The following is a 126,760-nucleotide window of genomic DNA, read 5'->3' on the forward strand; positions in this document are numbered from 1 at the left end:
TTTACCTAGCACTGCATGCAAATCTAGAGTAATGACCATGCTGCCAAGAACAGGAAGAGGTTTGGACCAAAATGTTAAAAGAAGTAATAGAAGACTCAAAGGTCTACTGCAAGGGGAAATGGAATGGGATGGAGGGGAGAGAAAAGAGTTTCTCTCATGCCCCTCTAAAGGTGCAAGGATGTGCATTCTACAGGTTTTTATGTTTGACCTAGAAAGATTCAATGGGTTTGATATAATGGGATGGGTGAAAAAGAGTAGCTGGGAACTCCTTCTGATTAGGGACCTAGTGTTGGTCACATAGATTTACAACCCCTTTAGCTGAGATTAACCTATAGGTGACAATACAATTTAATAATAAAGGAATTAGAAGGATTAAGTGTGGATTAATGGAAACAAACAAAGGGAAGCATCAACCAAAATCATCTACGGGGAAATATCAAGGACAGGGAGGAATGTAGTGTATTGTAATAGAATCGGGAAGGTTAAATGGGGTATAAACTTGGGGTGCAAAGTGGAAACTGATTTGGAACCTGGAGATCCCTATGAAAGCCAAACTCTTTTTGTGGAAAGTATGCATGTGGGATGTAAGCTGGTACAAAGGAACTTCACATTAGAGGCTTGCCCTAGGTGTGGTACAACACTTGAGGAGGGAAGGCATGCATTCTGGAGTTGCCCTGCCATCACAAGACTTTGGAAAAAAAATCAATAAATGAATAGTAACCTCTTTGGGCCTTAGGATAAAATGGGGTACGTGGATTTTAGGGAAACATATGGATGGGGTACCTGGATTTTAGGGGAACATATGGAGGATGGGGAAGAATTGACTATCATAATTAATCTAATTAGATATGTATACTTATGGGAGCTATGGCTGGCTAGAAGTGCTTTTGTTTTTCAGAAAGGGACTGTCTATGGCATTGCCTTTGAGGAAATTAGACATAAATGTATATATAACTGTTGGTCTGTTTATTACATCAATAAACTCAACAATAATATATATGTTGAACAATTACAATCATTTATAAGGGTGTCTTATACATATTGGGTGTAGATGCTAGTACGTACTAGGGCAACCTAACATGCATAAAATATGATGCTAGTACGTACTAGGGCAACCTAACATGCATAAAATATGATGCAAGTGTACAGAGGAAAAGACATCAAGGGTCACAAAGGGCAAGCAAGAAAAGAAGGCAAAGACTTCAAGAATTTGGACCCAAAACAAGGAGGTGGTATCTCAAAGGGAAGGTTGCAAAGCATTCCGCGTGGTGGAGAACATGGGCATGGTGCTTGCAGAGAGGGCTAAGGGGGAGCTTTCGAGGTGCACATGCTAGAAGGCCATCCCTCGCAAGATTTGGGCTATTTGTAAGTCATTTCTGGAGGAACAACAGAGCAAACCCAAGGTAGAGGGCTTGCAAGGGCTTTTGCTTCAATGGTGGAAAGATCCACATAGCTGTATATTCAAATTGTACATAGACTCTAAAAACCAAGCCTTGGTGAATTGGGTAGTAGGGGAGATGGAGGCACTCGGCATGATTTCTTGCTGAGAAGCATGTGCGACAGCTTTGCTTGTGTTGCCCAAGAGATGAGCTCTCCAGATGCCATGACCTTTGCTTGCATCAAGAAACTATGGTAGCATAAGTGCAGCTGGCAACAACGATAAACAAATTCATGATAAAATTGCTAGACAAGGGTTATTTGGAAATGATATGGTGCTTGGCAGGACTGTGCTTGATATGTATGCCAAGTGTGGTGCTCTCACCCAAAGCACCACACTTGGCAATGTACATATCTTGCAATCAGTGCACTCAAAGACACATCCCGAGAAAGAAGCTCCTCACGCATGCCCTCTTTAGGCTTAGCTATTTGATCAAGCTACCTTGATAGCCACTTGTAGGAGAAGCTTTACTTGCATCTTAATTTTGTTCCTGACTTGAATATTTTTTTTAACAGATTGCAGCTTTGGTTATGAGGTCGAAGATAACTCGTGCGCATCAACATTGGTTATAGCTCTACATCAATGATCGTGAAACAATATCACATGAGACTTGATGCAAGTATAGTGCCCCTACTTCTAGATTACATTTGTCAACTGCTAACATGCAACCAGCTATATATCCAACTTCTTAGCATCATAGATGTGTCAATGAGTGTCACTTCCATAGAGAATGCGATCGAAAGAGGCATTTTGGAGAGAAGATCTATACTAGACAACCCCCTAATCTGTTGGTCGACTGATTTTGATGGGACTCACATATCACAAGACCTAGCCTTTAGACCAGTTGCAAGCATACTTGCATACAATATAGTGAACAATCCAATTATAAAGAAGTACAAGACACTCATAGAATGTCCTCACACAAGGCTGGGCATGTGTGAACTTTCGCTAGATGCTGTAACCAACATCATCAAGAACCACGTACAAGATGACCGATTTTAGCTAATGACAGAAGGGGAGACACATAGTGAACTATCACTACTACAAAATTTAGTAGAGCCTTGAAAATGAAGAGCGTTCTATACATCCGACAACATGAGTTCACTTCAATGCAATTGCATGATGATACAACACTAGCAGAGCATACTGCAACATTTATATAATGGCTTGCCTTACAACTAATCTGAATTTGCTGATATCACTATTGAAAGTGCTGTTTTTCCTTTTCTTTTCCCCTCAAACATGGGAACTACCAAGGAGATGTTTGTTTCGGTGACAATATTAGAATGAGGAATGGAACACTGTTCTCGGTCTGCTGTACCTGCTACTAATGTACCAACTGAAGAAAGTAATATTGATTGTAAACAATTCAAACAGCACGTTGTTACAATGCGACATCGATACATACAAGAGATTGAATAAGATAGCAAGTGATATCAACAACAAATGGAACGTCCGTTTACATCTTTTGTTTTACATAATATCTTGACATATCAGAATTTGAGAAAAGATTTATTGATTTTGAACAATGCTTTATCTTTGAATGTTTTGTGTTAGTATGAATTCAACTTCATGTTTGTTTGAGTACACTTGTGCACTTTACAGGTGGATAAGGCTACCCAAGCACCCTAATTTAAAAGTAGCCACCATTAGAGCCAAAACACTATGACATTTCGAAAAAAATAGTCTCAGTGAAGGCGATTGAGATATTAGACTTGTTAAAGGAAAAATGCCGATTCATTGAAAGTACATGAAAGTCATCATGGTCTCCACTTCTATGTGTATACATGGCTCTATTTGATGCCCCATATGCCCAAGGATCAGAGGTGTTCACATGAGCCCATGTGCTCCCATTCACACCATAGAACCAGTTGGCCCTAACGCTATCTAACCTATCCGTGCATGGATGCACATCCCATAACAAGATCCCAAATTCACCTCTGTTTTTGGTGGGCATCCATATTTCTTGTCTTTAGTAATATTGTGTTGCCAAATACCTCATGCAAAATGTGCCATGTTGTGTGGAAGCCAACATGTCTCTACATGAGAAGAGTACTAGCAACACCACGTTGCATGGAAGCCAACATGTCTCTGCTAGAAGAGTACCAGCAATACCACATTAACAACAAATTTTAAATTGTGATGCTGGCCTCTAGGAGGAGCTATTGCCTTCATGGCTCAATACTTTAGCCCTGACTTGAGCTTTGGTCTTAGCCTTAGTCTCTCTTCTTCTTCTTCTTCTTCAAGCTCTCCCCTTTTTACTTCCATCTTTGTTGGCACCGACCTTGGTAGCTTTCTTACCCTCGGCTTCTCATGCTACTTTAATTCCTTTTCCCTCTCTAGCACTGCATTTTTCTTCAATCATAGCTTCCAAATAATTGACAAAGGCATCAATCACGAGTCAATATTTTCCCCTTTGAGAATCTTTGTAAGGTTCTGTCTTCCGTGACATTGGCTTCTGCATTGTCTCTCTTGGCAAGGGCAAAAATGTAGTGTATTCTTTTATTACCCTCACATTCTAAGCAATGATATTTCCTCCATCCCATCTTCTAAATGGTCCAACCCATCAGCTCCTTTCTCTTCACTATCCATACAATACAAGCCTGGAAACTTGTCATAAAACTCGATCCCTTGAGCTACTCACAAACTCACATATTTCTGCAACCTTGAAGTTGAGGTCATGAAGTGTCAATGGCTGTGTAGCTCGAGACTGCTCATTGTGTAGAAGAGAAAATGGAGTGTGTAGCTTTGAAGGGATAGAAAGGAAGGGACTTATAGATAAAGGGGATTGTGAAATGCAAGGGCAAGGGTACCATCAACCTTTGGGGGGATCACACACAAGGGAAAGGGACTTGCAACAACAAGTAAAGGGAAACATGAGAATTAAGAACCTAGAGGGGGAGGGTAGCCCTTGATAATACTTGATACATCGATTGCATAAGAGTCGATGGTGTGACGGAAGATATAGAAAGTTTGACATTAAACTCATTTACTTCCAAGAGCATTGCTATCTCTTCATGTACATTATCAAATACTGAGGCCATATCCATGTTCAATATGATGTGCAAATAAAACGGTTAAAGTGGGATTGAATAAAAAAGAATCATATGATGTGCAAAATATACAACCGTTAAAGTGGGATTGAATAAAAAGGTTGATGTCAAACTCATTTACTTCCATGTGTATTATCAAATATTGAGGCGATATCCATGTTCAATATGATGTGAAAATAAAACCGTTAAAGTGGGATTGAATAAAAAAGAATTATAGGTAGAAATCATACACTCTATATCATAATTCTTCTTATATTGAAGGAGAGCCCAAATTACTATTAGGCAATGGCAAATTTAAAATATAACTTTGTGTGTGTGTGTGGGGGGGGGGGGAGGGGAGAGGGGGTGTTAGGCTATTATAAATTAACTACCTACTACATCTTCATCCTATATAGGCTCATAGGTACAAGAGGGATGGAGACCATGTTGGTATATTATTCATGAGAAAGTAGAACATGTCAATCATCCATGTTGATGCATGTTGATGATGGCCATTGTTTCATACCGAGATATTCATGTATGGATTATTCATGCATGGGACTTCGAAGTTTATAATACCACATTCTATGACAAGAGATGGGGCATCCTATTAGCAAATTGTAGCTCAAGTAGAGGGGATAGCAAGAGGGGATAGCAAATGTTTAATGTTTTATGTATGGTAGCAATTTGCAGAGTTATGCATGGACAGATATGAGTAAAGACATGCACACAGTGAGAAACACCCAAGTATTTGAAACACAAGAAACTATTTATATTTCAAATAAGTACATAAAGGAGATTTATTTCCACACACACACACATGTGGTTATGTGGACAACAGTAGGTATGATGCAATAATTAGAGCCTCCAAGTGAACAAGAATGAATACATGTTTGGTATTATTAATAACAACAACAAAAAGAGTCAATAAATAACAACAACAAAAAGAATGAATGCATGTTTGGTATTATTAATCACAACAATAAAAAGAGTCAATAAAAACAATGTACCAATATTTAAGTGAAGTTGTTCAACAACTTAACTTATAATAGAAGCTCAAAACACACAAATCTTTAACAATGTACCAATATTTAAGTGAAGTTGTTCAACAACTTAACTTATAATAGAAGCTCAAAACACACAAATCTTTAACAATGTACCAATATTTAAGTGAAGTTGTTCAACAACTTAACTTATAATAGAAGCTCAAAACACACAAATCTTTAACAATGTACCAATATTTAAGTGAAGTTGTTCAACTTAACTTGTAATAGAAGCTCAAAACACACAAATCTTTAAGTGAAGTTGTTCAACAACTTAACTTATAATAGCAACTCAAAACACACGAATCTTCTTGAATCTTATACCATAGTTGTTATCTTGCCCTCTATTTTGCCTCAAAGCTTGATGGACTGAGGCATGAAACAAACTTCAAGAAAGATAAAGAGAGCACCAAACTTCAAGAAATCACCAAGGGAAGAGTGAGTTTCATTACTATAGAAAAAACCTAATACTTTGGGTTCTTATTATAATGCGAGTGTGGAATTTTGGTGAGGAAACATATGTATTGAAATTGTGACAAAATGAGGGCATGAGAATAAAATGGTCTTATGGCCTTCACATAGGGAAAATAAGGTTGTAATAAGGTCTAGGGCTCGACAATCCTTTCCAGAATTTTGGAAATCTTTAATGAAAGCCTCAGAACTTGTCTCATAGTACAATGGGTCATATAGATCCATTGAGGTGTGCTTACCTATTAGAAAATTCTACCTTTTTGTATTTGTTTGTTTGTTTGTTTGTTTTTTTTTTTGCTATACACCACTAATATATAAAAATATGGGAATGAAGCTACATATGCTTGATAGGGAACATTTATGAACATCATGAAAATAAATAATGGTAGTTCAATCGTTTATTGTTGTTGGCCCATGTCCTAGCCTTGCTACGACAAGTCAAAGGTGCTCATTATAAATAAATCTCACTTTCTAGTGAATAATATGGCACCAAATTTTTTTAATATATAAAGTGAATAATAATTATTGGCACCAAATTTTTGTTTGCATTAATTAATTACTTGAAGAGATTGAATTACCTTTAATAATACACACACACACTGAAAATCAGATGCATGAAAGTGCGCGCATTGTTTAATAAGTTGGCGGGACAATGATCGAACGCAGCCCATCGTTATAGCAGGTCATTAGCCATGGAAGGTCGCAACCTCTTCACCGCCCTTCTCGTTTTCTTTCTGTCCGCGCTTCTTGCAGTGACTCCAGGTAAAAGCATGACTATGCTGTTCGCCATGGACGTGGCTTGATGATGTATACATTAACACTGTGTTGCAGCTGTTAATTACTGTGATTCAATCGTCGTCAGAACGTCCTGCTAATTACGGACGTTGTGGGTGATGCTGCTAACAGGGTCTGCACAACAGCTCCCGTGCGATGACGACAACGTGCAAGTAGTAATTACGCAGACGGTGGTGTCGTCGACGCACAGCTCGCTGCACACATACCACGTTGAGGTGGCCAACACCTGCGGCGGCTGCAGCGCCGCCATCAGCATCGTCTTCCTCTGCCACGGCCTCCAGCAGGACATGGTGGCGGATCCCACAGTTCTGCATGTGCTGGAGGACGGCCGCTGCCTCCTCACCCAGAGGCCCATCTTGCAAGGCCGCCCCGTTGGCTTCGACTACACCGCCCCCGCCCTCATCCGCCTCGACGTGGAGTCCGCCGATTTCCTATGCTAACCGCCTTTTTCCCCATTTTGGATCCCTTTTTTTCCTTTCCCAAAACTGAAACATATGAGTAATTGTTGAAGTTCATTTTATTATTAAAAAAAATGGCTCTCCACTTTATTGGAAATGTGTTTCCTATATCTCAGAAGCGTTGAGGTTGATTTCATTTAAAAAATGGCTCTGCACTTTATTGGAAATGTGTTTCCTATGTATCAGAAGCGTTGCCTTAGTTGAACAAATAATACCTCGGACAAGGTTTTCTACATGCTCCACTAGGGTAGACACTCACATCTTGTGACTAAGGTGTGAAATGACGTTGGTCAAACGCCCATAATTAAGCCAGAGTTGCCCCCTTTTGCTACAATTCTATAACAATTTATTGGATAGATGTACTAAATTTCTTTAACAATATATTGGGTAGATGTATTTTCATAGAACCTATAACCTCGAAGCTTTAGTGATAAATGGTAAGCTTTTGTGATAAAGGGCAAGGTAAAGCAGTGCTATACTCAAACACCAAAAATGGTGTGCCCTCCCTCTCAGCTTCACATTTAACTTACTCTTCACGCTTGCTTTTAGGTGAGATAGAGAACATCAGGAGAGCAAAACAGCAGAGCCAAAATTAATGGAAGGGCACCACAAAGAGTGGAGTGTGTGGCTTCATTTGACTCAATACAGGGAAACTTAACACGTCCAGACAGAGTAAGGATTAACATATTGAGAGCTCTTTCTTGATTCTATGGGTGGTGGTGCTTGGCCATTTTTAGTTGGTGGAGTGAATTGTCTGGTTAATTCCATTAACAAACGAGACCTTAGCCTACTAACTACACAATTACATTTCCAAAGAAAAAATAGTCTTGGTGAAGGCAATTGAGATGTTAAACTTGGTGAAGGCGAAATGCCTATTCATTGAAAGTACCTCAAAGTCACAGTCTCCACTTTGACCCAGCTAGTAGCTCTGACTCATAGAGTGCTACTATGCCCCAAATTATCTCCAAACATATATCTAGATTCTATCATGCATCTTACGATGAATCATTTGATGATGAAGCATTTGAGGATGCATGCCCATGGTGTCATGTCAAAAGCTAGTCTATGAAAAGCAACAATAAACCTATCATTATTTTGATCTAGCCTCTTCAATGACAGCCCTCAGTGTGAAAATGTAATCCAATGTGGAAAATGTCTTTGTGAAACCTATGTGGCATGTGTGGTGATGTATCCATGTGTAAGGGAGCTAAGTTATGACTCTAGCATAGATCCATAAACTTTGGCCAATGTATGACCAATTATGATAATCTTGTTGTAGCTGGGATCTAGTGAATCCGCAAACAAAAGGATTGGAAGTGATGGTTGTACAAGACCATGAGGGTGGGAAACTATGGCATGAAGATCTAGATTGAACATATGGGCTAGCAAAAGGAAAACGTATCACATGCATGTGTGTGTGCTTTTTAGTAGAGGTAATCCCTTATGGAATTGGGTTTATGTATGGTTGTAGTAATAATTATGTTAGATATTGTAAAAAAGACCACTTCTAGAGTCTGTGTATCACTACAATAGAACGAGGGTATAGTAGCGAAAATAGCAGCGCTTTTATAACTAGAAGAATAGGGAGATATCAGGCCCATTTCGTTGCTAAAAAAGCTACTATTTCTACTGCAATGGGATCGTTGCTCACTAGGGAAATTTCACTGCTGAGCAATGATATTTTGTTGCTATTTTTGATGTTAAGCAACGATAGAATTGTGTGGGAAAAAAAGCTAGGGAAGACTGGGGGTCTACATAGGATTCCCCAGTCTGCCCCAGCTCTTTTTTTAAATTAAAACAGAGTCAGTTTTTTGATACAAACATAAACTTGAAAAATACATAAACTGAGAAGAATGCAAGTGAGCCAAATATGTATTATATTTCTCGAATTGTTGGGCCTTTGGCCATATATACAAAAAATCAATCAAAGAAGAGGAGGCTACTTGGAATCCTCATCGAATTCCGAGTCCTCATCATCGTCTTCGCCCTCCTCTTCAGTTCCTTCTCCCACTTCATGCTCATAGTCTAGATCTTCCTCTTGGTCTTCCCCTTCATCCTACATACATGCATTACAAGAGTAAGGTAAGTGTAAAATAATAAAAGACAATTAGATATAGATAAGAGAAGGGATGTTTCATTACTTACGTCGTGTGCTTGAGTATCCAAAACGGACTCATCCAAGAGTACGCCTCGCATACACATTTACACCCACAATTGTGGACAGGGGGCTCTGTATCCATTGTGCATCTATTCACGAGGGCACCATCGACATCCATGATGTATGGTAGGGTGTGTGGATCAAATGGTGGGATGGGTCTCCTCGGGGGTGGCTCAAAATTAGCGGATGAAGTGCCCCCCTTGTTGTGGGGAGATGACTCAGGAGACCTAGTGCTGCTTTTTTTTACTATTATAGTGAAGTTTTTTTGTTTTTACATGCTCATTTCACATTACTTTTTCTTAGGTAAAAAATTTTCTACACATGCAAAGAATCATGATTGAGAAGCTCAATTGTAAAGACTGGGCTGAAGTATAGACATACCATCTTATACAAGTCAATTAAGCTCACTTGAACGTTTCAACTACCTCTTCAAGTCACACGTAAGATTTTTTTCTACTTTACTCATTTTCTTTAAATTGTTGTAGTGTTTGTAACTTAGCCACTTCTTCGGTCTTTTTTCTCAAGTCTTTCTTTTTCTTGAGTAGGCATGTACTGGATTTTGTTGAACAACCTTGTTCTTTTGTTTTGTTAAAGTCACTAAGTCAACTTTACTTTAGGTCCTTGGATTTTAGAATCAAAATATTATTTTCTTTTACACTTTGTTCTTGGTTTTTTTAATAGAATAAAAGCCCATGTGCTCCTCTCAAAACACTCCTTAAGGATTTGAATAACACTTGCACGAGCTTGAAATGAAAGTAGAAGGTTGGAAGAGTCTCAAAGTTTGGAGAGCGTTCCAAACTTATTGACCTAACTTTCAGAGAATGTGGATGATCCACCTACTAGCTATTGTGTTCACAAGGATAGAGTTAAGAACATGGAGAGCTTTGTCACACTTCGTCCTTATGTTCTAGCCATTGTTGATGCACCATATGGTTTTAAAGCACAACACTCTGTGAATGACGATGTTAAATATGGTGTTTCTACTTATAAAAAAGTAATTGAAGCTTTCAGAAAGGTTACTTTATGTGTCTTAGGAAATGGCCGTCTTTCATGCCCATGACCAAATCTTTGCTCAGTAGAGAAAGCTTTCATTGATAACCAAATGGTTCACCAACTCTACATCTGGTAAGCAACTTCTCTTTTAGAGAACTTTCCATTTTACTTCCTTGACTTTGTTTGTATCTTAGTTACTTACCTTTGTCTCTTTTTTTTTTGTAGGAGTAAGCCCAACATTCAAGATTACAAACTTGATAGGATTTCCTTTGTTGTGTTGAGTTTGCTACAATCGGTTTTCACTCTCCTTTTGGACTCAGTGGTAGAGGGAGGTTTAATTTTTCTATAAAGCCTAATTGCACAAGTATATTTGAAAGGCCAGGGGCATTTAGAAAGCTTAAAGAATTCAATGGCACCACCAACAAGTCATGAACCCATATCAAAAGCCTTAACTTGTCATGATGGACTTCATTGACCTCCTTTCTTTGAAAGGAAAGTGGATCTTGGATTTGTTTACTGGCACATGTATAACTATAGTCAGTGCATTGAAGAGAGGTCATAATGTTGTTGTAGTGGAGCTTGATCATGTGCAAGTAAAATTCATCGACAACAAGTAAAGGGTTGTTGCTCTCAAAGAGCTTCTAGATGAGTTTCAAGAGCTTGGGATGAAGAACATGGTGCAAGCCTCAAGTTGTTGATGCTTTTGGAAAGCCTCAACCTCACTTTGGCCAAAAGGAGAGAATGTAGTTTGTTGATCTTGAGCCATATAAAGACATTGATGGAGTAGAGGTAGATTGTGGAGATGGCCACCAATGTCCTCGTACTACATCTCACAAAGAGGAGCATCAAAGTGAGACACATGTGGAAGAGGAGCATCGCTAGTTTGACTCTTTTGCTTAGTGAGATATCATGTTTTGAGAACTTTAGTTTTTGGAATTTGAAATTGTATTTTTGCTCAAATCTTGTATGCCATTTTTGGAAAGTACTCTTGGTTGTGAACACATGCAAATTTCAAGGTTTTTTTCTAGTGGTCTTTACGTTTGTCATTGAAATTACTTAAAAAATATCATTTTTAATTATTTTAATGTAGACGTGAAGTTAGAATCAAAAATATTATATTTGTATATGTAAATTTTTTGGAGTCTTTTATATGCTTTGAAAGAATTCGATATTTAAGTAAGTAAGTTTTTAAGTTGTAACTCTATTTTGTTTTGCAAAAAAATAAAATATTTGATGAAAAGAGGGGTTTTCAAAGGTTATTCATGCAAGTGTGTTTAAGGTGGCCCATTTTTATAAGATTTAGATCACTTGAGGATTTTTGGTGTTTAACATTTTGTAAAGGTCTAGAACTTATAGATTTTAGCATTTTTGGTAGTTTTCATATTTTAAAAAAAACTGTATCTCTCATCCCCTTGTATTTTTAGATGACTCCATGTTTATGAAGACTAGACATGAAGATATGACTAAATGAAATAAGCATAGAAGTGGGTGCATCTATCGGAGAGAACACTTCCTTATCTTCCATTATTCTAGATTTAGATTTTTAAAATGGGAATGAAATTTGAAATATAAGATATTTTTAGAAAACTATATATTAATGCAAAGAAAAAAGATGACAAAGGTACATGTCCTATGTCTTTTCTCCACCAATTATCAAATTTTATCACCTTTAACATCTTGGATATAATGGTCATTGTTTTTTTAATAGTCCCCATCAACAAGCTTTGAAAATTCATAGAGAACAATAAAGCACATAGTGCCAAAAACTAGAAAAGCATAGAAATAAACGCTTGGAATAAAAAGATAAGTACTTGGGGGTGGTCATCGAGATGGAATAGATTATAAGAAAATTATGTTGCCTTACTTCATGCTTTCTCTGAAGAATCTAAAGGAAGAGAATTTTCTACACAGCTGCATGTTATTGGTTGTTAACCCCTGCGATTAACACCTAGGCTGACATGGAGCCTCATTGACCACTCTAGCTATACATGCACATTGCACACATTGTATGATTTATCTGGTGCTACCAATGCACACATTGTATTATTTAAAGAGAATGTGGGGGAGAGAGAGAGCTTGAGTTCCTTGCAAGCAAACACACACACACACACACACACACACACACGTCCAAGTGTGGCTTTCTAGGGGTCTGCATAAACTAACTCACAAGTCCAACATCGTAGCTCAATTCTAGCCTAGTAATGGTCATGTAGATCAAGCTACCCACTATGTGCTTGTATGTAGTGGGGTCCTCTAAAAGCTCACCTGTATCTGCGGAAAGCTTTGTGTTCTACTCCAATGGCACTGAAATAGACTTATAGCCTATCATACCATACTTGGACAACATGTCCAAGCCATATTTCCTCTGTAAATAACAAAATGCCACGAGGTGATCTCACCACCTCTATGCCCGAAAAATATCGCAGTTCACCCAAATCCTTCTTCTCAAAATTTTGCTTCAAAAGCCTCTTGACATCGTGTATGTCAGCATCACTATTACCAATGATAATTGAGTCATCCACATAGATGCTAATAGCATGATCCCTCTATCTGTCTTTTTCACATAAAGTGAAAAATCTATATTGTATATCTGAAATCCAATGGTAACAAGATACTCCCCGATCTTGTTTGACCATGCTCTGGGAGCCTGCTTCAAGACATACAAGGCTTTACGTAACCTGCACACAAAATTCGGGTGTGCATCACTTTCATAACCTGGTGGCTATATCATGTAAACTTCTTCTTGTAAATCACCATGCAAGAAGGCATTCTTTACATCCATTTGATGTAAAGACCTGAGTGACTTGCTTTTGTAGCCATAGCAATGAAAGCTCTCACAGTTTCCATTCTTATAACCAGGTTGAATGTCTCTTCATAGTCAATGCCATAAGTCTGTGCCATAGTCTTTGGCCACCAATCTTGCCGTATACCTGCTCTGAACCATCAGCGTTATGTTTGACTTTATACACCCACTTACATCCAATTGCCTTCTTTTCCTTAGGCAAAGGCACTAACTCCCATGTTGCATTAAAATCCAATGCATCCATCTCCTCATTCATGGCATCTTCCCATTTCTTATTTTAAGTGCTTGCTCAAAACAAGTGGGCTTCACAAAAAAAGATAAACTTACTTATCAAACTCATTTCCCATGTCATCCAAAGAGAGACTCCTAGCTTTAAAAAAATTAAAAATTTCTTTCAACTATGAATAATATATTGTTTAATTTACATGTGTTATTTATTTTTTAATCAAAATTTATTTTTTATTTTAAAAACATAAAAATTTATTTGAAGAAACAAAGTCATACCTTTAAATTATATATCATAAAACAACAATAGCTAATTTTGTTAAATGATATTTAAAAAATAAAGAAATCCATATAGGTGTAATAATATATTATTTAATTCATATATATTTTATTTTAAAAATTTGATATCATAAGAGTATTTTATATACATATGCATGGATTATATATAAGTTAAATATATATGTTTTATATGCATGTGAAGAAACTATGAATGGATGCACCCATGCATGGGGTGATGGTGGTGACATGGTAACTCAAGTTAATACATGACGTAGCGACACCAACTCCAAGATGATGTAGTATCTCAAGTTAATACATGACGTAGCATACACATCTCTGACATGTGACACCAACTCCAAGATGATGTAGTATGTCCACATGGTGGATGTTTTGATAACACAGACTAAAGATGTGGTAGTTAGAGTAAGGTGGCAGCTCTCCCTCTCCTTGATAATGTGCTAATGAAAGTGCCATGGCATCAAATAAGATGGCATACCATGTCATGAACAATGATGAAGTGGCATGCTATGTCATCACAATGATTAGGAAGAGGTGCTATGCTATGTCGTCAACAATGAAGTGGCACATTGAGATGGAATGCTTACCATGTCTATGTGACATGTCAGAATCGTAGGCACATGTATGGCCACCTTAAGGGTCTCTATCTAGGCTTGGTACATTACCTAACATGGGTTTCCAAGCCTAGTTAGGCTTAGGTTTAGGCTTGGAAGGCAAGAAACTACTCAAGTAGAGCCATTTTTACATAAAATGGATGAATATATACCTTTTCTTAAAGGTTAAAAAAAATTCCCATAGATTCACCATGATTATCACTACTTTCTCACATTAAATCATAGTATAATCACGTAAAAACCAATAGGTATAATTAATTTACTAATTATGTTCAATTCCTCTAAGACTTTGAAGTAAATTTCCAATACAGATCTTGAAAAATAAAACTATTAAAATACAATTTGACCATATGGCCACATTATCCTCATAATTACCTATCCTTTTTCATTTAATCAGGTAAAAGTAGATATTGTTTATGATAAATGTATGCTATATAAAAAAATACTCTTTTTATATATCTTTAAAATAATAAAATAATTAGTTCAAAATAGAAATTACGTGTAAAAATTACGCAATACATCAAGTTAAGATCTACATTACATGTTTTTCTGGCCGTGCAAAGTGGGGATGGTGCTGGAGCTAAAACAAGAAACTTATTAACATTTTAAATCATATTATCTACATGTTTAAATATGGGACATGCTATATATACTATATTTATGACGTAGAAAGTTTAGTATTTAAAATGTTTGATTTTTAATCAGATCATATGTTTAAGTATATGATTAAGTGTGTGATGCTATATGCATGCATAAAAAGAGGATACATAGCACTATGTATGCATAAAAAGTATATGACAAAGTGTATGATGCTATATGCATGCATAAAAAGAGAATACATAGCTCTATGTATGCATAAAAAGTACGTACATAGAGCTATGTATGCATAAAAAGTGCATACATAAAGTTATGCATGCTCTATGAATGCTCTCATAGACCTATGCATGCATAGAGCATACATAGCTCTATACATGCATAAAAAGAGAATACATAGCTTCAAGTATACATACATAGAACATACATAAATTTATGCACGTAGAAAAAGAGCATACATACTTCAAGTATGCATAGATAGAGCATACATAGCGTCATGTATACACCATGTATGCATACATAGAACTATATATGATCTATATATGCATGCTTAGCTCTATGTATGCATACATAGAGCTATGAAATACATAGAACTATGTATGATCTATATGTCCATGCATAGCTCTATGCATGCACACATAGTGCTATGTATGCTCTAGCATAGAGCATACCTAGCTCTATATAGATCATACATAGAACTATGTAGGATCTATATATGCATGCATAGATCTATGTATGCATACATAGAGCTATGTATGCCCTATCTATGCATGTATATAGCTATGCATGCTATACGTATGTTATGCATGCATAGCTCTATGTTTAGCATACATAGCTCTGTGTAGGCTCTATGTATACTCTAATAAGCAAATATAGAGTTGCGCATGCTCCATTTATGCATACATAGAGCATACATATCTCTATGAATATATACATATATTATAAATAGTTCTATGTATGCACCCATAGAGCTATGTAGGCTCTAATTATGCCCTGAGCATGCATAGCTCTATGTATGCTTATGCTTATCCATACATAGAGCCATACACACTCTATGTATGTTTATGCTTATGCATACATAGAGCTATGCATAGTTTCATAGCATAGAAAATTTCAAATAAATGCTTGAAGCATCCAATTCACCGTAAGCTTATTCATTTTGATTATCTTTCCAATCTTAGATGTGATTTAGATATTTGTGATAATTTGTATATTTGATTGTGTCCTTTCCAATGCCTTATAGTTGGCCTTGTAGTTGTCTTTCTTTTAATTTTTTTTGCAGGATGTCAAGAGCTTTTCAAGACTTTTGAGGCCTTCCATGTCAATGTGGGAGAGTTATTTCTTGTTGACAAACTTCATTTTAATATAAAATTGAAGGCAAGGAGTATCTACTAATTGAAACTAATGAATAATTGAAGACCTTTGCATGTGTCCAAGACCCTCAAAATCCTATGAAAATAAAGACATAAGAACAAGCATGTGAACATCCCTTTCAAAAAAAATTGAGCAATATTTATGCACATATGCAATACACCCAAACACTTTCAAGTGAGACACATTTGGTCTTATGCCTGTAAATTTCAGTTCGAGCATCATACCATGAATAGCTCTACTGTGGGTGTCATGTTCATATTGCACCATGAACAGCTCTATCTTTGCAATATTGCAATCAATCTCATTTCATCTTTGGCCTCTAGTGCAATGATATGTACGTGAACTCTGATGTGACGACCCTTGTTGTTAACAAAAACCTTGCCAATTCTTTGCATCCATGAAGCATTCCTATGGTTACCCTCCCAAAAAAGCATCATTTTGTTGAAAAGGAATCCCCACTTTGGATCACCTTGTATCTCACTCTCAAGCTCATCATTCACAAGAATCCAATGCTGGACTTGTTCTCATCGTCTACCTCTTTGGTGGTCACATCAGGTATACTCACAGAGAGGATAAAGAGGCCAACATACCCCTCTATCTCAATTGCTCTCTTTAGAACTGAGAGATTATAAAGCTCTCTTTAGAACTGAGAGATCATTCTTAAGCTAACAAACATTGGGATTGACCAAGCAACAACACAAAGGTATCCTTGGTGACACAATCCCTTTGCTCATAGTGATGGAGTCTAAAATGTCCCCACCATGTGGTGTGTCAATGGAGTCTAGAACCAAATCTTCAACTTTAACCTCCATCTTCCCCTTGTTGGCTTGATCCTTGCTTGAAGAACCTAGCTCCTCAAGATTTATGTCTACCACATCTTAAGTCTCTATGATCTCCTTTGATGGGCTTAGTGGAACATCTTGCTGAGGCTCATTATTGGCTTTCTTCTTCTTACCCCCTTTCTTGCTCTCCCAGAAGCTGCTTGTCTTTTCTTTGTTGGAGACATGCCTAAGACAAAGTCTAGAGTTCGAACTTAAACATTGAAACCCATCTCACAAAATCCGGAAGTCTTCAATTATTTAAGCCCCTCTCTCTTTCTCACAAAAATCTCTCTATACCTTGCATGCTCAAAAAAACAAAGGAAAATTGAAGGGAAGGAGTATCTACTAATTGAAACTAATGAATAATTGAAGACCTTTGCATGTGTCCAAGACCCTCAAAATCCTATGAAAATAAAGAAATAAGAACAAGCATGTGAACATGCCTTTCAACAAAATTTGGACAATATTTAGAATCTTTGGCAAGTGGTTTTCCTTAAGAGTTTTATTTAGGAGTAAGTGCTTTTATTAAGATGAGAAATATTGGCATGTACTCTCACTGAGTAATTGAGTTCTGTAGCCATTGGAATAAACATGTAAATAGGTATCAGGCTTTGCTATAGCTCAGTCTAGGGCCTTCAACATGTTGCGTGCAGTCTCCACCCAAACAAGCAAAGAAAGACCCCGGCTGGTTGTCCCAAACGCGAAGCGAATGTCTATTTTCCAACTGAGAATATCAATAGGTTCATGACCTTCCAGTAGGATATTATAATGCGAGAGCTACATATCATCAAGTATGACTAATTAATCATGAAGAATATGCAAGTAGACTCCCACAGATCAAGCTTGATGAAATTGTAACAGCCCAACTTTTGATGATACAAGGAAACATTAGTACTTAACTGTTTGATTTTGGACAAGGCATGTGGTGGATCACTTACAACGGGCTACTAAATCAATGGTTCCATTCAAAGCGGTGTACTTGCTTTTCTTATGGAATATAGTTGACTATAGTTGATCCATTGGTTTTAGTCACAATATTTAAGATCTCACTTTGCACTTCCGTCTATTGGGAGTGGATCAGATATCAATTTTAGTCTTCCAAGTGCATACTCAATTTAGCCCATTTTATATCAGGTTCCCTCTCATACAGAGTTTTTTTTTTTTGAAAGCCTCCTTTTGATGGGATGTAACCAAGCTAAAAGCTACACCACTCACACATAACCCTACGGTGTCAAGGCTCGAACGCACCCTTGGTTAGGGTGGGTGGTGATGAGCTGAGCCACTCGGGCACTCACACACACAACCCTACGGTATCAGGGCTTGAACCCATGACCTCTTAGTTAAGGTGGGTCGTGGACGAGCTGAGCCACTCGGGCAAGTGCCTACTACTGACCACACAGTTCTACATTGACCTCCAAGCAGAAGGGGTGAACCATACTCACCTCTATAATGCTTTATGTACCATGCACGTTTACCTACATTTGAGAATAGCGTCATGTATCAACACAATCTATCTTGCAATCTTTCCCTTGTAAACTAAGGATTTATATAGATCTCTTACACATCACATTCACCAATAAGTTGTACAGCAACAAATCTGAAGCTAATTGAGAAATTGTGGCATGCTATCATTAGTGACAATATTCACATTTAAGACATAGTTTCATTCATCCTCCAAAGAAGAGGCTTTTCCTTGAGAATGTAGACAATGTGTATAATTATTGGCAAATACTCTTAAGGAGTGTTGCAAAGTTTATCTCTCTCCACAATGCACAAGCATTGCTTAATGTTCGGCAATCATTCCTCAGTTTATCTTACATACTTTCAAAGGCCTTTGACATCGTCTTTGTTTACCATATATAATGGAAGAGATGCCACAATGGTTAGCATGTCCTTGCACCAATGCAAATTAGATTTAACATAGAAGTATGCCATGGTTTCCCTAAGCCCTCATACTTTGTCACCTAATATAATTATTTATATCCATAAGGTTGGGAACCCCATGGATCCATAAGGTAATTAATAATTAAGTAAGCCACATTTTCATGCCTTGATACTTGAAATTTTTCTTACACCTTTGTACAGAGAAATAACGTGCAAGTTGGACGGTAGAGGCATGTTTTAGGTGCAACTATTCAAATTCAAATCATATCTCGACTTTGAGGGTTGTGTCAGAAAGTATATAACTATGTTGTGGACTTTAAGAAATACTTTGGCATGGTTTCATGTAGAAAGCTCTTTGATGACTTCAAGCAGTAGACTTTTGATACAATCTCTTTTAGGCAATAATGGGACAATCTACTAAGGGCTAGAGAGGCTTCTTGACAACTCATTAGGCCACCTTTGTGATTCTACCAAGCTATACAAAATTGCAAGAGGAGCCGAAAACCCTCTACTTTGAGAAGATAACGCTCCTAGGGCATCCCATGACAAGGTGTGCTTAGGGATGTTTTCCACATTGGCTCCACTGTCCTAAACCATAGGAAGGGAGGATTTTTCCATCAGCGTGATAGACACTAGACTTCCAAGAGCCTGCACCAAACGACTACAAACTTGCAATGGCCCACATTGAATATCATCATAAAGACATGTAATCAAAATCATAAGAGGTTTTTAGATGCACTATGGACCAATCGAAAAAACAAACCAAAGGTCCTTATTGCAAAATTGAACGGACAAATGCTACATCAATACTTATAGGTCTTTTTGTCACAAAGGCCACGTGCTTTATCATGCCACCCTATTACCTTGCATTTATGGTCGGCTACTTTCAACATCTATTTGTATAGTTGTTAACATTTTTCTAACGTGCTTTTATACCAGTGTGCAAGATAAATGTTAACTTGTCCTCATAGACCAATGTGCAAAATAAATATTAACTTGTCCTCATAGACCCTCGTGGACTTCAATACAAGTTTCTATTTTTCTACTTCTTTCTGCCTATGAATCTCATGGAAGTAGAGAGCCACACACCTCTAGGGAAAGCTGAATGAAGCTAAAATATTCTTGTGTGTTGTGTTTTGGAACACGAGTGCCTTCAAGCTGGGGAAACTTAACATTGTTTATGCAATGTATGTTGCAGGTTCTTCCCTGAATGGCTTTTCTTGGTTCATCTTCCGAGTGTCCCAAAAGAGGCATCAAGATATTATGGGGGCTTTATTTGCATGCATTCGGGATCTCTTATGGGCAGCTCCATTTTTCATCTCACGCATTTCATTTAGAAAGTGGATATGGATGGTATGTAACACACATGAGATGAGAACGATGAAATAGTGGTTTGGTCCTCTGTGCATAGTTGTCGAGTAGCATAAGTTTAAGGTACTAGATTCCACTATTAAAATCCTCTGATACTGTGGAAAGGAACAAAGCATTTATGCTTCCAAACAATAAGCATACATAAAGCTTTTTGACATCATTAAATTTTCCAGGCGTTTAGTTAAGGAACAAAGGATTTATGCTTCCAAACAATAAGCATACATTAAGCTTTTTGACATCATTAAATTTTCCAAGCATTTAGTCCCTCTTAGTAAGATTAACAGGTCTAGAAACCTCTATTCACATGTACAACAATCATGCAAATTGCACTGATCTATACCATCCTCAGGTCATTTCGAATGCACATATCCACCATATATCTATTTCTGATTGTACACCAAATCCCAAGTCACTGAAGATATGCCTATATATGTAGCTTTGAGCTATCAACTACATAGTGCATAGTTTCGAGTACATGGTATTGTGTCTAGACACATCGACTAGTTTTTGAGTACGTGTGTCTAGACACGTGGTCTAGTTTTGATGGGTGTAAGGGTGTATTCATGTATTTGGACATGAAAACGTATGGCATGCTGACTTTCAAATACACCTTGAACTCGGTCCTATCTTGGCCCTTGAAAAGGTATTGATCATTTTGAACCTTCTACCATTTGTACGATCAATGTCTTCACATCCCTACACAAGCAAGAAACCGTAAAACAAGTCATGCCAAAAACATTGATCTCTTCTTTAACAACTTGATCTACTGTAACTACAAATAAGACTTTCTGGAGAAATGTGCACAGAAATTCTAGGATTATTTTTCACTTACTTTCTATCTTCAGCTGGTCTTGGAAATGGAACTCGGAGCTTAATAGGCTTACCCTGAAATCCAATCTGCCAATAGAAACACATCATTCTGAAATCCAGTACTTTTGATTCTCTCTCTCACTCTCTCTCATATAGACCCTTTGGTCTTTTGTAGACATTAATGAAAATCTCTTCCTTCTGGAGCTCCACAGACACAGGGAGTCCTTATTGCAGCCCAGACCAGCTGCACCTGCCGGAGGACCAGCACATAGAGCTCTCACTGACTTCTTCCAGATTGGAGCCCCAAGAGCACATCCACCGACTACACTCAACCTCCAGGTTGATGCAGGAGCCCGGCCAAGAGGAGTGACACTAGACAAAGCCATAGAGCTATGTAGAGCCCGACACCACCCCGCGGCTTGCATCACCATAGGAGGATCAGAGCCATCATTTCCCACCACCATAGGACTTTCTCCTGACGGCTCAGCTTTACTATATTGGGTACCATGATGCAGCGCCCTAAGCAAGATATTTGGTGTGAGACTTGACACTCTTTGTATTGAGATTAGCTTACTATATTGGGTCCTCGAGTAATAGAGCACATCCACCCACTACACTCGACCTCCAAGTTGATGTAGGAGCCCGGCAAAGAGGAGTGACACTAGACAAAGCCATTGAGCTATAAAGAGCCCGACGCACAACACAACCCCCCCCACACCCCCCCCCCCCCCCCCCCGGGGGGCCCGCGGCTCACATCACCATAGGAGGATCAAAGCCATCATTTCCCACCACCATAGGACTTTCTCTTGCCGGCTCAGCTTTACTATATTGGGTACCATGATGCAGTGCCCTAAGCAAGATATTTTAGGGTGGTGTGAGACTTGACGCTCTTTGTATTGGGATTAGCTTTGGCATTTCAGCTCTTGTTCCTTTCTTTTATTTTTGGTACCCATGATGTATTCCCTGGACATGATGTAATCTTTTGGTCTCATAGGTCATCTTGGCCTTTTGTAGAAGCTAATATAACTCTCTCTCTCTCTCTCTCTCTCAGAGGGTTATTACAGATTTCTTCCGTCCTCATGCATCCACATCAGAGCCCACCACCCACACTAGCAGTCCGGCCCGCAGCTCTACAGGGGTCCTCAAGCAATAGAGCTCGACCTATTTTGCCGGGTAGACGTCTCTGAACCCCAAAGAGACCCTCCACTAGATCCAGGAGGTTCTTCAACACCATGTCGTGCTCCCATCCACTAGAGGGATGCAGATCCAGGAGGTTCTTCAACACCATGACGTGCTTCCAACACAGAGGCCAAATATTCTCTCGGCCATCCGATCTTGATTGGCTGAGGAGGGCACCATTATTATTGATCATGACTAGTTTTTCCCCAGAAGGTTCACATACTAATATCTGTACAAACTAGTGATGGTTGTTTTTCCTTTTCTCTCACGAGGAGTGTTAAGAACATCTTGCTTCAAAACCCTCTCTCTCTCTCTCTCTCTCTCTCATAGTGAGAGGAACAGAGTATTGAGACAGGACCTATGGCAGCTCTATACACGAGACATGGATATCGCCTACACAGCCTCTTCCACCGAAGATGCTATACTACAGAGATCACTTCATGAGTATCACTGATGATGGATTTATAAAGAGGCCTAGATACATGGAGGGCTTTTTACCACACGGCTCCCGAGTGGCTATTGGTCAGCTTAGAGTTTCATCACATCAATTGGAGATCGAGACTGGCAGAGCAGCACGGATCCCCCGAGAGGAGAGGGTATGCAGATTGTGCAGAGAGGAGGTTGAGAGTGAGGAGCATTATGTATACAGATGCAGAACATATACAGCCATCAGAGAGAGATATCCCATTTTATTCAGAGAGCCGCATTCCCTACGCCAGATCTTTGAGGCAGCAGACCAGCGCATACTGGTCCATGCATATAGCTTTGCATTCTCCTAGTAGTAGAGCTCCATCCCCTCCCCCACTCATTGTACTTATTGCACACCCAGATTCAGCTTTTTAGTTCAGTACTTTTTCATTTTGTTGGGATGACAGAGGATACCCCATATAGGTACACCGATTTGTCTCATAGGCCGAGTTCGGTCTTTTGGAAGACGTTAATAAAATCTCTCTCTCTCTCTCTCTCTCTCTCTCTCTCTCTCTCTCTCTCTCTCTCTCTCCACCGATCCATGATGATTCATGGTTGTATCCAGACACATGCACACTTTTTCTTTTCTTTCTTTTCTTCCGATGACCGGAAGAACACCGTTGTATTATTTTGGCCGACTTTGGCCTCTCGTAGACGTTAATATATCTTTCTTTCTTTCTTTCTTTCTCTCTCTCTCTCTCTCTCTCTCTCTCTCTCTCTCCTATGCACGCTCCCTCTATCATATCCCCCATCAGCCACCCCTACCCCCACCACCAGATCCCCATCCCACCACCTCCACCTTCTTCACAAAGGGCATGGTCCTCAAGGCCATTCGTAGAGTACGCAATGGGCGAGCCCAGGATCATGAGGGACTCACTGCCGAGTACATCTCACATGCCGATGATACCCTGGCGCCCCTACTAGCCTACATGTTCAATAGAGCCCTTTGTGAAGGATTTCCACCCTCTTGGTCCACCAACACCATCACCCCCATCCTCAAAGCCGGAGATCCACTTGATCCTAACTACAGGACAATCATGATTGGCCACACATTGGCCAAACTCTATGGATCAGTGCTAGAGACGGAGCTCAGTTCATTTGCAGAGAGCCAGGGATACATACCCTCAAGACAGGCTGGCTTTCGGAGGAGCTACTCTACCCTTGACCACATCTTCACCCTCCGTGCCATCATCGAGGGTAGAGCACGACATCAGAGGATTTATTGCTACTTTGTGGATTTCCGCAAAGCTTTTGATATTGTACCCCGAGCCCGCCTCCTACACCGTCTACAGGAGATCGGAGTCCCATCTGACATGGTTTGGAGCATCATCGCCCTCTATGAGTCCGTCACCGGACGAGTGAGAGCCCCAGGAGATACATCACAGGAGATTTCCAGCACAATTGCGGTGAAACAGGGCTGCCCTCTATCACCCACTCTTTTCGGCCTCTACATTGATGAGATCTCGAGCTTCATTGATGGATTAGGCGGGGCTGGTCCCACACTGCCAGGCATATTGATCCCCATACTACTTTATGCAGATGACATCCTCCTCCTCTCAGACTCAGCCGAGGGGCTTCAGAGACAGTTGGATGCCTTACATGACTTTTGCACTAAGCAGGGCCTCTCTGTTAACCTTGGTAAAACCAAGGTAATGGTCTTCAATACCTCTCGCCCCTTCACATCCAGATTGAGCTTCACATATAGAGGGGATCTTGTGGAGATTCCTATGTCTACCTTGGTGTCCCTTTCAGTGGCCCACGCTTTACCATGCTTCCCGCAGCACATGCCAGAGTGACGCGGGGATATGCAGCCTTGAGCTTACTTGAGCGGCAGTGCTTCCAAGCACATTTCCATTAGCCCAAGACGAAGGGCTGGCTTTTTGACACCCTCGTCACACCAGCCTTGATGTATGGAGCAGCCTTTTAGGGGCCATTTATCCGATGAGGATTAGCAGCGAGTTGAGAGGCCCCAAGTCATGATGTTCTCCTGTATGATCCACAGCAAACCATCAGTCCCACACCAGATTATCCAGGCAGAGTTTGTTGCAGCCCCAATGGTAGTGGATGCACTCTTCCAGACAATCACATACCTCCATCGCATCAGTCACATGGATCCCCACATGTACCCGAGGCTTGCCCTGGAGTCCTCCAGACAGCTAGCACTTGAGGGGCACTCTAGAGTATGGTATGCACTAGTTTCCACTTGGTTCTCAGTATATGGGCTCTGCATGGACCGCCTCCCCCCCCTTCAAGATAGTTTGGACTCCCCTTTTCTCCGGCTGTCTCACGAGGATACCAACCGGGTTATCCAGTTAGATCTTCTCAGCCTCTACACACATTGCACATGGATCACACCTCCGGAGCTCCCCACGAAGATGCACTTCTACACAGATCACTTCCTCACTCTCACTGAGGATGGATTCATCCAACAGCCGGGCTACTTGAGTGTTCACATGTCCCATGCCATGCGGATTGCGATTGGCCAGATACGGGTTTCATCCCATCGCCTCAGAGTGGAGACACGTAGAGCTGAGCGCATCTTCAGAGCCAAGAAGCTCATACGGAGACCCAAAGAGGAGAGGATCTGCCGACTATGCCACACAGAGGTTGAGACGGAGGAGCATTACATATGCCGTTGCCTAGTATACTATGAGATCCGCGGCAGGTTTCACTGTCTATTTCGTGAGGGATTCGGTCCACTCTCCAGGATCATTGACTTCCAGGACCAGCGTTGCCTAAGCCTCTTCCTGCTTGAGCTCCGCAGACACAAGGACACCTTCTTGAGAGAGCCTCGGCCCCTGCCACCCCGCCCCCTCCCTTGCTAGCCAACCATCACCAATTTCTTCCGGACCCAAGAGGTGGAGGACACCGATATAGTGGATCTTGTTGTGGACCCTCCACGAGCTGCTCTGCACCTACCCCGCCCGAGAGGAGTTACCTCTCAGACCGAGCCTCTGCACTCCAACGTGCCCGATGCCCTCGACCCCCCCATCGGCCACGATCACCTCATCAACTCCAAATCCAGGACATGCTCCACTGCTATCGAGCTACCTTTCCACGTGACATAGCTGAGGGAGACCTCTCGGCCATACTCATTAGCCCCATGCTTGATATTTTGGAGAGTGGTATACCATCTACTCGGAGCTGATGTTGCTCTCATGTTTCTATGTTCTTAGTATTCCATGATGAGTTTCCATGGACAGTTTTGTATCACCCCAATGAGATAGCTATGTTTATGTTTTCTTTCTGTTTTATTTTCCATTCCATGATGAGATATGCCATGGACATTATTGTATCACTTTGGTCTCATAGGCCCATAGGGTCTTTAGTAGACGCTCTCTCTCTCTCTCTCTCTCGTAGATTAGTATGATGTTTTTAATGTAGGTTGTAATGAGAGGAGAGAGATTTGGGTGCGAGTTTATCCCATATGCAAATGGGTGTAAAAGTGCCCTACAGTTGTATAAAACCCCCTTTTTGCAATGGAAAAGTGATGTTTTTGCTTGGTGCAAACCTGAGTGTTGTGTATGTAAGTGTCTCTCTTGTTATTCAATTCATTTTCCATTAGGCCTACTCTACTCGCATTCTGTTTTTTTTTTTTTTCCGAGAAAAGATCCTTTCATTAGCTATAACAAAGCCCATTGGGCTACAAAACCCCACTCCTGCTCATAAGAAGGCAGAGCAGAGATCCAATCAAGGCAGCTAGGGAGACTCTCCCTAGATGCAGAAAAGTACAAATAAAAGTACAAATAACTGAGAGGCTATATCATACAATAGGAGGGGGGAAAATCCAAACAGGTGGCCTGTAGTGCCAGCGGGGGGTACCCGCGTGTAGAGTATAGAAAGGGCCGCTGCGCCAAGTGGTGTGGAAGGCCTGGCGCCGCAAGATCGCTCGATCCGAGTCGCCCCGGATGCAGTCGTACTGTCCTCGCAGGGTGTGAATCAACTCTTGCCAGATAGCCCGAACAGTCTCTGCTGGTGGCTCCAGTCTCCCCTCAAAGGCCCTGAAACAACGGGCTCTCCGGGTGAACCATATGGTGAGGCTGCTGAGGAGCTCCCATCGTAAATCCCTCTCCTGTGTCCAGCCGACTGTCGAAAAATCCGGTGAAGGAACAAGGCGAGGCTGGCCCCCAATGAATCTGATGGCCTGGCTGTCCAGCTCTGTCTCGTATCCTAGAGCTGGCCCTGACGAAGTCGACCAAGTAGCGGCTCCCCACGTATACATGCCCTCTGGAGAGAGGGGGGCCAAAATGCGCAGCATCCTCATAGAATGAATCTCCCTAGTATGCGCTAGTCTGCTGCCTCAAAGATCTAGCATAGGGAATGTGGCTCTCTGAATAAAATGGGATCTCTCTCTCTCTGATGGCTGTGTATGCTTTGCATCTGCATACATAATGCCCCTCACTCACCACCTGCTCTCTGCACAATCTGCATACCCTCTCCTCTCAGGGGATCCGTGCTGCTTTGTCAGTCTCGATCTCCAATCGATGTGATGAAACTCTAAGCTGACCAATAGCCACTCGGGAGCCGTGTGGTAAAAAGCCCTCCATGTATCTAGGCCTCTCTATAAATCCATCATCACTGATACTCATGAAGTGATCTCTGTAGTATAGCATCTTCGGTGGAAGAGGCTGTGTAGGCGATATCCATGTCTCTCGTGTATAGAGCTGCCATAGGTCCTGTCTCATTACTCTGTTCCTCTCACTATGAGAGAGACGGATATGTGGTGCATCCCTGTCATACTGGAATGGTGGTAGATGATCCATGTCTAGGCCATGCTGTGAGAACCAATGTGTGACCTGTGCATACCATGATCCTCTGTCTCCTGCCTCGGCCAGCTGTCTAGATGCCTCAAAAGCTCTGTATGACAATCTGTCCTGTGGCACCTCTCTGAATCTGTCTAGCAAGCATATAGTCTGGAATATGGCCTCTACCATCATAGGAGGTGTAGCAAACTCTGCTTGGATAATGTCATGAGGTACTGACGGTTTGCTGCGTATCATGCGTGCCATCATGAGGGCCTGTGGTCTCTCTATCAGTGTCCACCAATGGGTAGCAATGCTTGGCGCCCACACCACTGCTCCATACATCAGTGCCGGTGTGACTAATGTGTCAAATAGCCACCCCTTCGTCTAGGGCTCCTAAAAATGCGCCTGGTGGCACTGTCTCTCTAGCATAGCCAATGCTGCATATCCCCGTGTCAATCTAGCTCTGGCTACTGAACCCATGGTCAAGCGCGTGGTTGCTGCAGAGAAGGTTTTCCCAAGGTTCACAGTAAGACCCCTCTGTGTGCAGAAATCATGGAGTGCATGTAGATGCTGCTGTAGACCTCCTGGAGACTCAGACACTAATACAATATCATCAGCATAAAGCATAATATGTATTGAGGTACCGGCTAAATCAACTCCATCTCCGCCTCCCCGTGTAATGAAGTCAGCCACCTCATCAATGTATAACCCAATTAGCGTGGGGAAAAGTGGGCATCCTTGCTTCACACCAATGGTGCTAGCAATAGTCTCGGACATACCTCCTGGGCATCTGACTCGCCCAAAAACCTGCTCATATAATGCATAGATGTCCCATGTCATATCTGCAGGTATGCCAAGAGACTGACTATAGGCGCGCTGAAAGAGCCTTTCTCGTGGTACTGTGTCAAATGCCTTGCGGAAATCCATAAAGCAGCAATAGAGCCTTCTCTTCCTCACTCTGGCCTGATCAATCATACATCTCAAAGTGAATACATGGTCAGTGGTAGAGAAAGCTCTCTTGAAGCCTGCGTGCCCTGATGAGCGTAAACCTACTCGCTCAGCATATAAGCTAAGCTCTTGCTCCAACACTACAGCATAGAGTTTTGGCAACACGTGGCCAACCATAACCGTCTTGTAGTTGCTCGGATCGAGCATATCCCGTGTTTTGTGGATCGGCACAATGATGTGCATCGTCCACTCCGCAGGCAAACCCTGTGCCCTATTAAACAGGTGTGCAAGAAAAGGAGCCAAAGAATCTACTACATATATGAGATGCTCACCCTGTAGGCCCATATGGTTGGCGGCCCGTCCATGCTGAAGGCGGCGGATAGTTTCCTTTACCATCGAGTGGGTAAAGAAGCTAGCTGTGGTAGGTCGAGGCTCCTGTGGCTGAGGTATAGGTGGCTGTTGTGGGGCGTGGTATAGGCCCTTTGCATATGTGTGCCATGTCTATGGGTCTGCAATAGGTGTTGGTGTCTGGGGCTCTCTGAAGTGCCGCCATGAGATAGGGCTATCTCTACTCATGAAGAAATGGAAGATCTCTTGCTCCTGTATCTCTGCGAAGGCCCGCCTTTTGCAGCGAGTAAGTCTCCTCATCTCTCTCCTCGACTCCTGCTCTGTGATGGCTCCCAAGGCTCTCTGTATGCGGAGCCGTGAGTATAGGGCTCTGCACTCGTCATCATACCATCTGTTCTGGGGCATAGTCCCAGATCTCGTAGGCTCTCCTGAGTGGACACGATGTGGGAAGCTCTGTAATGCAGTCGTGTGTAGGAGTGATGCCTGTTGGGCTGTAATGGTATCCATAGGTGCCAGGGGATCCATGAGTAGGAGCCCATCCTCTACTCTACCAGTGTATATGTCTGCCATGTCATGTGTGAAGTAGATGATAGTGTGTGGCGTCCGTATGTGGGGGGCTGGTGATACTGGTGATCCGGCTAGTGAAAATGCCAAGTATGTATGATCTGCCCCAATAGGACGAGGTGGAATGGAGAATGAGGTGACAAGCTGTGATGCCTCCAAAGACTCCATAATGTAGTCTACCACTGTCCCTCTGGTCCGTATATGACCCCCATGTGGGAAGCATGTCAGCCCTCCTGATCCCGGCCACTATAGCATCCCGTTATAAATAACGAGACGATGCTTGGCTCCCAACTCTAGTAAGTGGTCCCCATAATGTCCTCTGTCCAGTCCAGTCTCCTCTGATGCGCCCGACTAGCCCCTATCTCCTCTGGATCCACAGGGTGGAGGATCTCCATGTCATCATAGTCATACACCTCACACTATCTGCTTTGTGTGTGGGCATTGAAGTCACCCGTAAGAAATACTTTCCCTAGTGTAGAATAATGCATAATCTCCTCTAACAGACAAGTGTATGGCGAGGCTCCTGTCTCCTCTTCCTGTGGCATGCCCTCTGTAATGACACAAAAGGATCCTGATGGAGGAAAGTAACATAGGGCTATGTATATAACCTTGTCCGTTGAGAGCTGTAAGCTGATCCACATGTATCTGGCCTCTGGATCCTGTGCTACCACTCTCAGTCTCCCCTGTAGCTCCCGTCTGAATAGAACTGCTACTCCCCCCGACCCTCTCGAGGTGCCCTGGTGTGTGGTCCTCCTGTATGCTGACTCCCACTGGAATCCCTCTACTCGAGGTAGCCCTCTTTCTGGGCTCTGATGTGTCTCTATCAAAAGTATGATGTCTCTCCCCACCATAACATGCTCCAGTTGTCCAGGCTGCACCCATAGTGAACCATTACAGTTCTATACTGCCATGTGTATCTTTGTCAGTGGCCTGGTCTGTGTCCCATAGGCCCCAAACCGCTAATTCATGGGCCGGCCATCAATAATGACTCGACCATCTCGATAGAAGGCCTTCTTGCCTTCTCTCCTCGCGTGTAAGACTCGTGGCATGCAAGTCTCCTATGCTCTAGCTGCATCCTCGTGAGATCATCATCCAAGAAAATAGGAGCTCCCTCTAAGCCTCGTAGTATGACCCTCTTCCTCATGAAGGTGACCCTCTCCGTCTCTCCTGCAAACTGTAGGATGAGGGCTCGTTTGCGTGTTGAGTCTTTCCCGACTCTCCATGCTTGGTGAAGGGGAGAGGGTCCTCTTCCCTCTAGCCTAGCTTCATGCATAGAAGCTGTCCATCTTTCTCGGGAGTGGAGTTGGGTGTCTCGGCTATACCTGTGACTCGAATGTTGAGGCGGCGGGCATGCCTCATCTTCTCCTCCTCAATGGTGGTGTGAATGATTTGGTGTTCTTCCCTTTGAGTCTCCTCCCTCACTTCTTTACCGATGTTCTTCTTCACCACCTCAACCCATCTTGACTGCTTGGCTTCGAGTTTTCCCTCCATGTCCTTTGTGATCTCCTTGGAGATCTCTTCTTTGATGGCCGTGAGAGTGTTGTCATTGATCTTCCCTTCTTCCTTCTCGGTGTTCTTCGACGGCTACCAGGTCCACTTTCAATGCACTCACTTCCTCCTTGAGTGCTGTGTTCTCCTGTTCAAGGTCCGTGACCCATGCTTCGAGGGCCATGATGTGCCGGTGTAGTTTGTTCTTCACCTCATTGGGGTTGGAATCGGATGTCTTCTTGTTCTCCTTGATTAGTGCCTTCATTGCCGTCTCGAGGGCCTCGAGTTTCTCTTGGAGACTCGGGGCCATTCCTCGAGATTACTCTGCAACCCTTCCCACAGGCAGGGAGGAGAGAGAGAGAGAGAGAGTTATGTTGCTGCCTTGGGGGTCTGACCAAGGAAGGGTGGGTGGGTGGGGAAGAGACCACAGGGCTTAGCGGACAGGCAGGCCAGCATAGCGCCAGTGGGGCAACGAGGCGGAAGGGCTAGTGGGCGGTAGTAGCGGAGAGAGAGAGAGAGAGCGAGAGAGTGAGAGAGAGATAGAGAGAGAGAGAGATTCACTCGCTTGTGCGTAGAGAGAGATAGAGAGAGAGAGATTCACTCGCTTGTGCGTAGAGAGAGATAGAGAGAGAGAGATTCACTCGCTTGTGCGTAGAAGACAATGGCCACACGACACACGACAACTCTTTTTGAACCTTACCAAATCGATTTTTTTTTGAAGCCTACTAAGGCACACGTTTTTTAGCATATAGACGTTTTTTATTAAAGAAACGTGACGTACAATACTAGAAAACGTGTACTTTATTTTCTGTGGTAAACAGGCCGAGCCATACTGGGGGAGTCCGGGTCTAGGATAGGAGTCAGCCAGTCCTGTGGAATAGCTGAGTCGATATCAATGCTGAGCATGTCTCTGCCCCGGATCCCTGTCAGGTCTTTCTCCTGCACCTCCTGGGGTAACTGTCTGTGTGCGATCCAGTCTCCAAGGGACCTGGCAGGTCCTGTGCTCAACGCTCTGTTGCCTCTATCATGTTAAAATTTCCACCCATGCACCAAAAGTCTACCTGGGGAAGGGCTTGCCGGATTGTGCTTCAAAAGAGGGCTCTACTTGCAGCGACGTTTGGGGCATAGATATTGAGGAAGCCAACGCAATCCTCACCAATAAAAATGGTAACCCGTTGTGCTTGCCCCGGAACTATGACTCCTGAGCCTGTCACTGCCGGCAAAAGTTGTTCCCTGACAGAAATACTACTCGTCCCTACGTCCCTGACGGGCCAAAGGATGGAGACCAAAAAGTGTGACTCTTGCCTGGTAAAATCTTTGCACAGCGGCGGGTGAACCCCTCGGAAAGGTGATGCTCTTGGAGGAAAAGAATTTCTATATGCTGCCCAACTATAGCTCTTTGAAGCTCTCCTTTTAGGACGCCCGGTCTCTGAAAGCATTGAGGCCCCCCTAAACCTTGAATGTTCCATGAGACTATCCACATATCAATCTTTGTGGGAGGCGGAGCTAGCGGAATTGCCCTCCACTCGAAGAGAGTCTTGGGCGAGGGTTTAGATGGGGAATAGTCACAATCCGTCCTGGGACGAAGGCGCACCAAGTGGGTGCGGATCCTGTCCTCCATGTGATGCCACTCTTTTTGAGCTCGAGAGTATGCGTACTCAGAACACCATCTATCACAATGGGGGTACCTGTAAGGAGGGGGGAGAGGTACTCCGACTAAAATATGTATGAACACAAAAACCAGCACCTCTAGATTGGAGGTCACCATCTCCCCGTCTTGGTTTTTGTGGCGTGATCCTCCAAGCTCCTTCCTAGCTAGTGGCCATAGGTGGGTGAGTACGTCAGTGATGTGAAGGTCATGAAGATGGTGAGCGCTCAACTGCCTGTCCTTGGATGGCGATAGTCATTGACTCCGAGTCCCACTCCATCCCCGGGGCTGCACTCAGGGGAAAAGAGAAGATCATTGCGCCATTTTCTAGCGTAGAGGGTCTAGAGTGGTGAAAAACCCAACACATCCGGATAGGGGCTACTATGTCCTCAAACATATCTGTCTCTTCCGCTGGAAGACATCGGAAGAAACTATAATCCACAGGCTGCTCCAAGATCTTGGGGGGCCCACCTGGGGACTCTAGCGAGAGAGCCCTCACTGGGGAAGTGGCAATGGTCATCTCGATCGGCTCAGAAAAACGGTGAACCAAGTGGCAAACGGAACTTGCCAGGAGTCTCAGCTCCAGGTTGGGGGTTGTTGGGCGTCGACGGGAATGCTTTGGAGAGGCGGAGGGAGGGGGGAGGGCGGGCTCTGATGAAGACGGGGCAGAAGGAGGTGCTGCGAGAAGAGTCGGAAGTGAGGATGGAGGGGAGGGGGAGAGGCGATAGGGGGCGGGGCGGGGGGGGGAGGGGGGGGGGGGGGGGGGGGGGGAGTGATCCACCGGAGGAGGAGGTGGCTGCTTGGAGAGGCTCACCGAGGGCTCAGTGGGGTCTACCGGCCTCTTTGGGTATTGTGAGCCGACTCCCCAGGGAGGAATCATGGCGAGAAATCAGCCTTCAAACCGGGGGGCCCGGAGGGGCCTGCTCTGGAGGGGGCCTGTTGCCGATGGGTGGGTGCTCTGGTAAATGCTCGAAACGGTTCTCTGACAGAACCGAATCCTCCTATAATCTGTCAGCCTGGTGAGCATGGTGGCGGCGCTCGGCTCTGGTGGTCGGTTGTCAGCTTGAGCGTGGGCCAATCGTCCACCACTCTCTAGCCGTTGGGTCGTCCGCCATCGGGACTTGGTGCCCCGCTGCCTGAGCACCTACCTCTCTCTACCCCTTGGTGTGGATCTGATCGGGAAGCGCGCCGGCGGGCAGTCACAAGGAATGGCCATTTTTAGACTCGGGAATGTTGGGGATGGTAGCATCTTCCCGTTCCCATTCCCGTCCCATGTCACTCTATAGTCACAGGGAATGGCCATTCTCAATCTTTTCCATCCCTGTTCCCCGTCCCCATTTTGCGTCCCATGTGACTATGGCGCTGGGGCCCCCGGGGGGGCTGTGGTCTCCTGGACTGACGTCGAGGGCAAGCTTGGGCTAGATGTCCCATCTGCCTACAAATGAAGCATTGGCCTGGAAGGCTAGAGTACTCCACTCGCTGTAGGATAGGTTCGCTTCGCAGGCATGGAATAGACATAACATGAAGCACAGAATCTGGCGAGGCAACACAGATGCGAAGAGATGGAATCCTGATTGCCTCTGCAAGAGTCGAGGCGATAGGGGGGAGGGGGGGGATTCCATCACTCTCCCGATGGCACCACCGATCTCACTGGCAGAAGAGGAAGGTATTTCTTCTGAAGGCTTGGGAAGCAGACTGTCATTGGGAAGCCCGACATGCCATCAAGTGGATCAGACGCAAGGTCGAAGTTGTGTTGTCACCGTGCAAAGAAGTCTTGGGCCGTAAGTAGTGCAACGGGGTGTAGTTGCATGACTCGGTCTAACGTTGTTGGTGAGTCAAACTCAACCTGATAGTAGCCACGTCCTAGAGGATGAATGTCTGTAATCTTTGTAGGCCCACCTATGAGGCTGGTCTGCAAAAGATCCCTGAACTCTCCGTGTGCTGGGCGGCTACCGACAATCTGGCATGCCAAAGTGGATGCCTCCTATGATGCAACAGTTGTAGCGAGAAGTTGGAGATCGGCTTCTGAAAGAGATAAGCAACAACGGCCTCAGTCGGGGATGATGGAGCGGCCTCCCTCAAGGTTGCGCTACGATGATTGAGAGTCGTTGATAGGCTTCAAAAGGCAAGCTTCTAAGAAAAGCATAAAGCTTTTTTAACCTTTGTTGTCCATTATTCTTGCGCTGTGAGCATTGAGGACTCTGGACATACTGTCCAAAGAAGAACCACCACTTAAGTGTGCCAGCAACCAATCCCGCTACACACATCCACCTTCTTCACCTCCGATATGGTGACCAAAGCTCTCCGCAAGCTCAAAAATGGCAAATCTCAGGATTACAAGGGACTTGTGGCTGAATACATCTCTCATGCGGGAGACACTGTAGCACTCCTCCTAGCTTATATGTTTAACTGAGCTCTCTCAGAAGGCTTTCCACCCACCTAGTCATTCCACATTATCATCACCATCCATAAAGCCAGAGACCCCATTGATCCCAAAAATTATGGGACTATCATGATTGGTCACACATTGGCCAAAGTCTATGGGTCATTACTTGAGTCTGAGCTCAACACCATAATGGAGAGGGGCACAAAGCACACCTGGACAGGTAGGACCTTCTCCACCTTGGACCACATCTTTACCCTCTGGGCCATCATTGAGGAGGCCAGTGCCCATAGCTGCTGGATTTACTACGGGGCCTTGTGCCCATCTTCTGCAATGCATCCAGGATCTAGGGGTCCCATCTAACATGCTTTGGGGTATCATTGCCTTAGATGAGTTAGTCATTGGACGAGTGAGATGTCCAAGGTTGTGGTGGTGCACACATATGTCTATCTCGGAGCTACCTTCGCTAGTCCACGCTTCTCTATGAGAGGCAGCGGAGGATAGAATCACTAGAGGATATGCAGCTCTAGCCGTATTGGAGAGGACGCACTTTGCTTACCAAGAGTGGACATGCTTGGGTCAAGCATAATGCCTCAAAGGACGCCTCCAACTTTCAGACGAGGTTAGCTCCATAGTGGACATGATGCCTTATGGCAGGAGACGGACGTCTGCGCCAATGGTCATGTGAACTGGCACCTCATGGAAGGGACTTATGGCTACACCGAGGGCCAGTAGATTGGATATGTGAAGTGAGGGATTTTGGTCTACGTCCATATTTAGAGTATGGTATTCCAGTTGGCCTGGGGATGTAATGTGTACGCCTTGAATGACCGCTTGTTACAAGCTAAATGAAAGGGAGATTGTCTAGCAGATTCTTTTTTTTTTTCTTGGAAAAGAGATCCTTCTATTGGTTACCAAAACGAACAGCCACGTAGGCTAAGTACAACCTTGGTTTTGTGGATGGAGCGCGGGGGGGGGGGGGGGGGGGGGGGCGCGGGCTCGCCACCACTATAACCAAGCGGGCGACTGGGAACGATAGACCAACACTTCAAATACCAGACAGAGCATGAAAACACAACGGAAGTACCATAAACAATATAATAACACTGCATTGAGCCGGAACGGCCGGCCCCTGTAGGAACTTTGTCGAGAGAGAAACTTTTACAATAAACCAAGGTGCGGGTGCATACAGCACCAGATTTTCCACAAAACGTCAGCAAATCTCTTGCCCAGATATCCAGCCAGTGCCAAGATAAAAACACAGCATCAAAAGCGATTCGAAAAGTGTCTCAAAACAGTCCCATGAATCAGCTCATAAATAGTCCATAAAACAGCCCAGTACGGAGCCAAAACAGCTGTGAACTCCGTTCCAAAACAGCCCCCAAAACAGAGCCTCAAATCAGACCCAATAGAGCTCTTAAAACTGTCTCATATTCCTCTGAAACAGCCCTAGAAATGTGGCCAACACCGGGAGAAGAGAGAGAAAGTGCTGCCCTGCTGTACAGCCAGCGCATCAAGAGAGAGAGGATGCTGTCCTGCTGGATGGCCAGCACAACAGAAGAAACAAGAAACAGGCTGCTGCTGGACTGTACGGCCAGCACTGTAGGAGAGGGAACATGCCAGGCGGCTGCTGCTGAAGTGTACAGCCAATGCTCAGGAGAGCAAGAGAGAGAACGTTTTTCCACTGCTGCCCGCCACCTCCCCCCCTCGTGCGCATCCTTCCTCCAGCTTTTAAAGAAGTCGACCAAGCCATAAATAGATTCAAGATCCGATAATGAGAAACTTGCAGTGCTAGTCTTCCACCATCCTCCTCATATGCCATGGTTGCCTCAGCCTCAACCTTGGTGGCATTGTGCCCCAAGTAACTGCGGAGGGGAGCTTGGTCCATACAGTGAAGATGCAGAGAATCCTCTGCCAAACCTGCTGAGCCTTCGGGCAATCCCAAAAGCAATGATGTTGGGACTCTTGTAGATGGTCACACCTCGAATAAACAGCTAATTTACCTTCGATGGCCAACCAAGTACCAACGGCTAGGCTCCGCTGGACTACTAGTAAAGGGCCAATTTGAGTTGGATCCAAGCTTGAAGGAGTCTGGTTGTAAATTTGTCCTCAAATTTCGAGCTAGAGTCATGGGCCTGCATCTTTGTGAAGATCCATCTTGGACTGTGGGGCCCGAGCCACCTAGAACAGTGGTGTTGGTTGAGATCCGGGCTAAGAGAAAGTCCTTCCAAGGTTCACCACCCCGAAGAAGTCCACGATACCCAATAGGGCTCGATTTTGAATAGAGGGATCGATGATGTCAAGGTCCCCCCAATGGCGAGGTTGAATGATCACTTTCGCGGCCACCTTGGCCCGTGTAGGCCTCCCATTACTATCGACCTAGAGGATGTTGCGGATCAACCATTGAACCTGACCAATGCATGCCCGGGAGAAGGCCCAACAAGAAGTGATGTACCACATGGTGGTGAGAAGAACACCACGACTCGGCAAGCTAAGGAAAGCAACTCTAGTAGAACAACTTCCTCTGAATGCTCTGTAATAAACTCAAAGAGGCACAATGATTGCATGACTCAAAGATACTTTGGTTGATATTAGAAGCTTCAAAAGAGTACAATGCTTTTTAGGCTTTTAGAGCCTTATCTTTTGACACAACACACACTGGGGCAATAACACATGGCAAGTGCCCATGACATCACTGCTTATCACATACACACATAAATGGCTACAAGAGGTTCACACGCTCTTACTCATTAACTCACATAAGTGAGTATATACACACACATACAAGGGCTGTTCACACACGGACACAAGCGAGTACAAAAACAGGGGCACACATATACAATGGATACACACACAGACTCCGAATACCCAACACCTAGGAGGGTGATGTATCTCCATTGTGGAATCTCCAATCTGTCTTCACTCCTTTTTTTTTCCCGAGAAAAAGATCCTTCAATTAGTTAAAGAAAAAACCAGCCGCAAAGGGCTAAGTACAAACCACTACGGGCTAGATACAAACTCGCCTCATATAAGGGCGGGAAACAAATTATCAAAGGGGAAGAGAAGCTTCTCCTCGGCTGGTCGCTCTGTGAGGAGAAGGCTATCTCATACACGGTGGGGGGGGGGACAACCATACAGGTGGTGTGTTATGCCAATTGAGGTCACCGCCTCTATCTGTGAGGAAAGGGCCAGGCACAAATCATTAGAAAGTGAGCGGGCAAAATTTGGGTTATTTATCGCATTCCCGCCTTGAAAGGGTGTCCCTCTTCGTCATCCACAATAGCTTTTAGTCCTTGTCTTCATGAGGATTGTCTCATGGAACATACAGGGGCTTGGTTGTGTTTTTCCGCGTAGTCTTGGAAACAACTTATCAAGAACCAGTTCACTCTGTAGGCACGCGAGGTTCTATGGGCATTTTTCTCTAGCATAAACTTGATGCTAGCCAATGTGGTAGATCTGGCAAGTTAGTATCCAGTCACACCTTTTGGTCGGGAACTGCAGGGACCAAAAGTGGTGCGTGTATTTTAGTGTCAACCCCTATCTTGCCTTGCATCATTGGCCTTGGTGTTAGTCTGCCTGCTAGAGCACAATGGATTATCATTATATAGGATGATAGACACATTGGTATTCTGAACATGTATGCACCTAATCAAGAGGGAAGAGGATTTTCCTTTCATTGATTTGCTTTCTCACGCTGATTAGGGTGATTTTAATATGGTTGAGCAACCCACAGACAAAAGAGGAGGACAAGTGGGTATGGTGCATCCACTTGAGAGTCTCTTGGGAGAGGTTTATTCTTTCTATACATGGTAGAGATTGCTGGCTTGAGGATGATATTCAAAGGAGGCCATCCTCTCTTCTATTTTCTTGGTCTAATAGCAGGTTGCATCTATGCACACGCTTAGATCGCTTCTATGTTGATGATTGGGTTCTGGATAGGGGGGGACATACACTCATAGCACTTGGCACCTCCAAATCTGATCATTGCCTAGTGGTTTTATGTTTTAGAGATTCGGGATATAATGGTTCTACTCGTCATGTGTGTATTCCTAAGCATTTCTAATCAGATGCAGAGCTTTCATGACAGGTGATAGATGTATGGAGATCTCATGACTTTTTTGATGGCGGAGAGAGTGTGGCTTCCTCATTGCAGCATGTCAGTGATTTTTTACCACAGGGTGGCCTTACTTGAGAGACAAAAGGTCATCGATCATGAGAGGGCTATGAGACATAGGTTATCAGCATTACAAAGGGAACATGAAAGCACCCGGATGGGCAATGGATTGCAGATACCTTATGTATTGTTAGGGCTGAGCTTGAACACTCCCTGGAGTAGAGAGCGGGAGTCATGGTCCATCTCATAGTAGAGAAAGTGTCCATACAATTGCAGGATACCCAAGGCACACTTCACTCGGATCCTGCCATGGTGAGGTGGATTGCCTTTGAATTCTATTGTTGCCTTCTTACTGCAGAGCCCTATACCCGCCCCACGCCCCCAAGAGGGATAGAGCATGACAGAAGGTTTGGGCTACTTTGCATTAGACGATCACGGCGGAGGACATGTGTACTTCACTTGATGCCCCCTTCTCCTTTGAGGAGTTCAGGCAGGCACTCCATGCATTACATCAAGGAAAGTGTGGAGGAGATGATGGCCTCTCACCCACCTTTTTCATGACATTTGAGATGACTTTGGAGTGGATATCACTATGGCCCTTTAGGAAATGTGGAACATAGGGGATTATGCCTTCTTCTCTTAGTGTGGGTCTTCTTCACCTTATCCCAAAAGGTGGTGATGATAAGACGAATATTGGTCAATGGAGGCCGATCACATTGCTTGGGACTGCCTATAAAATACTTGCAAGGCAATAAGATTAGGTTGCATCCGGTTTTGCAGGATGTGATTCATGATACACATAATGGGTTCCTTCAAGGAAGAAGCATCTTTGATAATATCTTCTCTTTTTGGGAGCCGGTTGAATGGGCTAAGGAAATCAACCAGCCCCTAGCCATCTTACTACCAGATTTTGAAAAGTCATAGGATACACTTGTTTGGGATTTCCTTGAAGGAACTCTTAGATGTATGGGATTTTCTTAGAACTAGATGAGAGGTGTCTCATGCTTGTATCGGGATACTCACAATAGTGTGCTTGCATATGGTGGTAGAGATGATCACTTCCATCTCTCTCGCTCTATACGATAGGGATGCCCCTTAGCCCCTTGTTATATCTCATTGTTGCTGAGGCTATGAGCATTTTTCTTTGTTCCACTGTCAGAGTTTCTGGTTTGAGTTTTCCCTTGTGCAATGAGGATGAGCTTTTGGACTCTGAGCTTGCTGATGATACTGCATGTTCCTGAAGGCCTCACACATGTTTATGTTCCTTTCGGATTGCTTTGGAGGAGTTTTGCTTGGCTGCAAGGGCTCTCATTAATTGGAATAAGTTAGTTGGCTTTTGGATTAGCAACCCCCAAAGAGTCAATTGGGGTGCAGAGATCGGGTCTCCTTGGATTGACAAAGGCTGTACTGCTAGATATTTGGGGTGTCAAGTGGGCTTGATATATCACCTGCACAAGAGTTTGCACCAGTACTTATGAACATTAGGAAGATACTTCTTCATTGGAGTTCTAGGAGATTGGATCTAGCCTCAAGAGCCTTGGTGGTTAACCAAGTATTGCTTGCCTTAGCCTGGTTCATTGCCTCTTGTTGGTGCTTCTCTCGTGGATGCATTGGCCAGCTGTGGAGATTAGTTCGTAACTTTCTTTGATCAGGGTTGGATGATTCACTAGACACTCAAGCCAGCGTGGCTTGGGAGATTATTATATGCCCCAAACACGAAGGGGGGCTGAATATTGTAGATCTAGATACACAGTGCAGGGCATTGCTTTGCAAGCTTTTTTAATGTTTCACATTTCCGGTTGTACACCTTGTGGTGGTGGAGATTAGATGCTTAGTTCATGTTTCATCTTCACTGAGGCAGAGTATAGGCCACCTTCTTCTCCACTTATAGCTGCCATTATGAGAGCTTGGAGAGCATGAGACCTTTTTTGAGATAAAGGCTTCGTAGAACAGAGGATGAGGCTGATAAAGTGGGAGTGGATTGATACAGCCAATTTTATGAAGAATAAGCCTTTTTCTAGCTACAATGCACCCCATTGATTCAAAAGAGATTTTGGTACAGACTTTCTCTCATAGAGGATTAGCCAGGTCTCCCTTCTTTTTCTTATACTTACATGGGGGCCTTCCCACTTATCAGTGGAGGGCTATTTTTGGATTAGACCCCGCCCGCCCTAGATGCCAAGTAGCTTCTGAGACAATGCAACATTATATATGGGGGTGTAGAGCTAGCTGGTCAGAGGTTTTGGGGCTCTATAGTTCAGCTTATGTGCAGATTGAGGAGAGAGACCATTTATGTTACTTGGGGCGCTATTGCTTGGCCTATTAGTCTGGTCCACAAATATTTTTTGAGGGCAGGGATCTGGACACCGCCATAATGATATGCAGAGGTGTGGCCCAACACTGCATGCTACATGATATTCCTCACACCCAGTATAGACAGAGGATTGATACTACTTGGGAGCTCATTTTGTAGTATCATAGCTTGGCAGATTTGGAGGGCCAGACGCCTAGAGGCTATTAAGGACACTCGGATATAGGACACTGAGTGCATTTGTACTATATGGGGGGATATTATTTACACTCTTATGGCCACATGAGCTCGTATACAGGGACCTTCTAGATTTGCGCATGCAAAACATACTGTTTTCATGAGGGAGTGGTATCAAGGGATCTTTTTCTCAATGACCCCATAGGACTCTCTTGCATAGTTGTCAGGTACGAAACGAAGGTACGAAAAAACGGTACCGGTACGGGACTTTTAAATTTTGAAAAATAAGTTCGATTGAGGTACGATCCACTTTAAAAAACACTTGAAAAAAAGATATTTGTACACATTTAGAGATGCAAGGTCTAGAGAAGTTGTAATTTGTCATATGACATAAACTAGTACAAAAACTCAAGAGTCATGAACAATGAACACTGAACATGCCGTAAATAAGAGTCGTGGCCCACGGCCTACAATAGGAAATACAAAAAAGTGTGTTTGACCACTGACTAGTCACAACACTAAGTACAAAAATGTCTAAAGTCTAGACTCTAGAGACTAGAGTCTAGACTCTAGTCCTCCTCCTCAGAGAAATCACTAGTGGAAGGAATGCCCTCGCTAGAGGTGCTTCCATCATCAGAGGCCAACCCAAAACTGCCCTCGCTAAGGACATTGCCCTTGTCATCGTACTCGGGCTCTCTGATGCCTGCAATAGGAGCATCCTCTTCTTCAGCAACAGGTGCTAAAGTGCTCCTCGAAGTCGAGCCGGAGCCGCGCCTCACATATGTAGCACCGGAGTCGAAGTAGGGCGCCGAACAGTGCATCCGCGACCTCCTACCTGTGTGCCACCTCTAGCTACGCGACCTCTACGAGTACGAGAAACTCGACAGTCAATCTCCTCTAGCTCCCTATAGAGATCGGCATATATGGCCTCCACATCTGGATCTCGCTCCTTGTGGACACTCTTAAGCGTGTCCAGTGTCAACTTGTACTCATTGACATTCACCTGAAAGCAAAGTTCAAACATTTATAAATTATTAGACTGTAGTCATGCATTTATAAATCATTATTAATGAGTTGAACTTTGAACTGTGGAGATCTCTACCTGTTTGGAGATCTCCATGTCATGCATCTTCTCCACCATGCGCATGTTAGCACAGCAATATACAAGCCGCTCTAACTGCGCATGTTAGCACAGCAATATACAAGCCGCTCTAACTGCATGGTGCTGAGACGGTTTCGTATCTTTGTGTGTACGAGTGAGTAGGAACTCCAGTTCCTCTCACATGCCCCCGAAGAGCAATCCTATGAAAAATAAGAGTTAGAAATTAGAATGTAAGAACTAGTTAGTAGTTACGACTCTAGAGACGAGAGTATACACCATATATTCAATAGTCACCTGTGACAAGACTCTCAAAGCCACTTTTTGTACGTGAGCCATTTGATAACCTAATGACTCCCACCAAAAAAGTGGCCGGACCATTGACTCCCTACTCAAGCAAAGTGGGTTCGTGAAAGCGGCTCCCCTCTGATCATTATACCGAATGAGCTCTTGGAGGAAGTCTCTTTGCTCGTGGACGGGAAGTATCCTTGGCAAGTAGGCATCCCGATCGGAAAGTAGCTCCTAATCGGCGAAGAGCCTTGGTACTTCATAAGTGGGATGCAACAAGGCCGCAAGACCATGGATAGGTCTATGCATCCATCGCCACCTCCTTTCCACAAGCACCACGATCGTGTTGCGGAGTGAGTGGAGGCTCGGTGGGATCCCTAGAATGCAAAAATTTCACTTTAAGGTTAAGTCTTTAAGGAACGAGAAAGAGATGTGAAACGAGATTTGAAAACATGGGACATGGGTTTAACCGTTTACCTAATCCCCTCCATAGGAGTGTCGGGGTCCTCCTCATCAAGCATGGTGGTCACACGAATCTGTGCTAGAGCCTCTCGCATGAAGTGGGTGAGTAGCCCCAATGTGGAGCCCTCCATGTCGGCCATGCACAAAACCCTATACAAGGGAGTCACCGCAATGACAATGGCACGCACCTCGCGCCAAAAGGACTCTCTCATGCATAGCCGTTGGCTCGGGCCTCGTCCGCACTAGTCACCAACTCCTCCCTTAGCCATGCGACGAAATCCGGGGAGACCACGGTCATCTGGAGCTTCGGTTGCACGTCGTATAGCCGCTCCAAGAGAAGCCACATGTAGGCAAACCGCATGGAAGAGGGCTTCTTAAGCTCCAAGTCGCTTTGCTCGTGAAAACATAGCAAGCACCTTTACCTTCTTTGTGAAGAAATTCACAATGGATAGGCCTTGTGCAACCACCCTCTTCACCCACTCTAGCTTTCCCACATCCTCCATGAGTAGGTCTAGACAATGGGAGGCACAAGGAGTCCATACAATGGATGGGAACTCCGCCTCTACCAAGCGCCCCATTTTACGGCAATTGGATGCATTGTCCGTGATGACTTGAATGACATTTTCATGTCCGACCTACAATAACACAATGGCAATTTGACAAATGCAATGACATTCTTAGAAGTTAGAAGCTTGAACATAGTACATAGTACATACCTCTATGATGGCTTGCCGGATGTGACGACAGATAGAGTCCCCCGATGTTTTTTGCCGTGCCTTTCTGGTATCCACGGCGCGTAAGAAGTATGTGTCGAGAGCGCATGAAACAAGGATGTTCATGATACCTCTCTTCTTTCGATCACTCCATCCATCGGAGAGGATAGAGCAACCGTACTTCGCCCATCCTTCCCACACGGGTGTGAGTTTGTCGTTGATCCTTTGTCTCTCATCATCAAGCGTGGTGGTGCACATCTCATGGTAGGTGATACCATGCCATTCACCATGGGATGGCTCCACCTCCGCAATGGCCTTCACCATTTTGTGCCATTGTGGAACCTTTAACACATTGAAGGAGAGATTGCAATCTATCACCGTACGTGCAATCTCCTCATTCGCGGCTTTCATCTTCGCCTTCACATAGGTGAGGTTGTTAATGTTTGCACCAATGGCGGTTTGCCTCAAAACCGGAGAGCTCTCCTCCCTTGGCCTCTTTGATTGCCTTGAGAGAGAGAGAGAGCTTGAGAGTTTGGGAGATAGATAGAGCCTTGAGAGAGAGAGAGAGCTTGGGAGATAGATAGAGCCTTGAGAGAGAGAGAGAGAGCTTGAGAGCTCTTATACAAGGGCCAAGCCTCAAGGCTCTAGAGACTTGCATGGAGGTGAAAGCCTAGGCCCTAAAGGGATCCAAGGGCCAAGGCCATGTGGCCCATCATGATGAAAAACCGGCTACAACAAACGGGAGATGCGCGCGGAAAAACGGGCGAGAAAAACAAGCAGAAACGGGCAAAAAAAAAGGGTAAAAAATGGGCAGGTTTTTTCAGGACCGTTTCGCTGCTGTACGGTACGAAACGGTACGGCAGTACGGCTGTTTCGCTGGACCGAAACGTCCACCGGCGTCAAAACCGTTTCGGAACAGTTTCGCACTGCTTCTTTCGCATCGTCCCGTACTTTTCGTGCCTGTGCTGCGGTACGTCCCACAGACAACTATGCTCTCTTGGCACCTTTGTGCTCCATATTGGTTGAGATCACCCTACATCTTGGGATGAGGTTTTGTTTTGTTCCAGCTTCCAGTTGTGATTTTGTAAGTTTTATTCATACTTAATAAAAGTCTCCTTTTTGCATTTTTTTTTCAGAATTTGCAGATTTTCCAGAATTTCATGCTTTTCATCGTCATCATTCATACTACATAGTTCAAAATTCAAGCTGTATAATTTATTAATTTCATAAATTTAGATTGGTAATGCCCTAAGACATCCAAGCTAGGGTTGGTCAGGGGGTATGTTTGGGGCAACGAATGATATTCCACCTGAGGCTGAGGCATACGTTTTCATGCCCATCATTCTTCCAAACGTTTGCTTCATTCAAGCGTTTGATTGCTGCAATTTACAACATCGCCTTGCTAATTGCATCCACGTGAAATGGGCCTCCTCATCTGCTTTACCCTGTGCATGTGAGGCGGAAAGAAGCATGCCACTCCTCTTGACCCTAGCACCCTCCCAGTTGTGTGTAACTGCCCTCTATGCCAACTTCCATAGCCCCCTTTCGGGATTCTGTATAAAAAACGCTCTCTCTGCTTGTAAGTCTTGGTGAAGCCACTTGGGTCGGACCATGAAGTCCCATTGCAGTCCCATGTGGCTAGGCGAAGCATATCCTTGGTCACATCGACCCTGCCTTATCATGTATCACAATAGACAACCCACTTCCCTGCTTTGCGTGCCTCATGAACCTTGTCACCTTCCTTTCAAGGCAATTTGTTTGGCCATAAAAGCTTTGATATGCAAGAGCATCCTTGAATTTGAGCAAAAGAGGCCTCCCTATGTTCATGTCTTCCGCTGCTCGCCACACATCAATGAATCGCATGTCATCCAACCCCATCTATTTACATGGTTGTTCCAGCCAGGACGGGGATTGTTGAAATGTGACATGCAAGAGATTATTCCTGGCACTGCCCTTCATCCAGTGAGAGTAGCTAGTCGCTCAAGAAAGCACTGGCATGTTGATCCTCTACCTGATATTGTGACCCATGGGTCTTGGTGCTTATGGTTCTATGGTGTATGTCAATCATAGTCTTTCTCATCTCTATATATTATATAAAGGAAAAGTTTCACAAAGCTGCCATGTGGCAAGAATTTGGAGGTTCGGGAAGGGGAAGAGGAGGCTTGGGTGGAATTTGAATTTAGAGGTCTCAAGAGACGTGCGAAGCACGGGTTTGCCACTAGTCAATAGAAAGGTACTGCTATGGTGGCTGCCATTTCTTGTTTACTTTCTTCTTGTTCTTTTGTTGGGTTATCTTCTGCTACAAGATGGGCATGATGCTTTTCTTGTTCTTGTTCCATTTTCTAGAAGCATTGAGCTTCTTTATGCCCAAGTCTCTTGCAGTAGTGACACCGGATCTTGCTTCCCTTTCTGTCCTTCCACTTACTAATTAGGGTTTTGTCATGTTTAAGACTGATACCACTGCTGTGATCTTCTTCCTTCAGTTTTCTATCTTCTTTGATAAGCATAGCCACTATATCTTCATAAGATGTATCACGGGCTAGTCAAAGAGTCGTCGACAGTGAGCTGCAGCAACGTCAGAAGATGCTGACGGCGAGGAAGCTACAGCAGGCGCAAGTAGCAGCCGACCGGAGACAGGAGAGGAGGTGACAACTGGAGGGCGACTGGAGCCAAGAATGCCCACATTGGTGGTCCAAAAACGGGTCTGCCCGGGAAGTCCAGCATGGGTGTAGCTTCGCCTAGGGGAGCCGTGTCCACCCAGCAAGTGGAGCAGCCTGTTCAGCCCAACCCAGCCCAGTCGGTGGCCCTATCAAAAGCTCCGCTAGCCTGGCGGGAAAATGGTGGCGCTGCGGGAGGAGCTGAAGGCAGTGCTGGTTAAAAAAGACAGAGACGGCGACGTCGCGTAGGCGGGTAAGAAGGCAAAGATGGCAACAGTGGCTGTAATACCAAATGTCGTGTGTTAGACTAAGGTGGATGGAAGTTCTCCATGGTGCGAGTGAGTGCATGCATAGTAAGAGAGATGATGAAGCTCAGAGTGTTGTATGACTCGATGATGATTAGATTAATGATGTGTAAATCCTTCACCAAGTACAACGTTTTTATAGGCTCAGAGCCTTATCTTTTGACGAAGTCACACACACAGAGGCGATGACACATGGCATGGGCTATGATATCATTATTGCTTTACATACACACAGAATCTAGCCTTAAGAGGTTTTTCACACACATAAGCGCACTTACAAACTAGAGGTGGTTCACACACACATACAAAGGGCTGTTTCATACACGTGAAGCTTTGATTCCCATCAATGGCCACATGGGTTCATATACAGAGACCTTCCAGATCTGCACAAGCAAAGCGCATTGTTTTCATGAGGGAGTGGGATCAAGGGATCTTTTTCTGATCTCCCCCAGAGGACTCTCTTGACACCTTTGTGTCCCATATTGGTTGAGATCACCCTTCATTTTGGGATGAGGTTTTTTTGTTCCGGCTTCCAGCCATGATTTTGTGTAGTCTAGTCATACTTACTAGAAGTCTCTTTTTTGAGAAGACATAATGAGACAAATACATGATTGTAAGACCATGTTGCTCTTGAGCTGAATCTATGGTCCAAAAAAGAGAAACATACATTAAAAACATCATACTAATCTACTAGAGAGAGAGAGAGAGAGAGATTAAGCGTCTACTAAAGACCCAATGGGCCTATGAGACCAAAGTGATACAATAATGTCCATGGCATATCTCATCATGGAATGGAAAATAAAACACGAAGAAAACATAAACATAGCTATCTCACTGGGGTAATACAAAACTGTCCATGATGGAATACTAAGAATATAAAAACATGGAGCAACATCAACTCCGAGTAGGTGGTATACCACTCTCCAAGATATCAAGCAAGTATGGCCGAGAGGTCTCCCTCAGCTATGTCACGTGGAAAGGTAGCTCGATGGCAGTGGAGCATGTCCTGGATCTGGAGCTGATGAGGTGATCGTGGCCGACGGGCGCCCGGGGGGGGGGGGGGGGGGTCGGGCAAGTTGGAGTGCAAAGGCTCGGTCCGAGGTGACTCCTCTCGGGCGAGGTAGGTCCAGAGCAGCTCGTGGAGAGAGAGAGAGAGAGAAAGAAAGAAAGAAAGAAAGATTTTATTAACGTCTTCCAAAAGACCGAACTCGGCCTATGAGACAAATCGGAGTACCTGAATGGGGTATCCTCTGTCATCCCAACAAAATGAAAAAGTACTGAACAAAAAAAGCTGAATCTGGGTGTGCAGGGGATGGAGCTCTACTACTAGGAGAATGCAAAGCTATATGCATGGAGTATACAATCATGATATGCAACCTAGCTAGCTCCATCCTGTACCATACTGGGGGTATAAAATGAGAGAGAGAGAGAGAGAGAGAGAGAGAGAGAGAGAGAGAGAGAGAAATGAAATGATATATTAACGTCTCTAAGAGGCCATAATGGCCTATGAGACCAAAACTGAGAGTACATCTGAAGTTGGTGTCTCATCAAAGAGAACAACTAAATGAGACTAAAAAGTACAATAAACTGATTGTCTTACAATTATAAGAACATAATTGTAAGACTTGTAAAACTCTGAGATGATACTGAGTAGAAAATACTTGAAAATGTATATCAAGTAGATCCATGTATGCTGATCAGTTGAAGTGTTGCCCTCTCCTTAGATCAATTATCTCTGCCATGGGGTTGTCTAGAATGGAGAGGTCGTAGAAGCGAGGTAGGCGCCTCTGATGCCGAGCAATAATGGCTCTGATCTGGCGATGGTGAGGAAGCCGTGGTCGGGATCCTGGTGGGCGTGGTTGACGAGCACAACATAAGCTGATTTATCTATCAGTGGTGACTCCCTGGGAGCGTGGTCGGTGCCCTGATGGCCCAATGGAGGTCTCAGGAGGGGTGTGGGTTGGGTTGCTGGTGCTGGTGCCGGTGCCGGTGCCGAAGAAATCTGTCAGGGTCCTCTGTCTAGGTACATCATGGCTCGGTCTCCTGTCTGCCAAGAGGGTCTCTCTGTGTCTCCTGAGCTCAAGTAGGTGAATCTATGGTCCAAGAAAAGAGAAACAAATGTTACAACTCATAAAAATGGGTATTTGCCCCTGTTATAATGTGGTGGGGCGTGGCTGAAGGATATGGGAGGGGAAGCAGATTAGGTACCTGGTAGAGGGATTGTGCATAAGAGTGCCATGTGTGAGGGCAAGTGATGGGGGGTGGGTGGGCGGTGCTCCCTGAGTATCCTCCAAGCTTCCTCACAGTTCTTGCTCAAGAAGAGCTGGTATAATTCATCCCAACATTGTCTACAGTGTGCTATTTTCTTGAAATGAGTAAGATATTGGTAAATCCATTGAGCATCTTGCTCTTGATTTGAACCATTGAGCATCTCCTCTCATTACAACCAATGTTACAACTCATAAAAATGGGTATTTGCCCCTGTTATAATGTGGTGGGGCGTGGCTGTGGAGGATATGGGAGGGGAAGCAGATTAGGTACCTGGTAGAGGGATTGTGCATAAGAGTGCCACGTGTGAGGGCAAGTAATGGGGGGTGGGTGGGCGGTGCTCCCCGAGTATCCTCCAAGCTTCCTCACAGTTCTCGCTCAAGAAGAGCTGGTATAATTCATCCCAACATTGTCTACAGTGTGCTATTTTCTTGAAATGAATAAGATATTGGTAAATCCATTGAGCATCTTGCTCTTGATTTGACCAGTAGCTTGCTCATGTTTGAGATGGTCACGTGTGGTGCGACATTCGTCATCATACCAGCAATTCCAAGGCATAGTGCCCATGGAGGGGGTTTGGTGGTGGATCATACATTACATGGGAAGGCAGGTATAGTGGATGTGTGTATGATGGTGGTAAGTTGAGAGGTGAGGGTGGCTAGGGGTGCTGAGTCCATATCTGCTAGTTGGCAGTAGATGTGGCTGGAGTATATGTCATCACAGTCATGATGGAAGTTAATCTGAGGGTAATGTGTGACGGGAAGGGGTGGGGGTGGGGATGGGGGGCTGCAGGGGCGGGATGTGTGCAGCTGAGGGTGAAAGAAAGATAGGTGTGGTCAGCTTTGAGTGGCCAGGGTGGGACGGATATTAGTGGGGCTAAATCTGGAGACCCCATCAAGTAGTAAACTGTGCTAGAGCCCCCGCTATGTGGAAAGCATGTGAGTGCATCCGAGGATGGCCAATGGGACATCCCATTATAGATGATGAGTCCATGGGCAGCTCCCAAATCCTGAGAGAGAGAAAGAGTGGTGGAGAACAGTATTCTAAAGCTTGCATCATATGCTTTCCAAGGACCAAAGCATGACCAAAAAAAGAAGTGGCAAAGCAGAAAGTTTTATACCTGAATATTTAAACCCAGTCTATCTAAATCAATAATTTTTGCATGCTCCACCTACACAGACCACAGAAGAAAAATTATTTAATTTCCTATTTATCATCCAGAGCAAAATTTTTAAAAAAAAATTGACAGGTGAGTCTACTTTTACCATCCTAAGGTTCAAGGGACTTGATCTATTGCATGCATTAACCTATGGTAGGAAAAGCCCTTGAGATTATTGCCATCCTCGGATTCAGATCACTTGATATGATACAGAGGATTGATTTGCTAACCTTGATGCCAAGAGCCCTTTCCACCATCAACTGTGTCTCTTCAGCATGATCTTTGTTCATGTGGGCCTGTTCTACAAACCAATCCCAAAAATAAATAGAGCAAATAGGAAAGGACCAGAAAATACATCAAGCCTGAAAAAGTTTTTTCTACCATAATGACAGGACAAATTAACCTCACCGCAATTGGTGCTGAAAATTGTGCGATGGGATCAACTTTTGCACCTCTAAACTCATCCCCCGAAAACTCTGTCAAATAACATAGGTTTTTTTCAAGCAATCTACCCCTTGCTCAGGTACTTTTAGCTTCACAACATTTTTGAGGAGTGGCTTCCAAGCACACGTCCAACTTTCATCATGCTAGCAAATCTTGCAAAGCATTGCCTATCATGTATGCATCATCCTGACGACACATTTTTGTTACAAATACATGAAAGAGAATGACCAGGCATATTCCCTGATAGGACTTTAGAAAGGTTAGCAAAAGGTGTTTCCAAGGTGGAGAATGGTTTTGACTCGTTGAATGACATGTTGGCAAGGGTTATGAAGTGGCAAGTGGATTAATATAACGAAAAGCAAAAGGTGTTGCCATGTTGGTAAAAGGGGTTGCCAAGGTGGCAAATGGTTTTAGCATGTTGATGTTACAGCCCTTTCCTAAGCCTATCTCTGAGTGTTTCTTGTCAACACAATTAAGTTATTCTTTAGCATGAGACTGCAGCTCGAATCTTGTGTGTTTCAATGTCAACACTCTACAAGCCACCCACTTAAGTCAATTATTTCGATCACCTACCTTCAAATCACATCAAAACAAAAATCAATGTCCCACAAATAAACAACAAACTGGCTATAATCACAGAAAGGTTGGACTGTCTGAGCCCATTAAAAAAACGTATGCAGGTTGCTTCTCATAGCCATGCTCTTGGCAAATACGCAGAATCGTGAAACTTATGGCTGCATTAACTAGTTAAGCCAAACTTATGCACAACTCAGGCTGCAATAACTAGTTAAAACCAAAGTTGATCGAAAAGAAATGACCTCCAGTTGCATTGAATGGAGTAACAATTCCTGTAGCATACCGAACATGCTTTGGCTCAATACGCAAAAACTTGAAATCTCCAAAATCTACCTTCAAAAGATTAAAAAGTAAAAACACATAAGAAAGAAGGATATACAAATGTACAGAAGATAATTGAACCCCTTTTACGCAACAAAGTGGTTGGGATTATCCTTTCTCTACCCAAAAAGCCTCTGGATGCTTAGCAAGAAACACATCCCGCACTCTTTTCTGTTCAAGCTCTGATACCTAAGGCAAGTAAGAAAAAGACCATCAAACATTACAGCAAAGCTTCCTGAACCAAATTCATGTCTTTATGCATGAGAAACTACACAGTTTGTTATGTAGTATAATATTTGTTTTCATATCAAACAATATTGCACAAATTTAAAGTGCATCTGCATATAATTGGTTAGAACATACCTTTAGGTCACTACAGACTGTACACACGTGAAACGCATCCAATCTGGTATTCTTCATTTTAAAACTCAAAAAGTACACAAAAGGGTGAACGACCATGTAAGCTCCCCGAACCTTGCCTGCGCCCCTGTGCCTGTGTCGCCCCTTCCTTCCTCCGCCTCCCATCTATCCTTCTCCGCCTTTGTGCCTGTGTCGCCCCTTCCTTCCTCCGCCTCCCATCTGTCCTTCTCTGCTGTTCGTCCCTGCCTCTGCCCGCCATCACTTCTCTGCCTCATCCCTCTACACAGCACCCATCTCCTCCGCCTCCCATCTTTCCTCCTCCACTGGTCGCCCCTGCCTCTTCCTCCCCTCATTCCTCCGCCTCATCCCTCTGCGCAGCTCTTCCCTTCGCCTGTGTCCAGCTCCCCTCCCCTTGCTTCCCTTTTTTTTTCTTTTCTTTTTTTTTTTTCTTTTTTTTTCCTCCCTCCCTTTCTTTCTTTCACCTCCTTGCTTGCCTCTTCCCCTTGGTTCGGATTGCTCCTCATCCGGGTTCAAGTCGTGCTTCTTCTTCGATTAGCATCATGGCTAATCATTCTCCCTCAGCCGGGCAAACCATTGTTTTTTCCGAAGCCGAGCTCACGGTCCTCTTCGCCGAAATCGATAAAGACTCCAAAACGACCCTCATTGCCAGAATCTTTGGATCTCACCCTTCCCGTCTCCAGGCTCGGGATTGGGTCCTGGCGGCTCTGCCTTCCAACCTCACTCCACACTTTTGAGATGTCAGGTTGCTTGGAAGAGGTTTCTTCCAGATGGATTTTGATTCCGAGGACGTAGCCTCAGAGGCTTTGAAGGGCAGCCCTTTGCCATTGGGCCTGAGGAAGGTTTTTTTTTCTTCCCTACTCCAGCTATTTTGACCCTGTTGAGGGAGACCGGAACCGTTTCCCGATTACTCTCAGATTCCCAGGTCTTCCTCACGCATATTGGCCTATGCTAGAGCCATCGGGTCTGCCTTTGGGCTTGTTCTTCAAGTGCCCCCCCCTCCACGCCTTGTCGACATCTTCTGCCCAGGTGGCCACTGCCTCGGCGGATGCTGTCCCCAGGGTCATGGTTCTTGCCCGTGACTGTGAGCTTTTTGAGGACTATGTTTTGCTTCCAGGCCCTAGTGGTCTTTTGAAGCAACGTATGGAGATTGCACGTAAACCCGATCAATGCCGGGTTTGTCACCAACAGGGTCACTTTGCTCGAGATTGCCCTCGGGCTCGGGGTCGCAGGAGGCCTCGCAAGCATGCTTCTCAGGCGCCACCTCCCTTGGATCCTTCTCGTCCTACAGTCCGCCAGGTGTGGCGAGCTGTCTCTCAAGCCCGCCCCCCTGGTGCGATTGATGGGAAGACCTCCTCGGATCTTGTACCTCAGATAGATGATGTTTCTGGGCAGAGGGATGTATCAGCTCATGCTTCTTTGCAGGGAGATGATATATCAGATCAGGATAAATTTGTTTAGTCCTCTCTACTTGGAGGGGGCGATATGCAGGATGCTCAGCGCAGTGGGGATCATGTATTGCAAGATTTTCAGCATGATGCCATTGCCCTTGATGCCCCGCAGGAGGGCGCACAGGTTTCTCATACATATGCAGGTACTGTGCAGGTCCCAGACAAGGGCATGTCAGTGGGACTTTGCCCCGTGGATTATCCCGTCCTCCAACATTATGAGAGACGTCCTCAGGCTGCCCATCGTCTTCTTAGATCGGGGGTCAAACCCTCTTCTCTTCCATGAGAATCGTCTCATGGAATCAGGGCCTTGGAGGGCTTCCCACCCGTGGTAGGAAGCGCCTTCTGAAGGACCAGCTTCACCCTGCTGTTATAGGAGGGTCTATGGATATACTTTTGTTGCAGGAACACAAATTGGATAGATCTCAGTGTGGCAAAACTGGTAAGATGCTTTCTGGCCACACCTTCTGGTCCTCGACTGTTGGGACTAGAGGGGGTGTTTGCATTTCAGTGGTGGCAGCATCTGTAATGCCTCATGTTATTGGGCGCGGTGTTATCATCCCTGCTAGAGCGCAGTGGATCTTGATCATGCATGAGGGTCAGAAATTGGGAATCTTGAATATCTATGCACCTAACGTGAGAGGTGAAAGGGTGGCCTTTTGGGACACCATTACAAATGTCATTCCCCAGGTTGATCATTGGATAGTGGGAGGAGACTTCAATATGGTTGAGCAACCTTCTGACAAGAAGGTTGGACGCGAAGGGGGTTTACACCCTTTGGAGCGAGCCTCATGGGAAAGGTTCACGCTCTCTTTCTTTGGCAAGGATTGCTGGACTGAGGATGACTTCGAGAGAAGGCCAAATTCCTTATCTTTCTCCTGGCATAACCGCAGGAGCAGGGATGAGAGCATCTTTGCACGTCTGGACAGATTTTATGTGGATGATTGGTCCCTGGACAGAGGAGGCACCATTGCTATTATGCCTAGCACCACCAAATCCCATCATTACCCCCTCGTTTTGTGTCTCAAGGAGCCTAGGGCTCGTTTGGCCTCTCCCCGTGTCCGTATCCCTGACTCTCTTTATCTAGATGCTGACATCTCCCTTGAGATCCTCGAGATCTTGTGATGGTCCTGATCCTCGTCATAATATTGCGTTGGCTCTTGAGAGGACCAGCCATCATTATCATAGCGCTGCCTTGTCCAAGAAGGAGGTCTGTTCCTCTCACTATGAGAGAGACGGATATGTGGTGCATCCCTGTCATACTGGAATGGTGGTAGATGATCCATGTCTAGGCCATGCTGTGAGAACCAATGTGTGACCTGTGCATACCATGATCCTCTGTCTCCTGCCTCAGCCAGCTGTCTAGATGCCTCAAAAGCTCTGTATGACAATCTATCCTGTGGCATCTCTCTGAATCTCTCTAGCAGGCATATAGTCTGGAATATGGCCTCTACCATCATAGGAGGCGCAGCAAACTCTGCTCGGATAATGTCATGAGGTACTGACGGTCTGGCTCTGGCTGCTGAACCCATGGTGAAGCGCCTGGCTGTTGCAGACAAGGTAACCCCTAGGTACACGTATGATGTCACCACCTCCACCTGGCGTCCTGCGAGAGTGAATGTCAACTGACCCCTACCCTGTCTCGATATATGAAAGACCATAACCTTGGTTTTCCCAAGGGTCACAGTAAGACCCCTCTGTGTGCAGAAATCATCGAGTGCATGTAGATGCTGCTATAGACCTCCTCGAGACTCGGACACTAATACAATATCATCAGCATAAAGCATAATATGTACTGAGGTACCTGCTAGATCAACTCCATCTCCGCCTCCCCGTGTAATGAAGTCGGCCACGTCATCAATGTATAACCCAAATAGCGTGGGGGAAAGTGGGCATCCTCGCTTCACACCAATGGTGCTAGCAATAGTCTCGGACATACCTCCTGGGCATCTGACTCACCCAAAAACCTACTCATATAATGCATAGATGCCCCATGTCATATCTGCTGGTATGCCAAGCGACTGACTGCAGACGCTGAAAGAGCCTCTCTCGTGGTACTGTGTCAAATGCCTTGCAGAAATCCACAAAGCAGCAATAGAGCTTTCTCTTCCTCACTTTGGCCTGATCAATCATACATCTCAAAGTGAATACATGGTCAGTGGTAGAGAAAGCTCTCTTGAAGCCTGCCTGCCCTGATGAGCATAAACCTGCTCACTCAGCATATAAGCTAAGCTCTTGCTCCAACACTGCACCATAGAGTTTGGCCAACACGTGGCCAACCATAACCGTCGTGTAGTTGCTCGGATCGAGCATATCCCTTGTTTTGTGGATCGGCACAATAGTGTGCATCGTCCACTCTGCAGGCAAACCCTCTGCTAGTGCCCTGTTAAAGAGGTGTGCAAGAAAAGGAGCCAAAGAATCTACTGCATATATGAGATGCTCACCCTGTAGGCCCATATGGTCGGCGGCCCGTCCATGCTGTAGGCGGCGGATAGCTTCCTTTACCATCGAGTGGGTAAAGAAGCTAGCTCTGGTAGGTCAAGGCTCCTGTGGCCGAGGTATAGGTGGCTGCTGTGGGGGGCGTGGTATAGGCCCTCCGCGTATGTGTGCCATGTCTATGGGTCTGCAATGGGTGTCGGTGTCCGGGGCTCTCTGAAGTGCCGCCATGAGATAGGGCTATCTCTACTCATGAAGAAATGGAAGATCTCTAGCTCCTGTATCTCTGCGAAGGCCCGCCTTTTGCGGCGAGTAAGTCTCCTCATCTCTCTCCTCGACTCCTGCTCTGTGATGGCTCCCAAGGCTCTTTGTATGCGGAGCCGTGAGTATAGGGCTCTGCACTCGTCATCATACCATCTGTTCTGGCGCATAGTCCCAGATCTCGCAGGCTCTCCTGAGTGGACACGATGTGGGAAGCTCTAAAATGCAGCCGTGTGTAGTAGGAGTGATGCTAGCTGGGCTGTAATGGTATCCATAGGTGCCAGGGGATCCATGAGTAGGAGCCCATCCTCTACTCTGCCAGTGTATATGTCTGCCATGTCATGTGTGAAGGTGTCGGTATGTGGGGGGCAGGTGATACTGGTGATTCGGCTAGTGAAAATGCCAAGTATGTATGATCTGCCCCAATAGGACGAGGTGGGATGGAGAATGAGGTGACAAGCTGTGATGCCTCCAAAGACCCCATAATGTAGTCCACCATCGTGCCTCTGGTCCATGTATGACCCCCATGTGGGAAGCATGTCAACCCTCCTGATCCCGGCCACTGTAGCATCCCGTTAAAATAACGAGACGATGCCTGGCTCCCAACTCTAGTAAGTGGTCCCCATAATGTCCTCTGTCTGGTCCAGTGTCCTTTGATGCCCGACTAGCCCCTATCTCCTCTGGATCCACAGGGTGGAGGATCTCCATGTCATCATAGTCATACACCTCACATTGTCTGCTCTGTGTGTGGGCATTGAAGTCACCCGTAAGAAATACTTCCCCTAGTGTAGAATAATGCATAATCTCCTCTAACAGACAAGTGTATGGCGAGGCTCCTGTCTCCTCCTCCTGTGGCATGTCCTCTGTAATAACATAGGAGGATCCTTATGGAGGAAAGTAACATAGGGCTATGTATATAACCCTGTCGTGTGACAGCAGCTGTAAGCTGATCCACATGTATCTGGCCTCTGGATCCTGTGCTACCACTCTCAGTCTCCCCTATAGCTCCCGTCTGAATAGAACTGCTACTCCCCCCGACCCTCTCGAGGTACCCTGGCGTGTAGTCCTCCGGTATGCGGACTCCCACTGGAATCCCTCTACTCGAGGTAGCCCTCTCTCTGGGCTCTGATGTGTCTCTGTCAGAAGTATGATGTCTCTCCCCACCATAACATGCTCCAGTCGTCTAGGCTGCACCCATAGTGAACCATTACAGTTCCATACTGCCATGTGTATCTCTGTCAGTGGCTTGGTCTGTGTCCCATAGGCCCCAAACTGCTAATCCATGGGCCGGCCATCAATGATGACCCGACCATCTCGATAGAAGGCCTTCTTGCCTTCTCTCCTCGCGTGTAAGACTTGTGGCATGCAAGCTCTCCTATGCTCTAGCTGCATCCTCGTGAGATCATCATCCAAGAAAATAGGAGCTCCCTCTAAGCCTCGTAGTATGACCCTCTTCCTCATGAAGGTGACCCTCTCCGTCTCTCCTGCAAACTATAGGATGAGGGCTCGCCTGCGTGTTGATTCTTTCCCAGCTCTCCATGCTTTGGTGAAGGGGAGAGGGTCCTCTTCCTTGTAGCCTAGCTTCATGCACAGAAGCTGTCCATCTTTCTCGGGAGTGGAGTTGGGTGTCTCGGCTACACCTGTGACTCCGATGTTGAGGCGACGGGCATGCCTCATCTTCTCCTCCTCAATGGTGGTGTGAATGATTTGAGAGAGAGAGAGAGAGAGAGAGAGAGAGAGTTGATTAATGATGGGGGAAATGGATTAAGCATTCAGCTTGGATTAACACTCGCATACACACAAAGTGTTTGATTAGCACTAAGCATAATGAGATTAACCATAATGGATGAGACTAAGCACAATGATTAACTCATAAAGACGAGAGCATAGTTTCCACCAAGGATCACACTAGATTATATTAACCAAAAGAGGTTACATCACAAATTACTCTCTACACACACAAGAATGACTGAGAGCTAACTGAGTTTTTAGGCCTCCATGAGCTAGGCGCCTAGTTCCACTTTCCTCTCCACCTTTCCTAAATCTACTCCACCTCTCCTACACAATAGGGAGGTGCCTTGATCAGTGGAGATTCATGCCAACAGAGTGCCACCAGCCCCTGATGTGTAACCATTCTAGCGTAATGCTTGAACCTTAGACCAAGACATTTATCTAATAATCCACTAAGGATTAATGTGACCTTACACCATAAGGTATGGATAAAAATCACCTAAACTAACAGATCCCATGTGCATAATTTAATTTTTAAATAAACCACTTCCATGAGATTCTCTAAGAACATTTTTAAAAATCAGCCAGAGGGATTCCTGAAGAGAGAATATCAGAAACTGATTTGCACAAAAATAGTAACCAGAAAATTCCCTTGTATTCTACATTTTAATTTATGGTAGACTTATACAATGAAGTAATATAATGTGTTCACCATGGTTATCATGCTATGAACTGCTTAAATATTGTTTGACTGGATGCAAGACTCCTCACCATGGTTATCATGCTATGAACTACTTAAATGTTGTTTGACTCGATGCAAGACTCCTCACCATGCAGTTAGGGGGGGATAATGTTACAAGACTTATAAACATATTGGACATGAATGCAGAAGTATAAGGTGTAATAATCACAAAAAAATTTGTATGGCATGTACAAATCAAAAGCGCATGGAGTAAGGGTGATGAATCAAGAAACTGTGGAAGAAAAAGAGTATGGATCATGGAAGCACACCTCTACGGCTTCACCGATGTATGTGACAAGGGCATCACTTCTATCTAGTTTATCCTTCATGATCAGCAAGCAGCACTTTGGAGCTCTTTCCAAGTCCTTTGAAAGCACCCAAACACAAAAGTGAAGATTTATTTGAAATGTTCCTAATTATAAAAACCAAAATGGACAAGATACCATCAATCAGTTCTACTTAACTATCATTGGGTATGTTTGTCCAGTTCAAAAGTAGTTACCAAGCAGGCAGCCTTAGGTGGTCGGTATTTATTGGCAAAGATTTGGATATCAATTATTATGATCATGTTAATGATGTTTATAAAACATACTCTTTCGCACACAAGTTTTCTGAAGAAATTATGCACTGAAAAATGTTGAGACTCGTTCACACAACTTGAAAAATATTAAGACTCACTCACACAACTTGAAAAATTGAAGTGCATAAAAGAAAAGTATGACACAAAGGCAAAACACCCACCAATGGACGAGCAGGGCTCAATGGGTCAACAGGACCCATTAGTGTTCAGTGAACTGCACAAAAATTTAGGGGGTCCCAACAGGGACAGGTGCATAGTTAGAAAACCTAGAGGGCTTCAAAGTTCAGCCAGTGATTGAGGTGGAAAATGTGAAGAGGTAAGGCCTAGGGGAATCCCAAGACATTGATTTATGAATATTAGATTTTGGGCCTTACACCTTAATTCATAAATTGATGCCCCATAGGCCATCCCTCTTCACATTGGCCACCTCAAACACTTGCCTAAGCCCTCTGGATTCCCTAAATACACACTCGTCCCTAAGGGACACCCGGAAAAACAAAAAAATGGACCCCATGATACCCATGTACATTAGGATTTTATTTCCCATGTGGGCAAAGGCGCTAAGCCCTTTCCTTCTGCAAATTAAGAGATAACCTTAGGGTTTTCCTCTCAGCCACAAAATTTGATGCTTGTTGATTGTTGATGCCGTCAAGCAGACAAGTGCCGCCGTTGTTGCAGCTTGCCTAGTTGGGAAGAGCCACCACTGTTGTTGTTATACCAGCCTTTCCACCTGCTGGCACTAAGCCAAAGATATTGTTTGTGCTTAGTCAAGAACCTGCAAACTGCCACACATGCTGCTGATTTCACCAAGGTTGTTCTGCTTCAGGAGCTGCTTTGAGCTGTGGAGTTTTGTTGGAAGCTCTGCTGCTGCCTCTGAGATGCACCTTCCTAGGAGAAGCTCGAGATGATGTTACTGCATATTGTTGTAAGCTGCGCTGCACTGAGGTCCCCTGTTGTAACAACTTTTCTCTCCATCTTGGCTACTTTACATAGGCTCCAGTAATGCTGGCTAGCTCACTCATTTGGCGTGCTGTGAGAGCTTCTCAAGAAAAAACCACTAGTGGAGTTGCTCATAAGGCTCTATGGAGGGCAAGCTCTTCTTTGCTTGCTGCACGCCACCATCTCTACCACAAGTTATTAGTTTTTGAGAGAATCTTCATCTACTCGGATTACTGACTTGGCTGCTCAAAAACAGGAAGAGGATTTTTAATGCCACCTTGGAGTAGATGAAGTGATGCTTGTACTCTCTCTCTCTCTCTCCTATTCTCGTTGGTAACCAAGGAAAACAGAAGCTCACAAAGCCTAAATTCCTATGTGGCAAGAAAATAGAAACCCTAATCAAATTACCCCCTAACTAATACTTGCAAGAAGATCCACCATAGCACTGATACCAAGTTGAAAATCAACATTGGATCAAGCTCATGGTGGATCAAGCTCATGGTGGATCAAAGCATACTAAAAACATCAAATAGCATAATCGTTGTGCTTTACAAGTACATACTTTATAGCTCTCATGGAGCTCCAAAATCACAAGTTATGTGCACCCTTGTGCCATCCGTGTGTCAATAAATGCCCACACTCCATGTGCCTCCTTGTGCTTTCCATGTGTTACCTTTCTAACCACCGACTTGGATTACACCTCCAAACCATACTATCTGTGGTCCGAAGGGATGAGGAAGCTAGATACATGTGGTTGAGACTCCCTAGGGAGAATGCGAGGGTGGTCTACATAGTAGGGTGCTATTTTTCTCCAGAAACTTCGAGGTTTGCTCCTACAGATGGCCAATCACCATACTTAGCATTGAACACAGAGATCCTGAATTTTGCAACTCCACGGGGAGGTACTACTCGTGCGGGACTTTAATGCCAAGACAGGGAATGCACATGTCAGTCTCTTTGACTTTGAGCGGGACCACATCATCTTACAGGACTTGGACACAGAGGAGATGGGGTATCAGAGGTGTTCTATGGATGACGGGGACATCAAAGCTTATGGGAGATTCTTTTTGGAGTTGGGGGCAGCACATGGCCTCATCATTTACAATGGTCTCACTAATTGGCCATCCTCCAGGGCAATGACTTGCTTTCCACACAAAGGCGGATCGCGTACCATTGATTATTCACTGGACACACTAGGTTTGATACCAGATATCCTCACCTTTCACATCCCAATTCCCACCCAAACCCTTGGGGGCTGATCATGTTTGCCTAACCTTTTCCATAGCCGGCTCCTTCCCAAAGAAGCCCTACCCTAAACCCATCAGCTACTATACCAAATCCCATTTTGATCATGATAGAGATGTGGTTTATGGCTCCCCAACCTTTACTATCGCTCTCAAATGTAGACCTCTCAGCCCCCTTATCCCACATCACCTCACAACTTACAGATATGCTCCAGGAAACAGCACAGATCTCCTTCCCAACCATCCACCACTCCACATCTAAGCCACCATCAGGTTCTTTGCCCCACCACAGCTGGTATGACGAAGAGTGCAAGGCAGCCCGTAGGGACTTCTGAGAACAGCAAAACATGGGACAGAATGCAGAGAAGCAAGCCCACTGGATGTCACAACGCCTCACGCGGCATAAGAAGAGGAGGTTTCTCATTGAGAATGAGGAAACACTTTACCATAGTCTTTTGAGATCCAATAGCAAGCTGGGATGGGATGTTTTGAGGGAGCATAGGCTGCCTACACCCATTGAAGGCCTCATGATATAGCAGCAGCACACACAAAAGCTTTACCACAACCCAAACCCCATTTTTATTGCCACCCCACAGCCTTCCCGCCCCATCTCACCTAGCCTCTTCATACCTCAAAATGTAGCCAAGGCCATACATCAGCTCCAAACTAGAAATCTAGGGACAAATGACGATCTTGTAGCGGAGCACGTCATACACGCATGTGATACACCTGCCCCTTTGTTGGCTGAGATCTTTAACCATGCCCTTTGTGAAGATTTCCCCCCATCTTGGACAGCCAACACCATCATCCTGATTAACAAAGTTGGAGAACCCCTAGACCCAAACAACTACCACACTATCATGATTGGCTACGTGATGGCCAAACTTTACAGAACAGTCCTAGTAGCTGAGGTGGGTTCTTTCGCCAATAGGCATGGCATGAGAGCAAGAGGGCAGGCTGGTTTTTGGAGGTCTTATTCCACTCTGGATCACATTTTCACACTAAGAACCATGATCAAGGAGGCCAAGGCGAGAAACAGCAGGATTTAATGTTGCTTTGTGGACTTCCGCAAAGCCTTTGACACAGTCCCCTGCACTCGCATCTTTCACCGATTACAGGAGTTGGGATTTCCAGAGCAGACCATCTGGGGAGTGATAGCATTATATGATCACAAGCAACATTGGGGTGAAGCAAGGATGCCCTTTGTCGCCAACTTTGTTTGGCATATACATAGATGAGATTTCAGAGTTTACTGACAGACTGGGAGGGGCTGGGGCTATACTTGGGAGACATGTTGGTGCCTATCCTACTCTATTCAGATGACATTGTGCTGATGTCTGGCTCCAAAGAGAGGCTGCAGAAGCACCTGGCATTGCAAGCTTTTTGTGAACAGCGGGACCTCACCATTACCCTTGGAAAAACCAAGGTCATAGTCTTCAATACTTCACCAGCGGGACTGAAAGACATGAGATTCACATATATAGGGGAGACAATGGAGATTTTGCACTCTTATGTATATCTGGGGGTCACTTTCACGGGGCCACGTTACCAGATGAGACCAGCAGCATGTGGCAAGATTTCTAGGGGATATGCAGCTGTTGTGAGACTTGACATGTCAAATGGGACTTCTATCTCCTATAGATGGTGTAGGAGGCGGGTTCGGGCTACAATATCAAAAGCTTAGCAAAAATCCACAAGGCAACAGTAAATCTTCTGATGTCGTGCTCTGCCCTCCTCAATGATGGCACGGAGGGTGAAGATGTGATCAAGGGTAGAGAAGCTTCTCCGAAAGCATGCATGTCCTGAGGCTTTGCATCCATGTTTCTGTGCAAATGGACTGAGCTCCACCTTTAGCACCAATCCATACGAGTTTGGCCAATGTGTGGCCAATCATGATCCTCCTGTAGTCATTAGGATCAAGTGGATCTCCAGCTTTGAGGATGGGGATGATGGTGTTAGTGGACCAAGATGGTGGAAATCCTTCAAAGAGGAACATGTAGGCTAGTAGGGGTGCTAGGGTATTATCGGCATGTGTACGTAGTCTACATATGGCCTTGAGGACCATACCCTTTGTGAAGAAGGTGGAGGTGGCAGGGCAAGGATTGAGAGGTGGGGGGCGAGGTGGCTGATGGGGATATGACAAAGGAAGCATGCATAGGAGTGCCATGTGTCCAAGCATGTGATAAGCGTGGAGGGGCAATGTTCTCTGAGTTTCCTCCAAGCCTCTTTGTAGTTCGGCCCTAAAAAGGGTCAGTATAATAAGAGTGGAACTCCCGTTTCTTGCGTTGGGTGAGGCGCTAAGAAATCCGTTGCGCTTGATTTGCCCATTGCGTATCTCATGCTTGAGACGGGAGCGTGTGGCTCGACATTCGTCATCATACCAACACTTCTGAGGCATAGAACCGCACGGTGGCTTGGCGGTAGATCGTCGCGTGCGGATGAAAAAAGTGGTGGCAGATGTGTGGAGAATGCTGGTGAGTTGTGATGTGAAGGCGGGTAGGGGATCAAAAGGATCCACATCCTAGAGGTGGCAGTAGATGTGGTCAGAGTAAACAAGGTCAAGCTCGTGATCAAAATGGACTTCGGTGTAATTTCACATGGGGGGTTATGGCAGGAGCACGGGTGGTGTGCAAGTAAGAGTGAAAGAGAGGTAGGCATGGTTGGCTTCAACTGGGGCCGGGGGAGGGGGGGGGAGATGGGGAAGTCAAGGAGAAAGTGTGACAAAGCCGGAGATCCCATCAAGTAGTCCACGGTGCTTGTACCTCCTGAGGACGGGAAGGAGGTGAGGCCGTCGGAGGAGAAGAGGCTGCACAACCCCCACATAAGAGGGAGAGGGGGGGTTGTGACATTGTGGATTGACTCTCTCCTCCCCAATGAGTCATCATCACAAATCACCATATTTTTTCCTACCAATCCTTCAAAAATCACAAATTACATTCGCAATGTCCTCATGATCGGGCATCCTCATAATGATAAGGTAAGGTATGGGGGGGAAAGAATTAACAAACGTGTAAGCAACCAATTACTTATTTTTTGAAGCTTGTTGTTTCCTTATAGTCAAAAAAAATTTTGGCTTGTTCAAAGCAAAAGCTAACGCTAAGGCCTTCCATAGCAGCCTGCAGGCCAAAAACAAATATAAACAATTTGAAACTAGCAACATGGACACCTTAATAATCCTTCAAGGATTTTGAAAAGACATTTCACATGTTAAGAACATCAAACCTTTCTATGTGGTGCCAAAGTGCTGACTGCAGTAATTAAGCTCCCATCCTCATCCGCTGCAATATCAAGAAATGATACGAATGGGAAGCCCTCGTACCTCTGTTGTCAATATTTGAATTTAGATTCAACAAAGAGCTTTCTAGTATGCACAAGCACAAGTTAACGCCCAATGCCCATGCATTCCCATTGAACTTGAACATAAATGTCTTGGTCCACATGGCCAGCCTATACTTTGAGTACTCTGTAGGACCACAATCTTGAGATGTGAAGGAGAGTTTCTCACTCTACTGAAATAATTAGCTAACAAAATTTTGAAATTTCATAAAATAGATAAAGTTATGAATCAAGCAAGAAGACTTTACATCATAGATCCAAGTCATAAAAAGTCACAGACATAGGGGGCTGGGATCTAGCCTGTCGGGTTGACATACCCAAAAAATCTCTCAAAAAAAAATGTCACATTGTCATACGCATGAATTTTTTTAAAGCATACGGGCCTTTGTGAACGTGCATATGTATGCACGTTGGTACGTATTCTCCATCTACCTCTACATGTTTTGTGTATGTGTGTGTGTGTACCTGAATGCGAATATGTCTGCAAGTCTCTATATGCCTGAGTGGAATATATGTGCACACATGTAAGTATATGCCTGAGTGCACACATGTAAGTACACATGCTTGCATGCATGTATGCATGTTTCTTACCTCTTTTAGAATAATTACAAGCATACCTCCAAGTAAGAAATCTTACAAGTCCTAATTATCCAACAAAAAAGGAAGACTAGACAAGTTTGCCATATATAAAAAGACTTTGAGAGATTCACCTGTGAAATGGTGGACAAAAAAGCACTTAAACTTTTATCTACAAGAGTACGTGACTCTTCAATAGCTGAAAGCCTAGATGCTGCTTTCTGCAATCCACAAACCGGAGGCACCAGTTCACAAATGCAAATGAAATAAATATTCTTGAAAGAATGACTTTAAATACGAGTTGAAATGGCTCCAAATGTTTCAGAACAACCAGCAAAGCCAAAAACACACGAAAGAAGAAAACATTTTGAACCACTCCTTTGTTTAACAAGTGAAAATTTTGCCATATGCTTGCCTTGATTTTTTGTTGGAGGAAAATAAAATTTCATTTATATAAATAAGCATTAGGAATGATTTAAAGACTAATTAAATAGAATGAAATTAATCAAATAATTTTGAAATAAAATGTAAAATTCATAAACAAATATTGAGAGAGAGAGAGAGAGAGAGAGAGAGAGAGAGAGAGAAATGAAATGAAATGTTATATTAACGTCTTCAAAAGGCCATAATGACCTATGAGACCAAAAAGTTACATCATGGTGGATCTGATACAATGTCTGGATAAAAACCAGAAAATGAAAAATAAAGATGATACTACTGGCACCTAGAAAATGAAACTGGAACTGCAAGGTAAACAGAAACCCTTATAGGGTGTGAATATAGTGAGGAGGGGGGTACGCTATGGAGGTGAGTGGAGTACAGTGAGGGGATACAATATCATATGGGACGGGGGGGTACACTATGGAGGTGCCTCCATCTCATAATATGTGCCGCATCGGACACTGGCGGATCTCCTCAATATCCTCTGTGGTGAGCACCCTGACTGGGTGTCCCGCATGTCTCGCAAGAATAATCCGAATCCGCCGCTGCAACCTCCGTCTATGCTGGGATGCCCTCCTCCGTAGTCGTGGGCGTCTGGACCACCCAAGCTCAATCGCACGATCAATCAGTGTACCGCTGGTGTGGGCGGTATCCATGTCCTGCTGCTACTGTGGTCCATCTAGCGCAGTGATGGCTGGACTAAAAAAGTCTGTAATGTGCCTCTGAGTCTGGCTCTCTGTGCGCCTAAGCAGGCTATCTCTATATCTCCACAACTCAAGCAAGAACAATCCCAAACACCTCTGGTCCTGGTACCCCATGACTCTGGAAAGTGGTCCAAAACCCTCTCTGAATAAACAGTGGAAACGACCACGTATCTCATAGTATGCAGTACAATGGCATATATAATGCAGCTCTGTCTCTGGCTCCCCATGGCATACTCGGCATATCCTAGCCTCAGCTGGTATACCTCTATATCGGCCAATCTCAATCTCAAGCTGGTGTGAGGATGTGCGAATCTGACCAATAGCACATCGTACTGCATGAGACAAGTGTACATCCATGTAACTGGGTCTGATCACAAAACCATCTGCTGTGAGCTGAAGAAAATGCTCTCTGTAGAAAGCCATCTTCGTGCCCAGCTCCTCAGTCGGCTGTATCCATGTCCTCCTAATGTCCAACTGAACTAAATCCTGACGGATGAGTCTGGTAATCTCTGTCCGTGTGAGAGTGAGAGAGGGTGCATCCAGAGAATACTGGAAGGGAGGCAATCTGTCCATGCTAAAACCATGTACCTGGAACCAAGATGTCATCTGTCCATACCAACAAGCCGTGTCTCCCTGTAAAGCTAACTGTCGGGAGGACTCAAGGGCAAGGCGTGCATATCTGTCTCGGGGGAGATCCCACAAGCCATGTAATGCCTTTGTAAACCTTTCTCTCAACCATATGTATCAATATTTTTTTATTTTAATATTATTTAGTTGTAAATTACTTGGTGATAGCAAAGCTTGCAATGTATGATATAGATAGTTTTCAAAATATGTTTCTAATGTCAGCATCAAGGACAGTGCAACATTTTACCATTTTACTTTGAACTCTAAATAACTAGGTGATTTGAGGGCCAGTGTGAAGGCACCACATTTTCCATTTTATCGGTAGCTCATCATGGGAAAAATGTATTTATCTATGGTTCACATTAATCAAACTCTCTCTTCTTCTCTCACTTCATTTTCATTTCACTTTTTTAGAAAGCTTGAGCTCAAGATCTACGTAGGCACCCACGAATAATCTCATGAGGTACCACGGCCTTGGCTCTAATCATCCTAGCAATCATAGATACCAAAGGCCTCTCCATACCTCTCCATCCGCCTGCGCTGTGATGGCCCACTGAAGGTCCCCATATCTGCACTCCATAAAGCATAGCTGATGTCACTAGAGTGTCAAAAAGCCAAAGTTACGTTCGAGGTTCCTGAAACTGAACCTGCGAACACATCCTCTCCAAACCACCTAGGGCTGCATGTGCTCTAGTCAATCTAGTCTCTACTGCTCTCCTCATCGAAAACACTGGCCCACTGAATACTACCCCAAGATATGTATATGCATCTGTATACTCCACAATCTCCTGCCCATATGTAAATGTGGGAGCTGATCGCCTAACCCACTGTGGCGTGGTGTTAAACACCATAACCTTGGTTTTGCCAAGGTTGACAGACAATCCACTATCATGTGCAAACTCATGTAAAGCATCCAGATGACGCTGCATACCCTCAGGGGAGTCAGAGATCAACACAATATCATCAGCATATAACAATAGTGGGATCCATGTTCCTGCTAGTTGGGCTCCTCTGTCCCCCAATCTCTCAATGTAGTCAGAAGCCTCATCCACATACATACCAAACAATGAAGGAGATAACGGGCAACTTTGCTTCACTCCTATAGTGGAGTGAACCAAAGTAGAGACCCCCTCTGGGGTGCGTACCTGTCCTGCAACTGATCTATATAAAGCCATAATCCCCCATATGAGCTCTGTGGGTACCCCCATCTCCTATAATCGCCTCATCAATCTGGCTCTGGGCACTGTATCAAATGCTTTGTGGAAGTCCACAAAGCTACAATAAATCCGTCGCCCATGCGACCTGCCCTCCTCAATAATGGCCCGCACGGCGCAGAGTCAAGATGTGGTCAAGAGTAGAGAAACCTCTCCTAAACCCTGCCTGTCCCTCTGCTTGAATGCCCTCTCTCTCTGCCCATCTACTCAACTGCTGCTCAAGAATGGATGCATACAATCGTGCTAGTGTGTGACCAATCATAATAGTGCGATAATTCCCTGGCTCCATAGGGTCCCCTGACTTGAAGATAGGCACGATGGTGGACCTACTCCAAGTCTCAGGTAAGCCTTCACACAGCACGATTGCACATCACTGCTAGAAGCTCTACCAGCATGTCTCTCGCATGAATAAAGTGCTCAGCAACCAATCCATCATGATCATATGCTCTCCCAGTCTTCATCCTATCAATGGCCTTCCTTACCATCTCTGCGGTAAAGAAAGTACATGTCTGTGAGCATGGTGCTAGCGGGTCAGGAAAAGGTGTCTGTCCAGGAACTGTATATAGAGATGCTGCATAGCTACCCCAGACCTCTGTAGAAGTGATGGCCAAAGCAGGGGAGGACTCATGAAACAAACGCCAAGCCTCCCTCGAATCTTGGCTCAAGAACAGCTGGTATAATTTCTGCTCTAGCTAAGCCAGGAAGGCCCGCTTCTTCCTTCGCACAAGGCGCCGGAAGGCAATACGTGACTGTCGGTGAGTAGTGACTCCCAAAGCAACCTCCCGCTGCAGTTGGGCTCTTGTCTCTCTGCACTCCTCATCATACCAGCTGTTCTGGGGCATACACCGAGAACGCTGTCTCTGGCCACGCTGAGTATGTGGATATACCTCTCTCACTGCATCCTGTAAAGTCTCTGTCAGTATATGGGTCAGCTCCTCCAAAGGTCTCCCTGGCTCCTCTGTGTACAGACGTCTATAAATCCCATCTGTGTAGACAGCATCAGTCTCAGAAGTAAAAGTATATCGAGTGTGATCTGCCCCTCGTGTCCTCTGAGCTGTGGTAAAGTGAAAAGAGATGGTCAATGTCAACAATGCATGATCCACTACTACCCCAATGGGCCGAGATCCAACTGTGAAGTCCTCAATGCATGAAACAAAGCTCGGCATAGCCATAACATAATCCACTGTGCTAGCACCATCTCCCATTCTCTGTGCACTCCACATCCTGTGAGCGTCTGTCTAATCCCATATCCAGAGTGTCCAGCTCTCTGAGCATCTCCTCTGAGGTATCATAAAAGGCTGGTTGCCCGTCCGGGCATTAAAGTCCCCTAACAGGATGATGTCTCCATCCCTAGAGAACTCCCATATGTCATCATCTAGCACAGAGAAAGGAGACTGCTCTCTAGGTGCTGCATATGTCCATGTACTAGGAGCAAAATAGCATATGGCAATATACAGGAATCTGCCTGTGTCGGCCCTCAGTCTCACCCACAAATATCTGGCCTGATCATCTCTCCGAACGATGTGTAGAAGCGATTGCAACTCCTCCCTGAAAAGAACTGCAACCCCCCCTGATCCTCTACTACTGTGTACCGATCTCGTCCCTACTCTGCAAGCTGTCTCCCATCTGTATCCTGTCACCTGTTGTAACTTGGTTGAACACAATGCTAATCAATACACTTAAATACACTAAGATTTGAAGGACACTTGCTCAAATACAAGAAGTAAATTGCTGAATTGACAAGAGGCACACAATGAGCCGGAACGGCCGACCCCTCCCTTGAGTAAATTGTATTACTATTGGAGAAATTCAATACATAGTTTCACGGGCATCCATTGCCAAATCCTCCATGCCAATGAATATGAAATTCAGCATTTAGAAAACAATGGTATGTCGATGTAGATCACCAAGGAGCTGCCTTGATGCCCGGCCCGACTTCAGTGCCCATATTCTCTACCATTGGCTCTATGTTCTACCAAGCAAGGTAGCAACATCTTCAAGAGCACATAGGACAAGAGAAATACTACACAGGGCGGCTAAACAAGGAGTCCTGCCCTTCTACTGAGTAAGTAATGACAATACATTGTCCAATTACCTTACCAGTCTTCATAGAAGTTGTTGCAAGCGGAAGCCTTCGCGTTGGAAGCTTTAAAAGTGTTGATATCTTCGATTTTCCGCAATCCTTCGCGACAAAAGTCTTCAAGAGGATGAAGGGAACCTTGGGAAAGCTTCCCCTATGGTTCAACTTGAGAAAGGAAGGCTGAAATTAGGGTTTTCAGCAAAAAGACCAGAAATTACAGCAAAAATGAGAGCTATTTTGCTGAATTTCAGTCATTGGGAGTGAGTAGGAGAGTGATTAGCACTTGGAAACACTCTTGGAAGCTTGGAAAACACCCTAGCAAGTTGGGTATGGCTATGGAGAGCTTGGAAATGGAGAGAAATGGTGGAAAAGAAACAGGGTTTTCAGCCTCCAAAAATCCTCATGAAGAGAAAACACGAATTTCTCTTAATAAGTAAGTGAATTGGGGTCCAATCAGGTGAAGGGACATGGGGAGATGCCCATTTATGAGTAAAAAGGGAGGATCAGGTCCTGGACATTGAGTCTTGTCCGCCTCGGGACTTCAGTGAGTGTGAACTTGGAAGCGGTCATAATTTATAAGTGACTTTTGGGCGCCCAAACTTTAATGAAGTGGGAACGCACTCACTTATAAATATTGGCTAAGTCCTAAGGGCTATTTGAGCCTAGATTGGGTAATACTTACCACCTGTTCACATGCCACACAACCATGTCAGCAGACAGTTTCACACGCACGGTTCACGGGCGAGCGTCCCCTTACCCGAAACTACACATAGGTCATGCAGGCATGAAAACAGCATGCAATTTCATTTGCAGGCAAGCACATAAAGATGCTATGCAATGCAGCATTGGCATGAGCAATTTCCGTTCATGAAACCATATAAGACCAAGCGTTTCCAGGCAAGTATACGCAATACCAGACCCAGTGGAAAGCCAATCCTCCAGGCGTTTCCGGGCATGTACACAAAGGCACAAGTCCCAGCGGAAAGCCAAGTCCTCCAGGCGTTTCCGGGCATGTACACAAAGGCACAAGTCCCAGCGGAAAGCCAAGTCCTCCAAATATTCCGGGCATGATAACATCAAGTCCCAGCGGAATATCATATCCAACTATACAGCATGACACGTGTCAGTCACCTGCATAGGCATATTCCATAAGCCATGGACACTAATCCAATATGTACATAGTGTGAAAGCAAGAGTGAACCATTCGGGTGGCCAAATGGTGACATTCCCCCCCGCTTCTAAACAGTTGTCCGCAACTGAAATGCATCCAAATATGTCTGAAGCACATGCGGGCAATCTTTGAAGAACTCTTCATCTACCCATTTAGCATCAATGGGAAGATAGTTCCCATTGATGTCTGAAGCACATGCGGGCAATCTTTGAAGAACTCTTCATCTACCATTTAGCATCAATGGGAAGATAGTTCTTAAACTTCACAAGGTAACGCCTCACAACTTTGCCTGCAGCAAGCTTGCGTTCCTTGTGATACACAATCTGCTCTGGCTGCAAGATCTCCTCAAGCTCATCCACTTCTGGTGGATCCTCAATGACCATTTCAGTGGGCTCCGGCCCTACATACTTGCGAAGAAGACTCACATGAAAAGCATTGTGTATGTGCCAATGACTAGGTAATGCCAATCTGAAAGCCACTTCATTGATCTTCTCGATCACTCGAAAAGGCCCATAGTATCTAGTTGCAAGCTTAGGATATGCACCCTCTTTGCCAAGCCTCTTTGCAAGTCTTGCTTTCTCAAATTTCAGCAATACCCAATCATTCTCTTTAACATCCAATTGCCTTCTATGCTTGTCGGCAGCCTTTTTATGCTTGTCTTGTGACCTTGCAATGGCTGTCCGCACCTGAGTAAAAGCAATATCCAAGTCTCTTACATACTCATCAGCTGCAAATATCTCATCCTTTGTGCGAAGGATGGGTGGCAAAACCACCTTACCATAAACAATCTCAAACGGGGCCTTTCCCGTAGATGCATGCACCGTGTTGTTGTATGCAAATTCCACAAGCGGTAAGTACTTCTCCCAAGAAGACTTCTGATCCGCCACATAACATTTCAAGAGATCCAACACGGCTGAATTTGCAGCCTCACTTTGCCCATCCGTTTGAGGGTGATAAGCTGATGAGAAGTCCAATTTGGTGCCCATATTATCAACTAAGGCCCGCCAAAAGAGACTTGTAGTCCTGGGATCTCTATCCCCCACAATGGACTTCGGCATTCCATGATGTTTGAACACTTGTGCAAGATATATTTTAACCATATGCTCAGCTTTGATGGTCTTTTTGACCGGCAAGAAATGAGCTTGCTTGCTAAACCTGTCCACAATTGTCCAAATTGCATCATTACCCTGTTGGGTACGTGGCAAGTCCATAATGAAATCCATTGTAATACTTTCCCATGGCTGCGTGGGAATAGGCAATGGTTGAAGCAAACCATGGTGCCTTTTGCCTATCAAATTTGACCTTTTGACAGGTGATACATGCACGTACATGTGCCTCTATGTCCTTCCACATACCTGGCCAAAAGAAATACCGCTCAATCATGTGCGTAGTAGGCATTATGCCTCTATGACCAGCATATGGAGGAGCATGGCACTCATCCAAAACCTTTTGCCTCATGTCAGACACCACACATAGGCAATTATCTTTCATGAGATAACCCTCTTTGATCACATATGAGGCATGTGCATGACCAGCCATCAAATCAGTCCAAATAGTGGCAAAATCAGCATCCGTATGATACAAATTTCGCATGGTAGACAAGTCCCCATGAGAGGCAACCGAGATAGCTGCTACATACGGCTTTCGTGACAATGCATCGGCCACTACATTCTTCTTTCCTGGGGTGTGCAAGATCTGAAAATGAAACATAGAGAGGAAATTGGCCATCCTCATATGCTTCTCTGACAACTTAGTTTGAGTAAGAAAATACCTCAAACTCTGGTGATCTGTCTTCACAGTGAAATCAGCCCCAAGAAGGTAATGTTTCCATATAGTAAGTGCATGAATTACAGCCAAGAGCTCTTTCTCATAAATGCCAAGAGATAGCTCTGCATCATGCAATCTACGACTCTCATAAGCCACGGCATGTCCCTCTTGATTAAGGACAGTCCCTATGCAATTTCCAGATGCATCACATTCCACACAAAAAGGCTTTTGCAAATCCGGAACGATCAACACTGGACCATGAGTAGTTGCATCTTTCAATTTGAGGAATGCATCTCTCTCTACATTAGTCCATTTGAACACGGCCTTCTTCTTTGTCAAATCATGCAAAGGAGAAGCAATCCATGCAAAGTGCCGAATGAACCTGCGGTAGTAAGAGCATAATCCAAGAAAACTACGGATCTCATGCACCGAACTCAATTCGGGCCAATTCCGAATTGCATCAATCTTTGCAGGGTCCATCCGCACTCCATCTTTGGACACAATATGCCCAAGATAATGCATCTCTAACAAGAAGAACTCACTCTTCTTTGCATTTATGAAGAGTTTATGCTTATGGAGCTCTTCAAAAACAATAGCCAAATGAGCTTTATGCTCTTCTTCGGTCTTCGAGAAGACTAGGATGTCATCAAAGAAGACACCTGTAAATTTCCTGTACCCACGGAATATGCGATCCATCATTCTATTGAATGTAGCCGGGACATTTGTAAGACCAAAAGGCATAACAAGATACTCATAAAGCCCAAATGCTGTCCTGAAAGCAGTTTTGTGTACATCTTGAGGCACTACACGCACTTGATGATATCCACTCTTGAGATCAATTCGGCTAAAGCATGCCGATCCATCCAACTTGTCAAGGATGTCGTCTATGCGTGGAATTGGAAACCTATTCTTGATGGTAAGCTTATTCAAAGCTCTATAATCCACACACATACGAAAGGATCCATCCTTCTTTTGAACCAAGAGGACGGGTGAACAATATGGGGAAGAGCTTGGCTGAACCAAACCCTTCTCAAGAAGCTCATTCACTTGCTTCATGATCTCCTCTTTTTGGGATGCACTTACACGATAGGCTGGCCTATTAGGTGGTGAGCTACCCGGCACAAGATCAATGCGATGATCTTCCGGTCGTACAGGTGGTAACTCATTTGGTAACTCATCAGCAAAACAATCATTGTGCTCTTGCAAAAATTTCAGCCTATCATTACTAAGAGTGTTTACATGTACATTATTTTTCTCAACATGATCTCGTACAAAAATCAAGTACGCAAAAACACTCTTTTTCATTACTTTCTTAATTTGTACATGAGATACAAGGGGAATGGTATCACCCTCTTCACCAGCATCAATTACATGTTCTCGGCCTTTATGCATGAAGGTGATCCTGTTAGTCTTGTAAGCCTTGCACGGATCAATACGTGTGTGCCAAGGCTTTCCAAGCAATACATCACAGCCATTCAAAGGCGCCACAAGAAAATCCTCATGATCCACTTAGCCTTGAATGTGTATGCGTAACTTACTAAAAATAGGCATGACCTGCACTTCTCTACCAACAAAGGCAGTCCCTGCTTCAATTTGAGGACCCATGTCCTCCACTTCAATACCCAAAGCAGCTGCCATCTGAGTGGATATGAAATTCTCCGATGCACAATCATCAAACATGAACAAAGTGGGTTGATCTTTGAGCTGTCCCCAAGCTTTACATACAACCCTATCTTTGCTATCATGTGAAGTGTTGCCCTGCACATCCGGAACCATATGCACATTAGGCTTCGGTATATTAGCATTTTCAGCTTTGTTCTTCTTATTTGGGCATGCTCTTGCCATGTGCTCAGTGCTGCCACAAGTAAAGCATTTGCCTTCACGCATATATTGCTCCTTCTTCTCAACACTAAGACCAAAGTTTGCCGGCTTATAAGGGCGCTTTTTAGCAAACTTATTTTCAGCTTTTGGACCTGATTTGGCTTGGTTTTGGTCCCTTTTAGGTGGTTGTCCATCATTTTGCAGGTTTTGGACAGCCCTCTCTTTGCCTTGAAATGAGGGTTTAGCCTTATTGGATCGACTCAATTTGAGTTCCAATTGCTCGGTGGCGGTGGCGGCTGCGATTAATTGGTGTAAGGTATGACCAGGATACATTTGTAATCCCGCTTTGTACACGGGTTGCAATCCCGATTGAAACCTTCTCTTTCTTTCCGCCTCGGTGACATGCATAAATGGAGACACCTCCCAAGAGCACTTTCCAAAACTTTTGTACATATGCATTTACCGATTCCCCCTCATTTTGCTTTACCCAATCCCACTTCATTGTTATCTCATTCAATGCATTGGGAGGCAAGAATTGAGCATAAAACCTCTCCTTGAACTCTTCCCATGATCTAACGGGATTCGGTGAGAGCTTCTCCGTGAGCCACCAATGGGCAGCAGTGCCTTTCATGAACATGCTTACATGCCGGATCATGGATTTCTGAGTGAAATCCTCATCACTGAAAGCAATATCAAACTGGGCAATAAAAGCAAGTGCCTTTGATGCATCATATTTCCCATGATATGTGTCAAACTTCACAGATTTGTCTCCGGCTTTGAAGTCACGAGACTTTGATGCATGTGTGTGCATCTCATCATGTTTTCCCCCATGTTTGTCCATTGGGACAGTCCCTGTAAATAACTGGCATCATTTTTGGACCAAAAGGTGATGCATAAGGCATAGATACATGTGCCCTGTAAGCATGAGGCATGGCTGGCCCCTCAACATGCATTGATACATTTTCAGCCATAACTTCTCCCTCATGAGCACACTCGAAGGCATGAGTGGCATGAGAGATACGTGGAATACCTGCACCAACAAAAAATTGCAGCCCATGTTGCATGTACATTTTCAGCCGGCAATGGCATTTGACATACATTTTGATCACTGCCATAAACATTGTATCCTTCACGGGCTACATGAGGTATTCCTGCATGGCGTAAAGTCACTGATTGTTCCTCTCTCATCGCATGGAGATTTACCCTCTTAGACATAAGTTCTTGTTCGGGCTCTTGTGGGGATTCCAAGACATGTGGGATGGTTGCCTTTTCTGCATAGGCATCCTCGGTACGAGCCAAGTATGCACGTGCTGCATCCCTCGGTTGCATGTGCAACTCTTGAGCAATCATTGCCATTGCATGATCCATATAAGATTCAGCTTTCTTGGCCTTCAAACGATCATGTACCAATGGATCCTCACGGCGATAGAGATTCAATTCTTCTTGTTGTGCATGGAGAAGAGCCTGCATACGAGTAAGTTCAGCTCTCAAGACTATGGACTCTTCTTCTTGCATCTTCTCTTTGCCACGAGACGGCTGTCCCACATATTCATGTTCCCTATTGTGCACCACATGAGTTTGCTCATCCTGTAAAGCATTGGAGGCATGCATTTCATTGTCCCTGCCTCTTGTATTAGCATCTCCAACATTCATTGTGTGGCTGTCCATAATGTTCTAAGTGTAGAGATAGCTAGTGTTCACGGTGATCGTCTCTCACGATAGAAGTGAAAGAGAACCGTATGCTCTGATACCAATGTAACTTGGTTGAACACAATGCTAATCAATACACTTAAATACACTAAGATTTGAAGGACACTTGCTCAAATACAAGAAGTAAATTGCTGAATTGACAAGAGGCACACAATGAGCCGGAACGGCCGACCCCTCCCTTGAGTAAATTGTATTACTATTGGAGAAATTCAATACATAGTTTCACGGGCATCCATTGCCAAATCCTCCATGCCAATGAATATGAAATTCAGCATTTAGAAAACAATGGTATGTCGATGTAGATCACCAAGGAGCTGCCTTGATGCCCGGCCCGACTTCAGTGCCCATATTCTCTACCATTGGCTCTATGTTCTACCAAGCAAGGTAGCAACATCTTCAAGAGCACATGGGACAAGAGAAATACTACACAGGGCGGCTAAACAAGGAGTCCTGCCCTTCTACTGAGTAAGTAATGACAATACATTGTCCAATTACCTTACCAGTCTTCATAGAAGTTGTTGCAAGCGGAAGCCTTCGCGTTGGAAGCTTTAGAAGTGTTGATATCTTCGATTTGCCGCAATCCTTCGCGACAAAAGTCTTCAAGAGGATGAAGGGAACCTTGGGAAAGCTAGGGTTTTCAGCAAAAAGACCAAAAATTACAACAAAAATGAGAGCTGTTTTGCTGAATTTCAGTCATTGGGAGTGAGTAGGAGAGTGATTAGCACTTGGAAACACTCTTGGAAGCTTGGAAAACACCCTAGCAAGTTGGGTATGGCTATGGAGAGCTTGGAAATGGAGAGAAATGGTGGAAAAAAAACAGAGTTTTCAGCCTCCAAAAATCCTCATGAAGAGAAAACACGAATTTCTCTTAATAAGTAAGTGAATTGGGGTCCAATCAGGTGAAGGGACATGGGGAGATGCCCATTTATGAGTAAAAAGGGAGGATCAGGTCCTGGACATTGAGTCTTGTCCGCCTCGGGACTTCAGTGAGTGTGAACTTGGAAGCGGTCATAATTTCTAAGTGACTTTTGGGCGCCCAAACTTTAATGAAGTGGGAACGCACTCACTTATAAATATTGGCTAAGTCCTAAGGGCTATTTGAGCCTAGATTGGGTAATACTTACCACCTGTTCACATGCCACACAACCATGTCAGCAGACAGTTTCACACGCACGGTTCACGGGCGGGCGTCCCCTTACCCGAAACTACACATAGGTCATGCAGGCATGAAAACAGCATGCAATTTCATTTGCAGGCAAGCACATAAAGATGCTATGCAATGCAGCATTGGCATGAGCAATTTCCGTTCATGAAACCATATAAGACCAAGCGTTTCCAGGCAAGTATACACAATACCAGACCCAGTGGAAAGCCAATCCTCCAGGCGTTTCCGGGCATGTACACAAAGGCACAAGTCCCAGCGGAAAGCCAAGTCCTCCAGGCGTTTCCGGGCATGTACACAAAGGCACAAGTCCCAGCGGAAAGCCAAGTCCTCCAGATATTCCGGGCATGATAACATCAAGTCCCAGCGGAATATCATATCCAACTATACAGCATGACACGTGTCAGTCACCTGCATAGGCATATTCCATAAGCCATGGACACTAATCCAATATGTACATAGTGTGAAAGCAAGAGTGAACCATTCGGGTGGCCAAATGGTGACACCTGTGGCATCATCTGACCAGGGGCCTGGTGAGTCTCCGAGTAGAAGACTATATCTCTATCTCTAAAGCTGTCCTCAAAGGCACCTACATCAAGTCTGAGGGATCCATTGCAGTTCCAGGCTGCCAGCTTTAATTTGGTCCCATAGGTCTCGCACCTTCATGTAGAGCGTCGCTCCACGATGACCACCCTCCGTTCTCTATAAAATGCTATCTTTCCCTTTTCTCTTGCCGCCCTAATCTCTGGCATGACTTCCTTCATATGTGCAAGCTGTGAAAGAGTAAGATCGTCACCAAGAAAAATGCCTGTATTCTTTAAAGTGGGTCGCCTCTTCAAGAACTCCTTCTTCGCCTCAATAGAGGGGAAGCGAAGTATGAGAGCTCTTTCCTTTGATGTTTCCCCGTTGCCTCCGCTTTTTTTGCCCACTCTCCAGGCTTTTGCGTGTGCCGGACTGTCAATCCCCATCAACACCATAAGCTCTTTCACCTCCTCTTCAACTTTATCCCCGTCTTTAAGGCCGGTAATCCTCACATGCAAAGCACGTGTACGTCTTCGTTGTTCCTCTTCCAAAGTCATGTTAATGATTGTAGGTGTAGGGGTTGTTATCTCCTTACCTTTACCCTTCTTGGCGACCTCTATCCACTTCTCCGCTTCATCCATCTTCCTTTGAGTCTTGGTGACGACTTCCACCCATGAGGAAGTTTTTGCTTCGTGTTGCTTCTCTTCTTCCTTAATTGCCTGTACTTGAGCTCTTCTATCATGGATGGCTGAATTTCACCTTCTTCAAGTCCACCATTTGCCTTAGCCTCTGCAAGCTCCCCTTGAAGAGCTGAAATTACGCCTTTGAGCGTGTTGACTTCCCCGTGAAGGTCTTTGACTTCTGCTATGAGGTCTTCCTTCTCCTCTTTCCACCGCTTACCCTCATTGAATACCATTTGGAGAAAGTTGGCTTTCTCCTTCCACCATCTCTCCATCTCCGCCTTCCATTCCTTCATCTCCTTTTCCACATTTGTTATCCTCTTGTTTGTGACCATAAAGGTCGCCTCCGTCGGGTTGCGCAAGGGGGAAGCCATGGAAGAAGCGAGAGAGAGAGAGTTATGTTGCTGCCTTGGGGGCCTGAGCAAGGGTGGGTGGGGAAAGGGGGGCCCACACCCTATAGGACAGAGAGGCGGGCCAGCATATTTGAGAAAGGGTGGGTGCCAGCAGTACTTTGCGGCGAACAGAGAGGACGGCTACGAGAGAGAAAGCGGCGAACAGGGCAGCCGGCGGGAGGGAGGGCAGCAGGTTCGAAGAGAGAGAAAGTTCGGAGGGAGGCGACAGGTTCGAGGAGAGAGAGGGAGGCGAGCAGTGAGGGGGCGGCGAGCAGGACGAACAGCAAGCGGAGAGTGAAGCGAACAAAGAGGGGGGCGTCGAACAGGGGCGAAACAGAGAGAGAGGGGGGCGGAGAGTGAAGCGACGGGCGAAACAGGTTCGAAACAGAGAGAGAGAGAGAGAGAGAGAGAGAGAGGGAGAGAGAGAGAGAGAGACCTCTCAGAAATTCGCTTGTGGAGAGAGAGAGAGAGAGAGAGAAATTTTGTTGTACTATAAGTAAGACGGCTTCTCTAGTAAGAGAGAGAGAGAGAGAGCGTCTACAAAACACCCCAAGGGTCTATGAGACCATAGGTAATACAATGATACCATGGATATACTGAGTATTGGAAAAGATAAGGAAAAAAGACACTAGTGTATACACGTGATATCAGCATGTGACCCTATCCGGGAGAAACTAACCTCAGCGTACCACCAAAGTGTCAAAAGGCCAACACTTAGTGCAAGGCCCCTGGAACTGGGCCTGGAAACACTACCTCTCTAGACGGGGTAGGGAGGTGTTGCCTCTAGCTAGTCGATCAATGGCATCCATGGTCATGCAAAGGGGAGGACCCGTAACCTCTTGACAGTGTCCACAGGGGCATCCTTGTACAAGAAGGATAGCCGTGATACAACATCATAGGATGTGTTAAAGACCGTGACTTTGGTCTTGCTAAGGTTGACGGTAAGGTCTCTCTCCTTGAAAAACCTCTCCAATGCATCCAAGTGTCTCTGTATCTGAGATCAAGACAATGTCATCCCCACACCATGATCAGCTAATAATAATGCCTTGGTGGGCTCTCATGTGTGGATGCATGATGACTAAAGAAATCTGTAATGACCCTGACTCTCGGTATGCTGTCTCATTAATACATCCCTATGACGTTTGAGCTCTATTAAGTACATGCCCAGGACATGTATGGCTTCTAAGGCTTGACATGACAGGACATGTGTGGCTTCTAAGTCTTGACATGACGAGACGTGTGGCTTCTGAGGCTTGACATGACAGGACACGTGTGGCTTCTGAGGCTTGACATGGCAGGACATGTGTGGCTTGTGAAGCTTGACAGGACAAGACATGTATGGCTTCTAAGGCTTGACATGACAGGACAATGTGTGGCTTGTGTGGCTTGTGAGGCTTGACATGACAGAACATGTGTGGCTTGTACAGCTTGACATGGTGTATTTTTCTTACAGTACATGTATGGCAGATGTAGCCTGACATGGTGTGATTTTTCTCAGGACTAGCAACCCCGGTGCTCACTTCGTACTTATGTTTTGGGAAGGATTCAACATCCCTGAACATTCAAAGAAGCAACTTATGGATTTATGGATATTTGGGACATAGTTGGCTCTTGTGCATGTGTCTGGTTATTATCAAAGTTATTGACTCACGATATGGATACAGTTTCTAGATATGGTTGGCTCTTGTGCCCGTATCTGCCTTCGGATCGTGGATCTCGAATTATGACTTTAATGCTGAAATTATGTAATACTATTGATGGGCAGTAGATCTGCTATATTTGAAGGATATTTCAGTGGTATCAGGCTTATACAATTGCGGACAACTGTCTTATAAGACGGAGGGGATGTCACCAATTTGGTCCCCTGACCAGTATTGAATAGTGTTTCACACACTGTCTGGAACCAAGGTGTGAACAGGGATTTTCCACAAAAGAAAGCTGAAGCATTCACTTGGCATATTTTGGCCTGAAGTGTTGGCTACAGAGCATGAGCAACATGGGATATTATTTGCTGATGTGACTTATAGGGTTTATAAGTCAACAAGTTCATATATCATTAAAGTTTGGCCGGACATATTATTGTTTGGGCGTGGATTTATGGACATGTGGGACAGCTTGTGGCCCAAAAAGTCAATAAAAGCCAAGTGCCCACCTTTTATGAGATATTTTTATAGTCTGGACACTAAATATGGCAAGTTTGGTCATTTATAGAGTTTTTGGCTAGAGAAAGCTAAAGCTTGGATATTTTTAGCAAGCTAAGTTACTTTTGGAAAAAGGAAAAGCACTAGCTATATTTTGAGCTAGCCGACTCAGCTATAAAAGGGGAAGGGGCTGCTCTTTTGGAGGGGATGCACACAGGACATAGGCGGGCTGCAGCAAGTTCTCACTCTCACTTCTCTCGCCCTTCAAACAGGTCAACAACAGTACCGTTCCCGGCTTTTTGCTGATCACAGTAGGCTGGTTTACTCCCTCCCGACTGGTTGCCCTCAGGCTGGTCGTATAGCTGCGAGATCTATCTCTACTGGCTATTGTCACCAGCCTGTACATTTCCTAGTATGAAAGCGGTCTGGTGGACTCCAGGATGTCTAAATATTTGGAAAGTACAAGCTTTGGGAATGGGGGATTATCCTAGAATACAAAGGACCAGTCTTTGATGTACTGTACCAACCATTGTACTGGCTGTACCAATCCTTGTACTTGTTGTACCACCCATTGTACTGGTTGTACCAACTTCTGTACTTGCTGTACCAGCCACTATACCTACTGTACTAGTCACTGTACATGCTGTACCAACATTTATACCTGCTATACCAACCACCGTACCGCCTGTAGTACTAGCCACTGTACTTGCTGTACTGGCTGAATGGAGAGTTGTACTTGCTGTACCAGCTCTATTGCATGAAGACCCGTGGTTTTTGGGGAAGAATCAGTACCCACACGAAGGTATATGGATTATGTTGTTGGCTTGGCATTTCTACAGCCTATGTTCCGGCTTGGTTGCCTCGTGTTGGGCTGTGTTATGGCATTTGTATATGGATAATCCGGCATCTCCCGTGGGGAGAGTAAGGCCCTAAAGCTTGTACATGATATTATTCTGCTTGGGTAATAAAATACTCCAAGGGGGGGATCGGCCAATTCCGGCCTCTATGTGGTGTCACACGTGCAAGCTCCATTTTCAGCATTTGTGGATGTTTTGTCCAGCTTTTATGTTTTATGCAAAGTGATGATGGATATGTGTTAAGGCTGTGGCCATGTTTAAGTGTTTTAATATGCATTGATGGTATCAACAAGTGTGTCAAAGGCCCTAGTCCCCTGGGCACCGCCGCGAGTTACATTGGTATCAGAGCATAGGCTTTCTTGGAAGCGGAGGCTTCCTTCTATCAATAAGGAAGAGAAAAGATCTCAAGTGGGGACCACACTTACCATCATTACTATTAAGCATGGCCAGCCACTTCATAGCCTATGAAGCAAGAGCATGAGCATGAGCATGAGCAGTAGACAGCTTGTTGATCTAAGGATTTATGAATTCACAAAATTTTATCTTGGAAGTGTGAAGTTGGCTTTAGGTGCACACGTTTAGCACTCTTTCCATATGGATATTGTGGATTATATTATCAAGCTTACAGGCAAGCTATACGGAGATATATCTCAAGATATCTTAAGGATATGGTGACGAGATATTTCTTTTGGCTTCATGACCAACCTGGCAAAGAAAAGCTAAGTATACTTTGAGTTTGCAAAGTTGGTGCTTTGGCTATTTACTATGAAGTGTTTTTGATGTTCACTAACCCTTGTATAGCCATGCAAGGAGAAAGGTGGTGTTGTTTGCCTTGACAGGTTTCAGGTAAACATATGGCTCCCTTTATTGGGATGGATTATATTTATGGAGATTTCTTTCTTGGACGAGATTTATATAGATATTGGGCTTCACAAGCAATTTCTTTGGACGAATATGTCCGAGTTTATAGAGAAGAAATCTTTGGATATCTCATGGATATGATGCTTTTATGGATAAAGTCCACCTCTACTCCAAGGTGTGTGGTTAGCACGGAGTATGTGGTAAGAGTTATGGTATACAGGTCTATGGATTCCTGAACTTCTTTTCTAGGGATTTGGATCCATCCTCAGGTTTATGGATTATGTTTATGACTCCCTTTTACTAGGATGGATTATTCTTTATAGCTCCCTTTACTTGGGATGCATTGGACTTATGAAACTCATGGTTCACATACCCTGTGTAGTGTTCTCTTGTCCTACGTGATCTCTTGAAGATTGTTTCTACCATGTGTGGGTGGAACAATAGAGAGCAGATGGAAGAGAACATGGGCACTTCAGAGGGTAGTGTCGAGCACAACATGCCGTGTGTAGTGTTCTCTTGTCCTACGTGCTCTCTTGAAGATTGTTTCTACCATGTGTGGGTGGAACAATAGAGAGCAGATGGAAGGGAACATGGGCACTTGAGAGGGTAGTGTGAGTTGGTGGCCGAAATGCCTATAAACTATGTGCAGCAGAAATGCTTATGGAACACCAGGTTATCTATGCCTGCGAGTGATTGTTTTATCTTGTTACTTGAGCCCACCTCTCATCCAAGGTGTGTGGTCAGAGTACCAACACGGAGTGCAAGTGGTAAAGTAGACATGACGCCTGGTTGGCACGGGACTTATGTCTATGCCAAGGGTCATGTGGACCGGTGTGGCAGGAGACTTATTTTATCTCGCCCATTTACTTGGGACATGGATTATGATATCTGGACTTATGGGACTGATTTGTCTCGCCCATTTATTTTGGGACATGATATTGCTATTATGGAGACTTATTTAGTCTCACCCATTTCTTTGGGACATGGATTCTTCAATTATATTGGATTTCTGAGACTGTCTCGTCTCGCCCACTTGATGGGACATGATTATATCTTGAATATATGGCTTGAAGCTTAAAGTTGCGGACAACTTTTAAGAAACTGGAGAGGATGTCACCAACCTGGACATTTCCCAGTATGAAAGGGGTCTGGTGGACTCCATGATGTCTAAATATTTGGAAAGTACAAGCTTTGGGAATGGGGGATTATCCTAGAATACAAAGGACCACACTCCTAGGAGAGTTGCTATTTTTGGCTTGACTCCGATGGAAATTCTGTTCGCGTCATTACAACTGGAATTGAGCAGATACCAAGAGTTGGCAAAGTGCCTATGACAAAATGTCTACTAGTTGGGATATTTTTAGAGAGAAAGTTTATGGAAGGACCCATCTCTTAGATTGCGACATGTGGCAAGAAAGTGGACCAAAGTGAGACAAGTGGCCTAACACTTGTTTGGAAGTGGATCAAAGTGAGACAAGTGGCCTCACACTTGTCACTTCAGCTATTGTGTGGCTCTCCACTTGTCATTGTAGCCTTCTCTTGCCATTTTAGCTCATGGGAGGCCCAAATCTGTAAATTGGAGCCCTCTCTCTTCATTAATAGAGGCTCTCTTGCTGCACACTAGCCTCTACCACCGTTACAGGCTGCCCTAACGATGGCTACTCTCTTTCTCTCTCTCTTGAAGGCTGCCCATGAAGAATACCGGCTGTTGGGGACTGTTTTGGAGGCTTCCATCGCGAAGAAATACTGAAGGCAAGGGTATTTAATCATTTATTATGATTTCTAGCCATTGTACTTGTTGTACCAGCCTTTGTACCTGCTGTACCAGCCATTGTACTGGCTGTACCAATCCTTGTACTTATTGTACTTGCTATACCACCCATTGTACTGGCTATACCAGCTTCTGTACTTGTTGTACCAGCCACTGTACTTACTGTACTAGTCACTGTACATGTTGTACCAACATTTGTACTTGTTGTACCTGCTGTACTAACCACCGTACCGGCTGTACCAACCACTGTACCTACTGTACCAACCATTGTACCGGTTGTACCAGCCATTGTACCTGCTGTACCGACTGAATGGAGAGTTGTACTTGCTGTACCAGCTCTATTGCATGAAGACCCCTGGTTTTTGGGGAAGAATCAGTACCCACACGGAGGTATATAGATAATGTTGTTGGCTCGGCATTTCTACAGCCTATGTTCCAGCTTGGTTGCCTGGCATTTGTATATGGATAATCCGGCATCTCCCGTGGGGAGAGTAAGGCCCTCAAAGCTTGTACATGATATTATTTTGCTTGGGTAGTAAAATACTCCAAGGGGGGGGGGGGGGGGGGGGTCGGCCCATTCCGGCCTCTACGTGGTGTCACACGTGCAAGCTCCATTTTCAGCATTTGTGGATGTTTTGTCCAGCTTTTATGTTTTATGCAAAGTGATGATGGATATGTGTTAAGGCTGTGGCTATGTTTAAGTGTTTTAATATGCATTGATGGTATCAATAAGTGTGTCAAAGACCCTAGTCTCCCAGGCACCGCCGCGAGTTACAGCTGCTCTCCAAAACCGGTCGTACAGCTGCGTTCTCCAATACTGGCTGTACAGCAGCAGCGAGCTGTCTCCTGGGCTCTTTTGTACAGAGTATACTGTACAGCAGCTGATACACCTTGTCACGATTGTGACTAACTCTCTTAATCTCTCCTTAATCCCTTATTAACTGAAAGGACACCCGTGAAGAGTCACACCCTTACACATGGGTCACTATCAAAGGACATGTCTATTCATTAAAAGACACACCCCTAAGTCCAAAGGACATAACCGTTGATTCAAGAGCCACACCCCTTCCCAGGGATGTGTCTCTTCACTTGTACCCTTTCGGCCTCTATTTAAGAAAGGCCCCTGTCTCAATGCAAACAACTCAGTCTGTGTTATGCCCAAACCCTAACCCTAACCCTAAAATCAGTCCTAATCCTAACCCTAAAATTGGGTGTAGCAAGTGTTGAATGGAAGAGCAAGAGAGAATGCCCCATCCAATTCAGCCCCCAACTCCCAATTTTTGCTGATTAAGTTCAGGCCAGCCATATGCAGGACACTCTTGCATAAAGGGGACCAAAAAAAAAAGCCTTCAATCAGGAGGCTTACCTCTTCAGGCGGCACCCCTTCATGAACCGGCACCCCTCCCAAGAGGGGTCGCACCCTTTCGTGGAAGCGTTCCCAATCGGCTGCCGGCGGTGAGTGCATGACGATTTGTTGATTTTTTATTAAAAAAACCCAACACACCTCATAACCTCAACCAAAGGTCAAGACTATAAGGCTTTAATGCCACGTGTACAAACACATTTTTTTTTAAAAAAAAACCATATACCTTACGAGCCCCTACAAAACGGCGCCACCTTGCGTGCATTTCGGCCTGCACCCGCCGCCTTCCTGCATACGGGTTCCCTCGCACCAGCGTGCAACCGTCCTCCTCCTCCACGAATTCAGCACCCGTACCTTCTTCATTGTTGGCCTCCTGCGGTCTACGCTTGTGTTTGGATCAGCCACGTGTAGTTGGTGTTTTCCGCCGTGGATTGACGGCTACTACCGTTGGTGCTTCTTCTCCAACAACACTCTACTACCCTTAGTGCTTCTTCTCCAGCAACACTCTACGACCCTTGGTGCTTCTTCTCCAGCAACACTATTTATTATGGCAACCTCCTTCAGGTGTGATTTTTCCATTTTCTTGGGTATAAACATTTCACATAATGTGGAGTATTAACATATCAGCAACCCGCCATTTCATTCTTTTGCGGGCTCTCCACTCCTCCGAGGCCAATATCCCTTTTTACGGGTTCAAAAGCACCTCTCAGATCACGTGGACACACATTACCCTCTTCTCCGACGGCTTATGGCAGAGGAAACCTATGATTTCAGTTATTTACAGGATACACCCTCTCAGTCCATAGTGCCCTCTCCTACCCGTGTTTCTCCACCAGTCTCAGCCCTTGTTCCAGTGAGTGTGCCCCCCTTTTCCCAGCCCATTCATTACCGCATTCAAATAGCCACACCGACGTCTCACCTCCGAGAATTCGACGTGTGGGTGATCCGTGTTCGTACTTCTGCACACGATCTGGATCATTATTGTTTTATACTCGAGCGTCATCCTTATCTGGGCGCTATCCTCCCCGAGTGTAGCATCATTTTTCATGAATATTGCATCTATTCTGAGGACGTTAATCCATCTTCATTCACTATGCGCCCCTCTACACCAGAGTATACACCCTTGACACCAGTAGCTGCCCCTACCCCTGTACCTTCTTCTCCAGTAGAGCAGACTCTCGTGCGAACACCCCTGCCCTTACTATACTGGATGGTCTATAGCCGCTTCACCAGTACGTAGCCTCTCCTCTCGGGATTTCCAGATGTCACACCCTCCAGCCGATGGTTCTTACTAGAGCCCAGCGGCGTCAACAACAGCAAACACCCCCAGAGCCTCATCACCCTGAAGCCTCTACATCAACATCTTCTCTCATGGCAGAACTTGTTGACATACCAGCCCCTCCGGAATGGCAGCCAGCTTTGCAGCAACTTCAATAGCAGTTCCAACAGCAACTCCAGGAGTCTATGGCATCCTTGGCTTCTCAAATCCAGCAGCTCCACACGGATCGCCACTCCTACACGAGTTCCGTACCAGCAGCAGATGTTTCAGCACCAGTACCAGCAGACGCAGACGTCATTCCTTCCGAGGTAGAAGGCGACGACCTTAAAACTCTTTATCGTCTTTTACAAGCCAGTAAAACAAAGAAATTGGAAATTAAACCCCCTGACTCTTATGGTGGTCAGCGCAATAAGCGCATCTTAGACCAATGGCTCTACAAACTGCGGTTATACTTTGAAACCATGACCCTTTCCAATTCCAAAAAGGTGACTTTTGCGGTATCTCTCCTCAAAGACACTGCTTTATTGTGGTGGCAACGACGACAGCACGCCGGAAAAACGGTTACAATGTGGGAAAAATTCGAGTGGGTCCTCCGTAAGCAGTTCATACCTGCCAATGCGGATTTCCAAGCCCGTACTCGCTTACGCCATTTGGACCAAACTGGTTCCTTGGCCTCTTATATCTCCCAGTTCACCAACTTGATACTGGAGATTGACTCTTTGTCAACGGACGAACTTCATGCCTTCGTTGAAGGGCTTAACCCCACACTGCGTGCCGATGTTCAGAAATATAACCCTGTCGATCTTGCAAATGCCATACGATATGCCGAGCGCGTTGCAGACATTAATTCTCGAAATTCGGCCTCTTCCGGTCGAGCTAATGACTTTCAGAAAGCCAACGGATCTCGTATGAGCCGAGATAGTCGCAAAGAGTCATCTGGCACTTCTACCTCCCGGCCTAATCCCCAATGGAATAATTCTCAACACCCTTGTCGATCAAAAGGATCGTCCTCTTTTCGGTTCCGCCGTTCTCAATCCTTCCAACCACGCAGTTCGAACCATGGACGGGACCAAAGACGTGACCAATCTCGCAATCCTCGTCCTTCTATTGTTCCTTCTGGACGGGATCAACAAAAGACGGGATTGTGCACAATTTGTAATGGACCTCATCGTTGGTTTGAGTGCCCAAAAGACCAACCCATCGACAGAATTCTAATGCTGAACCCTCCACTTCTGAGGAGAAACCCCTAGTTGCTGACAAAGGAAAGCGTGCAGTTAATCACCATGCTATTGCACATGCTTCAGTGATTACCGCTACTGCTACAGCACAAGCTGCCTCTTCACCGTTGCCCCAGCGGTCTACTCAAGTTTTGGTTCTTCAAGGCTCTATTTCCAGTCACCCTATTCAGGTGCTCATTGACAGTGGGTGTTCTCATAACTTTGTGGGAACCACCTTGACTCAGAGATTGAAGATTTGGACTTCTCCAAGTACTGTTGTTTATGAAGTAGAGCTTGCCGATGGTTCCACATCCTTGTGTAACACCGTTGCCAAACACCTCTCCTTTTGAATTCAGCACTATCGTGACAAATTGGATTTCCAAGTCATGAATTTGGCACATTATGATATGATCCTTGGTCAAGAATGGTTGTATCAATATGATCTCTTGATCAGTTTCCGAAACCATTCTATACAATTTGCTCAAAATGATATGCTTGTGGCACTCGAAGAAATCAGAGACCAACCTTCTACACCAACCCTTTTAGCTCTTCAAGTGAAACGGTGGGTCCGCAAGAGTGGTTGTTCCTCAGCACTTTTAATGGTCTATTCAACCAACGATCCTCCCGAGGACATAGATACAAAGGTGATGTACCTCAGGCAACCTTTCTTTGCTCCATACTTGGATCTTTTTCCTCAGGAGCTTCTTGCGGTTCTCCCACCTCGTCAACCAGTCGACCATGCTATTGATATCCTTCCTGGCAGTGCCATATCGAGTTTCTTTTACGAAATCTCAAGAGATACAACGACAACTTACTAAACTTTTGGAGAAAGGACATATTCGACCAAGCAAAAGCCCTTTTGGAGCTCCAATGCTTCTGGTGAAAAAGAAGGATAAGTCTATGCACCATTGCATCGACTATCATGCCCTTAATAAGTTGACTATCAAGAATAAGTATCCTCTTCCGCGCATTGATGAATTGTTTGATCAATTGCTCCATGCAAAGGTCTTCTCCAAAATTGATCTTAAGTCTGGATATCATCAAATTCGCATTCGCGAAGGTGATGAATATAAGACAGCTTTTCGCACAAAATATGGTCATTACGAGTACCTGGTCATGCCATTCGGGTTAACCAATACCCCTGCAACGTTTTTGAGTCTGATGAATGATCTTTTTCGTCCTTTTTTGGACAAGTTCGTCATTATTTATCTTGACGACATCCTGGTGTTCAGTCGTAATATGGAAGAACACAAGGCACATCTTAAGATCGTTTTCCAGGTGCTTCGTGACAATGCTCTTTATATTAATCCAGGCAAAAGTGAATTCTTCAAGACATCCTTGGAATACCTTGGACATGTTGTTTTAGCAGACAGTATTTCCGTGGATCCAAAGAAAATACACGTTATTGTTAATTGGCCAACTCCCACAAACATCCATGATGTTCGTTCTTTTTTGGGACTTGCCAAATTCTATCACACAAAGGTTCATTGATTTTCCGAAATAGCTGCTCCTCTCACATAACTTCTAAAGTCCGCTCCTGCATTCCAATGGACTGAAGCCGCAACACAAGCTTTTGGAAATTTAAAGACAGCTTTGACAACAACTCCTGTCATGGCTATTCCAGATCCTACTCTCCCCTTTGATGTGTACACGGATGCTTCTGATATTGCCACTGGTGCCGCCTTAATGCAACAAGGACGTGCTATTGCGTTTGACAGTCATAAGCACTTTGCAATTCAAGAAAGATACCCAATATATGACAAGGAATTTTTGGCTATTGTTCATGCCTATCGTGCATGGAAACATTATCTCCTTGGTGCGGATTCAGTGGTGAAAATAGATCATCATTCTTTGAAATATATCTTCACGCAGCCAATTATGAATACTAGGTAAGCGCGTTGGGTCAAATTCTTAGCCAATTTTCATATGGTAATTGAGTATGTTCCTGGTCTTACCAATGTGGTTGCGGATGCCCTCAATCGTATGCCGCCAGCTTCGGCCTTGGCTATTTCTACAGTCGAAATGGATATACCTCAAAGTTTCAAGGACCGTTATTCAAAAGATCGTGATTTCGGAAATGCATTTCGAATTCTCAATTCTCAGAATGCAACTCCTTCCGACTTGAAGATTTATGAAGCATATACAATAGTGGATGGTTTGTTATATTATCAGGACCATATTTGTGTACCTCATGATACTCATGTTCGAAGAGTATTGGTGAAAGAACATCACGAGATCCCTTATGCTGCACACCCAGGCATCAACAAGACATATCGTCTTTTGACAGCTACATACTATTGGCCTCAAATGAAGCAAGATGTTATTAAGTTTGTTATAGCGTGTCTCTCGTGCCAACATATGAAAGCTAGCAGACAAGTTCCAGCTGGTCTTCTTCAACCACTTCCAGTTCCCAATGAACGCTGGGAAAGTATTAGTTTGGATTTTAGCACTTCATTGCCACGTTCTTCTAAAGGCAATACACAGATTCTTGTGGTGGTTGACAGATTTTCTAAAATAGCACATTTCATTCCGTGCAAGAAAGCGGCCCAGGCTTTTGATATTGCAGTACTGTTTATACAGTATATCTTCAAACTTCATGGATTGCCAAAATCTATAGTTTCTAATCAAGATCCAAAGTTTACAGGACATTTTTGGACTTCGATATTCAAGTCTCTTGGTACAAATTTACTCTTTAGCTCTCCTTATCATCCACAGACAAATGAACAAACGGAACGAGTTAATCAGATTCTGGAAGAAATTCTACGTCATTATGTTCAGTCTCAATTAGCTTCATGGGAAGAATATTTACCTTTGGTGGAATTTGCTTATAATAATTCTTATCATTCAGCTATTGGAATGACACCTTTTCAAGCAGCTTATAGCCATACTCCCCTTATTCCTGCCAACTTTGTTCTTCAACATAGAGTGGCTTTAGCAGACCACCTCATTCAGGAAATGCAAGATATTCTATTACAGATTAAAGATAAGATGATCAGCGTACAAGAGCAATATCAACGCACAGCTAATAAGTGTCGTCGTCACATTGGATTTCAAGAAGGAGACTTGGTATTATTATATATTGCCCCTCATCCATACAAGACAGTGAAATCAGTCTTCCCAAAGCTTCGCCCAAGATATTATGGACCCTTTCGTATTATTAAGAAGAACTCATCTCTCAGTTATAAGTTGGAGTTACCACCTTCTTGGGGTAGAATTCATCCAACTTTCCATATTTCTTGGCTCAAGAAGTTTGTGGACGGTGATTTTCTAGTTTTAGATATTTTGGATTATGTTCCAAAAATCGAAGATGAACACATACTCTTAATTCCAGAGACAATTCTTGATGTCAGACAAAAAGAAACACGACATAAACTCACTACAGAATTTTTGGTTAAATGGAGAGATCTTGATGATTCCGACTCTACTTGGCAAAGTGATGAAGACTTACAGGAATATCCAGAACTTCTTCGAGAATTCTTTCAAAGACAACCATCTCTTCTTAGCCGGAGTCTTATTTTAAGTGGGAGGAAATGTCACGATTGTGACTAACTCTCTTAATCTCTCCTTAATTACTTCTTAATCTCTTATTAACTGAAAGGACACCTGTGAAGGGTCACACCCTTACACATGGGTCACTATCAAAGGACATATCTATTCATTAAAAGACACACCCCTAAGTCCAAAGGACATAACCGTTGATTCAAGAGCCACACCCCTTCCCAGGGATGTGTCTCTTCACTTGTACCCTTTCGGCCTCTATTTAAGAAAGGCCCCTGTCTCAATGCAAACAACTCAGTCTTTCCTACAGTATTTGTCTTATGTTTATTAATTAAGTCTTAATCATGTTAATAAAGCTATAAAAGCTTTACACACCTGTACTCTAGTCGGGTTGCTCTCTCTTTGGTGGTTTGTACCGGCTGGCTACAGAGTGTTTCTCCTCTCTCCTACCCTCAGAACAGACTGGAAAAAGTGGGCTGCTGTGGGGCAGATTTGGGGTTGTTTATGGTTGTGTATGGGACTTCTATAGAGTTGTTTTCCATGGAACTGATTTGCCTCGATGACATAGCTATCCTAGAGATTTCATGGACTGCTTTCTGGATGCAGATTCAGGACATGTAGTACGACTGTTTTACACGGAATAGATCTGGCCTGAGCACATAGCAAAAGACTGGGGCTTTTAGCTTTGCGAAGGAAACTTGGACATAGTCTCAGGTCCCAGAATATGTGGAAAATCCGGTACAGGATCGCACCCGCACCTTGGTCTGGTTGTTATCCTTTATTCATTGGAATAAAGAAGTTCCTACACGTGGGGCTGGCCGTTCCGGCTCAGCACAATGTTTTGATAGTGTTTATGGTTATTTCCGCTGTGTTTTTCATATCTTTGTTTGGTATCTGAAGTTCCTGTCTATTGCTCCAGGTCCTTGTCTAGTTACATTGTCCCCTCACCAGTCTTGAACAATGTTTTAACACACAGTCTGGAACCAAGGTGTGAGCATTCTCCACAAAAGAAAGCTGAAGCATTGACAGGCATATTTTGGCCTGAATGTTTTTCATATCTTTGTTTGGTATCTGAAGTGTCTGTCTATTGCTCCAGGTCCTTGTCTAGTTACATTGTCCCCTCACCAATCTTGAGCAGTGTTTAACACACTGTCTGGAACCAAGGTGTGAACGGGGATTCTCCACAAAAGAAAGCTGAAGCATTGACAGGCATATTTTGGCCTGAAGTGTGGCTACAGAGCATGAGCAACATGGGATATTATTTGCCGATGTGACTTATAGGGTTTATAAGTCAGCAGGTTCATCTATCATTAAAGTTTGGCCGGACAGTTGGCTGTGGATTTATGGACATGAGGGACAGCTTGTGGCCCAAAAAGTCAATAAAAGCCAGGTGCCCACCTTTTATGAGATAATTTTATAATCTGGACACTAAAGATGGCAAGTTTGGTCATTTATAGGCTTTTTGGCTAAAGAAAGCTAAAGCTTGGATATTTTTAGCAAGCAAAGCTACTTTTGGAAAAAGGAAAAGCACTAGCTATATTTTTAGAGCTCGCCGACTCAGCTCAAAGGGGAAGGGGCTGCTCTTTTGGAGGGGATGCGCCCAGGACATAGACGGGCTGCAGCAAGTTCTCTCTCTCACTTCTCTCGCCCAACAGTTCAACAACAGTACGGTTCCCTGCTTTTTGCTGATCCCAGTAGGCTGGTTTACTCCCTCTCGACTAGTAGCCCTCAGGCTGGTCATATAGCTGCAAGTTCTTTCCTACTGGCTGCTCTCCAAAACCGGTCGTACAGCTGTGTTCTCTCTCTCAATACTGGCTGTACAGCAGCGAACTGTCTCCTGGGCTCTTTTGTATGGAGCATACCGTACAGCAGCTGACACCTGTACTCCTAGTCAGGTTGCTCTCTCTTTGGTGGTTTGTACCAGCTGGCTACAGAGTGTTTCTCCTCTCCTGCCCTCAGAACAGACTGGAAAAAGTGGGCTGCTATGGGGCAGATTTGGGGTTGTTTATGGTTGTGTATGGGACATTTATAGAGCTGTTTTCCATGGAACTGATTTGGCTTGGTGACATAGCTATCCTGGAGATTTCATGGACTGCTTTATGGATGCAGATTCAGGACATGTAGTACGACTATTTTACACGGAGGAGATCTGGCCTGAGGACACAGCAAAAGACTGGGCCTTTTAGCTTTATGAAGGAAACTTGGACATAGTCTCAGGTCCCAGGAGATATATGTGGAAAATCCAGTGCAGGATCGCACCCGCACCTTGGTCTGGTTGTTATCCTTTATTCATTGGAATAAAGAAGTTCCTACAGGGGGCCAGCCGTTCCGGCTCAACGCAGTGTTTTAATTTTGTTTATGGTTATTTCCATTGTGTTTTTCATATCTTTGTTTGGTATCTGAAGTGTCTGTCTATTGCTCCGGGTCCCTGTCTAGATACAGGGCTGATTGATCATCATGCTTCGCTTCATTAGAAAGTGCTCGAGTGGAGTCTTGGAGAGCTAAGATTTGTGTTTGGCGTACTTTGTTGCTGTGGATATGCCCCCCCCCTTTACGAACAAGGAGGACAAGTTGGACGGAACCAACTATGCGCATTGGAAGCTGAATATGTGGATCTGGTTCATCCATAAGAGTCTGTGGGAGATTGGTCAAGGCAATGAGGAAGAAGCCCGAGCGTCCTCAAAATTCGAGGCGTTGGACCCAGGTTCAGGAGGATGGATTCCTTGCGGAATTACAAGACTGGGAGGATCATGATTCGAAGGTGCACTCAATGCTTGTGCGGACCATTACAAAGGAGGTCTCCCCGGCCGTGAAAACTCTTACCAGTGCACATCAAGGGATCCTCTATGGTCTGTTATGTCCTACTCATAGTTCTATGCAGTCATTCCTTATGAAGGCCAAGGTTATCCATGACCAGTTTTATTGGCAATGGGTGCCGCCTTGTGCTGTGCTCAGTTGGCTACACTTATCCTCACCAAGCTTTCCCCAGAGTATAATGTGGTTTCTTGGGCTTTGAGGTGCCAGGTCACAACCACTCAATTGGATTTTGATGACCTCGGCTCCCTTCTCTTGGAAGAAGAGTCCGTCCTCGTTTCTCAAGGTAAGATCAAGGTGTCTCTTAATTGTTCTAATCAAGCACTTGCTTCAGTACACAAGAAAGGTTGGAGTCGATGCTTATCATGTGGGAAGAGAAAACATTTGTCTAAGGACTACTTGTCCAAGAAGAAGGACAAGACCAAGGGCAAGTCTTCATCTCAGAGGAAGGACAAAGACAACACAAGGCAATGATACTGATACTTCTAGTGACTCATCTAGGGCTCCCATGGCGCTTCCGACTCGGAAAGACCAAGATGGTGTTCTTCTCTAGTGTACATGAAGTTTCTCCCATGTGCTTCCAACCAGATGAGGCTTATGGGCGGGAGAGGGGACTGTAAGCAGCTGCATTTTTTAGTGCATGGGAACCGTGAGTCAGAGTTCCAAGCATTAAAAATCTGGCGCTTCCAACTCGGAAAGACCAAGATGGTGTAGTGTACATGAAGTTTCTCCCATGTGCTTCCAACCAGATGAGGCTTATGGGCGGGAGAGGGGACTGTAAGCAGCTGCATTTTCTAGTGCATGGGAACCGTGAGTCAGAGTTCCAAGCATTAAAAATCTGGCAGAACGAGGTCAGCTTTGGTGTAGCAGAGACTATGGACAAGATCTGTTTCAAGTTCATTGTTCGAGGTTTTGGGACGTGATGTGTTCACAATCCACTGTTGGGGAATAATGGACATGGTGTGTCTGGATGTCATGACCCTGTGTTTTTCTCTGGACAGTATGCAGGTGTGCACGGGGACATGGTGGACAGTGTGAATGGCATCAGGTTGGAGTTAAAAAGGAAGCCCATGTGTGGACAACCCCAAGTGTGAAGGTGGCAAAGATACTTTAATTTAAAAAGGTTTTATAACCTTTGGTGGGCAAAAATTAAAGTTATTAAAGGTTTTAAAACCTTGGGAGGCCCCTAAGCAATTTATAGAGGCTACTCCACTTTTGGAGGCCCACGACTCTTTTCTTTTCTCTCTCTTGCTTTTGGGGAGGAGGCGTGCATGTTGGCTGCGTGGAAGAGAAGAGAACCACACCTGCGTGGAGAGTACCCCTATAGAACTGCTAGTCGTGCAGAACAGGCTGTTGAGAACTGTACGGAACAAGCGGCTGCATGTTTACTGGCGGCTAGATGCACAGGCGGAGCTGACGACCAGGGTACGGGTGCTGCAGGTTCTGACGCCTACTGTGCAGGTTTTGGCTGGCGGCTGGTACAGGCAGTAACTGCATGCCTGTACGGACAGCAGGTACAATCAAGTACAGAGGCTGTACGACAGCTGATTCAGGTGGCGGAATCCATGACAGAGATGGATAGTACCCTTGGAAGGTAGAGAGGGTTGGTACAGGTGTGTCAACTGTATGGTATGCTGTGCTGTGGTACGAGTTCTCTTTTGAGAGACAATTTGGGAGTCTGTGTTGTGATGCAGAAGCACTGGATGTGTCAGGGTGTGATGCTGTTCATAGTGTGAGAGGCTATGGATGGTTGTGGGAGCCCTGATCATGGGAGAAAGCTTCTGTATGCAGATTCAATGTGAGAGAGTCTTTCGATGCGAACAATGACTGGACTTGTTTGTGGATGCCGAGTGGACAAGAAGCCATGATGCAGATTCTTTGCAGGCTTCAGGGGTTCTACTGTGACGACTGAGTTCCCAGCCTTATTGTAATCAAAGCTCTTATAATCAATTAAAGAAATACCGCAAGGGGTGCCACTGCGTTTTGGGGCCAATCGGTGTCCGTGTACTTTTTGCAGGAGCACTCTAGCTTCCCCTGTTTGTTTTCCTTTTCTAGGTCCTCAATGGCGTTGAAGTGTTTTATGTGCGAGTGTTTGTTTCACCGCCCGTCAGGCCGGTTTCACTGGAAGCTCATCATTCTATATTCTTGGAGTTCGCAGCACACTAGTGTGGGAATTCAGAGCCAAGCAAAGTACTTTGTTGTTCATAGTGGCATCGTGTTTCGAAGAAATAGGTTGGCAGGTGCTCTCTCTGAGGTGATTCCAGTATCTGCAGTAATGGAGGGTCCATGGTTGCATCTTCATCAACTTATCTTCTTCAAACTCTTGCACACTATGAGCTACAAAGGGGGGTGTTAGAATATTGTGCATCTCAATGTATTGGGGCCATGCCTATTTATTGGGTATTTATGTTTTTTCTCCTTTTAGTGGGTCGTTGTCAAATCCCCACGGATCCCCTCGTGATCGATCTTGGTTCGAACTCGAATCCTGCAAACAAACGAACAAACAACAAGCAAGGGGGAGCAGGCCTGACTCACCTCCCAACCATGACAGCCGTGGGCGAGCCCACAGTCTTGGCTGTCCCCACCGAGCCACGAGCTGAGCTAACTAGGTTGACGTACCGACCAATCTCCTCCTCGCGACGTCCCATACCGCCACGAAGCTCCCTCGCGGGCCTCGAGATTGCTGCCGGCCTCGGCTGCATAAAGCAGGAGCACGTCTGCACTAGATCCAAGCTCCAAGACCATAGAGCTCTCACAAACTCGCGAGACTCTCTATATACAATAACTAACCTTGGCCACCCTTTTATAGGCTCTTGGCCGGTCATCGGGCGTCCACACTTGGCCGCCTGCCCGTCCATACTTGGGTGCCCGTCCATACTTGGCCGCCTGCCCGTCCATACTTGGGTGCCCGCCCGTTAGTATATCCTTAACTCAGCTCGTTAATCAGCCTGCCTAGTTCCAAGCTTCCCCAAGCCTCGAAACTAGTCTTGCATGCGTATAGCACACGGTAGATACCCACTGTGCACATGACATACTCCCCTTCCTCTAAGAGCTCACTCCTGAGCTCACTAAAAAGCCAGGGTAATCTCTCTGAAGAGAAGTCAATGTCTCCCATGTAGCGTCCTCCTCAACACGATCCTTCCACTTGATCTTGTATTCCGTGATAAGCGTATGACGCAATCTTCGTTCACGAAAGCCAAGAATCTTTTCAGGCTCGTACGGAACAAATGTCATGTCCTGGACATCTATAATTTCTTGAGGAGTAACTAACTGATCTGCTCCACCCAGTGCTTCCTCAAGTCTACTGACATGAAATACAGGATGAACTTTCACATGAGAAGGCAAATCCAATTCATATGCAACTGAACCAATCCGTCGTGTAACACGAAATGGTCCACAGTATCTAGGAGATAATTTCGGAGATCTACCTGTTCGTAAAGTCTCGGAATCTTTCGGAACTCGCAAATATACCATCGTTCCTTCAGAGAACTCTCTAGGTGAACGATGTCTATTAGAATAAAACCTGTCTCCGTCTTGAGCACTTCTAATAGATTCCTTTGCAACTTGTAACATTTCCTGCATATCTTGCAAAAAATTACGTGCTGCATCATGCTGAAGTCCTGAGAATCCTACTGTAACAGGTGATCTTGGTTGAAAACCGTACATAAGCATGAAAGGACTAAACCCTGTACTCGTATGCTTAGTACTGTTATATGCAAATTCTACATAGGAAGATAATCCTCCCATGAACTCTGTCTTTTGGACACATATGCTCGAAGCATATCCTCCAAAATCTGATTCACTCTTTCAGTCTGGCCATCAGATTGAGGATGATCTGAGGAACTCAAATTCAAAGTTGTTTCCAACTTCTCAAAAACAAGTTTCCAAAAATCACTCGTAAACTTAGAGTCCCTATCACTGACTATGTCCTGCGGTAACCCGTACAGTCTAAACAATTGCTCGATAAACTGCCGAGCTAATTGCGTAGCTGTAATAGTCTTCCGGGTCGGTAAAAATCTAGCCATTTTTGTCAAGCGATCTACCACAACCCAAATAGAATCGTGGCCTTGATGTGTTCTTGGCAATCCGGTAATAAAATCCATGGAAATACTTTCCCATTTATTACCTGGGATTTGCAAAGGATGCAACAACCCAGCCTGTCTAAAGCGTTCAGCTTTATTTGCCTGACAAATCTGACACTTGAGAACATAATCTTCTACATACCCTTTCATCTTCGGCCAATAAAAAGTGTGTTTCACTAATGATAGCGTCCTGTGTACCCAAGGTGTCCAGCAGAAGGGGCGTCGTGACACTCCCTCAGAATCTTGGACCTAATGTCCGGGATCTGTGGTACACAAATTTTGTCATTACGGAATAGTAAACCATTCCGAATCATCCACTGACCTCCTGCAGCGTGAATGGTAGACTGCGCAGTCACTGAGTCTTGGTCAATCAATGAGCTCCCGTCCTGGATCTTCTGCCAAAATGGACCAAAATAACTATCAGTCCTGCAAAGCCCTCTCAATGACTGAAATAAGTCAGTAGAAATCTCGGTGAACGACAAAGTATTCACCTCTCTAATCCGACTAATGCGCATCTGCAATATTATTCATGGACCCTTTCCGATAACGGATCTCAAAATCAAAATCTTGCATTAACTCTGTCCAACGAGCTTTCCTTCCTCTCAAATCATCCGCATCACACACATACTTGATTGACTGATGATCAATCAATACCACAAACTTGGAGCCATATAAATAATGTCTCCAAACCTTGAGAGCATGAATCACAGCATAAAGCTCCTTCTCAAGGGTTGGCCAACGAGATTGAGTGTCGTCTAGCTTTTTACTTTCAAAAGCAACCGGTCTACCATCTTGAAATAAAGCAGCCCCGATAGCATAGTCACTGGCATCAGTTTCAAGAACATAAGGCCGACTAGGATCAGGCAATGCTAAGATAGGTGCTTCCTTGACTTTATCTTTCAAAAGTCTGAAGACCATATCCAAATCGTTATTCCAAGTGATAGGCTGATTGGACTTACGTCCACGACCTTTCAATAAGTCGGTCATCGGTAGTGTGAGCTGAGAGTACTCCCGTACAGATTTTCGAAGAAAAACAACAAAACCAAGAAAAGAACGAAGTTGTTTCACTGTTCGTGGTATAGGCCAGTCCAAAACCTTCTAAACTCGGTCATAGTCAATGCTCAATCCATCTCTAGTGATCTTGTGTCCCAAGTAAATGATGTCGGTCATAAAGAACTCACATTTACTCAATTTAGCATATAGTCGATTCTGTCTTAAAATAGATAAGACAATCGTGAGGTGTCTGACATGATCCTCAAGAGTACGACTATAAATCAAAATATCATCCAGGAACACCACCACGAATTTCCCCAAATGTTCACGAAAAAGATCGTTCATCATTTGCTGGAAAGTGGCTGGAGCATTGGTTAACCCAAAAGGTAATACGAGAAACTCGTAATGGCCATACCTAGTCCGAAAGGCGGTTCTTTCGACATGCCTTTCATGAATACGTATCTGGTGATAGCCAGTACGTAAATCTATCTTCGTGAAATATTTCGCTCCTGCTAACCGGTCAATTAGGTCATCTGATCTAGGGAGAGGATAACGGTTCTTAATAGTCAGCTTGTTCAATCTTTTGTAATCTATACACATTCTCCAAGTATTGTCCTTCTTTCTCCTAAGCAACACAGGTGCACCCCAAGGTGATTTACTTGGATGGATCTGGCCCATCCTCAAATAATCTTCGAGTTGTTTAGCCAACTCATCTTCCTCAGCTTGGCTCATCCTATAAGGTGGAATACTCACAGGATGAGCACCAGGGATCAAGTCAATACGATGATCTACTGCCTGTTCAGGTGGTAAACCCGATGGCAATTCCTTAGGAAATACATCTTGAAACGAATCAAGTATCTTCTGTAATTCTTTGCTTTCAAACACACTTAATTCATTCACATCCATGGAAGGGATGAGAAAAGAAGAAAGTGGAATCAATATACAATGGAAAGCGGTGTACAAAGAAGAATCCATTATATTTCCAAAATCAATAGTATTTACAAGAGGTCCCTGAGAGGGATGGATACATCATACAATCACCTAAAATACTATACTTGGTGTCCCTATGCTGAAAAGAAAAAATATAACTAGACCAATCTATCTGGACATCAAGAGTCTTAAACCACTCAATCCCTAATAACAAGTCTACATTTTCCAGGTGCATAACATAGCATTCCAGAGTGTCTTTGTAGTCCTGAATCTGGATTGGAAGCATCTCCACCTTGCGATCCCAAACTTGTCTGCCCGCAGGTAGACGTACCTCATAGGTATGGTCGCTGAGTGTCGTATCAAGACTCAATTTCTGCACAAGTTTGTAGTTAACAAAGTTATGCGAACTGCCAGGGTCTAACAGAATGTGAATTTTATGGCCATTCACTTCTCCATAAACTCGGAGAAGATCATGCATGCCAAATACTTTAGAATTGAACAGACAATCAGAACAAGTACTAGGGCGAGAAAGTACAGTAATTGACGTACCTGTCAAAGACAACTGGTTAGCTGCCTTTGGCTTGGGTCCTGCGTTTGACTTGGTACCCTTTTGCTTTGGGCACTCATTACGCATGTGTCCTTTTTCTTCGCAGATAAAACAACGTCCTTCCTTCTTGAGCTTCAAAGCTCTAAGGAGTCGTTTCTTCTTCGCTGGTGTCGAACTTGAACTCTTGGAAGGTTGGTCCGAAGACTTACCTTCAGTCGTGTTAGCCATAGGTGCGGAGAACTTTCTTTTATGCTTGTTCCCCTGCTCGGTAACGGGTTTCGACTTGGAAGAGACCATCGTATCATCATAGATACGAGCTGAATGAATGGCCTCGTCCAAAGTTTTACATTTGTTATTTTTAACCTGTAATCGGTACGAGTCTGGTAAACCAGCTACGAAAAATCCCAAAAGAGTAGTGGGATCCATCTTTGTAGCCTTCATCTGCAAGTCACGAAACTTCTGGAGGTAGACCTCATAAGTGAGGTGCTGCGAGGTCATGGTCAAAGCTGAAAACCGGGCAACAACATCGTAATCATCCTCTTTCTTGAGGAATTCTTTCTTGAAAATGTCTTCGAATTGTGCCCAAGTCGTTGGCTTTGGGTTCAGTTCCTTCCACCAAAGCAAAGCTTTGCCGGACAGGAAACCTGCTGCTAACTGTATCTTCTTTCCATCATCATATGGATGAAACTGAAAGTGAACTTGCCACTTGTGTAGCCAAGTGTCCACGATCTCCTTGGTTCTCTGCTTTTGCTCGCCCCCGAACGGTTCCGGAGTAATATTGGGGCCTAAAGCAGAAGCCAAGGTATCCATTCCCGAGAAAGTAGAGAGGGTAGTGGTCAATAGAGCGATGGAGTTCTGCAAAGCCTGCATCTGGGCTGCGATTTGTGCCTGACGTTCCGTCGAAGAAGCTTCGAGAGCTACTTTGAACTCTTGGAAATCTGATTTTGACACAAACTCGTCAAAAAGATCGGCATCAGTGCCTTCCGTAGCCGGCAAGCCTTCGCGTTCCACGAGGGGCTCCAACTCTGATTCTTGGGTCGACATCGTGAAGAGGGTACGTGGAGAGAAAATTCGATCTTTGCACAATGAAAGTGCAAGCGAACTCGAGAGCTTGAGAGCTTGAAAACTTGAGAACTTGAGAACTCGAGAGATGTGTGGCAAGAAGCCCACTAGAGGCTGTCCCCACCGAGCCACGAGCTGAGCTAACTAGGTTGACGTACCGACCAATCTCCTCCTCGCGACGTCCCATACCGCCACGAAGCTGCCCTCGCGGGCCTCGAGATTGCTGCCGGCCTCGGCTGCATAAAGCAGGTGCACATCTGCACTAGATCCAGGCTCCAAGACCATAGAGCTCTCACAAACTCGCGAGACTCTCTATATACAATAACTAACCTTGGCCACCCTTTTATAGGCTCTTGGCCGGTCATCGGGCGTCCACACTTGGCCGCCTGCCCGTCCATACTTGGGTGCCCGCCCGTTAGTATATCCCTAACTCAGCTCGTCAATCAACCTGCCTAGTTCCAAGCTTCCCCAAGCCTCGAAACTAGTCTTGCATGCGTATAGCACACGGTAGATACCCACTGTGCACATGACAGTCGTGGAGCAGTCGACCAGCTCGCTGCATCACTATATAAGGAGCCTCCTCCTAATCACTTGTTTCATCCAATCCTAGCACATTGTATTGCACTCTCTTGCTGGCTATTGCCATTGTAAAAGCCTCATGCTATAATAAAGGTGATCTTGTCAACAAGTGCTCTCTCTCTCTTTCCTTGTCTATGCTTCCACCTGTGCATACTCCAACACCGAGCACAAGGGATAGTAGCATCTGAAACATGGCTCCACGTGCAAAGTCCCTAGTGCCCCATACCACCAATACATGGACCCATTGGATGTAAGCACAGAGTAGTCTCAAGGCCTCAAGTCCAGGTCTAAGGAGCTCTCTCTCAAACTGACTCATAAAGTCCCTTATATAGGCCTCCTATAAACTAGGAGCCAAATATAGCGATCCAACTGCTCCAAATCACTAAAGGGCTTAACTCGCCCTTCTTGCTTCTCACCCTCTTTAAAAGCTAAGTCAAAGAGGCAACAATCCTAGCATAAGCCTCGATGAAATTCTTGAAAAAGCGAATGAAACCAAGATATGATTTCACCTACTTAATCGTCCATGACATATGTCATTCCAGGACCTTACGAACCTTAAATGGATCAATTCTCATACCATCAACAGAGATGACATGACCCAAATACAATAGTTCCTACTTGAAGAAGCCATACTTCGACTCCTTCAAATACCCCTTCTCTCCTCTAAGAATCTCCAAAACGGCTCTGAGATGTTATATGTGCTCTTCCAATGATCTATTGAAGATCAATATGTCATCCAAGAAGACAACAATTTCCTAGATATGGACAAAATAAATCGTTCATCATCTGTTGAAAAGTAGCAGAAGCATTAGTCAACCCAATTTCCAAATGGTAGGACCAAAAACTCATCGTGGCCATAACACGACCGAAACGCAATCTGACACATCCTCAGGTTTAATCCTTATTTGATGATAGCCTAACCATTCATCAATCTTGGTGAAATACATAGCACCCTAAAGACAATCTACCAGGTTATCCATCCTCAGTAAAGGATACATGTTCTTGACAATGAGTTTATTCAAGCTTTTGTAATCCACACAGAAACACATGCTACCATCTTTCTTCCGTGACAAAAGAACAAAAGCCCCCCATGGAGACTCACTAGATTGGACACAACCTTGTTGAGATAATTTTGCAGTTTTCAAGAAATCTCGTCTTCCTCCTCCTGACTAAATGACTAACTGATAAGGTTGACAGGAGACGGGATTACTACCAAACAATAGCTTAATCCCATATTCGATGCCCCTTCTGAGTAGCAAACAATCAGACAACTTTTTTAAAATATCATCCAAAATTTGTTGTTCTTTCGAAATTTCATTACTTGAGATTGAATTACACTCACAAGCAGATGATCTCAGAATTGAAAAGATCATGAAAACAACAAAATGACTCAGAATTTGGATCAAAAAGAATTTCATGAATATCCTCGACCAAAGCTTGACCCGAGTTTACATCAAAAAATCCACGGGGGACATCACCACAGATTACATACAATTCACCATCATGAACAAAAAAGAGCCTATGAGACCGATAATCTAACATATCGTCTCGCTCTTATCAAAAAACCAAGACATACCCAAGATCTCGTCCACCCTCTCATGTTTCATGATGTGGAAGTCCAACGTCTCCCTATATCAAGGCTGGCTACCGCTGCTACACTATGGAGGGTTGAGCTCCATACTGGAGTGTCCAAAGAGAGAGAAAGAAGAGAAAACAATGCTCAAGTGTTTGCACGACTCAATGAGTATTGGATTGCTTGATATGATTTGAAGTACACCAAGTACATACTTTTATAGGTTGCAAACCTTATCTTTTGACACACACGAATCACACTCACATATGGGGACACGACACATGGCACACACTTATCTTATCCAGATAAGAGGGTGTTCACACACATATATGGGGTGTTCACACCTATACAAACACATATAGATGGTTACACACATACTGAGACAGGTATACGTAGTCCCACACTTCCCCCCGTCTTCACCTATTCATACCTGGTAGCCTAATCCGACAAGGTTAGGGGAGCCCTGGAATAAGGAGAAAGCACGCTAATACGGGCAGCTATTTATAACAAGATGGTTATTTATAGCACGCACTATATGAGCACCTGCTGCATCAGCACGATGAGCCCCCACAGATACCAAGGCTTGCCCTCAAGCCCTCACGACAGCTCACACTTGAGGGTGACATTGGAGCATGGTACGCCCGAGTTTCGGGCTGGTTTTTAGGACACATGCTCCAAATGGACCACCTCCCATCTCTTCGATACAGCCTCGACTCCCCTTTTCTTCAGCTCCCCCATGAGGACGTCAATCGAACTATCCAGTTCGACCTCCTTAGCCTCCACATACACAACACATGGATTGCACCTTCGGATCTCCCACCAAAGATGCACTTTTACAGAGATCATTTCCTCAAGCTCACAGGATGGCTGCATCCAATAGTCAGGCTAGCCGGGTATTCACATGTTACATGCCATGCCGATCACAACTGGCCAGTTTACGGGTATCCTCTCACCACACACAAGTGGAGATGGGGTCGGCAAAGCGCATATTCAAAGATGGAGAGCTCATACAACGACCTCAGGAGGAGAGGATCTTTAGATTATGCCATACAGGGGTTGAGACAGAGGAGCACTATACCTCACACTGGCCAGTGTACTATGAGATCCGTGGGAGTACTATTGTCTCTTCCGTGAGGGTTTTGGCCTATTATCCACGATCATGGACTTCTCGGACCAATGCTACCTAGGACTCTTCCTACTGAAGCTTCACAAACACAAAGATACACTCCTAAGAGAGTGTTGGCCACAGCCACAACCACCGCCACTCCTTCCTCGCCAATCAACCATCACCAGCTTCTTCCTGACCCAAGGAGAGGATAGCTGCATAGTGGACCCATGGCTCCACCACAGGATACCTCGGCTCCGCCCCGTCCCCAAGGAGTCACTTCAGAACATGCTTGCGCGCTTCGACGTACCCGACATCCCGAGCCCACAAGACACCAACTACGATCCTCCCATCAGCTCCAGATCCAAGACATGCTCCACTGCCATCACACCACCTTCCCACATGGTTGAAAGCAGCAAAGAAGAGACTTGGAGCAGCCAACAATGATCCAACGCTCCAGCAAAAATGATGAATGAATTAAATGGCAAAAAGCCTGTTCTTATAAAGTTATATACATCATGAAGGAGCTGGTCCGCTAGCATAAAAACCCATGACTAAGGACAAAGTCCACAACTAGGAAAAACGCCTAATAAAAGGTGCAAAAAATACCCAACAAATATGTTGAATAAAAGGGGGCATAAAAGGGATCAAACGAGGCTAGAGATGATCATTCCAACACCTCCTCTCAGCTCCAACACGGTGGTCCAACTCCCATACGGGTAAGGAGCTAATCAATAGTATCTCAAGGAAGAGGTTTGGTGAAGAGATCAGTGAGGTTTTCCTGAAAGGGATAATACTCCAGAGAAATGATGTCATCAACAACCAACTCACGAACAAAGTGAAAATGAGCCTCAATGTGCTTGGTCCTGCCATGAAAAAAGATGTAGTACGTGCCAATGATGAGGCACTCTAGCTGTCTATAAGAATGCGAATGGGAGATTCTGAAAGGGGATATGAGATAGGCATCACAGCTGAAAACCTTGAGATGTGAAACTGAAGGTTTCTGTCGTGTAAAAGCCCCCTCAGGTGTCATATTAGCAACCGGTGGGAGAACCTCCTCACAAAGAGGGAGGAAGATCGAAAGAAGAAGCGTGGTACGGGCCATCTCCTGAACAGCCCTATTTTTGCATTCAACCACACCATTCTATTGTGGAGTGCCAGGTGTGGAGAACTGACGCCAATACCTTTCTGTGAACAAAAGTTGTGGAAGGCTTTAGAGATGAATTCTCCTCCATTGTCCAAACAGACTTGTCGAACCTTCTGTGTGGACGCATTCTCAACCAAAGTCACCTACTCTTGAAAGCGGGAGAAAGCCTGAGATTTTTCTACCGAGAGATACACTCAAACTTTACGTGAGAAATCATCAATAATAAGCATGAAGTACATGGCACCACCTTGGGTAGTAATCCGCATGGAATCGCACAAGTCCATATGGATAAGCTCCAAGATGTGAGAAGCCCGATGAGTAGCCTTGTGAGGAAAAGGCTCTCTGTGTTACTTGCTATGCAAACAAGCCACACAAGTGGAGTAGGAGGGTTTCGGCTGTGGCAGACCCTCACCATCTTCTAAGAAGACAGCTCCATAGTTCAAGTGCCCACGAGCATGCCACAACAATGTATCCTCCTGAGCTACCAAGGCATGATAGCTTTGAAGAAACTGTAACAAATGAGACTGTGACTCATTCAAAGAGCCACCAAAGTCCTTCAACCTATAAAGACCGCCTTCCTATACACCTTTGGCAACAACACTCTGCAAGGTGCTCCTGTCAATGATCTCAAGAACTGAACTACAAAGTAGAGACCATGGCCTTTCTCTGCAATCTGAAACACTGAGAGCAGATTGCTAGAGAGCTTGGGAACATAAAGCACATCCTGGATAGTAGAAGGCACATCCTAGATAGCAGAAGGCTAGCCACAAGAAGAGTTAAGTCACCAGGCCTCCGGGTTGGAAGCATCGCCAATGGACACCTTCGAAGAGCTAGACCAAATATCATGTAGAATGGACATGTCATGGGTCATGCGAGTAGTGCACCCACTATCAACCACCCAATCCGTAAGACGTGAGGTGGCAGAAACAGGTGAGTTCGTGGGAAGTTCCTGAATGCCGATGAAATTGGTGGAAGAGGAACTCTCGCATTGGTTGGTAGATGGAGAGGTTTTGATTGGTGGGGGCTTCTTTGCAAAACCACCTCTGCTTCTTGCGACAATCAGGATGAATGTGACCTTTGTGACCACTATCAAGTAAGATCCTTATGAGCAAGATTGTTAGCACATTTAGAGTCAACTTCGTTTCTGGTGGAACCCTAAGACTGCCATTTGCCTTGGCCCTTGCCTTGAATAAGGGTCTCGAAAGCACCCTGGCTTGTTTTCTTCCTCATAGCTCTATCTTGAAGCATGCCAACAACAGTATGCAAATCAAGAGTAAAGGGAAGAAGTGAAATAGTATCAAAGATAGATGAGAAAGTTTCGGGCAATTTGGCGAGGAGCCAATGAACAGAGTCTTCATCAGTAGCCTTGCTCCCCAAAGAGACTGTCACGGGCACGCTTATGCCATGGCTAATCCTCAGCATGAACAGCATTAATCCCTGATTTAAGTCAGCATTTAGGGCATCATTAGCACTAGGAGCATTACCATCAACATCAGGATCATCAGTACCATCATCCAGCAACTCATCATCAACATTAGCATCATCATCATCAGCATCAGCTGCATCTGCATCACCACCATCTACCAGCAGCCAGCAGGGATCCAAGGCAGCAGGTGGCAGGTGACAGCTTGCATGGCAGCAGAGTGGGCAGCATCTAAGGCAAATCGCAGCATTAAATGGGATTTAGTCCCTGAATTTCAGGTCCACTACTGGCCAACAGCAGCATCTACTCGCCAACCAGCATCTTCCACATATATAAAAGCATACAGCCATCATTCAGTCATAATTCAAGTCATTCATCATTCATCAGTATAGAAAGTCAGTAGAAGTCATGTAAGAGGCCAGAGTCACCCCTTTGGGGCTAACCAAGGGCCTAATTGTCATGCACAGGCTAATTCCCAGGACTAATCCTTGAAGGGCATCAGATAAAGAACAAGACTTGGACCAGATTTTGGAGCTGGTGTTGCTGGTTTGGGCTGTGGAAGACTTTAAGGAAGAATTGGGATGCTATCGGCTAGATTATTTGAAGAGCATCTTCTGTCGGCCACAGCAAATGATGGGACATTTGTCCTGGACCTGGTCGGCCAGGACATGAAGGAATTCCAGCCCTATAAAAGGGCACACTTGCTCATTGTTAGACTCATTCAGTCCCTACTTGGGATGGAGTCATAGATTTAGGACTAGACTAGGTAAGGTACACCTTTTGATGGCAGCCCTTGGCTAGCCAAGAATATACCCTTTTTGTATCATATGAATATACTGAAACTCAGCTCTCTCTCTCTCTCTTCTCTCCATCTCTCTTGCTTGCGTTTTGCATCACGTTATTCCAGGATGGTGTTTAGGGCTGAAATAAGACTCCCAAAACTTCCACATGTGACACTAATCATGTACATACATTTAGCAACCTTTTTGTACTATATTAAATAGAGAAAAACCCTGACACCTATCTCTCTCCTATCTTAATCATGTTTAAATCAACATCTTGTTCTTAATCAGGCTTATGGTTGTGGATCAATACGACAAGGCTTCCGCACATGCAACATTGGTATCAGAGCATTCAAGCTCAGCCACTAAGTATAGTCCCAAAGAAGGTGCACAGATCCAACAGAAGAATGCAACAGGGTAGCATATGGAGTGGTCTACAAACAGGCGAAGCTAGAGGAAGCATTCCCTGAGGGTATGTACGCATAACCAATACATCATTAAGCTCTTAGATTAGTTGCAAAGGCCAAGCAACATGCATGATCAATTTTGGCAGGTGACCCACCGCTGTGCTAAGGGAAAGGGATAGTAGGCCTGGGGACAGCAGTGAAACAGACGCTCAGTTCTTCAGGAAGACTTGGAAGTGGAGATCAGGAGTGGAAGGTGTTCAGACAAAAATATTAGTCAAAGTAAACGTCAGAAGTAGAAGTTTAAGGCCAAAAGTCCAAGGAGGAAGGATGACAAAGTGTCCACCCCATCATCAAGTTTAGCAAGTGGGGATATCACACGTGCATGCCCATGCCATGGCTAATCCTCAGCATGAACAGCATTAATCCTTGATTTAAGTCAGCATTTAGGGCATCATTAGCAGTAGGAGCATTACCATCAGCATCAAGATCATTAGAACCATCATTAACATCATCAGCAACACCATGATCATCATCATCATCATCATCATAACCATCAGCGTCAACATCAGCATCACCACCATCTACCCCATGGGAGGGCATTGGAGACCTGTCGGCATCAACCATCAAGATACAGTCGGTAGCCAGTAGGGATCCAAGGCAGTAGGCAGCAAAAGCGACAGCTCGCATGGTAGCAGAGTGAACAACATCTAAGGCAAATCGCAGCATTAAATGGGATTTAATTCCTGAATTTCAAGTCCACTACTGGGTGACAGCAGCATCTATTGGCCAACCAACATCCTCTGCGTATATATAAGCATTCAGTCATCATTCAGTCATAATTCAAGTGTCACGTGCATCCCGCACTTGGATGCCACGTAGACATATATGTACAGAAGGTGCAGGATCTGGGATGGAAAACTGGTCCCATGTGAGTCCGGGATAAGTCAGCCAGGGTTCCATTCCAGTCGTCCGAGGTCAAGTGTTCATTGTCCTGCACATGCGTCCAAGGTCAGGTGTACATTGTCCTGCACATGAAACAGTGCCAGTCCACGCTGTGAGTCTTCCTTTGGAATGATGTCAGTGATTCTGTGTATCTGGTATAATACCGAATGCCTAATCACTGTGTAGACAGTTAGGGTTTGCATATAGGAAAGGGGCCAGCCCATAGGGCTACCCCAAGGATAGATGTGGGCATGGGGAAGGTGTAGAACCAACCCCATAGGGGCAAGGAAGGCCTTGGCTGTACCCACCAGCCATGGAATGGCCATGGAGGGCCTATAGGACAGCCCTAGGGCTCTTGGAAAGGTAGCCGACTGGTTACACAGCCCCTAGGGGACTGTAGGCCAAGTGTGGGGCAGCCCACACAGGCTGCCCAGCAGCCAGGTTTGAGGCGCCTGATGGCCAGCCCTGTTTTAAGTCATGTGCAGCATTTCAGCATTTAATACTGTATTTTCCAGTCGTGGAACTATTTTAGGACAGCCGACTACTGTAGAACCAGCCGACAGGATGTCCTGAAGGGTATAAATACCAAAGCCACAAATCAGTTCATTTATCTCATCATTCACCAAGTGCTGAAGCTGAACCAAGGGCTAGGACAGCCAAGGTCAAGCTAAAGCAGAAGGGGTGAAGGATTGAAGGTCAATGGCAGAGATCTATCTCAGCCAAGAAGGTTCAATCAGTCTTTTATTTCAGTTTTGCATCATTCTAATAAAAGCAAATACACCATTCGTGGTGGGGGCCCTACAAATGGTATTCGGGACCCAATACTGTGTCCTCTTCTCCCTCTCTCTCTCTCTATTTTTCTACACATCTATATTCAGTTTTGTGTGTTAATTTCGTCGCGACATCTGTGCTGATTTCTGAGCATTGAAGTTACCGATCTCCCCTGAAGCTTCAAGCTTCCGCATGTTACATCAAGTCATTCATCATTCATCAGTATAGAAAGTAGAAGTCATGTGAGGGACCAAAGGTCACCCCTTTGGGGCTGACCAAGGGCCTAATCATGTACATACATTTAGCAATCTTTTTGTACCATATTAAATACCAAAAAAAAAACTAGCACCTAACTCTCTCTTCTTCTCTCTCCTCTGCCTTAATCATGTTTAGATCAGCATCTTGTTCTTAATCAAGCTTAGGGCTGTGGATCAATATAGCAAGGCTTCCGTGCAAGCAATAGAGACCAACTGCTTCTAGTTGGTAACAAACTCCATGATGGAATCCATGATGTTGGCAGTATCGAAGATCTTCAGGTTGGCAAGCTCATTCTCCAAGGCAAAAAAAGAAATTGTGCTAAACTATAGGGAGGGAGGGAGGGGGGGCCAGGAAAAAAAATGCTGGCTGATAATCTTCCTATAGAGTGTAATAGCAAGAGCCTGAGAACCTCAATGCTCTAATACCATGAGAGAATGGTTGAAGGCAGCAAGCGGAAGCAAAGGAGAGACTTGGGGCAGCCAGCAATGATCCAACAAGTGAGGGAAAGAGAGAAAAATGTGGAGAAAGAGGCTACTTTCAAAGGCAAATGTATCTATGTATACACACACTTTTTTTTTTGGGGTAATATTGTATGTATACACACACACACACACACACACACATATATATACACCTAAACAGCTTTAAAATAACAAATTATTGTTTCTTGAAGTTTGTACGTAATTGCATTTTGCTAATGTGTCATTAAGCTTTAATTGATTTGTACGTACTTGCATTTTGCTAACATTAAGCTTTAATCATGTTTAAGTATTTTAATCTTTGCCTTTTCTCCCACACAATGCCTAGTCTCATGCAATTATCCTAGCTAGATTCTCATTTAAACACTGTTTACCTTGAAGAACACTACAACATGTCAAGTTGTAATCATGTAAACCCATCTATGTAACAATTGGTTAATAAAAGCACACCAGAACAAAAAAAAGTTGCTTACTTGATGTATTGTGACTCGTTCCCAGAACTCAATTTCTTCTTTCTCACTTGCAATCTGCATAAGTTCATGGGCAGGTCAGAGGCTACAACCTCAGCAATACTTTATTACAAACAAACAAAAAACAGTGTATAGTCTAGCTTGCTGCATACGGTAGTCAACAACAAAATCTGGCTTGTGGCTTTATCTAGATCCATCCAACCTACAAAAAACATTCCAGATACAAACACAAAGCATTCTAGGATAAGACCACTGTGCTGTCAGAATACGCAGCGGAGATGATGACCAGATCTGGGAACACGAGCAAACGCAATGCAGAAAATAATAGCACAAGAGAGCGAGAGAGAGAGAGAGAGAGGCGTGTAACTCTGCTCTATATACACAAAGAAGATCCCGGAAATGATACAATATGTCGCAAGGGACTGGGGGCCATTTTATATGACCCCCCTACAGCAGTCGGCCTGCTGTAGGGCAGCCGACAGGCTCAGCATCTCCACAACCAGCCACATGTACCAGTCAGCCAGCAGTCCTGAGTCGGCCAGCACACATATGTGGTCGGGTACATGCAGGTACAGTCGGCCAGCACATAACTGAGGTCGGTACATGCAGGTTCAGTCGGCCAGAAGCTAGAGCCTCCTGCCAGCTCAAGACTGCCATCCAAGCCACATAAAAATGGAAAAGGGCAGGCACACCCACAACAAAGGCCCTGGTGTCAACATAAAGACAGGAGATGACTTCTAACACCCCCTCTCAGCTCCTGGCTGTGAAACCAACCACAGGGAGCTAGGGTGCCACCTGAGCAAATCTTGAGATAGCGACTTCGTGAAGAGGTCCACCGTATTGTCCTCCATCGAATAGATCTCTAGCAAGATGTCATCAGCAACGATCTATTCACGAACAAAGTCCCTCTGGATGACCATGGGTTCCTCCGGTGGAAGCCCAATCCTGCAATGCAACCTTTGCATCCTCACCACCTCACAAGCAACATCACAAGCAGCCCGGTACTCTGCCTCTATCGTCAACAAGGTAAAAGATGACTGGCTCTTACTACTCCATAAAACTGCTCCTGGGCCTGAAGTAAATCTCCTCGTGTCCGGATCTCCTCCCCAAACTGAGTCACTCCAACCGTGGAGTCGGACTCCATCAATCAATCCCCCTCCTATGTAGGAGAGTCCATGATCCTTCGCATGCCGCAGAAACCACAGGATACGCAACCCTGCATCCCAAAGAGTCATCTGCAACCATGAGCTCAACTGCCTCATCAGAAAGCTCCCGTCCAACTGGTGTCCATCAACCAGATCAATGAACCATTCTGCTTCCGAGTGAAAGAGGCATCACACTGCTCACAAGGATCAACACCTATTACGGTGCAAAGCCTAGTCCTGGAAACCTGCTGAAGACCACGCAAGGCCTTCTGAAACCTGTCAACCACCCCCTCTGAATCCGGAACCACAAAGCCTCGAGTATGCACCTCCTTCTGCAAGTAATCAACTGCCACCTGCCTGGCTTTCCGAGAGGTCCCCGTGGAAAGAACATCCTCATCTACAGGAGTTTCTTTGTCCCGAATACTACGAGACATCAGAGCATAAGTTACCTGTTCAGTTTCCTCTGACTGACGAACACAAGAACTACCAACATCAGTACTGGAAAGTTCCTACCAACTGCTGTCATCAACTGGCAAGCTATCCACCATCTGGTCCCGGAAAGCCTATACCTGCAGCGTATCCACACTTAAGTGGCCATTACCAAACTACCACTCATCACAAACCTGAGGACCTGGGAGAGAGAGTGCTGAAAGCTTGTAAACGCCATTCTCCACTCCGCCTTCCCAAACCACCTGGCCTGTTGCTTTGTCCCGGAGAGCAACAAAATGCTCATCAAACTCCACCCGTACGCCAGTCTTGCAAACCTAATGCACTGACAACAGATGAAAACCAAGTGACAGAACATACAACACCTGGGAGGAATGCTTCCCCCCTCTGCCATTGGGAACTATCTCCATCTTGCCCTTACTGTGAACTGGGATAGTGGATGTATCCCCAATAAGAATGTGACTAGAATACTTACAGAGATCCTGTAAATCTGAACGGGAAGGAGTCATGTGCCTGGAAGCACCACTGTCTAGAATCCACTCGCGAGTATCCGTTGCGGCGAATCCTCCAACCTCCTCCTTGGCTGAAGAAAATGAAACATCGGTGTCCATCACCTCCAAGTGCACAAAAGCCGGAGTCTTCATGATTGCTGCTGAGGAATCTTCACCCTTCTCGGTCTTCCGCTTGGGACATTGCCTCCAATAGTGGCCTTTCTCGCCACAATCATTACAGGTCCTCTCTGCCTTTAGTTTCTCGCGGTCAGTAACGGACTTCTTCTCAAAAGACTTCTCCGATGAAGCCTTTCCTTTGCCCGTGTTACGGCCTTTCGACCGTTGGCCAATTAAGGTCTCCGAACCTCCACCCTGAGGAGGGTTCGTGAATCGTTCCTCCTGGTCCAAGACCATGGGCACAAGCTCCTCCCACGTAATGGTGCTGAGCCTGCCACTAGTAATCAAAGACGAGTAAAATGCTGAGCACTGAGAGGACAAATGTGACAGCAACGTTATGGCAATGTCCTCTAACGATATCTCCTTCCCAGCCTGAAGAACTTCCTGCTGAAGAACCTACAGCTTGTTAATATGCTCCCGCATCGTCAACGACTTTGCAGGGCTCATAACCCGCATCTGTACTTCCAAGGAAATCCTCTTCATCATGGGCGATACCCTGTTATAAAGAGAAGCCAAATGCCACCATATACCTCTGGCCAACGTCATATGCTTGACATGATTGATTACCTGCGGTGTGCAGTTGAGGAAGATAAACGAATGGACCCTGGCATTGCCACGATCCCACATCTGTGCCTGTGTCTCCCGGTCCTTTTGGATCGACGGTAACTCCCATTCCTCTTCTTCCGGCCGTGGAACCCCAACGACGACGAAGTCAGTGAGGTCGTAAGACTCCAGAATAGATTCCATCATAACCTTCCATATTCCGTAGTTGTTCCTGTCCAACTAACCGTCCACCGGGAACGTGGGGAGTGTAGGGATCTTCACATGCCTCTCGGCCATCTCTAACAGATTTGCCATTGCGGGGATGTACTCTGAAAAAAGGGTGGGTGGGTGGGAACAAAGAACTTACACCTGCAAGTGGCTGTCCAGCAAATCAGCCCGCCGTCCTCTTGCTTCTCCTCTTCCCAAACAGTCCCGTACAGTCCACCAATCAACAACACAACAGTCCCCCTCTTGCTCACACAAATCCCAAGAACTATCAAGAGCCTATGGCTCTGATACCATGTCAGAATACGCAACGGAGATGATGACCAGATCTGGGAACACGAGCAAACACAATGCAAAAAATAACAGCACGAGAGAGAGAGATAGAGGCGTGTAACTCTGCTCTATATACACAAAGAAGATCCCGGAAATGATACAATATGTCGCAAGGGACAGGGGGACATTTTATATGGCCCCCCTACAGAAGTCGGCCTGCTGTAGGGCAGTCGACAAGCTCACCATCTCCACAACCAGGCACATGTACCAGTCGGCCAGCACACATCTGTGGTCAGGTACATGCAGGTTGAGACGGCCAGCACACAACTGAGGTCGGGTACATGCAGGTATAGTCGGCCAGAAGCTAGAGCCACTTGCCAGCTCAGGACTGCCATCCAAGCCACATAAAAATGGGGAAAAATATGGGGAAAAATACGGGGAGTGAGGAAAAATGAGAAAACACCTACAAGGGCGGGCACACCCACAACAAAGGCCCTGGTGTAAAGACAGGAGATGACTTCTAACATGTGCAATCTCGGCAGTCCCTTGTTTGGCTTAGCTCACTCGCAAGAAACACATTATGATTCCTCTAGTTGTTAAACAATTATAGCTTCATATTAAGGTAATTCATTAAGAAGGGTCCAAGCTACGAAAAACAGCTTTGGGCAGTGCTTATCTCATTCAGCCTTTACTTTTTGGTGTGAAGACACACCTAATCCCCTTCCTTGCAGTTGTGATGTAAAATCTATGCTCCTATTGGCTTGCTTTCAAGCCTTAGCAAGACTACCTCAATGATCCCATGGTACAACTCTCTTATGCTCTTATGCTCTTATGCTAGTGGCTTCTGATACCTCGTCTTAGAAACTAGTAAGAAGACACAGGAATTGCCTCACAGGAAGTTCCACCAACACTCAAAGCATGAGTCATTCAGGATTGTATTCTCCCCACTTGATCTGCTACTTGTTGACATAACACATCAGCACATCACCCCACAAAGTTGATTTGTACTTGACATGATTGAAAAACCTGGACTTTCAGATTCTCAAAAAAGGACCATTGGAAACATAGCCATGCGGATGAGCTGCATTGAATGGGTACTCATATTCTCGCAGAGAGGACAAATGAGCTGCATTGAGAGGGTACTCATATTCTCACAGAGAGGACATAAAGAAACATGGACATACACATCTGTTTGTTAGAAGTCATCTCTTGTCTATATTTATACACCAGGGCCTCTGTTGTGGGTGTGCCCGCCCTGTATAAGGTGTTTTATCATTTTTCCTCGCTCCTCGTATTTTTCCCTATTTTTTCCCATTTTTTCCATGGTGTGGTTGGATGCCAGATGGTTGGCAGGAGCACCTAGTGGCTGGCCGACTGTCCCATCAGCAGTCGTGTGACTAGCCGACTGCCCATCAGCAAGCGTGGAGTATTTTTATTGCTGGCCGACTTGCTGTATGCAGTCATGGACTTCATTTACTGCTACAGTCGTGGAATGCTTTTTCAGCAGGCCGACTGCATGCATGGGGCATATAAATAGGCCCCATGCCCCCCACCATTGTATCATTCAGTTATCTGCGGGATCTTGTGTATAGAGAAGAGTTTACACACCTATCTCTCTGTGTTTCTTGTGCTGTCTATTTTCTGCAGTCTACTTGCTCTTGTCTACCCAAGTTTGGTTATCGTTTCCGCTGCATATTCTGACATGGTATCAGAGCCCTAGGCTCGTGATAGATCTTGGGAGTTTTTCTGAGCAAGAGGGGGAGCGTTAGGTTGCTGATTGGTGGACTGTTTTGGACTGTTTGGGAAGAGAAGGTGCAAGAGAAAGGCGGGCTAAAGGTGCTAGACAGCCACTTGCAGGTTTTACAGATTTTTTTTTCCCACCCGTTGATTACGAGTGGCAGGCTCAGCACCATTACCTGGGAGGAGCTTGTGCCAATGGTCTTGGACTAGGAGGAACGTTTCACGAACCCTCCTCACAGCGGCAGTTCGGAGGCCTTAACTGGCCAACGGTCGAAAAGCCGGAATAACAACAAGGGCAAAGGGAAGGCTTCACCGGAGAAGTCTTCTGAGAAGAAGCCTGACTCAGAACGAGAGAAGCTGAAGGCCGAAAGATTCTACAATGATTGTGGCGAGAAAGGCCACTATTGGAGGAAGTGTCCTAAGCGGACAGGGAAGAGTGCTGATTCCTCAGCCTCAGCCGCAAAGACTCCGGCATTTGTGCACTTAGAGATGGTGGACTCCGACGCTTCATCATCTTCGAGCGAGGAGGCAGTTGGCTTCACCGCGAAGGATACCCGGGAATGGATTCTTGACAGTAATGCTTCCAGGCACATGACTCCATCCCGTGACTTCTTTCTGGATCTGAAACGGCAGTCAGGTCGCATCTTTATTGGCGACAACTCCACTATTCCGATACATAGTGAGGGCCGAATGGAGATTATTCCCGACGGCAAGGGGGGCAAGCATGCTTCCCGTGTTCTTTATGTCCCTGCTCTGGGTTTTCATCTTCTGTCAGTGCATGAAGTATGCAAGACTGGCTTTCGGGTGGAATTTGAGGAGAATTCAGTTGCTCTACGGGACCGTGAGACTGGCCAAGTTGTTTGGGAAGGCGGTGTGGAGAATGGTATCTACAAGCTCTCTGCACTCTCCTCGTTGACAGATTCTCATGTCGGAGATTTGTGGCACTTTCGTTTTGGCCACTTAAATGTGGATGCATTGAGGCGAGCTTTCCGAGACCAGATGGTGGTTGACCGTTGGCTTGCCAGATGTTGGTAGTAGGCAAGGGCGTTGCAGTTCTTGCATACGTGGTAAGCAACACAGGGAATCCTTTCCGAAGCAGGCTTCCAGGCGGGCTTCGAAACCATTGGAGTTGATTCACACTGACTTGTGTGGACCTCAGCAGACACCATCTTTGGGAGGATCTCTCTACTTATGCTGCTTGTTGATGATTGTACCAGATTCACGTGGGTCTACTTTCTTTCTCAGAAGGACCAAGCTTTTGCTCAGTTCAAGGATTGGCACGTGATGGTGGAGAAAGAGTCTGGATTTCAGGTCAAGACTCTCAGGGCTGATAAAGGAGGTGAATTCTCCTCGACTGTATTTCTCAGATTTTGTGCAGATCATGGCATCGAAAGGGAACTGGCCAATACAGGATCGCCTTCGCAGAATGGAGTTGTCGAACGCAAGAACAGGACTGTGGTGGAGATGGCGAGAACCATGCTGGAGCATCGTGATCTTCCTCGTCCACTTTGGGGAGAGGCTGTGGCAACGGCTGTCCATACCCTCAACCGATCTCTGACGACTTCAGTACCCCACATGAATCCATTTGAGGCATACTTTGGCAGGAAACCTGATGTCTCGCACTTCCGTGTCTTTGGGAGTGACGCATATGTACATATTCCGAAGAAGCAGAGGGGGAAGCTTGACTCCAAGTCCCGCAAGCTTGTATTTCTGGGGTATAACTCTCTTTCCAAGGGATACAGGTTGTATGATCCAGACAGGAACGAGATTGTTGTCAGCCGGGATGTGGTCTTTGACGAGCATGTTCCAGTATCCACTGTCGAGGAGCCGCCACTTCTTTGAGATCCAGATGAGTCTGATGATGATTCCCAGACCATCATTCCAGTTGATCAACCTCAGTCACTATAGGAGGTTGAGCCCGCAGCTGGAGTAGAGCCCCCGCGATCACAGTTCTTCGACAGAGGCAGAGTACCGGGCTGCTTGTGGTGCTGCTTGTGAGGTTGTGTGGCGGCGGAGGCTGCTAGGCGAGATTGGGTTTCCACAGAAGGAGCCCACAGTCATCCAGTGCAATAAACAGAGTTGTATAGCTATTGCTCGAAACCCGGTCTTCCATGCCCGGACCAAGCACATACAGATACAGTATCACTTTGTATGTGAGAAGATCTTGGCTGGTGACATCTTGCTACTTTATTGTTCGACGAAGGACAATGCGACGGACCTCTTCACGATGTCTTTACCTCAGGCTACGCTCAGGCGGCACTCCAGCTCCCTTGGGTTGATTTCCCAGCCAAGAGCTGAGAGGGGGTGTTAGAAGTCATCTCCTGTCTATATTTATACACCAGGGCCTCTGTTGTGGGTGTGCCCGCCCTGTATAAGGTGTTTTATCATTTTTCCTCACTCCCGTATTTTTTCCCATTTTTTCCATGGTGTGGTTGGATGCCATATGGTTGGCAGGAGCACCTAGTGGCTGGCCGACTGTCCCATCAGCAGTCGTGTGACTGGCCGACTGCCCATCAGCAAGCGTGGAGTACTTTATTGCTAGCCGACTTGCTGTATGCAATCGTGGACATCATTTACTGCTGGCCGACTGCTGATGCAATCGTGGAATGCTTTTTCAACAGGCCGACTGCATGCATGGGGCATACAAATAGGCCCCATGCCCCCCACCATTGTATCATTCAGTTATCTGCGGGATCTTGTGTATAGAGAGGAGTTTACACACCTATCTCTCTGTGTTTCTTGTGCTGTCTATTTTCTGCAGTCTACCCAAGTTTGGTTATCATTTCCGCTGCATATTCTGACACTGTCTGCATCCGAGACCACTAAAACTGATGCTTAAACCTTTCTGCCTTGCACTCTGTGAGAGAGTCATGCATGTTACGCGAGGACAGAGGGTAGCACGCAAAGAACGTGTTCCGTAAATTGTGCCCTACATGCACCTATGGTGGCATGCATCCAACAGGTACTAAACTCCTCAGGGCCATGATACTGACTGTGTGGCATTTGATCACAACATGTCATTTATGGTGAATCCAGCACATCTCGGGCCAAATTAATTAAATCTAATTAAGGTCGGATTCCAGAGAGAAATCAATTTGAACCGTTTCTCAAACAAGTTTGGTGTCAGTGTAGGGAGTGCTTCAGTTTACTAGACAAAGGATGGACCTGAGAGGGCGTCGCAGCACCTGTAGCTGTAGCCATAGCCGCAAGGCGCCTGTAAGACGGGCGTGATCGCGACGCCGAGGTGCAGGAGAGGACAGAGCGGCTGAGAGGCTCTACTGAACGCCGCTGAAACGAGGTAGCCGAATATGCCCTAGATACAGCATGGTGGTTGCGAGCGACAGGTACAGTAAGACCAACGAGCCCGCGGGAGACGGAGATGGCCATTGGAATTTGGCAAGATCTTAGACCATGCATGTGCGATCAGATGCTTTTTATTAAGTTTTGTGTGTGAATACGACCAAAAAAAAAAAACAAGAAATCGGGACACCTCACATCTCGACCACACACCCACACACACGAATACTAAAAAAACAAAACGTTTACTCTTTGTCCCTAACCCGAATGTTGCTGCAATACAAAAAACAAAACGTTCACTCTTTGGCATAGGTGTGGCCCCTATCTTGTCACTTCCCCCTCCCCTCGGTAATATATAATATAGATATAGAAGTCATGACCCGTGCGCGACATTGTTGTGTCGTAGAATGAATATTATTACACGTATGTGTATCTTTATCATGTACATACATCTATATGTGTGTGTGTACACACATACATACATATATATATATATATATATATATATTCATATATTTAATGATTTATAACTATATTCATATATTTCACATGGAGCCCTCTCTCTCTCTCTCTCTCTCTCTCTCTCTCTCTCTCTCTCTCTCACACACACACATTATCTGGAGAGCTCACACCCCTCTTCTAGCATTTAAGGCAAGGTTATTGCTTTGTTTAGTGTGCAGGGCAAGGTCGTGTGTAGGGTGTCCTAGGTCTTTCATGTCGTGTGTAGTGTTGTGTTGCAGCCTGCAAGGGCAGGTGGGTAGCACGAAGGCAAGCGCAAGCGTAGGGTGATGCAACCAAGACAATCATGAGTGCAAGAATGTGATACCCTCCACTCACAGTACTGTTCCGACACAGATTGTCTCCCTTATACACTAATCCATGCGAGCATGTATATGTGTATTTATGTGTGCATTTATGCGTGTGTGTGCGTGTGTGTGTTTGTGTGTGTGCGTGCACCTATGCACATGTGTATACATGTGCATGTGTGTGTATGTGCATATGTGTGTGTCTCTCTCTCTTTCAACACACACTCAATCTCTCTCACACACACGTGCAAACACCCTCTCTCTCTTCTTACACACATACACACATACACATGCACATGAACATGCACTCTCTCTCTCTCTCTCTCTCTTTTCAATTTTCCATGACGATGATATTCCATGGATACTTGTTATCATCGTTTGTCTCATAAGCCCATCAAGGCCATTTGTAAGATGTAAATATAACTTTCTTTCTCTCTCCCTCTCTCTCTCTCTCTCTCTCTCTCTCTCACACACACACACACACATACTCTCTCTCTCTCTCTCTCTCTCTCTCTCTCTCTCTCTCACACACACACACACGTACTCTCTCTCTCTCTCTCTCTCTCTCTCTCTCACACACACACACACACATGTACACGCACCTTGCATGTGCATATGTGCCACTGTGTGTGCATATGTGTGCATGTGATTGTGTGACAATTTTGTGTGCATGCATGCGTGTGTCAGTAGTTATGCATGTACGTGAAGTGTATGCATGTGCATATGTGCATGTATGTTTGTGTGTGTGCATGTGTATCTTTATGTGTGTGTTCACGTGCCCATGTACATGCAACTGTGTATATGTGTCCACATCTATGTGTGCATGTATGTATGGTGTGCAAGTGTGTGTATGCATGTGTGGATTATTTGTGTATGTGCATACACATATATGTGTGTATGTGTGCATGTAAGTATGCATATTTGTATGTGTGCATGCATGTGCGTGTGTGTGCACGAGTGTGTGTATCTTTGTGTGTGCGTGTGTATGCATGTTATGTACATGCATGTGGGATTCTGTGTGTGTCAACATATATATAAATCTATTTGTATATACATATATACATACATGCATGCATATATATATATATATCAATATATCTTCTTATCTATTAATATTATGCACACACACACACACACCCTCTCTCTCTCTCTTCTCACACACATACACACATACACATGCACCTGCAATTTCTCTCTCTCCCTCATGCACATAGAGACATTCTCTATCTCTCACACATACACATGTACATGGATTCTCTCTCTTCTTACACCCCATTTCACACACACTTACTCTCACACACATAAAAACTCTCTCTCTCTCTCTCTCTCTCTCTCTCTCTCTCTCTCTCTCTCTCTCTCACACACACACACACACACATAAACACACTTGCATGCGTATGTATGTGATTGTGTGTGCACAAATGCACACGTGTGTGTCGAATTCCCATGTGCACATGTGCGTGAATGTGTTGATTATGCATGTACGCACATGTGTGTCGAATTCACATGTGCACGTGTACATGAGTGTGTTGACTATGCTTGTGAGCACTATGTGTGTATGCATGTGCATGTGTGTGTGTGTGTGTGCATGTGCATCTGTCTCTGTATGTATACACGTGCGTATGTGCATGCGTGTTTATATGTACGTCTATATGTGCATGTGTGCATGTGTGTGTACATATGCACTTATATGTGTGAGCATATGTGTTACGATAATTAATTTATTAATTGTTCGGTGACCCAACAAGTGAAAAGAATATCTTGGGTTAAGTTAATTGTGAGTGAATCCGATCAATGGTAACACATGTGAGATATGCCGAAGCTAAGTTGATTGTGATTAAGGGAGAAAGTTGAGAACAACGAAGCATATATTGTGATTTTGAGTGAATCCGATCAATGGCAACGTGTGAGACGTGTGGTGTGAGTTTGATTGTGAGTAAATCCAACCAACTCTATGAACACGTGCGACGTGTGTGAAGACATTGTGAGTGAATCCAATGTGGCAGGGAATCCAATTGATTGTGAGTGAATCCAATTAATTATGTGTGAAGCATGGTCTATGTGTGAAGCATGGTAGTGAATTTAGATAATGATTTCCACTTGTTAGTATTATTTTTGTGAGTGATTCCAAAGTAATTGTGATTTAACATTGTGGACTATTTTTAAATATAAATCATAAGTTCGGGACAACGAAGGTGAACATTGGATGGAATTCTCTAGCCGTGCACATGTGTGCAAAATAATTAGTTTTGTATGGTTTGGCCCATTGTTCACATGTCAGACAAGGTTTATTTTGATGAGATACTTTAAAAGCATTGGACTATGGTTCAATTTTGTAAAAGCCCAATTTTAGAAAAGCTATGCTATTTATGGCTCCAAGGGCTGAATCTATGAAATATGATTAAAATACCGCGTGTGGGAGTGGAGCCACACACGTCGGGGGGGGAGGATTGCACCCAATCTGGTGTTTTTTTATTTTATGCTCTTGAGTTATGCTATGGTGTCCATGGTTTATTTCCTTTATTATTCAATTTGTGGAATATTTATATCTACATGTACCAAAGGTCCTGTAAAACAGTGGTATCAAAGCACGACAAATTCAAGTGTTGAATTTGAGTTATGGAGACTTGAAGAAGAAGAATCAAGAAATTGACTTTTTCTCAAGGGTTATTGGCTTGGACAAAATTTGAAGGCTTTTTAACAAATTCAAAATACGTGCAAGCTTATGTCCAAAGGATAAGGAAATTACAAGTGGTTATTGATCAAAGGGCAAAGAAGGAAACCACTCTGCAAATCCACCCTCTTCATGAAAAAGTGGTTTTCTGGATTTTCTTAGTCTTTTGGTAATCCATCTATATGGATGGAATGAGGAGGGTCTTGGCAATCATCTTCTAATTCCAGAATTCAAAGAGCTTCTCAACTCAACAAATCCATAATCGACGGTGTGGAGGGCTCTTAATTTTCTTTTTTCTTCCTTCTTCAATAAATAAGCGTTCAAACTTTGTAGGGAGAATTAAGCCAAAAAGATTCTATTCTTCTTTTTCTCCAATTTGCGCTACACGCAAGGACATATTTATTGTGTACGCAGGTTGCATCCGCCGTCCACTTGTTTCGTGAAGCTTTTTACAAAGCTTGAATAAGGTTTACTAAGCTTTGAATAAAGCTTAGTTTTAAAGTTTTTGGCTATTAAAGGCTTAAACACAAAGCTTATAAAAGCTACAACTGCACTTTGTGGGCATTAAATCTCAGCACAATTTTTTTAGATTTTTGAAAAACTCATAATAGAATTTTCGCGAATTGTTCGACGTGGAAAATCTAGTAAGAGTTTTGAACGGGTTTTTTTCCGAATTGTCGATATCAAGGCGTTATTGGATTATTATTCTTATTGTTCATTGGGACGCCATCAACTTTGAGCGCTTCAACAAGGCTTCTTTCGAATACACAAGAGTCAAATAAGCTTGCTACTTTTTCTATTGTATTTACACACTTTCATATTATTTTACTTGGTTCTTCATCAACTTTGAGCGCTTCAACAAGGCTTCTTTCGAATACACAAGAGTCAAATAAGCTTGCTACTTTTTCTATTGTATTTACACACTTTCATATTATTTTACTTGGTTCTTCTACAATGGCAACATATCCTCTACCGCTAACTATCCAAGATTAATTAAATGCGCTTCAAGCTCAACTCATCAGTGAGAGAAGAATTTCACGCAAGAAAAGAAGAAGGTCGTCTTCTAGATCTAATTTTTTAAATTCTGAGGGGCATCGCATACGCAAAACAATATAGGCTACTCTTCGAGCACAGAAAAGGAAGAAGGAAGGTAAGTTTAGCCGCCGCAAAGCTTTCACTTTTCAAAATTTTGATGGTAATAAGGAACCAAATATCATATTATCATGGCTTAATTAACTTGACGACTATTTTTTTGGAGAAGAATTTTCAGAGAAAGCCAAAGTCAAATGTGCTACCAACCATTTGGTTAAAAGTGCATCTCTATGGTGGAACGCCATTAAACAAGGACCAAATAGACCAAAGCATGGAAGGAATTTCAAAAGGTCATCAAAAAAAATTTTCTTCCACCTCAATACAAAGCCAGGGCACGTCAACAATGGGATATGTTACACCAACTTGATAAAGAAACTGTGCAGATGTATGTGGATAATATTTGGCAGACACCTATTCAACTTTAGGCCATCGAGAGAGTGCGATCGAAGGACCAAAAGCAGAAGTTCATAGCTGGATTGAAGTCAGTCATCATCATTAGAGCGGAAGTGAACATGTTCCATCCTCATTCTCTTAGCGACAAACTTTGAGAAGAAAATGGATTTTCTAGGGACACTATAGTGGTAGATTCTCACATTCCTTAGTTTCCTCAATTTAACCCTCTTTCTAAACCCTTTGAGAAACTTCAACGTAAAGGTGAAGCAGCGAGGGACAATGGTTCACAAGCGAATGG

General features: G+C 44.8%; 1 protein-coding gene across 2 annotated transcripts; it reads right to left on the minus strand.

The window, feature by feature from the left end:
• Positions 1-20,511: 20,511 nt before the first annotated feature.
• On the minus strand, positions 20,512-121,618 carry LOC147639796 (FMN binding protein). Of its 2 annotated transcripts, XM_086774100.1 has the most exons (12): positions 121,366-121,618; positions 113,163-113,216; positions 65,652-65,738; positions 64,828-64,926; positions 59,112-59,207; positions 51,970-52,035; positions 51,768-51,858; positions 50,914-50,981; positions 50,736-50,801; positions 50,467-50,517; positions 21,204-21,268; positions 20,512-21,067 (listed from the first exon to the last, which is right to left on the minus strand). In XM_086774100.1, exons 1-12 carry the CDS (start codon positions 121,615-121,617, stop codon positions 21,022-21,024), a joined length of 1,041 nt encoding a protein of 346 aa, XP_086630226.1. In that variant the 5' UTR covers position 121,618; the 3' UTR covers positions 20,512-21,021. The 2 variants fall into 2 exon arrangements, with proteins under 2 accessions (XP_086630226.1, XP_086630235.1); XM_086774109.1 differs by lacking the exon at positions 113,163-113,216.
• Between the last annotated feature and the right edge of the window lie 5,142 nt (positions 121,619-126,760).

The sequence above is a fragment of the Cibotium barometz genome, chromosome 3 (assembly GCF_041138505.1).
Source record: "Cibotium barometz isolate CiBa-2024 chromosome 3, ASM4113850v1, whole genome shotgun sequence".
NCBI classification, from domain to species: domain Eukaryota; kingdom Viridiplantae; phylum Streptophyta; class Polypodiopsida; order Cyatheales; family Cibotiaceae; genus Cibotium; species Cibotium barometz.

What these genes read in the sequence shown, in the direction of transcription:
- LOC147639796 (XM_086774100.1), bottom strand. Translation starts at nt 121,617, where the DNA reads ATGCATGGTCTAAGATCTTGCCAAATTCCAATGGCCATCTCCGTCTCC. An exon ending in AATTTTCAGCACCAATTGCG is followed by an intron (nt 50,802 to 50,913) that starts GTGAGGTTAATT and finishes TTTGTAGAACAG; the next exon opens with GCCCACATGAACAAAGATCA. An exon ending in AGACCAGCTGAAGATAGAAA is followed by an intron (nt 21,068 to 21,203) that starts GTAAGTGAAAAA and finishes TTGCTTGTGTAG; the next exon opens with GGATGTGAAGACATTGATCG.